This window comes from Rissa tridactyla, chromosome 2 (genome assembly GCF_028500815.1).
Source record: "Rissa tridactyla isolate bRisTri1 chromosome 2, bRisTri1.patW.cur.20221130, whole genome shotgun sequence".
In the NCBI taxonomy this organism is placed as follows: Eukaryota; Metazoa; Chordata; class Aves; order Charadriiformes; family Laridae; genus Rissa; species Rissa tridactyla.
In genome coordinates this window covers 165098466-165228716 of record NC_071467.1, presented here as the reverse complement: position 1 = coordinate 165228716, position 130251 = coordinate 165098466, and the positions used below count along the sequence as shown (strand labels likewise).

The window sequence follows — 130251 nt, the reverse complement described above, 5'->3', positions numbered from 1 at the left end:
TGCTGTCTTGAGGCAGGGCAACAGAGTAAATGAAATCCCCAGGACCATTTTCCAGTCTGACCAGTGACAGCTTTGTGAGAGCCACCTCTCCCTTTTCCAAGGGCCCTAACTCATGAAATTCAATTAAAATTCAAATTCCACCTAATTTTCTGCTGATGACTTCTGCAAGTTACAGAAAAACTATGCAATCGAGCCATGCATCAGTCATTTTTAACAGCATACCTGCCTGCAGATCACTCTGCTACTTCTTGTAGCTGGTCTCCAGTTTCCCATTTTCACTCTTTCTTTCTCCTTTGCACTATCTAAAAGAGTGGTGACTGAAATGCCAGGGAAGAGAGAGGCTGATAGTCCCCACCAAAAATGCCCAATGCAGATCATTGTAATACAATGCAAGCAACCAATAGGTCTCTCCTCACCCAGGTTTCTTTTTCCAGCAGATCCAAGGTATTTTTTAGGTAACACTAATTGTTACCAAAAAAAAAAAAAAAAGCTTCAGATTTTAAATTTCCATTCCTTTACAATGTGATTGGTGTAAAAATAGCCTGGGTAAAGCTATTGACATTGATTCTCGGTGGTTCCCCTTCTGAATGTCCACCACTTTCCTGTAGCAAATGGTTTTATTTTATTGCTTCCTAAGTGCTCCACGTGAGCTCTGGGACTGTCAGGTCTATGGCCAAAGGCAAGACTGGCAGCAGCCCAGGACAGCTCATTCATAGCTAGGTAGGGGTCTGCTAGTGACAGAGCTCATATCCAAGAAAATGAAGCAGAAGGTGAAGACCTACCTCAAGGTTCCAGCAGTTTGGCTGTTTTCTTCTCATTTGCCACTGCTGACCATAGGAAGTTTTTGGATTAACCTCCGCCTTGAAAGAGCCATAGGAGTAGTATGTGGCTGCACATTAAAGCACCTAAATTTTAGTGTCTACATCTGGAGACACAATTCAGTTGCTTAAGCACGGATACCTACTGCCATCTAAAATGCTCTGTGGGATGCCCCACCAACCTCCAGCTGCCACCACATCTGAATGCAGTCCTACAAAAGGTCCTGTGTCCTGCAGGCTAGTCTCATGTGGATGTCTTGGATGCCCCAGCGTGTCTCAAATAGCACTAGACACCTACGTTGAGGCAGCTGATTCGAGCTTTGGGGTCTCCATTTAAGTGGATATCTAAGTTCCTGTTACAATCAGTGGAAATCTGATCAATGGGGACTGTGAAGGGGTTCAGGCAGCCATGTGTTGGTATCTCTGAGTCTCTTACTCACACCAGCATGGGGGAGAGCAGTCTGGATTGGTGTCAGTGAAGGGGGCTTGGCTGCCATGGCACTTACCACCATCACAAAACACATGGGCAATCAATCAACTGATCTTGGCAGACACACAATGACTGCTTATCTCCTACTCATGTGCTTGGACCTCGTTGAGCTGCATGGAGTGACCTGAATGTAAGGAAATGTTACTTGAATTTGGTGGATTCAGCAAAGCCTTTTTCCAGGAGGTTTCTAGGGCCCAGAGGTCCATAAGTAGCAGATTAACTTGCATATCGTTGCCACTGCCCTCAGCTTTGATCTAGAATGAGAAGCAAAACTTGACCTCGGAAGGATCACAGAACAGACTGACTGTGGTTCTGTGTTTACATCCTTTTCTGCCTACCAGGGAGGTTATGAGAGCCCTGATCATTAATTTCCAGTTTACTTTACCTTCACATTACTTTTACTGTCCTTCATCTTCTGGTTTTTTTGAGTCAGTGCCGGGTTTCCAAGGACGAGATAGTAGGAAAATGTTCTGCTGTGTGCACTGCAGATGCTGGATGCTTAGGTCTGTTTCTTTATGTTGCTCCAAAATAGTCGTACCACAACACTGGACCATGTGCATAACTCACAGGCTGGGTGGTTTGCTTGGGAAAATTTGTCCAAGCTTTTTGTTGTTGCATGAAACTTGTACATGTGTATATCTGGAGGAAAGGGTCAGAGTATATATGTATATGTATATGAGTACAGGAAGTGGAGCAATAGGATGAGGGGTAATGGTTTTAAACTGAAAGAGGGGAGATTTAGATTAGATATTAGGAAGAAATTCTTTACTGTGAGGGTGGTGAGGCACTGGGACAGATTGCCCAGAGAAGCTGTGGATTCTCACATCCCTGGAGGTGTTCATGGCCAGGCTGGATGGGGCTTTGAGCAACCTGGTCTAGTGGGAGGTGTCCCTGCCCATGGCAGGGAGGTTGGAACTAGATGATCTTGAAGGTCCCTTCTAACCCAAACCATTCTATGATTCTACGATTCTATGAGTATGTAGGTTTTTGCTGGGCACTTTTATCTTCCAGTGCATTTCTGGGGAAAATGTAATTTCCCCAGGACCGAATTTAGGACAGCCACCCTATTTGGAGGGGGAACACCATGCAGGTACCTGGATGTGTGTTGTGCCATTGCTTGCCCTCAGATGCAGAGAACACACTCCAGCTTGTTTTACTAGTGGCACAGATATTGCCACAGGCTCCTGGCTCAGACCTCAAGTTGTTTGGCCAACACAGGCAGCACTGCAGCCAGCCTGGCATACCCGAGTTCAAAAAAGCAACGTGACATTTTTAAAATTGCTGCCGGCATTCACGTGTGATGTGCAGGGTTCACGCCAGGTTCCTCCTGCAGCCGATTCCCCATCACCCATCTGCCCTCCCCTCCTCTCCCCTTGTTTTGGTTGCTGCTAAACCTCAATGCGGAGCAAAAGGGAAGCAATCTGCTCTTTCCCCCTTCCTTGCACAGCTGATGGCACTGGACCAGAGATGCGGAACCTGTCCCATGCCAGGGCAGCCCAGGGGATGGAGGGGAGTGCATAGCTGCCAGCAGGCAAGGGCATTTCGGCACCTGTGAGAGTGTGTGTGTGTGGGGGCATGCAAACCACTCCTGGCCTGTAAATCATTGTCAGCTTTCACACATATTAGGCCATAGTTCAGGGACTAACCAACGAAGCATCCACTCTCAAACATACCATCATACTGCTGATTTACAACACTCCCAAGACGGTTCCTCATGGAAGTTCAGAGGTTTGGGGAGCACGAGACATTTTCAGGTGCTCCTGTGTCACATTCAGATGCCTCACACGTGGAAAATTCTGGTTTCACCAGTGAAGAAATGTTAGAGTGCACCTACCTCTTTTGACAAGAGTGAGCCCACTTGACCACTGAGACACCGCATTGACCACACTCTCATTCTTGTGATTTGTGTGGGTAAGGCATGGGCAAAGCACGGTACACTGTGGTACACGGACCATCAGCCATATGCCATGAATCTCCTTCAGGTTATCTACTGAGAGATTTTGTGCTTCTTAAGCACAATGTTGATTGTTAATGTGAGCTGGAGCTGGGCAAACAGCAATGTGGATGGAAAACACAAAGATCATCATGGTCAGCTTGCATAAACCTCTCTTAATCCCCTTAACCTTTTTATTAGCCTAGGTCTTCTCTTTCCTCTATTCCCACATTCTTTCTGCATCCCACCTCCAGGCCAAACGAGTGTCTCCCATCCATCTCCCAACATCTGCCCTCACCCCTAACCCAACCAGATACCTCCTGAAATCCCTACCAACCTGAATCATTCTATCTTTCTGCAATTAACCTTAATTGCAGTCCTAACCCCGTTCCAGTTAGGACAGGGTTATGACAGGATTTCAGTGCACCATGACGGTGGTAGGAAGGGGCTGGAGTAGGTGTCCCAGTTAGGTCTGTGTGATCCCACGTTCAGGGAAGGGTGCAGCAGTTTGGGTTCCTGCGGAGAGGAGTCTGTGTGCCCTTCCTTCCCTCTACTGTGGCATGTTAAAAACCTAAAGGCATGTGCAGCTTACAAGTACATGTTTCTGCTGGCCTTTGCTGTTGGGCAGGTAAAAGTAATTCTCGTCTATTTTACCCACTCGCTTTAAATCCTCAAAAGTATGTATGAGTTGGCCAAGGTTTGTTGGCAGTTTTAGTACAGGCTGGACTTAGTCCATCCTTCCTTCAGGTCCTGTCTTGAAGGAGAGCCATTCTGAAATTTGTAAGAGCTCATGCAATTGCAAGTTGCAGCAAAGCCTGGGATTGGCAGGCCCAGCTGGAAAGCGCTGAAATAGGACTACAGCAGCAGATGCTTTTATAATGAATGCTTAGCTGCTGAAGGTGACCTTGATACTGAAAGTAAGTGTCCTTGTAGTCTTGGCCAGAAGCAATAGTAGGAGCCTAGAGCCTGGGAAGAGGTTTTTGGGTGAACCAGTTTGTCTTGAGAGAAGATGAAGGACATGGAGAACGACGGAAGAGAAAAACTAGGATAATACAGCATTCCTTATGGTGCAAAGTTTGGATATTTTCTACCTGGGAAGCCCAGGACTTGAATTAACAGAGAGAGAGTGGGAAAAGTTTTCTTTTTATTTTTGTCAGCCAGGTTGACTCGTATCTCCAAAAGATGGAAGGGTTTCTTTGAAACTTCATCTCTATGAGTTCTGGAGAAGTGAATGCAATTCTCTCTTCTAGGAAGGGAGGGTTTCCTCAGCTGAAGATTTACCTAAGTCTGCAGTGTGCAGATATTCACAGAGACTTATGGCACCGATACGATGCCTGCTCTAATAGGTGCTGATGGTGTATATGTAAGTGGTGTATGTTCTGGGCTATCTTGTCCTGCGGAAATTCCTTTCTGTTGGACACCAGTGCCATGCTTCTCCACCTTGCTGGGATTTCTGAGCAACACGAGTGATGCTGTGAGGGGACACAAGTCTGGAAACAGAAGTACTTCCACAAGCGTGACTGGCAGTAGCCTTGTAAAAAATATCGGACTAGCACCCACCTGTGCTGCTGGATCAGGGTTGGGTGACTCAGACATGCCCTGGATTAAAACTGAAGCTTGCTGGGTTATTCTTTGATGTTGGAGGTTTTTTGCTTGTTTTAGAGGCTTTTTTTTTTTCCACAGGACATGATTAATTATTCAAAGGTCCAGACAATCAAGTCCACACACAGAATGGCAGCTAGCAGGCCAAAGCAAGTCAGAGCACTTACTCTCTTCCACTTGGCCATTGCATCATGTCTAAGGGGAATTAATCAGCAGGAAAATTCTGCTGTGGGTGCCTTTATTTCTGCTTTGTACATGTTGAGGTCCTATTGCACAAGCAATCAAAAATGACTGTTGAAACTGGAATAAAAGAGGAGCTCCTATCTTCCTCTCCAACTAGCCTTTCTCCATTTTTCCTGCTTTTCCAGACGTGTAAGAACTGTTTTTTTCTGCCATTCTGATGGACCCACTGCTGGTCCCAGATCCCAGTCTGGAAATCCTGTGATTCATCAGGGAGCACCTGACCTCTCCAAAGTGCCTTGAGTCACTAAATTATTAACAGCCTAATTTCCTCAAGGCACAGAAGAGTCCCATATCAGTACAGGTGGAAAAGTTGGGGACAGAGTGGGTGCATTGCCTTTGGCTCTGCTGGGTGTGGAAAGAGTTGGGAAAAGCTCAGTGAGGTTCTCTGCTGGGGTGCCCTGCTTTGGCACACCAGGAAAGCCTTGCTTCTTCTCTGAGGAACCAACGCTACAGCTCCTCCAGACTTTATTGGGAGAACCGGTGGGTTTTTATCATGGGAAAGAAATGGAGCAACAGACTTGTTCCTGCCTGTCTCCTGGTCTTTTGCAAAGGGAAGCAGGAAAGCCCAAGCATTGACCTTCCTTCTGACAGCATTCCCTAAGCACATACATAGGAAGCCTTCATCCCATGGACGCAGGCACTGGGAGAACCTGCTCTGGTGGACTTGAAGGGAGTAGGTGTGGAAATGGCCCCATCTATTGGCTACAGAACTGATCCGGAGCACAGTGGCCTTCAAACCTTGCTGAAATCACACAAAATTGCTCATCTACCACTGGATAACAGCCCTCAGTTTCCAGCTTCTCCCGTGATCTCTGTGGGCTTCTCAAAGCATGAGCCCATCATCTCCTGGAATGAGCAGATGTACATCTCCAGTTGCTGCTACTTAGCTGCAAGTGTAGAGATAAATAGCAATGAACCTAAACTAACCCTTGCCCTTGTCAAGCTACATACACTTATTTCAGGCGCTTTTTCTCCTTAAGAAAGCAAGGCTTTGTGATGAGGGAGTGAAATACTGCAGGAAGGAACAAAAAAAAGGTGACTTTTTTGTACATTCATAAATGAGGAAACGACTGTGCATGGTATCTGCACCAGTTAAGTAGGAAGAGATGTGAATCTCCAGGATCTCAGCTCAGGCCAGGTGGGAATAAAGCTCTCCTTGTGTTCCTGATAACCCAGCAATCCGCAGGATCCCTGGGAATGAGCGTCTTGAGGAAGGGCTTTAACCAAAGCTGAGGAGCATAAGTGTCTGGGATGGGTAGGGATGCACCTGTTCCCACATGCTCCTCCATGGAGAACCAGTGCCATCTTCTGGCAAATGAGACCTTTCCCAATCTAGCACCAACAGGCAGCCAGCACACGGCCTGGGGATTGCTGGCCAGCCAATGTATCACACCAGATTTGGGGGGCACTTTGTACAGGGAGGTCTCCAGAAGACGGACCGACATTGTTTATATTACCACCACACTTTGCCTCATATTACAGCTTTGTTTTGCTAGACAGTGTGCAGATGTAGACTAAAAGATTGTCCCTGCCTGGAAGACCCAGAAATCCTTTCCTTGTCCATGCAGTATTATGTGATTATACAATGTTGTGCCAGCTCAGTTTTGGATTTCTCAGAAACACTGCAGTGGAGAGTGATAAAATAGCCTCACTTCAACTTTTCCCATGGATGATCCAGGGGCTAATTGTAATTTCAGTCCCATTTTGCTGATCTACTGAGAGCGAGGCTGAAATTTTAGCTCTGAGACATGGCTTGGGACCATCCTGAAGTAGCTCATCTCATGCAATGCTGAGGCTGTATAGGTGGGAAACAGACCCCTTAAATCACAGCTTCCTAGCAGTGGGTTCCCTCTTACATCAAAGACAACACTATAAATTGATTTAATGACTTTAACACTCTGCTAAGTGAAACTGTCGGATGCACCTTTGTGGCTAAGCTCTAGCTTGAGACAAAAGGACAAATATAGGAGCTGGAAAGGCAATAGGTGCATAAACCCCTCAAATCACCCTCTCCATAGATAGGACAGCTTTTGCTGAGGATACGAGCACCTAATTGCTCTCAATTATGGTAGCTGTTAAGGACACTTCAGTGAAGTGTGTATTCATGCTGAAGGAGAGCGTTGCCATCCAGAAGGACCTGGACAGGCTTGAGACATGAGCTCCTGCAAACCTCATGAAGTTCAACAAGGCCAAGTGCAAGGTCCTGCACATGGGTCGGGGCAATCCTAATCACAAATACAGTCTGAAGGGAGAATGGATTGAGAGCAGCCCAAAGGAGAAGGTCTTGGGGATGTTGGTGGAAGAAAAGCTCAACATTCATTATGTGCTGGCAGCCCAGAAAGCCAACTGCATCCTGGGCTGCAGCAAAAGAAGTGTGGCCAGCATGTTGAGGGAGGGGACTCTGCCCCTCTGGTGAGACCACACCTGAAGTACTGCGTGCAGCTCTGGGGCCCACAACATAAGAAGGACATGGGCCTATGGTCCAGAGAAAGCCACAAAGATGCTCAGAGGGCTGGAGCACCTCTGCTATGAAGACAGGCTGAGGGTGTTGGGGTTGTTCAGCCTGAAGAAGAGAAGGCTCCAGGGAGACCTTATAACATCCTTCCAGACGCTAAAGGGGGACTACAGGAAAGACAGGGAGGGACTCTTTATCAGGGAGAGCAGCAACAGGATGAGGGGTAATGGTTTTAAACTGAAAGAGGGGAGATTTAGATTAGATATTAGGAAGAAAATCTTTACTGTGAGGGTGGTAAGACACTGGCCCAGGTTGCCCAGAGAAGCTGTGGCTGCCCCATACCCAGAGGCATTCAAGGCCAGGCTGTATGGGGCTTTGAATAAAGTGGTCTAGTGGGAGGTACCCCTGCCCATGGCAGGGGGGGTTGGAACTAGATGATTGTTAAGGTCCCTTCCAAACCAAACGATTGTATGATTCTACTGTATTCTGTTCCCTCCTGCTTAAGAAATGGCAAACCAACGGACAGCACAATGCTGTCTCCTGCTTTAACCCTTAATTATCTTCACGTGTACCTGCAGATAGGCGTAGTGTCTTTGTCTGAGGCCAACATGTCATCTCCTCTCCCACATCCCCTTGAAATTGCCCCTCAGGAAGCCAGAAAAAGTTTTCTAGGAGCTGTGAGCCGTATCATGGTCACTAGATGGCGGTGACTGTTTACATTTGGCAGCTCTAGACAGGTCAGGGCTATCTAAGGGTGAGAAGAAATCGCTGGCACTCGGAATAAAGATTCCCAGCAAGGACATTTTCATCAGCTGCGAGGCTGGATGCTGAACTGTAACACACCAGGAGAAGTTACCTAGTGAAACAGCGAAGCTCCTTCAGCAGTTAAGAGCAATTTTGGATCAATGTGTCACTGTAAGTCGGAGCTGGGGTCTCTGCACTCCTTCCCCATCTCTAGTTGTGGGTACCGCCAGTAGCAGCAACAGTTCCAGACTGCTGCCCACTTAGTGCTGTAATGTGGGTGGACTTAGTTTTGCATCAGCACAGGACACAGGGATCCTGCCAGACGTTTAGATCTGTAACTCCAGGGGCTCTGACAGCAGGTGAAATGGAGTGGTCTGGGGTCATTCAGCCTCTCTGTGGCACAGCAGACCCAGGGTTCAACCACGTCCCTGAACAATCTTGTTCCCTTGGGACACGTGGGTTCACATCCCCTTCACACAGGTCTGACCTCTTGGTTGGCCTCTCGCCCGTGCAGGAATTGCATGCAGAACCATGGAGTTCAGCATGGCTGGTGCTGCCCAAAGCCTTGGGAAATCCTCCAATCATTGTCTTACACTAACAACAAGGGAGGTAGCAGAGTATTTTGCTGGTGACCCCTTTTTCCCTCTGTGAATCCCACATTTGTATCACATTCAGGATATGCTTGAGGCTAACAGTTTGGGAACTGTTGACTAAAAGGTTGCAGTGCTGTTCCAGACCCTATGTGTGAGATGCTCCTTTCACTTCTGAAGTAAGGGTAAGTTTTGCCATACATTGTTCACCAGTGGAACTCACTGCTGCAAGATATCGAGGTAAGACAACTGCCAATAATTTATTTCAATAACAAAATGGATTACACATTTATCCTCTTTATAAAAGCATAGGACATATAACAGCAAATGGGAAAAAAAATGTATATTGTGACAAAGTGAGAAGCATTCTCATTCCAAGGCAGAAAGCAACTCATTACTGCTGTATTTGAGCAGTCTCCCACAAGATCATTCCCCAGGACAACCCTTAATTGGGCATAGTTTGTAGATGGCTATTAAGTGAGGTAGAAAACTAGTCTGATCAATTTTGGTTGGCCCAATGGTTGCATTCGCCCCATGGACATTTATCTCCTGAGGTAGACAACCTCAGGTGATGTAAAGAAACCTTTGAGAATCTGGGCCTCAGAACATGGAGGAATCTACCTTTCCTTGGTTAACCACCGCTCTGACATCTTTGGAGACCTGGGTCTGAGACGCTGAAGGCACATCCAAACATAATGCTTTGCCTTTCTGTTTGAACACAGAACATCAGTGGAGCCTAAGCATGTCCTCTCCTGAGCTTGTCCTTGGCTTGGTGTCTGGTACAGGTGTTTCCAAGTCCACAAGGGGTGGGGTTCCTCTGTGACCTCGAGTGGGCATCCCATTGTCTCTGACAGTGCAAGGGGTTGGGAGAATAGAAGCTGTTGTCCACTGTGTTGTCTGAAGTACCGTGGGGAATGGAGAGGAGATGGGGGAAGAAAGGTGTCCATTCCCCATCTGAGAGCATTGCTCTCTGCTCTGCAAGGGCAGCTCATGAGCTCTGCAAGCCCATGGTGGTCGCCAATGCCATACAGACAACCTTGGGAAAGGAAAAAAAAATTATTTAAAATAGGCTTTTTTTGACAGTTTTGGAACATACATCCCATTCTTGCCTGGTCTAGTGAGAGGTGTCCCTGCCCAGGGCAGGGGGGTTAGAACTAGATGATCTTTAAGGTCCCTTCCAACCCAAACCATTCTTTGATTCTGTGATTCTCCATTTTTTCTTGGAAAACCTGAGATGGAGTTTTAAAAAATCATCAGAATCCAAACAGCTATTTTTAAAAACACCCTCATCTGTCCCACAGAAGAAGGCTCTCATGGTGATCAGGATTGCAAGGACCTCCCCTAATAACAATGAGAAAATTTGGGGTTTTTGCAGGATATGTCTCTGGATGATTTTAAGACCAGGGCACATTTTCCTGTCCAAATCTCACCAAGTAATACAATTCTTAAAAACCATACAAAAAGGGGATTGGCTGAATTGGTTCTTGTTAACTTTTTAACAGAATACAGGGTTGAGATAGCTGGAGGAATCGTTTTAGCATAATTTTTTGGAGGCGGTCAGATCCACAAGCTTTTAATATCAGCTGAGACTGGACCTCACTGTCAGTACATGCCAAATGGGCATAGGGTGGTGGGTGCTCATCTGGGATGAGGATTTTTAATTTTGAATGTAATATCCATGAATAATCTACAGTTATCCCTTGTAGTCAACGAATGCTCACGTACCGGTATGGTGAGTGTGGGGGGGAAGAAAGAGAAATTTATTCGCAAGCTCATCTCCATTTAATCTGTGTCTGTGATCAAGTGCCATCACTTTGGGAACCGCAAAGCAGCCTTACAGATCCTAGAAACCAGATCCAATGCAAGCCGACGTTGAACATCCTCAAGGGACCTCTAGAGAGGCCCAAAACAGAGACTCCAAACCATGCTGGAGGTGTTATTGCACTTCCCCAAAACATAATCTGGAATTATTTCATTTATCAGAGCATAAACCTGCTTTTTCGTTTCTTCTGGGATTTCTTTCTTTTTATTTGAATCCCACTAAATGCCTGTGCTGTCTTGTGGCAGTGAGTTCCTCAGTTTAATCATTAACTATGTATATAAAAGTGTCTGCTTTTACCAGTTTTAATTTCGTTGCTTTTAATTCCATTGGGCTGGTATCATGAGTCAGAACAAATTATAGCTTCTTGGCTGATTGCTATCCTGCTCATTATGTTGTACATCTCTTACTCACAGCCTCTCAGCAATGAAACCCTGATATTTTAAATCTGTTCCTCTTCTCTCTCTTTCTCTTCTTTTTTTTCTTTTTTTTTTCTTTTTTTTTCCTGTTTTGACAGAGGGTGACTGGAGCCCAATAGTTTTCATATTTAGGCAATCTCATGAGTTATTCCCAGCATTATTCCCACTTTCTTCCTAGATGTATTCTGGTTCCCTTTCTCTTTGTGTCTTTTAGATCGTTCCTGCACAGGGAGCTGTCCATTGAGGACAACAGATTTTTTCAGGGCAATCTGTGGAGAAGCCTTGAGTGGTGACCACCAATCTACGTTCTTCAAAGGCAACATCACCTACTCCCTGTACTGGATGCTATCAGCCAGTCTCACTTGCCCAATCAAACCTCACCTGCCCTAAAACATCACTGGAGTTTTTACCACTTTGTTGCCACTTTCATAAACTATTTTTTAACCAATATGTTAATTTGGATGGTTCCTTCTTACTCCACCTTCTTTAACGGACACTGGCATTTTCCCTCCCGTTCACATGGTTTTACCTTTCCTTTTCCCATCTCTTCATCTTTCCATCTCCCCCAGCAGTGTTCAGCATTTTCTTTCTGGTTTTGTTATTTTTATGTTCTGGACAGCTGCTGAATTCTTCATGAGACATGCTATCCCTGGACCCTGAAAAATCTATCCCATAGACAGATAGTCCATAATGCTGCAGTAATCTTCAGTCTAAAGGAGGTGACAAGCCACCATTTTACATCCAAGATGATGCAGAAAGCTGGAAAATGCTTGAGATGCCTTTTTTACCCTTTGTTAGGTGTTGTCTGTGGTTCCAGGGAGGACATGTGGTGTCGTATCTGTTTAGGGATGCAGGGACTTGAGAAATGATGGCCCTGCTTCATCCGGCTGTCCATGTTCAAATGATACGCTGTGGTGTTTGATGGTGCAAAGCTCATGAGAGTATGTTTCCTCTAACCATCCAAGACCATCCAATCATCTACATTTCTCAACCCACACAGGTCGAAGAGACCTCTCATTTCCTGCAAACCCCAGGAACAGGAGAAAGGTTTAAACCTGCTCTTGTCACCTACCTCTCCCTTGAAAAGCCTCCAATGCCTTTTCTTCTTCTGTAACTTTACACTGGGAAATACCCTCAGAAGCTTTAAACAAGGTCATTGGGGTCTTTGCTTTAGGGCATTTTCCAACTGCTTAGCTGAGATGAGAACTTCCTTCTGTTGACCTTCCTAAAACTCACTGCCCCGTGTAACCACGGGAGCTCCTGAGTTTGCCATATTCAAAACTGTGCAGGAAGTGTCAGGCAGGCTTTGGATGGGGAGGTGTGACGAAATGAGTTTGGACAACATGGTTTTTTGTCCTCTCCCACCAGCAGCTCCCCACACCTTCCTTTTACTGGCCACACCGAGCTCATGGGGATGTGTTCTAATTGCCCCTCACCCCCAGCTCTTCAAAAGAGCTTCAAGGAGATGTTAGAATTGCAAAGAAATAATGGCACCTGCACAAAAAGTGAATTTTCTTCTAATATAAAAATGCTTCCAAAAATTTGCATTCTTTATGACCAGTCTTGCCTACCCCATCTGAATATGCCTGTCACTTTTTCCATCTCATGCATTACTTCCCCAAATGTCTGTACCTCCAAATAGAGTTACCAAATATCTCAATATTTGAGGGGTATTTTTTATTTTCTTCTCAACACACCAGCTTTCGCAGTCATACTGTTTTGTGCAAGCATACATCAAGTTTGTGCAAATTGTTTCAGAAACCATCTTCCCCACCTATTTTAAAAATTCAGAAACTAGAAAGTAACTCATGATTCCAAATATATATGTTTCCTTAAAACCTTAAGTGTTCTGGGAGAATTAAACAGAGGCAGAAAAAGCTGACTCTCGATGTCGGGAGCACCAGTGGTTTATTGCTCGATGTCATCTGAATTTACAGGTTCAGACTTGTGCAGCTTTAGCTCCAAGGAGTCCACTGAGGGAGAAAGCAGGTGAGGAGAGTCTGAAGAGAGGACTCAGCAGCCTTGAACTATATGCAGGTCTTTCCTAGCAGGTGGCTGAAGATCTCACTGCTTTCCAGTGCAAGCAGTATTGACACCATGGCCCAGGGATGGGAGCAGAGCAGTCCCTTTTCTGGGAAATTCAGAGTTGGGAAATGATGAGCCAAATCATAGAATCATAGAATCATATAATGGTTTGGGTTAGAAGGGACCTTAAAGACCATCAAGTTCCAACCTCCCTGCCCTGGGCAGGGACATCTCCCACTAGACCATGTTCCTCAAAGCCCTGTCCAACCTGGTCTTGAACCCCTCCAGGGATGGGGCAGCCACAGCTTCTCTGGGCAACCTGGGCCAGTGTCTCACCACCCTCACAGTAAAGATTTTCTTCCTAATACCTAATCTCAATCTCCCCTTTCAGTTTAAAACCATTACCCCTCGTCCTGTTGCTGCTCTCCCTGATCAAGAGTACCTCCCCAGCTTTCCTGTAGGCCCCCTTTAGGGTCTGGAAGGCTGCTATAAGGTCTCCCTGGAGCCTTCTCTTCTCCAGGCTGAACAACCCCAACTCTCTCAGCTTGTCCTCATAGCATAGGTGTTCCAGCCCACTGATCATCTTCATGGCCCTTCTCTGGCCCGTTCCAACAGGCCCATATCCTTCTTGTGCTGAGGGCTCCAGAGCTGCACGCAGTACTCCAGGTGGGGTCTCCCCAGAGCAGAGTAGAGGGGTAGAATCACCTCCCTCGACCTGGTGGCCATACATCTTTTGATGCAAATCCTTCCAAGAGAGCCAGAAACTTTGAACTGACCTAAATATCCCCAACACTGTGCTGTCCCTACCTACCACTGGGCTGAGGCCTCAAGGTACCTCTCCTTTCCAGTACACTGGTCCCTGGGAAGTCCTACCTGAAACCAATAAGTCAGAGCCATGAGGAACTGATCAGAGCTCAACAACTGCCTAAAAAGAGAAATAATCTCTATAGTGGGCCCCACTGCAGGCTCCAGGCTTTAACACTTACCTTAGTAGGTAAAGGCATTTTCCAGACACTGGACAAGCTCATCCCTGGTGTGACACCAACAGAACAACGCGCATGGGTGACCCAGTATCCTGTGAAGATCCAAGCGCTTTTTTTTCTACTTGACATGGTTACATAGAAAGAGTATAACCTTTTTTCTTGGGGGAAAAAAAAAAAAAATTGCATAGTTGCCAATGGGGCCAAGCCCTGCAGATTTTACTCCCTTCTTACTCCACAGAGCCAACGGGATTTCTGGGTAGGATCGAAGCCAAGCAGGGCTGTTAGGAGGCAAAGTTCTTCAAACCCTGTGATTTCCTTGCCATTCCCATGAAAAAAATGACTGCAGCAGAGCCCGGCTCTGCTCTCTTGCTGAATCCAGCCAAATACAACCCACATTAAGGGAGTTGCTCTACATTCATATTGAAAAGCGGGTGCTTGCCAATGTTAACGTGCCTTAAACTTCTCGTTTTAAACTCCTGAGCACTGGCCTGGGGAAAGGATTGTGTTGAGGAATATGTTCATACAGTGCCTGGCACTGGGGGGTTCTGGCTCAGGACTGGGTTTGTAAGCAGCTCCTGCAAGACTTGCAAAGCACTGTAATGCATTTGAAGTCTGGTTTCCTTGGGAAACTTGGGTGAGCTTATTATGTTGGGTGTCTCTATCCGCTCGTTTCCTCCCCTCCAACTTCTGAACCCCTCGGCCAATCCCAGCCCAATTTGGCAGAAAGATAAAAGTTTCAGAGAGATTAAGCTGTATGAAAATAAGTGTACAGGTAGGGAAAAAAGACCTTATTACTGCATTTCCCTCCTTTCCCCCTGGGAGAAAAGGGCTGTGATGTGAGCTCAACTTTTATTAGGCACCAGATAGCCCACATAGGAAGGGGGAAGGTCCAGGGGACACTGAGCATCATGAGCATCATTTCCCACTGAACTACTTTCTGCTTAAGCCACTTTGCTTCGTGCCCATGGCTTGGAAACAACCTTTTAAAGCAATGTGAAGAATGGGAGGATCTAAGCTTAATTTTGGTCCTGCAAACATGCGGTTGAGAGCAAACTGGAATGATGCAGTCCCCCGCTTCTGCTCCCTTTCATCACTTTGCTCCAAATCCCCTGGCAGAAATGCTTCCCTAAGGTGTCCATTGGGTCTGTACAGCACCCAACACACATCACCTCAACTGGGAGCACAGCCTTTCCTCAAATCATCCTGTGGGCTTTACAGACCCATGCACCGATCTCCAGTGTCCACCACTGCTTACACCAGAGCAAAACAGGCACAAAGAACCTGACTCGTGGCATTTTGCCCCATTTTGACACGTGCACTTGGATGCTGGGCAAGAAACCATCTGCAGATGTCACTCCTGCACATGAAGTAAATGCACCAGAAGGAAGTCCGGGACAGGTGGCCACCAGGCAACTACATTAAGACATCATAACTTTGACTAATTTGTAAACAGGCTGAAAGAACATCCACCCTCCCTGGAAGGGGGAGAAGTGTCTCTTTAAACCCTGGGGATATGACCTCTTGTCCTCTCTGTTTATAAGAGGGAGGGGAAGGAGAAAAAAAAAAAAAAAGGAGGGAGAAAGGGAGAGAAAGTCAGACTTGTTGCCCTGTTAAAACCTCCCCCCCCACCCCCATCAGCTTTTGTGATGAAAATGGTAAGGGACACTCTCCAGAGCCTGGTTTTCTCTCTTTGTCATTCAGACTTTGCAAGGGAGAGCTCCTTTCTGTTTATTTATCAACTTGGATCCCTTGTCAACACCTCACTTGACTGAGGTTTTAGCACCTTGGTGGGATTTGGCAACTTTCTTGTGCTTTTTTTTTTAACTCTCTCAGCCAAATCTGTCCCTTTTCCTCCGCCTGAGTGCAGGCAGATCTTTTCTTCCCATTATTTTTGCAAGAATTAATCTTCTCTCAGCACGAGAGTCTCCTACAGCAAAACACCATACAATCCCCAATCCAGCCCTGTCCGGATCTTACCAGTGAGAGTGATTTTTGGTATGCGTGAGAGATATTGTTGCTTGTTTTTATTATTTTCCACTGCATGGCAAAGCTCTGGCCCAGCTCATCACCCTCCCCCATGTCCCCTCTCGCACGCTGTGGAGGGCTGGTACCGCGTGCAACACATCATGACAACTTTGCCGTTGTGATATTTCATAATAAGCCATTTTAAAATAAACCCAATGCCAAACAATCAGATAATCTAAAAATCTTGGTGTTCTCCACTTTTAAAATGCATTTCAAAAAGGTTTGGAGACCTCAACCAGGACTCTATTGCAATACCAGACAGTAACAGGCATGCCAGTCTAGCAGATGCTCCTGCGCTTTCAAATTGTACCCTAGGTTCCTAGTTACTGGTTTTAATGCATCTTAATTAGCTTGCTGTGTGGCTGAAGAGAAGACACTCCAGTCTGGGTAGTTTTTTAGTCCAGTGCTCGTCAGCAGCATAGAGTAATCCCTGTTTAAAATGCATATTGATTTGCAAGCACACGACTGAATCCCAACATTCAACTCGAGCAATAGTATCACTTGGGTTTCAAAGCGGGGTGTTATGAGTGAATTCACAAAGGGATAAAACTCTGGTTTCAATTTTAATTTTTGTTTTGTTTGTTTGCACCTGCAGCAGGAGTGTGGACAGCCCTTTGAAAAGGGGTTATTTGAATTGTATGTTAGAATGGGATTAGAAAATTCCAGTATCAGTGCATCGATGATTTAATAAATAACTGTTTCTGTATCATTAATAAATAACTTAGTTTTCCTCTTCTTTTTTTTTTTCCTTAATCCAATGTATATCCCCCCAAAAAATCACTTCTATAAAGAGTGACTGGATGGAGCAGAGTAAAGAAATTACAATTTTTAAAGCCAGTCCTTATTCTGAGTGCCAATTTGAAGGAAATCTTCCCCAAAAGCCTTGTTCTGCTCCTGTGGTTTTCTTCTGAGACCAGAAATATTGCATTTGTAGTGATGCTCATTGCAGTACTGACAATGCTGAGAACCACCTTGCTTGATGTAGGTGAAGGTAGCTGTCTAGGCAGTAGTTAGTGAAAGGGGGGCAGAAAACAAGGACCCCAAAGGATATTTCATTCCACCCATCCATGCACGTCACTTCCAAGGATGCGAACTCCCTTTGGATGCGTGCTATTAACACGTTGTCACCTCTCTTTTAGATGCTGAGACTTGGCGAGATGGATGTCTACAGAAAAGGATGCAGGATTTACCTCCAGGAGCCAAAATACTAAACCCTAAAATGTTTCTCTCAAAGAAGGTGGGTGTTTATTATTACTCTCTTGGAAAGGTTTCATTGTGCTCAGTTATTAGCATCTACGCCTGCATCGTCCTATGAATGGTTATTTGTATACACAGTAGCAGGTTTGGGTCCCTAGAGATTGTCAGCTTCCACTGCTGATTAATAGATTTTTAATCTGAAGCTGTCCTAGAGAAATTCCACGTAAGCAAACACACAGTACACACGCAAGGCTCAGGTTGTGTATACATTTATTAAATTAGAGTCCTTAGGGGAAAACTTACACTGATCATATTCTTCAGGTCCTATTTTGGGTTATTTCCTCCATGAATCTGGAGATCTCAATGTGACAGAAAAGCAGGACTGTTCCTTACGTACTCGAGGAGTTAAGTTTGATTTTGACTTCAAATGGTCTTTTGCCTTCAAAATAAATTGTTTTTCCCCAAATCTCATCCCGCGAGGAAGATCCCAACCTATCCTTCGCAGCACTCATTTGTCACAGGATGGTCTCCACCAAGTGATTTTTCCACAACCAGGCATCTGCTGGTGGAGACTGCCTGCAAAATTCTTCTTCGCCATCAGCAAATGGACCTACAGAGCAGAGCACTGACTCCTCTTGCCCAATCCCGAGGGGCTGTGAGAGGCTCTGGAGAAGATGGTTGAAGGTGACCAGCTCAGGGGGTTTAGGAGGAAGGTGCAATGAAAGGAAATGTTTATCTGAACACAGACATGGCACTGACTTCTTGCTGTCTAATAAAACTGTATACGCATGTTCAATTGCCTTCTGCTGTCATTTGTTAGGGGAGATTTGGGAGAAGCCCGTGCTATTTCTAGTTGCCACCACTACTCTCAGAAGATATTTTGCCTGTCTGTGTACCTACTCTTCACCAGGGCAGAAGGTCAGGGCCAGCGGTGTTGGTGTCCCCACCTACCCTTAGCTGTTGAGTGGGCAGGTGACAAGGAAATACCTGCATGGTTGCACCATCCCAGAGCACTGAGCCCTCCTGAGCATGCATGGAGGAAGCAAGGGAAGAGGTAGCACCCACAATTCATCCTCCCACCTTCCAAGGCAAGACCTTACCATCTTTATACCCACCAGGCCTCCCTGGTATCCCACCAGGGACACAGAAACAAGCCCCATCTTGGGCTCTGCCAACTCTTCAGTGGTGGGGAAAGGAAACCAGAAGTTTGGTTCTGCAGATCCTGTGCACTGGCTGCATTGTTGTGACAGTTTTTTCTCTCCAGGTTTGTTCTCCTGCTATACCACTAGGTGGGCCAAAGCTACACTGGTGAGAGTCCTACATCTCCTGCAGAAGACAGGCAAGGCAGGTGCCTGCCTGATCCTTGCCGGCCAGGGGACAGGCAGCTGAGGGACAGGAGATGGAGGGAAGGAAGCTGTCAGAGAGCCCCAAGTTTCACCTTGAGCCTTGCTGTCATTCAAGCTCTCACAGGAGAGGTGTCTTATCCTAAAGAAGTGACCATCTCAGGGAGAGCAACCCCGATGGGGCATGACATATGCCAGTGAAGTCGCTTGCACAAAGTCTCACCACAGACTGGTGGCAAAGGCAAGAGCAGAGCCCCCCACCACCAGTTCATGGCCTGGCCTTACCACCTGCTGCCTTTCCAAAGCAGCTTACTGATGGCCAGGACATGCTCTGGTACGGAAGAAACAGAGTCAGCACCAGTGCCTGCAGGTAATAACAGGAGGCACATACAATATGAGAGGAAAAACCCTTCTCAAATTAACATTTTTCTTCATCTAGGATGAGGTGACAGAAACTCCTGTATTTAAAAGTCCAAAGGAAAGGATTATCTCCCATAACAGATTTGCTCTACTCTGCAAAAGATCTGGCACGTTGCAGTGCAGCTCTTTGGGTGCTCTGCCCCCAGTAAACTGAAAGCCATGTCATGTATCTAATCCTCCCTGTCCTCCTGGGGACATGCCAGTACTGGATCTTATGCTTTCAGCCATCCTCTGTTTCTCTTATGAGCACTGTGATCAGAGGGTAACACTTTTTATATAGAGTTGTTTTGATGGGAATCCAGGAGCAGCCAAAATCCCAGTCTGACATCGGCACAGAATAACCTGGGCACATGGCAGCCATAGCCAAAGTTGTCCTAGGCAGTGTCAAATGTATACTGTTCCCTTGTAGTTGAGGACATCTCCTTGCAGCCTAAAGAGCTGAGAAACCCACCCCGAATGTGTTCCTGATTTGTTCATTGCTATCAGTGCCTCTTTAGAGCCCAGAGAAGAGGCAATGGCCTGTAGGCATCTCACCTAACTTCAACTATCTGAAGATTAGGCACCAAGTCGAAACTAGTTGCCAAACAAAGAGAAATGCAACTCCAGAAAGAATCCACCCCACCTACCATAGACTAGTATCTACAGTGGGCTGAGCTGCTCAGGTCTCCACTGCATCATTGACCACGGAGGCAGCCAACGTTATGTAGTCAGGCAAGGTGAAACCCATGCTATTAGTATAATTTGCACATTTCTAAAACCCCTCTCCATCTCCAACATTGGACCAACCTCCACTTCTGGATAGCAGTCTACAGTAAAAACAGCTGGTCAGAGAGAGACCTGTCTTGAAAAGGGGACACAAATTTAGCAGCAAAATCCATTTTTTCACCAGTTCTGCCACGAATCACATCATGAGCCAGCCATTACACATCTTCTGTCTTGTTCTTCACATCTGATAAGATAAATATTAACTTACCGTGTTGCCCCTTGTACTGCTGTGACTTCTGGTCGAGATGTATGGGTGACATGGATCTCAGTCTTCAGGGACCTTAAAAGGCACAGAGGCAAAATGAAAGAGGGAAGCTGAATGACATGCCACAAGTCAACAGGCCCACGCCAAAGCCAGTGCCCAGGCATTAAGATCCCAGCATTTATATTTTCCAAGCATCAGTGGAAGGAGGACGTTTAGTGCTCACAGCATGTTTTGATATCTGGGTCTCCAGATAGCTGTAGCAACTCCTACAGGCTATTGGGGCCCCTCACCAAGAGGAGCTATTGAGGCTCCAAGCTATTGGGGCTCCTCACGTTTTAGGGACGATGGGTTACAAAGCTGCCTGGTGGGAATTCACTGGTGCTCCCATTATCCCAATGTGCCACAGTGCGGTCTTCTAGGCGTAGAAGGAAAAATAGGCAGTGACTTTCTCACGCCACCATGGTGGCTGGACCCAACCATGGAGACCACTGTTCAGAGAGTAGGGGAGACAGTGAGTGAGTTGCAAACAGGGAAGAAGAACGACCTTCCAGCAAGAACCAGTTGCAGTTGCAATTTGCAAAAGCAGATAATGCATCAGCTTTTACTGGTGGGAATTAAAATATTAAAGAGGGAAGGGGCAGAATGCACTTCTGTCCTCCACCAAAACCAAACAAAACCTTCTGCCCTGTGAGGAGCCTTCCCTGGCTCTGTGTTTGCTCTCAGTGAGGATGATCTTCCCATCCCACAGCCATAACAAATCATCTCCATGTAGGGCAGAGGGGGAAGGAGAGCGAGAGAAGTGACACAGAGAGAATTTGAGAAGTGTGATGGGCTGCATTACACCCGTCTGCCCGCCTTCCTGTCTGCCTGGATCCCTCCAAACCTCTTCCTCTTGCCCATGATTTCTTTACATAGACGTCTCTGAGGTGGAAGCACCCTGGATGTGTCTTTATTTGAACGTGGGTGAGCACAGCTGTTGCCTCTTGTGACTAACTGCACTGCGAAGCACTCATGTTTCTAAATCCAGCTCTATTTACACACTCAAGTGGGCCCTGAAGATGCCAGCTGGGCCATCCCCATGAGTAAGCAAGACAGGACCAGCTTGCGATGCCTTCATAAGGCATTCCAATGCCATGACCATGAGGCCTGCTCTGTGTCCTCCCATCCCCTTTTCCCCATGCCAGCTTGATAACTGAAGTTACCCACCTCTTTTCACAGCAGGCTTATGGGGCTGAGGCATTGGCCTCATGGCTGTGAGCATGGTCAAGGCTTTATTCTCCCTTTCAAGAGTCAGGGTGGTGGACCTTCACCTCTTGGGGAAGTCATGAACCAAAACTGGTGTTTACTTTGCTGGTGTAAGGATGGGAACTGTGGAAAATCTGTGCAAGGCTCCGCCAGGATTGAGACTTAGTGTCTACCACAGAGGGTCCACAAACCTGCAACCCAGACTTCCATCAAAAGTTCTCCCTGGGCACTGGTGAGCAAAGTCAAGAGCAAAGAAGCCAAAGCCATGGCACTGTCACCCCATGGAGAGCCAGATCCTGCCCACTGCAAAGCATATGTCTGAATATCTGGGAGAGGGATGGAAACCACTGGACCACCATGGAGGAGCTTAGGTAGGTTTTGACATCAGGCCCTAAAAATAACTGTTGGGAGAAAATGCTGCTGATTTGGGCAGCCAAATGCCAGCAGTCTCATATCCATGAAGCCCATAGCAGACTTTTTTCTGACTCTAATGGACTGCAAAATCTGGCCCTTAAAGGGCCCTGGCTCAAAGGTGTCATTGCTAATAGATAACTAATCTACAGTAGTCTTCCTAGCAATGGGAATAGCTATTATACACCCAACTACCTTTTTGTCAGTGTAATTAAAAGCAGTTGGCGTCAGAGTAAGTAGCAACTGCTGCCTGCTGAAGAAATCAATACGATCCCGCTTATATATGTGCGTGTGTGTGTGTGCGCGCGCGCGCGCGCCTATGACAAAGTGGATTATCTCCATCCTCCCCAAATAGCAGCTGCAAAGCAAAGAGGAAAAGGGAGAGTGGCTGAATTTGTACCTTCAGGTGAAGTTGCCTGGTGCTTCCTGGTGGGAGGGGCAGAAGCTTTGGGGGATGTTTAAATCTCTCCCCAGGAACAAAAGGAGGGGAGATCAGCTCGACCCCTGGAAGGGATGTGTGTCCTGCCCCTTCCTCCCCTTCCATTCCCGGTTTGACGGGACCCCGCGACCGGGCAGGCGCTGGTGGCTGAGAGTCTGTGTGTGTGTGTGTGTGTGTGTGTGTGTGTGTGTGTTCCAGTCTGCAGTGTGAGCAATTTCACTTGAAAAGACAGAGAAATCCCCTCCTTTGAAAGTCTCAGCATTTGGTTCTTTCCAGTAATGCTATAATTGGAAGGGATTTTCTCTAATACAGAGGGAAAGTCCTTAAGATGATTTTTCACACACCACCAACCCTCCTCCTTTTCCTCGTCCTACCTTCTGCAATAAAACTCCCTTCTGCCTCTCCAGCTCCAGCTCCTCTGGGGAGGGGGAGCTCCTGAAGGAAAGCCGGGGCCGGGGTGGGGGTGGGAGGGTGTTGAATTAATACACTCCATATAATTGCAGCATTGACACCACGGGGATTTGCTGAGAGAGACGGAGAGAGCATCCATTCCTCCTCGGGAAGGCAGCGAGAAGCCGCTGAGATCGACTGGAGCTTGGCTATGCTGGGCGATTAGATCTCGGAGCACTTGCCAGAGCTCACATTTGCAATCACTTGTCATCCAACCTGAAAGAAAAATAATCAAGGCCCGACCCCTGCCAAATTCCCAATGATTTAAATATCCCCGAATGAACTGCATTTCTAGTATAATTTCACTAGAATGAATATATCTCTCCATCTAGCTAAACACAAACATATCTTTATATATATGCATATAAAGCCCTGTGTGTGTAAATAGAAATATTCCCTACTAAGGGAAAATATATATGCAATTCTTAATGAGAAAGAAAACGCATTTTGATTTGAGCTAATGCAAGGTTGCAAGCCTTCCTCCAACAAAGTCATTAAAAATTGTACCTCTCTTTGTTCCGTGTGAGCCACAGAAATTTTCTGATTCACAGATAAAATAAAATAAAGTCAGAGAAATAAATAAAATCTCATCCAGTTTTCTCTCTCCTAAAAAAAAAAAAAAATAGGGCGACAAAAAACAGCAAAAGAGAAACCCAACAGGCAGCAGCCACGACGACAACAAAAAAATTGTGCAAAAGAGAATCATCGGTGTTATTCCGGGAGAAAATATCTCCTAGCTCATCCAGCACCTCCATTCCCTCGTTTTCCCCTCTCCAGCCCCCTTTCGAATGACCCAGGGAAAGGGGAAAGCCTGTCAGCTGGGTGACACTTGCTCGCAGATACAGCAAGATTTAAACAATATGTTCCAGAGGAGCAGCAAATCTAACCGCGGACCCAGTCTCCAGGAGCTACATCTTTATAATAATACTAATCATGATATTTTTTTTCTTTTCTTTTTTTTTTTTCCCCCCTCATTTCCGCCCCACCGAAAAAACTTTTTTAGGAACCACCCCAACCACCCCAACGCACCCCCCGCCACCGCCACTGAAAGGAGAGAAATTGTGCCAATATGTAGAGAAAGAAATTAAAAAAAAAAGAGAGATCAATTACTACTGCCCCTGTGGGGTGGATCTGGTGGATGAAGTCGTTTGCAGCAGCGTCTTCGCAAAGTCCGGGGCTGGGACTCCTGCAAATGGTGATGATCTGGATTGAGCCTTGTTGAGATTTGCATGGAAGAAGTTGATTTCTTAACAGATGTCTTCAGTGGAGCTCTTGGATATCTGGCTGGTTGGACTGGTGGGGAAGGGGTGTGCATGTCTTGGGTGGGGGGGGGGTGAGTGTCTGGGGGGGTGTGTGCATGTCTGGGTGTAAATCCTCTTTTTTTTTTTTTTTAAATGAAAAAAGGAGAAAAAAAAAAAAAAAAGAACCAGCTGAAAGTTTCTAGAAAGTTAGTCCCAAAGCGTCCTGACCGTCACTGTGAGGAAACGGGGATATGAGAAGAAGACAGAATGGCAGGAAGGAGCATATCGAGAAAATAATAATTTAAAGAAAAAAAAAAATCTTCACACTTTTTTTTTTTTTTTTTTTTTTTTTTTTGCATTTTAGTAGCTTCGACCCAGGGAGTGAAATCCGGGCAGGTTGTTATAGCTACCCAAATCCACAGGGGTCCCCCCTGTCTATTTAAACCCCCTAAATCTTCCTTCCCCTTTTTAAAACTACATTTTATCCCTTGGCTTGTGGGCCAACGTGCCCCCTAATGAGTATTAAAACACTATCTCCTTGCAATTAGCTCATTCCTGACTTCGCGCTCCTGATTGACAGAACAAGCCAAAGCATCAGAATTCTCCCTTTGGCAATAAGTGCTGATTGGGTCCTTTTTAAGAGAGCTACTTCAAACTTTTTTTTTTTTTTTTTTTTTTTTTTTAATATTTGCCTTCAGTGTCTTGGCTGAGAGAAGAGTTTTTTACCTCTCTGAGATTTTTTTTTTCCTTGAGAGTAGTAGAGGAAGCAAAGAGAGGATTTACCTGGTCGGGTTGAGTTCACTTCATTTGACTTTTTTTTTTTAAATTATTGTTATTATTATTATTAAAATAATCATCCTGCCTCAGAAGAAAGGAAGGTTTTTGGCAACTCTGGTTAAAAAAAAAAAAAAAAAAGAAAGACAACTTTTCATCAATGGCCTCTTTTGGATATTTCCTGTTTCTTTGTGGGTTGAGTCAGGCTCTGTCAAGTTACCCAATCTGGTGGTAAGTTTTATTCTTCTTCTTTTTTTTTTTTTTCTCTCATTTTCATTTATTTTTCCCCTCCTCGTTTTCTCTGCAACCCCTGTGCTTAAGATGACTTGAAATTCTCCTTTCGTTGCCACTCAGCTAAAGAGGTGGGATTGTTCCAGCGCCAGCAAGTTCTTAGAACCTGCATTTCACCTCTTTTATTTATGCATTCACTTTGTTTATTTTGACTGGGTTATACCTGATCTCTCCTTCTCCTACTGTAAAAGAGAGAGAGCGAGCGAGAGCGATCGGAAAGTTATTTTTTTTTTTAAGTGCTTTGATCCTCTCCTGTGAAGAACAAAAGGCGCTGCCTGAATTAAAGAGATAATGATACAAGTTGACATGAGCATTTCAAGGTGATTTCGAGCTAGTCAGGTGGAAGGAAGGGGGGGAAAAGGATGAAAACGTATATTATTTTTTCCCTTCGTTTTAAGGAATATTTAGGGGAAAACAGGGAAAAAAAAAGGGGGGGGGGGAAGGGAAAGAAAGAGAAAAGAGGTGAGAGGAGGCTGAACAACCTGGTCTGGTTCTGGAAAGGCAGAACAGGGAGCAGAGACGGGGCTGGGCGATGCTGCCGCGGAGCTGCCCCGCGCAAGATCGGCAGGGACCTGCGCACCTCCTTTTCCCCCGGGATAACGCACTTTTTTTGTCCGCCTTGCAGCTCGTTTTACGGTTTTGGGCTGGTTTTAGTGTTGTTTTTATTTTCCGCGCTTTGCGCCCTACGCCTTTAAGAGCTTTTTTTCTCTCTCTCCCCCACAAAAAGCAAATGGTGCTGGGCAAGGCATGTAACTGCAAGATCTGCTCTAATTACCCCGCGGAGGTAATTGGGCTCAGGGAAGCCCTAGCTCTGCAGGCAGCTGGCGGAGGAGCGCGGAGGAAGCGCGGAGCGGAGAGGCGCGGGGGAAGCGGCGGGGCTCCGCGCTCTGCCGCCGGCTGCGCGGGTGCGGAGCTGCCCGGCGTTAGGGAGCTGCCCCCGGGTTAAGGAGCCGCCAGCTCCGCGCCCGCGGAGGGGAAAGCAGGCTGCGTGGCCCTAACGCGGAGCAGGGACCGCTCCGCACCCGGGGCGGTGCCGCAAATAACTCAGAAGCGTCCAAAAAAAAAGAGAAATACTTCTAAAAATAATAATTAATTATTTTTTTAAGTGCACTTGATCTCTGCCCACCCACCCACCAGCCCCCCTCCCCGCCCCCATCTGCCGTTAGCGGGGTTCAGGTGGGATGGGCGGTGAGCGGGGGCCGCGGGCGCGGTACCCCCCGCGCTGCCCGGCGTTACAGAGGTGAGGGGTGTTGAAGGCAGCCGCTCCAACTATTTCAGGTATGTCTGAAAGCAGGGAATTCGTTGGGATGGGAGAAAAAAAAAAAAAAAAAGCAATAAAATGCAAATGTGTTCTTGGGAAGACAGGCAGAAAGAGCACCTGGACGGGAGTCATTAAAAAGCAATCTTTTATTCCCAGCCACCATCTAACTTATAATTAGAAACTCCGGTTGCATTCCTGATTGGAGAAGGAAACGCATTCCTCTAATACCAACATAAATATTCCCTTGTCACCAACCGAGGAGGGCAGAGCGGAGCGGCCGCGTCCCCGCGTCCCCGTCCCCGTCCCCGCCGCAGCGACCCCGCAGCCCCGAGGTGCGCGACAGGCGGCTCTCGGACCAGGGTGGGGGAAAGGGCAGGGAAGGAGGCGATGGAGAGGGGGACAGGAGGGGACAGGAGGTGCCTTCCCAAGCCGGGGCATCAGGTGTGTGCAGGGGGACCGCAGCGGCGACTTTTTGGGGAGGTTTTAGGTGTTGTGGTTTGGTTTTGGTTTTTTGGTTTTTTTTTCCTTTTTCCATCTTTCCCCGCTGCCAACCAGCGGTTTTCCAAGGTTCTTTCGCAAAGAGAGCAAAGCCCCCTCAGGCCATGGAAATGCAAAAGAGGTTTTGATTGGGGTGGGGGAGTCGGAGGAGTTCCCCCTCTCGCACACAGACACACAGCCCTTTCCCTCTTTATTTATCCTCAAGCGAGTTATAAACCCAGGGCCACCCCGCTGGCTGGAGGTGGGAGACAGCCCTAGGGACGGGCCAGGCGGAGGCTGGAGGGGGACACAGGGGTCCCCCGGACGTACCCGGGAGCATCCCAACATCGGCAGTGCAGGTTCTTTTCTCCTCATCAAGGACAACCTGCTCCCAAACCAGCTAATTTAGCCAATCTATGGCGCTTAATATTTTATTTTAATTTAATTTCGTTCTTTTCTTTCTTTTTGGAGGGGTTTTGTTGTTGGTTTTTTTTTTCTTTTTGGGTTTTTTTTTTTTTAGTCTGGTAGTTCAAGCAGCAAACATCTCATCTCAACCATCTCTGTTTAAAGCCTCCCCTATATTATCTCATAGTGACTTGACCGCTTACAACAGAAAATCCATAATTTACCATCCCCAAATTGTTCCCCCCCTCCAATAGTAGTTTCCAATTAAAGCGTAAACTCATCCTAAAGCACATAGAGCTACAGATATTTGCTCTGCTTTTAGCATCAAGACAATTTATGCAAAAGCGCAGACTGAGAAACAATATTCTCCTGTAGGTTTGGGTTAATTATTCTCCCAAAGAAAAGAAGTTCAGGGAAACATTGAGTGTGTGTTTGTCAGGGGGAGCAAGCAGACGTGTGTCTGCTCCTGTAATTTCTGTCTACCTTTTAATAGGGCTCCATACTTGGCTGAGCTGTTTAAATTGCTGTTCCCACCATGGCATAGGGGCACGGGTTTAAAATCAGGCCACACAGTGCTGGTGGCCTCCGCACAGCCCCGGATGCATGGTACCACCTTCGGAAAAAGTTCAGGGGAGCAAAAGGGAAAAAGATCCCCCCAGAGCAATGATGGTCTCACACGCCATCCATGTCCTTTCAGCGACGATGGGCTAGAAAGCTACGGGAGCTTCTTAAAAATAGAAAATTCCCAAATAACCTATTTAGAGAGGGATGAAATAGGCTTTTAAAACAATGTTTCAAAATCATGAAAGAAGAGGGTGCTGTTTCTTCTTGGGACTGACGTGGCAAGTTTTTAGGGATGTGCTGGTGTGATTTATTGCGGCACAGTAACCCCACAGGACCTTCTCCAACGTTGCCCTGTTCAACCTAAAGGAGCTACTGGTAGAAGCAACAGGCTTTTCCGCACCCAGGGGGCCAGATTAAGAGCAAAAATGTTGTTTGGTTTTTTTTTTTTTCAAACGTTAGTGCTGTTCATTTTTTGGTTTGTCTTTAAAAAAAAAAAAAGAGACCAGAGTGAGTGAAGGAAGATTTACAAAATTCAGAAGCAGAATTCATGGGTGGGAGAGGATTAGATGTAACCTGTCCCCTGGCCTGTGGGGATCTGGGGTCCATGTGGAATCACAGTAGCAGCACAAATGACAACTTTTTCCACCTAACTTGCACTGCCTTGGCTGACTGGCTGCACATGGAATGGAAAAGGCATTGTATTTTACTTTTTAATCCGTGGCATGAGGTCTGACTTGGTCTGAGGACAGCCAGAGTACAGAAATGATTCAGAAGGGAGAAGAGTTTCGTTCAGGAGGAAAAAAAATAGTGATAAAAATTAACACAGAGCTTCAATGCTGGGGCTCTTGACCTCCTGTAGCCCAGGAGGCTGGAACTAGGGGAGGTGATCACAGGAGAGGATGTCTGGGCTGAACTGGAAGTACAGGTAGACCTCTTCACCATGGGAGGAACCTGCCAACTGGCACCTCAAATGTCACCCTTCCTGGGGTGTGAGGCAGCTTGGTGCATGCTGAGGGATGCAGGTGGTTAAAGCTTGTGCCTGGAGAGGGACTGGAAGAGGACATCTTACAGGAGGTCCCATGTGGCTGGGACCTCATGTGGTGGCATCACTTTGGGCGGTGAAGTCTGTCCCTTCCTCTGTTCTGCTGGTTGTGGTGGAGATCCCATCTCCTCTGCTGCTCTCTGTAATGCCTGTATCGTGTTCTAAGTAGGATGGGATGAGATTGGCCCCATAATGAACTGGTCAAGAAAATGAGCCATAACAAGTAGTGGCAGAGGGGATGCAGTGTTACTGGAGATGTCAGGCTGATATTTGGAAAGTGGTCATGAAGGATGTATGTTAGGAATATTTTCCTGGCTGGGACCTGTGTTTGCTCTTGGCTTCTTATTGCTTATTCCCCAAGATGGGTCACAGAAGCTGTGTTGGTTGAATCATCCATGTAGGATGAAGCAGCCAAAGCCCGTGATATCCTGCTGTCATGGTTTGGGCCTGAAACCAGGACACCTGTAGTAGCCACTTTACAGCCTGTGAGGATGGAGAAAGTGGTCTAAAAGATCTTTCCATCTCTATCTTTTGTGATTCAGGAAATGTAAGTGCATGGGAGCAGGGTGGGAGGGAGCCTTGCCAACAGAAAGACAAGTAACCTGGTGGCATTACTCCAGCAATACACAGGTGCAACACCTGAACGTGTCCCTGTCAGAGTTTGATGGCATCATCTCAATAAAAGCAGCTGCATGGATGAAGTCCTGGCTTGTGACCTGGTTCAGGTCTCTCCTGGGATCTGTCCCCCTTGGGATGGGTGGAACAGCCCCCAGTTTGCACTGGGGTGGGTGAAAGTAAGGCCAGGTTTGGGATCCCATGACAAACATGATCCTCCTTTTCTTGCAAATCCTGGAGACTCAAGCTGAGTCTTGTCAGGCTCCGCACTTGAGAAAGCAAAGCTTAGGTTTGGCAGAGAGCAACCGTGTTAAGTGAGAGATGATCATCCCTCGTTAGCCAGGAGGGAGGCAGAGCCTTGGAAGGTCACCCAAGGGACAGCGTGAGCCATGTGCGTTGGCACCAGAGCTCCTAAAGCAATCTCTAGAGCTCGTAAATATGAATTGCATCTACCCACTTCTCTACTCGATTAGCCGGAGTTGAGGATTTTGACATTTCCGAGGTGATGGCATTTGTCTTCATTTCCTCTGCTTCTGCAGCCGTGGGGCGATGTCAAACAGCTGCCGTGCTCCTCTGCAGAGGTGGCTGCATTTCAGCTCTACGTGGTGCAATCCCCGTACATGTGGCCCTCTCCCACCCTTGCCCCAAGGCTTGGGAATTGTCTTTACATACATGCGTCTGTGTTACAACAGTATCTTACATGGCCCCGTTTTGCCAGGCAGCGTATAATCATGGAATGATGTTTTAGCCTATTCTTGGATATCAACTCACCCACCAGCTTGGATTTTCTGGAACACAGCATGGGGGATTGGCCCCCAAGCAGCAATGGGGACGGAGGGCACCTGGGTCAAGGACATCTTGTTGTGTAGATGTAAACAGTAGAAAACAGCCCTTAGCTGGTCCATGCATAGGGTATAGTGTGCAAAGGGTAAGGGACATATTTTCCCATCTCCGTTTTTTCATGGTGGGACCGGAAAAACAGACTCTAATGGTATTTATGTTGTTCCTGGGACAGTCCAGGCATGGAGGAGCTGTGCTGGTAAGATTGAATGACCAGACCAAGATCACACAAGAAGCCTTTTTCATGGCAGAAATTGGAAATTTTGCAAGGTCTTAGCAAGAATCCCCTGTTTCAAACATGGGGAGGGCTGGGACTCTCCCAGCGAGCACAGTGTGTGCTAAAGAAGTGCCCTTGTCTTCTCAGATTTTAGACTGATTTAATTAGATTGTGTTGTCCTGCTACATATTCACTTGATTTTTTTTTTCTTTCAATTTTAAGAGGATTTTATTAGATAAATTAACCTGAAAATTAGCAACTTGATATTCAAAGCATGGAACGAGCTCATTGCTTCAAACAAGCAAGCCTCTCCTAACTAAGATAAGGAAAAGCAAATAATTTTGTTCCCCAGACCTTTTCAGGTAGCCCCAGAGGCAAAATATATCCTTTACAGACATTTGAACACCTCTAAGACTTCTCATCTGAAAACCTTTGAACACCTACTAACACGGCTTAAGCTCTGGTATGGGCCCAGGAAGGGAGAGGAAGTTTTTTATTCCTGCTTTGCAGGTGGGTAAGCAGAGGTGGAAGAATTTAAAGGCCCTGCCCAGGCCCTTGCAATGAGCCTGCAGCAGGGCTGGGTGTAGCACTTGGTTGTCCAGTTCACCAGGGGAAGGCAGGTCTTTTCGTCTTTCTAAAGACTTTCTGCACATACCCTATGTCCTTGGGTGCTATTGCAGCACAGAGCACCAGGGCAGGGTAAAGAAGTGTCTGCTTCAGGGCCAGTAGACGCTAATGAAATAGGTGGGTTCTGTTCTCCTCTCTGAGCACCTGTGCGACCTAGATGAGTCATTTCACTTGTGCATGTGGCATTTCTTTTCCCAGACTCAGCTCTACAGCTAGACCTGCTGTAGGGAGTAGATGAAATAGGGGGATGGCCATAGCCCTTCTTTCTGTTGGCCAAAAAAGACTTTTTGACTCTTCCCTCTAAAGGGTCAGGCTGGAAGAGCCTTGACTTTGGCTGTGAGTTTGTGGTCTTTCCTAGGAAAGAAAAGTCAAGGAATGATGATTGTACCAGTGGAAATGAGGCTGACTCACTGGTGTCTCCATCCCACATCTATGGGATCCCTTTCCTGCTTGCATCTTGCTTCCTGCAACTGGGATGAGCCAACTTGACTCCAGCCCTGCAGCAATGCTGTTGCTTTTCCAGACAGGGAATGCCACTCTCTGCACCTCTTCCCTTGTTGGCGGTGCTTAGCAGGGGTGCAAAGCAGCAGGGGAAGGAGACTGTCCTGTGCTAGACCTCATGAGGAGCAGATGTTTTTTCTTTGCATGTATGGGACAAGCACAAGAAAAGCCCAATGCGACAACCATGGGTTGATATGCTCGCTTCCCCCTTGCTCAGCATCTGTGCTCGAGTTCCTCGAATGCATGATTCAAATAGACCAGCCGCATTTCAAAGGACTTTATTGGGCATAATGATAGCACTTAACAAGTATTGCACAAGTGTGTCACAGGGGGAATCCTCCGGGCTCTGAGTCACGGATGCTCCATTTGGACAGCCGAGTTGTACGCGGTATGACAAAGGCAGTTGGTTGTGCGATGAGCACACAGTCTCATCCCCAGGGCCTCCTGCGAGCAAGGTCGAACTGGCCCTACTCTCACTAACACTCATCTTGAAATTTCCTTCCCAGAGCAGGACCAGACTCATGATCTTGCTCTGGATCCCAAAGGAAACCCTGCAGGGCCAAAGAATGCAGCTGGGAAGAGGGGAGGTGAAGCATGCAAGAAGTCTGGAGACCATTGCTGCAAAGATGGAGAAGTACTATCTAGGCTCAAAATAGCAACCCACTGCCTTCTGGTGATGTGGAGCTTGGTGCTTTCTGCCTAGTCAGGTGGTGGCAGGTGCTGAGGTGATGGCGCCAGTTAAAACCACTGAAATATAGTGGAAAGGAAGGGGAAATAACAGCGGGAGAAGTATCAACCAGAGCACGTATGTCTTGTCCACATGCTCAGCTAAGGCTGGATGGGGCACAGTCCCAGGGCTGCAGCAAGAGCTATTTCCATCCTGTCTTACTAAACCCATCTCTGCTTTGCTGACACCACCAAGAGCCAAATGAAAGTCCAGGGTCCAAAAGAGCCAAGACAGGTCAGTGTGGCTTAATAATGAAATGACAGGAATACTCAGGAAACTCTGTAAGTACAGGAGACCTCCCATGACATATCCACCAGGGCTTTGCTGGATCAGGTGCAGGGTTGGTCTTGCAGAAAAGCCACTCTTGAAACTGTCTATACCAACTGTTTCCATTTAGCTTGGGCCATTCATAATGCTTTTCTCCCCTTCTGTCTCTTTAAAAGTGGCAAGGTTTGCTTTAAGTCCTGTTGCCACTTCAGCACAACATGCAAAAATGCATCAATTCATCAGTTCACTCCAAATTCTACTGGTGCTTGCAAAAAACAAGGGAAGGGAAGAAGAACCAATACATTAACTCTCTTGTTCTGAACTCCTAACATAGGGCACTGCTTTTAAAAGCAGCCTGTAAACGAGGGGAGAGCATTATGCATCACAAAGATCTTGTTTGCCTCTTTTCCTTGTTTGTCACCTGCATATTCACAATCCCCTTCCCACTTGGATGTTGCTGATACCCAGAGAGCGCTTTGCATTTGTAGAGCCTGGGCCATCAAAGGAGTTTAAGGTGCCTTTGGTCTCCTCATCACAGTTTCTGTTCTGGTATAAATAATACTCAGTTATACTTTATATCGGTGTAGTGATAATTCTTAGCAGGGATGCTGTTACTCTTTTCCAACATGGATGTTCCTCCACACTCTATTAGTATGAAATGCTTTTCTGTCACTGCATCTTTGCACTTTCTCAGGCATTGTCAACAAGGTCACGTCATAGCATGCGGGCTGGTTCTGTTCTCACATCACAGGCCTCACAAGACACCACAGATATTTGGGATGGACATCTCTCTTCTTCCATGGGGGATCTGTAGGCTCAAAGTGTGGTGGAGTGTAGGTTTGCGTAGAAGGCTCTGAGAGTGGCTTGAGCTCAGATCATGGTAGACTCTTACTTTTCTGGGCTGGCCTCATGTCTATCACAGATTATGGAAACTCTCCTAGTCACCATGCATCAATCCTAGTGGTCAGTTTAAGCATGACTTCCAGGAAATACATCTAGTAGTCTGAAAAAGATGCCTGGGTTCCCATCAGGGGCCCATGCATAGGTTCTACTTCCAGTTAAGATGCCCAGTGGCATCCTGGCTGTCCTCAGAGGCCTGGCAGGGACTGTATACTATCCACTGGTGGCACACTCCTTTCTCAGCAGCAGATGGAGGCCAGTCGAGGAAACCCCAGAGCATCCCAGTGTCACTTGATACCTATCTGCAGGCAACTGAGCAAAACCTCGGGGTGGAATTCTTTCCAGTTATGACATGCCTGCAATTTCAATGTCTCCATCCAAGGCAGGTGCTCTTGGCTCCTTTCATTGATGGGGAGAAGGGGGCACTTTCTTATGGTGCAATTCATGTCTCAGTCATTCGATTGAGCTTCACTGGTGAAATCCTCTGCGTCTGTGGAGGAGTTGAGGCAACCAGCTCAGAGATATCTCCAACACTGTCATCCAGGTTTAGTCAGATTATACCCAAAACAGGGAATCCTCTTTGAGAGTTTGCTCATTTGCCTATTTCCTAGCTGTTAAAATATGAGCTTTATTTCTAATTTCCATTGTCTGGCCTAATTTCACATGGCTAAAATCGAGTCGTGGACTTTTTCTCCATCATTTTCCTGTATTTTAACAAGCTCTTCAGCGTTTAGTGCTCACTGGTGTATTGGAAAGGGTCCAGCCATGGCATGCTATTGCAGGAATGTGCATGCTATCCAAGCGGGTACTAAAAACCTCTGGGCCACCCCTCTCCTCAGCAAATTCACATCAACTTGTATTTTGTCATGTCTCAGCATAGCTACTGAAAGCCTAAGCAGTTTGAGTGTTTTGCAGCTTTCTCTGTAACATATTTAATCCTGCCTCTAATCAAGCACTCTCTAGAGCACAAATACTTCTTCCTAGTGCTCTTTATCCTCAAAAACATCCAGAGTCTCCTACCATCCTCCAACCACATCCACAAGTCATTGACTCAAGCTTGTAATAGAACTTAATCTCAAAACTTTTTAAATAGAGATATAAAATGTCTTTCTTGCTTCCCTATCATGGCAGTTATCTCAGCAGAGGACATGATTACTCTTATTAATGCAAAAGTTGTATCTGCATTTCAGAGAAGTCTTCTGACTTTGTTTTACTTTCGGTTCTCTGAAATCAGACCGCTTTTTTTCCCAGTCTATATCTCTTAATTTCACTTTCCAGCTTCGTATTTCTTCTACATCTCTTTTGGAAGATGCAGTTTAATGCCAGAGGTTATGCACATTCAGGTTTCCAAGGAAGCTGTTATTCAAAAGATCTCACATTGTGGGACGGAGCAGCGAGAAAAGGCAGAGCCCACCTCTGCTACAGCCAGGCCTGTGAAACAAAGCCAAACAGCACTGCACAGAGCAGGAGTTTCTTCTGCTTCCAAAAGGGTTCACCTTGTCTAATAGAGATATTTAGTAAGGGGTGGGAAGGCAGGACTGAAACTCCTTGAGCAGTTGCCAAGCCTACCATTCAGTTTGTCCCTCTGCCCCCAGAAGAACAACAATAGAGCCTGTTGCTAGACAGTGTTGTATGGCATGACAGAAAGCAACTCTAAATCCTTTGCAGGCTGAGGGACACACTTAAGGGAGCATTTCCACTTTTTTACGAGCCTACAGTAGCCGTGAAGAAATGGGAGAGTCTAAGCTCCTGCTGGACAGGTAGAACTCCATTCGAAGCCCAGTGAAGACTGGGAAAACACCACTGTGAATCTGGTAAGATTCATAGAATTTACTTGGAGACGCACAGTTCCTTTAGGGGCATAAAAATCGGGTTAATGCTGATTTTTTGGAGATGCAGGTTTGATTCCTATTCCTTCTGGAGGGAGAATCATCTTGTTGCTTTAGCAGTCTCTAGCCAAATTTTCTTTAGAGTTATTGGCAAGAAATAGGATGCAACTCATCTGACATATGTTAGACCTTTACTTTCGGATGAGATGAATCACATGCCAGCTGTGCCAGTTTTCTCACCATTGCCTGCAAAAGGATCCTGGATGACTACATCAGACAAAGATATCTCCTTTTAACAGATGAATTCAGCTTCTTTTTTTTTTTTTTTTTTTCGCTTTGAACACACTCCTAAAGGCTAGGAGCATCTAGGCATTTTATGATCTACGTAGACATGTAGAATACTGAAAGAGGATACTTCCATTGGAAGACCCTTTTGAAAATCCTGGTGGGCATTGCTTTACGTCTTTAGGGACCGAATTACCTTTAAAAACCCATCACTTGAAGTCCTGGTGTTGCATTCCACATATTTACAGAAGAGCTGAGCAAAAATACCATTGCTCAGAAGGGTGTTTGAAGGGAATTCTTATGAAGTATCCATTTCTTGCATATTATTCCATGGGAAGAGCAGACCTGATGCGTTTGTCGTGAAATAATTTGCTTTACCAATCCAAACCAGATCTGGGTACCTCATTTGATCCTGTGTACCACAGGAGTGCTGCCTCACCTTGTGGCTTTGTAATGCTGGTGGAGAGCCACCCTGGAGGCCCAGGGAACAGTACTCTTTGAAGAAGTGTAGATGCTGGGAAGAAGGACTAAAGATGTTTTGAAGTGTGTGTTGATATAGTCTATTATTTTCTGGCAGTGAGGGGTCCAGGGTCTGGGAGGCTCAGTCCAGCCTGGCTCATTCATCAGCTGGCTTGAACAGGGTGTGCTGATTTTTTTTCAAGGCCTTGATACACTCTCATTTACAAATAGTGTAAATCTACAGAGAAAAAAGCGGCAGCCTGATCTCCAGGGCCTGAAAGCATTAGCAGAGGTGAAGTTTGGTCACCATCTGGAAAGATTTGCTGGTGGAAGTGCTCACACAGCACAATAAAAGGCTAAGCGGAAAAGGACCAAAGAAGTGAAGTGCAAGGCTATTGAGACACATAATTCTTGCTTTATGCCTTAGACTTATTGACTGCATTGCTGCAACCTGATCAATTAACTGATTTTACTGAGCTGCCCCTTGTCAATGGATTGCAGTGACTGGTCCATGAATACCCTTAGCTCAATCTGAATGTCAGTAAAAGTGGATTAACTCCATTGCTTTTATTGAAGTGCTTATTTCTCCTCACTGTGCCACAGAGAGAACAGAAGTTAAGCAGGAAAATTTAGCTGTCTAACTGTTAGAAACCTTAGGTTAGCTGAGATGCATCTCACTACATGTTTGCCGTAATAGGTATAACAACTTCTGCCATTATTAAATCATCTCATCCATCCTCGTGTGCCCCAGGCTGGATTAAATATACCTAAATCAAAATTGGGAAGAAGTAATGGATATAAGAGGTAGTTAGCACCAAGCCATTACTAACAAGAATATCAGCTCGATAAGGAAGGAGCGGCTGGATCACAGCCTTTTTCTAACAGAACAGGTCATGGATATTAGTGGATTGATTGCAAAACCTAAAAGTCACTTACGACACAAGACTAAGGGCACAGTGGGAACTAGTTTTTGCCTGAAAGAGTATAAGGTCCAGACAGATGGAGCAAACAACTGAGTTGAAAGAGAATAGATAAGACACATTAGCAGAAGATTGGGAATCAGACAGGGAAATGCTAATTCAGTGGCCACTGAGATCCGTGGTGCAACTTGCCCACAGGCATATGGGAAGTTTGTGATAGAAAGGAGCACTGAGTCCATCTGTCCTGCTGACGTAATGTGTAGTCTCAGTCTCCTGGTGAATGAAAGGTTCAAGCTCAGTCATAATACAAGTGAGTTGCCAGTACAGCTTTCTAACAGCTCCACTAAAATTAGAAGCAAACTGTCATGTTTACCATAAGAGTGTCTAAACTGTAGTACAGAAAGTAATTCAAGGGTTATATAGTCTAGCACATATTTACAGCCTCAGATACAGTGGTGATGTCTGCCACCAACTAGTGATGCTGGTGCTCCTGTTGCCTCTGACACTGGTACTCAGACAGAATAAAATGAGAAATTCTGTCCTGCACAGAAGCTTCAGAAGTATGGCAATACTATCTTGGAAGTGCTACATTAGGAAGAAATTATTTACTCTGAGGGCGGTGAGGCACTGGAACAGGCTGCTCAGAGAGGTTAAGGGTGCCCCATCCCTGGAGGTGTTCAAGGCCAGGCTGGATGGGGCTTTGAGTAATCAGGTCTAGTGGGAGGTGTCCCTGACCATGTCAGGGGGGTTGTAACTCCATGATCTTTAAGGTCCCTTCCAACTCTAACCATTCTATGATTCTATAATTCTATGAACACGGGCTCTTGTTTGGATTCTTGCATGCAAGAGTCCAGTTTTGTCCATCCTATTGTACAAGAAGGGTAGGGCAATATGCAAGACCTTGGTTATCTAATGAATTGCAGACTCTGTGATGAACCAAGGGAAAAAAGATAGCTCAGGGGCTAAAGCATATTCTACAATTCTATGTTTCTGTGACATGAGACCTCTCATTATATCCCTTCTCTGCCCTCCACAAGCCTAAACAAATGGCTTGGTGACCTGGACAGATGAGAATCAGAAATCTGGAAAACAAGAGAGTTTCCTACAGTCTCTGTCACAGGCAGGCTGCACACATCCCATTTCAGTGTACGGTATGGGGTCACTGAGCAGAGCTGGAGGTACAGGAGGAAAAACTGTACTGGAGTTACTTTGACTCACTGTTTCAAAAAAAAACACCACACTGAGGTAAGGATAACATCCAGGGTGGCTGGACACACGTGAGTCAGTACAACAGAGACCATGAGCAAAGAGTTTAGGTTTGGTCACTCTATTGTAGAGACCTACATAATGCTTACGCACTGCAGCCATGCTGAGTAGGATTTGTCATACTCCATCTCTGAGCTGGACATCTCATCTGGGATAGTGATCTAAGCTCCCTTCCTAGTCAATGAATGAGGGCTGAGACTTCCTTACTGTGATTCATCAGATCTATCTTTGACGTAAATCTTTGGATGCAATGGCTCTCTGTAGCAGCTGATCTCTCTATGTTGGTGGTCAAAAGAAACAAGATGACTAGTTGGGTGCCTGACTTCTGGATGAACAGGTTTAGGTCAAATGCTCTAATTATCATGTCCAAATCCTTGTGTTCATCCTTCCCACAGCTGTGTGACTCCATGGACAAGGATTATGTATTTCTGCAAAAGTCTTTCCCTTTTGGTTTTCTATGGTGCTAGCTTACAATGCAAAAGCTGATTCAAGAAAAGTGCTCTTGCAGAAGCAAAATTCATCAAAGAAATAGTAATCTGGACTGATTTTTGTAACCAGTTATGAGATGTCAGGTGGAGGTACCGTGACAGAGACCACCCTCAAGGCCAATCACAATTCTGAAATCACTGCAGCAAGAGTCACCAACTCATATTGTCTTCTCCTGAGCTTGAGATTTTTATGGTTCTGCTGACCTTGCTGATAAAATCTGTACAAATTCATTCACACACTTGTGCTGTCTAGTCCTCAAATTCCCAGACTATTTCTGTTACTGTGAATGAGGAAGGGTTTGGCTTATCTTAAATTTCCTTGATCTTAAAGATGTCAGGAAAGATGCCTGGGATTTTCTTTGATGCCAGATGAATACGGTGGCATCAATATAATGGCAAAGTGAGAGAAGTGATGTGAACATACCTCTAAACTGCCTAAATTTTAGGTCTCTATATAGGTTTTGCTATTAAAACTGTCTGAGTGCTAAGTTAGGCATGAACTTAGCCCTAGGCACTACTATGCTAAGTTAGACTTTATTATTAATATTAGGAGACAATAGATGGAGACACCTCAGGTGTAATTTGTGTAACTTTCAAACAGTGTCGACCCCCTTTTCTGTGAAGTTATGGCCCTTCCAAAGTGTTTAAAATGCAGACCTGTAATTGTAAGGGGAGAGCTGGTGCAAAGTGACTGATGTCTTTCAGGGCACGTGCTTCACGGTCCCTGAGGGGCTGACAGGCTGGGGGCAAGGAGGTGCTCACGGAAGAGCTCTCAGATGCGTTGCTCCTCTACTTCATCTCTTGCAACTTGTTTCTGCATGAACCATGGCTTAAGCAATCCTGCTGCCTGTCCGTTTGTCCCCCTAATGACATTTGAACCTATTGCCCTAATGAGCTTCAGCTGGCAGAGGTTCTCAAAGATATTGGATACCCACAAGTCTCAGAAAAAATGGGCAGTTAAGTATCAGAGAGATGTGACCAGTGCCCTCCCAGAGGGAAAGGCTGCAGTGTGTGCACATATGTGTGTGTGCATGTGTGCATGTGTGTAAGCCTGCACATGTGTGTGCAAGCATACGTGTGTGTGTGCAATGTTCCCTGGACATCAGAAATCCAGACAGGAGGACAGAGAAAACAGTACTCACGAGTTTTATTTTCCATTCATCTTCTGTTTCTTCCACCTTCCTTCTCATTTTGACTATGTGATGCGTGGGAGAAAGGAGAACATAGAGGATGTGGGCCATGACATGAATCTCTTGATAGACAGGTTACATTGTATGACTGAGGAAGAGATGAAGACAATGAACCTTCTCATTAAGTTCAAGGAGGGTGGAGGGCTCCAATTCTTGGAAGGTCCATGCTTCCCAGCCACAGTTTGTCTCCCATACCAGGACAACACATACCACATGTCCCTCACCTGGGAGGCACCTGACAGCATGGCTGTGCATTGCAGGCATTTTGGTAGAAAGTCACAAGATAGAGAGAATGGGAGCGATGAAGGGTTTGTGAGAAAGGTCAGCTTGTGTTTGGCGCACGCAGGAGCAGCTCAGCTGCAGAAATGTACCTACTTCCCTGGAGGAGTGGTGTTAGCAGCTCCCAGTGACATCTAGAACAGTCCAGTTAAGGACTGCTTTGAGGATTCTTCGAAGAAAAGAAGCACCTCTTACGAAGGAAGGTAGTTATATACACATATATAATACATATGCCTATGTATACGTGTGATTAGGCATAGACAGGAAATGGATATATCCCTCTCTTTAGCTTTAGCAATACTCCAAAGACAGATTGAACTCAAGGGAAATCTCCCCTTGACTTTAACAGATTTTGGAGCAATCTCTTTGTCTCATGTCTTAGACTCTGAGCTTCGTTAGGTCTTGATCCTGCAAGCTGCTTCACACTTTGAGTCTGGGCCAGGAAAGTTCTGCTTAGCTTTGTGTTTATCCTTAAATATCTGGGCAGTTCTGTTCATTTTCTATGTACAGGCACCAAGCTGGGTCGCACAGGTTGAGATCAAGCCTGAGAGCAGGGAGAGTCTTTCCTGTGTTGGGCTGATACATAGCACATTATTATACATGCTATCAGGGACATACGGTAATAATGTATGTAAATTACAGGCATATCTCTCAGTCCCATCTCCTATCCCATTGCAGGAGAGAGAAAGATCCCAGTTAAGGCTTGTATATATCTGACAACATGCAGCAAAACTTGGCTGGGAGCTGGATGGGGTTTTGGGGCATGCAAAGACAGAATTGCAGAACTTCTGTGTGTATCCTAATGGGCTTCAGCACTTGCAAAATCCATCCATATATTACCTATCCTGATCTGCACCCAGGTCCCAGATACGATGAGCGTTGAGAGCTTCAGTTTTGAGCTCCAGAGGTTTCTGGCTGAATCCCCAGTGTTGGCCAAGACTTAATCAATGTGAATAATTGATTTGGTAGTTCTGTGGAACAGCATAATCTGTTGGCTAGGGTGTGCTACTGAGATTTGAGAAACTTGGGTTCAAAACCCTGCTTCAAATCAAGCAGAGGAAACTTATGAAGCTCATTTTCCCATACCATGGGTAAGTGCTCTAACCACTAAGTTGCTGACTATGAGTATAAAGGGGACATTGCGTCCTCTAACTTCACTTTGGGAATGGCACCTTAGGGGATGGGCACATGAACAAATTACCACGAGGTAAATTAGGGTGTGAACTAATAAGATGCCAGTTTTTCTGTGGTAACTGCCCGTGTGAATGCTCTTACCCTGCAATAAATACAAGATGGTTCATATATACCAGGGGGTAAGAACGTTCACATGGTTGTTCACATGGGTGTTCACATAGCCCACACCCTGGTTTGATTCCCATTAACTTGGGTCTGTGCCTCTAACCTCAGTACCCTTGAGAATCCATCCTGAAAAAAAAAAAAAAGAAAAAAATCAAGCTCTTCTGTTTTACAAAACCACCAAATATGACATTTATGCATTTTCAATTATAATTGTTTTAGTGCATTTTTGGTATGCCATAAATGATTTGCTGAGCTTGATTCCACTGCACTGTTTTGGCAGAGAGCAGTTCCACTTGAGATCCTTGTGGCCAGCTTTGGCCAACATGGGCAGATAGTCTACTGACGCCTCACAAGCTTTGCCTGCCTCATAGTCAGAGACCTTCTGGGCACTGACATAATGTTAATATTCCAATTTCTCACAGCCAGCCCCTGAGCCCTGAAGAGGTTTAAACATGTGGAGATATGAAGTTAGGTACAGAAAACCCTATTTAGCCGTTGGAGAAAAGGTGGTGTGGTTGTGAGATGAACAGAGCTTGCAGGTTGCCTTGAGATTGCTGGATGCTCGGCGCTTTTTCATGCACTTCCCATAGGCCTGGAAAATGGCCACAAAGGCAGCAGCTCTGAAGAGAAGACCTTGATTTCACTTCTTTGTGTACCGGTCTGGGAGGCTTCCAGGGTTGCAGAGATAGACACCTTTACCTAGGAGCAGGCTGAGCGTAACTTTGCATGAGCCCAAGTGACTGAACAAGGGAAAATGCCTTTAAAATGTTCCAGGAACTGGACTAAATGTTCCAGTCAAAAAAAACCCAAAACACTTATGGGGTGGGACCTCGTCTCATGATGATGTTAAAGGCTGGCTGACTTAAGCTATTTTGAGGCATCTCCTTTCAAGTTAGATTGGGAAGATTCAAGTCATCCTTGAGGAAGCGTTCCACCAACTTGGGACAACTCTGTTTTGAAAACAGAGCTTTCTCAGAAAGTTTGAGGGCACCTTCTTTTTCCAAGCATAGAAGGAGTTGTATCTGTACTCTACTGGGTCACAGCACACTCCCGTAACAGACCTCTGGATGGAATTCACTCACTTAATTTTAGCCATGTAATGCTTAACTATCTGAGCTCATCATCTTACCTCCCTCTAGAAAGATGAGCATCTTCTGAAGGAGATTCATCCTTCCTGAGATAGGTATCTCTTTAGTGGATGTGATGAATCACTGTCTGGAGTTGCCTATCTTTCTCCATCCACTCTAGAAACAGCCTAAACACCTACCTTTTAGACAGCTAAATTTGAGAGGTATGACTGAGTGCCTGAACACCCAACCAATGTCATTGATGTGATGCCAATTGGTGTCTGGAAGGTTTTTATCCCTATTTTAAGGGTGGCTGATGGGAAACCTTAAGTGTTTGTCAGCTCCTTGACCTTCCTTGGTGATTTTGCCTGGAGATAAGAGGTAAAAGACCCAAATCCTCTCAGATGCAAACAGCACAACTCTTCCAATTTAAGCGCGTAAACAAGCTGAAGTAGGTACTGCTTTGCAGAGTTACTTCAGGAGAAAGAAAAAGCTTGTCCTTAAAAAATGAAAACTGAATGGGAAGGCATGTGTACTTCAAATACCAAAAAGGCCTCAGAAAGAAATGAAAATGACCTCCCTTCCCAGGGAAAGTGTGTTTTATATTCTGTCCTGAGGTTGTGCCAGAACCTGCCAGTTTTTAGCTTTGGGGTGAGCAACAGAATGTTAATCAGGCCAAAACCATAAGGTTCAAGAGGATTTTTCAGGAGAATTTTTCAAGGTACTATTTACAGAGATATTACAAATATCGTTAGTGACAGCAAGTATTTGGGGGCTTTTATTTCTGGGCTTAAGGTGACATCTGACTATCGAAGACCAAGAATAAGATTCATGCAAGGAAACAGCGTTCTGCAAATGTCCTGTGCAGAGGGCTTACATTTTCTTGTGGAGCATCTGGTTCTGGCAACTCTAGGAAAGGGTTACTGGCCTCAGATCTGCTAATTTACATTTTTCTATAGGACTGGAGCATTGTTACCAGTCTGGTGTGCAAAGTGCTAATCCATTTACAGCTGCAATGGGGACACAAAGATCTTTGTAGAGAAAATAGAAGCAATTTTTCATCACTGCACCCTTCAGAGGGCAGCTGATGGTTTATGACTGGCCAGTGGCTCAGTATAACTTCAACAATATTTTGGAGAAACATTAAGCTGAGTTGCCAGCAGTGCGTGCTAACCATCCTGAAAGGCGATTTAAAAACCTCCCCCTCTGAACTTGCTGCTGAATTTCGTGTTTGTGTACATGTGGCTCTTGAGAAGAGTAGGAATCATCTTAGCAAGCTTCTGCCACCTAAAAATTAAACATCTAGTTTATGGCTTTCATGTAGGCCCCTTTTGTAGGGACTAAATCCCCCAGAAAGCAATTCAGCCCATCTAGACACCTGTCATATGAGACATTCAAGGCCAGGCTCAATGAGGCTCTGAGCAATCTGATCTAGTTAAAGGTGTTCCTACTCACTGCAGGGGGGTTGGAGTAGATGACCTTAAAGGTCCTTTCCAACCCAACATGTTCTATGATTCTATGATCTTAGGACAGAGCAACTTGCTCTTCTGAGGCCCCTATCTCTCTGTTATGAGGATAGAGGGGGCCTAGGTGATATCATTAACTGGATTCCTAACTTTCAGGTGGCTACAGAGAGATAAGATGAACTCTATTCCAGGTGACCAGCTTTGGTGTGAGCATTGATTTCCGCCATAAGCATGCGTGAGATTTCAGTCTTAGTGAATTGAGACTTTTTTGCAAATCTGTTGAAGTCCTGCAGCCTTGAGAACCTGTTTAAAGCTGAAATGGTGTGAACTGGCACAGGTCTATAGCCTAGAGGTTGAGGACCACAGCTGACAAATATCACAGCAACAGTATTACAGTGCAGGGATGAAATATGAGGTCATCGTGGCTGAGGAAGCTACGGAAGCTGCTTGCACAGTGTTATGGCTTGAGAAGTTTACTAGTACCTACATGTCTTTTCAAAGCCTAATTGTGCTAACACTATAGCAACCTTGACTCCAGGGAAGTTTTTAACCAAGCTATGAATCTCTGGAAGCTTCCTTCTTGCTGTGCTTCAAACCTCTACAGTAAGAAAGTCTCCAGACTAATTTCATAAGCATAAACCTTGGCATTTCATTAGGCTTTTGTGGATGTGTGCTCAGATGAGGCAACCTGGAAACAGGAAGATTTCCTCTGAACATCCTAAGCAAATGAGAGATGTTGTTGCAACCAATGTGGCTTTGCCAGTATGGGTCTGGTCTCCACTGACATTCTAAGTCCCATGGCAATTATTTATTTATTTATTTATTTATTTTAATAATGATTATCCCATTCTTACTGTTATGGCAAAAGTGATAACAACTGAATTTCTCAGTAAATATAAAGTTTCAGCTCTGCAAAATTTAAACAAAATTGTCCTCATTTTTCTCTAATTGAAACTTTCATCTACTTTCCTGTAACTCTACAATGTCTGATCACCTTTCCCTTTATTTTCCTGCTCTTTGCATTGTGTTTCACCTAGGTTTTAAGAAACTCTTTCATTTGTTGGTACAGTGCAAACCATGCATATGCATTATTTAAGAGTTTAGAGGAAATGGTGGGAGTAGCAAGCTCAGCTCTTTAGCATAACACTGGTCCATTTTCCCAGGACTTTCTTATAAATACTGAGAGCTTGGTCTCAGAGGTGACTGGGGACCCCTGCAGTCCCGGATAGATACGGTTTAGTTGTAAAGTACTCTGTGTGTGGTGGTTTCAGTAAAGCCAGAATTAGCCCCATTGAATATTTTTGTATGAGATATCTACATGTGTATGTCGCAGTCTGTGAACTGGGTCCCACCCTGAGAAACTTCAGCATTAAGGGTCTGCTATTTTGATCCATTTGAAATGGGTCTAGGATGTAAGGCTCTACAGGATCATTTATTAAGATGACAATGAAGATTTCACCATATTTTCCCCTACTTATCCAAACAACTTTTATTGGACTGAAATACATTTTTGGGAAGAGTTTTCAGTTGTGCTCCTGAAGCTGTCAAGAGGGAGGGATAATCCATCCTTTCTCTTGATGGACTTGGCCAGTTGGGGATTCATCAACTTCACCCTTCTTCAGGTCCAGCTAAGAGCTGAATTTGGCTGTTTTCAGTGAACCGTCACTAGTTGCTATTTCATGGTTAGATTGAAAATAAGCCCTCATATAATACAAGTACCTGGTTGGGAGGTTGTCTCCTGCTGAGTACGTTATTTCAGGAGTGCCCTGTGGACCACTGGAGATCTGGGAAACAAGCATTTCTGTATTCTGTCCTGGACTTGGTGAGGCAAGCAGGTCTCCCCATATGTTGAGATCGCTACTGAACGTGTCTAGCTTCTGCCTTGGCAGCAGACAACATAGATGTGATGAGGGGGAAAAAAATGGTCAATCTCTCTCTTGAAAGATGTTTCTTCTAACAGCAAAGAAGTCGTGTTTCTGACTTAAAGCTAGCTGGACTGTCATGGTACCTATGACTAAGGACCTTTGGTGACCTTTATTTGTTATTTCCCAGCTCAGAAGCAAGAGTACTGTTAAGTTATTTATAACTTAATTTATTTGTGAGAAATAAATGCATTTTATTGTTTTCTGTTAGGCACAGCTCAAGGGATGCTGGCTGCCTCCAGTGAAACAGATTTGTTGCTATTTGATACAAGTGGCCCTTAATGTTTCAAGCTGGAAAAAGTTTCAGGAATGTAGAGGTTTTTTTATTGTTGCCACTGTTAGATACTTCATTTGTGCAAAACGGAAGTTTTTGGAGGAATAGGGACTGAGGCCCACCATGTCGTAGCACCTTCCAGCAGAGAGGGGTATCGGTGTGACCGCTTCCTCCTCCTTAACACAACTTTTAGTCAATTTTGTACTGCCCGGGGCTTTAGCAGAAATTAGAATCCAGGTCTAAGGATTTGCCTGCGTGTGGAAGTTATAGCAAATTAAACTCATGATAGAGTTTCTGCGGTGCAACAAGTTACCACACATCAGCTGACCCTTGGTAACCGTTTGTGCGCTCTCTGCTAGCCTGCAGCAAGCGCGGTAATTAGACTTTGCTTACCCACAATAAAAAAAGGGTTAATTTAAATCACATTCACCAGCATTTGCTGTAGGCTAGGAATCCACATATGTAGGATTGCTGTGGGTCAACTAGCACATAGTAATTTGAGCTCCACTTGCTTGACCATGATATTGAGCCCTAAGTGGAGATCTGAATTTATCTTGCAATGGTGTCTGTGTACTAATTCCTTCAGGATGCACTCCAGGACATCCATGCTCAGACATATGCAACAGAGACACCTCTTTCTGTCTTCTTTACAGACAATAAAGAGGAGAAATGGATGATTATAGTGAGACATTTTTCTTACACTAAAAAATGTTTTAAAAAAAAATAAAAATGAAAACATATTGAACTGTACCCTAAAATGGCATATTTCTCTTAAATGCTGAAAAGGAAATCTGGATGACTTGCTCAGATGTAGACCACTACATTGCAGGTGTCACCAGTTGGACAAATGAATCCCACCTCCCAGCGCACGCTGAGGGATCAATTTTGTTGCAGGCCATAAGGGTCTAGTGTCATCTGAGGGGCCTCCACCTGCCCCTCCAAAAGGGCTCCAGTCTCCTAAAGATCTTGTGTCCTATCTGCCGATCCCACAGGCATAGCTCGGAAGCTATGCCCTAAATGTGAAGTGACTTGCCCCTTTTCAAAGAAGGAGTTATTTTTGAGACATTCCAATGTAGATCATTCAAATGCACGTACTGTTGACTATTTTTATTTCAGGGTTTGTGAGGACTAGGTGGCAATTAATATATTTACAGTCTAGGTTGCTATGAGATGATGTCTCACATAGGTAAATCATTAGTGATTCCTATACATGTCCTATAGATCTTTACGATGACTCAGAGAACCGGAGATTCTCTGCAGCATGCAATTCCTGCCTTCACATGAGCCAAAATTATAGAATTGGTCAAATTCCAAGGTAGCTGAGAACCTGAGCCCACAAGTGATGAACAGAGAGGCTGAGAATTGTAGAAATAATGACCCAACCAAGCTTTATTATTATCATCATCATCGTCGTCATCGTCATCATCATCATCATCAGTATGTTTCAATAGCCTGTACAATGCTGCAAGTTTCCTTTCCCTAGCGCAGATCGCCCTTTCTGTAACCTCACTGTTGAGATTCCTTATTTCTGGTCCAATCTGAACAAAGGAAAAAAGGAGAACTTCAGTCCTGTGCTGCATTTTCAAACTGAACACTAATAATCCTGGCTGGGAGTCTGATACATTTGGATAAAAATAGGCGTTGAAAGCCATTTTAGATTTTCCTGGATTCTGTGTGCTCCTCCAGAAGGGTACAGGTCTCCCATAGGTCCCATGTCATATCTGCAAGCCTTGTGTAGGTATCTCATATATGGTCTTTCATGTGGAAATATTTATGCAATTGAATTGATTCCTGATCTCCTTTAGATGGAGATATTTTCATTTGGCTTTCTACAATATAGACATCAATGCTGAGCTAGTTATCTGTGTCCTGCTACAGTCGGTGGAGTTTTAAGGTTCAATATAGTTATGTATGCAGAAGCGCGTAGTGCCTTTCGGGATGATTTATGTCATCTGAGGTATCCACATGCTTTAGAAAGGCAGGCTGGAGCCAGGTGGACACCGTAAAGCACCTGAAATGGTACTCAACACACCTATGCTTAAGCAATTGAATTCCACCCTGAGAATTCAACATGTGATAAACTAAGGAAAGAAAAAATCCAGATCATTTCAAGCAGGCATATACAATTTCTCCCAAAAAGCAGCTGTTAGCAGGCTTGCTTCAGAATGTGTGTTTCTCAACTAAAAGTGTTGTGTAAAATATTGCTATCTAAATGATGTATAACAATGAACATTTATCCTGGTAATGGGAATGAGACGTCTGCTAGCGTGGCCATGGAGCTCTTGACTATAACAGGACATATTGGCAGTCAGTGATCATGGAGTCAGTGGGACGAAAGATGAAAGAAAAGAATTAACCATCCTCCTGTGTTTTGGTTCAGTTCATTTTGGGCCAGGTTTAGCCTACTTTCAGGGAAGTGGAAGTTCACTTTGGATGTGTGGAGATGAAGGAAAACCACAGTTTCCAGAAACTAGTGGTCTAGCACCAGTCAGCAATTTTAGTTTGACTTTAAATACTTTTCACTTTGAAGAGTAATACAATATTACTGATATAGTTCTGTGTCTGATTACTGGTGAAGAAGAAAATTAAGATGTTAGTCTTACCTAGAAGGATAAATTCCAGTGTTGCACAGGATAATCTTGAATTTACTACCACAGCAGCTACACTGAAGTTAAGGACAAGTGGCTTATCAAAGCATTTGACTTCCTTTGTGATAAAAACATGCATCATCTTCAGATGACTGATTGCAATATGGTTGCTGTGGCTCAATATGTTACCGGCCATCAACAGCACTGCAACACCTATACATGACCTCAACTTAATCTAATGTCAAGGCGAAAGGAAGAGACGTAAGGCTGTTGGTATAGACTAAGAGCACTCGCATGGACAGTTGCAGCAGCTCTTCTGGCAGGCAGCAACTTGTCAATTACCTGATCTCATTCATTGTGTGCCAATACCCTGCTTCTCGTCACCTTGGTGAGTAAACAGAGGAAGGTAAAGCCCCTACCTGCACTTTTATGAAAAGCGTTGCCATGTCAACATGCACAACTTCACATAGATAGACATGAACAGATCAGCTATGCACAGGCATGCATCCTTCAGCCTAAGTGTGAAATGCAAGGTGACAGGAAAGAAGAACCCGCATGATCCAATGCACTGAGCCCTTGAATTGAGTTGATATGATGATATGGCTCCAGAGTGAGTGCACCTGGACTACTGTATTTCATCCCATGCTCATGCCAGGAAGATGTTGACAAACTGGAGGGTATTCAAAGAGCCAGAGGGCTGGAAGGACTGATGCTGATGAGCAAAGATTAGCAGGTACTAATCCGGGCCAAATAATGATATGATAATAGCTCTTAAACATTTGTCAGGTGTATATAGTAAAGGAAAGCAAGGAAGAATCATTCCACAGGATACCAGTGGGCATAACTAGGAGAAGGAAAGAAAGGGGGATACCAATTAGATGTCAGGGAAGTCAACTTGTCTGAAATTCTAGAATGTCACAGTATAGAGGAGTGTTTTTTAAATGGTGGAAATATCATCACTTGACTTACTCAACATGATCCCAGGCAAGACCATGGAGAATTTATGATGGAGTTTTCTATTTTACAAAAAGGCTGGGTGGAACTAAGGTAAATCAGTAATTTTTTTATGGAATTCAGTGAGGGTTTATCTTCACCTGGTATGAATTGCTGTAGTTCCCCTGACTTTAGTAGAGTTGTTGTAGATATCCAAAGACATAGAAGAGGCTACTGAAGAGCCGGGATTCAGTATATGACTGTATGGACTCCTAGGCATTAATCTGTATACTTAAAGTGAGCACTTGGGCATTCATTTATTTAGATATAAAATTATGAAATTGCCAATTTGTGGGTTTGTGTAGCAAGTATAACAAAGTGTGTAAACTCTTTTCCCATTGATTCCAATATTTTGCCTTGATTAGACTTGTGGGCCTTCACAGTGTTAATCATGAAACATATCTTCTAGCCCAATAAGTAATGGTATTCCACAGATTATTTTTTTTTTTCTCACTTAGCTTATGATAACTCAGACATGTTAGGTTGAATTGCCTCCTGAAAGTCCCTTTCCTTCCATCAAATCAAGTAGGAACTGGATGAGTAGGTGAAACTAAACATCTACATTTTAGATGGCTAATGTTAGGTGAGATGGGTCCTAAATGAGCCACAAACGAGCATTTGAGAAGCTCCGGAGTGTATGAGAATGGATAATAATTTGTCAGAGACCCTAAACTAAGGTCAATGCTTTACTTCAGATTTTCATAAGTGAAGACAGTGGAGTGATTTCCTGTCTCCTGCTAAAGTAGGACCCAGATGTTCCCCTCCTTTGGACACACATGCAGTCTGAGATGGCCATTTTCCCAACTTTCCTGTCTTACAGGGCATGTAAGGGCTGTACCTACAGCAGATGTTAAAAGACTCTCAGGGTCAACACTATTTAAGCGCTCTGCTACTTGTGTCTTTAGCACCCTGCTCAAAAGTTGGGCAACCAGCATGCTTGACAGGCTGAGAAAGTTGGGGTTGTTCAGCCTGGAGAACAGAAGGCTCCAGGGAGACCTTATAGCGGCCTTCCAGTACCTGAAGGGGGCCTACAGGAAAGCTGGGGAGGGGCTGTTTGCAAGGGCATGTAGCAATAGGAGAAGGGGCAATGGTTTTAAACTAGAGCAGAGTAGGTTTAGATTAGACATTAGGAAGAAGTTCTTTACAATGAAGGTGGTGAGACACTGGAATGGGTTGCCCAGAGTGGTGGCGGAGGCCCCATCCCTGGAGACATTCAAGGCCAGGCTTGATGAGGCTCTGAGCAATTTGATCTACTTAAAGATGTCCCTGCTTACTGCAGGGGGGTTGGACTAGATGACCTTTAAATCTCCCTTACAATCCAACACATTCTATGACTCTGTGATTCTATGATTATGCAGAGTTGGTGTTAAAGAAAAGGCTCCTCACAGGACATGTAAAATGACCAAACAAATGCATATATATGGGACAAAAAGTCAGAATTTAGCGACTAAATTGACAAGCTACAGACAGAAGAAGGGAATATGTAACTCGCAAACTCATCTATGCTGGAGTTCCTGTACCCTATTAACTGTGGAGTTGCCATCAATGCTTCAGTCACTGTGTAAATGCACAAGTATGCAGCTGGTAGGAAGGAGGAAGGCTTTTGTCATCACAGTCAAAGTAGGGTAAGTATCTTTAGAGACAGACTGGCTGCTAAATACCTTTAAGGACCTGAGTCCTATTTTTCTGGGAGTCCAGGAGTGTTGCTGTTTGACATCACCTGAGGATCTGTCTTCCCTCAGAGGTGATAGAGATCATTGGATTTCAGCAGTGTTGTCATGTTACATTATGTACTGCTCCAAAATGCCTTGGGATGAGATTTATACAGAAAGCTGCAGAGGACAGAGTGTGGATGAATTATGTCTGCAGTGAGTTCCTTCCAGCTGAGACAAGCTCGGGAGCAGAATCTCACACTTCCCATTCAGCTGCTGGCCAAATGCACGAACAGATCCTCCCCACCCCTTCTCCCAGCATTTTGGCTGGACTTCATGCCTCACGTGCACATTGCACGGAGACCCTCATGGTCCTTAGGCAGTAACTCTATTAGGTGAGTCAAAAGTGGAGCCTCCACCCCGTTGGCCGAGCTGTGCTGAACTTGTTTCAGCTGGAAGTCACTGTTTGCATATTTTACCATAGCTACTGAAATACGATTGATTTCAGGCTGAGGCGTGACATGTGGGTTCCTAGCTCATATAAGCAAATTTGCCTAGTGAATTTGGATTGCCTCCCAGTTGCTGAATTATCCAAGATATATTTTTTTTTCCTTTGTCTTTGTGATGTTGTATTCCAGGATCTGGGGTGCCCAGGAGCCAGGATCTCAGACACCCAACATTTGGGTCTAAAGAAATCCTTTTGCACAGTATTGGCCTATCAATCCAATCTAACAGACCTAATGCCTCCTTTCACAGCCCGAGGTAGAGATTGTGTTAGGCACATGGCAGGAATTCTGCCATGCAACAGCATTCCCCAGATTCCTGGGTCATTAAACAGCTCGGAGAAGCTCCAAGGTTATTATCAATTATGTTAGTATCTAGATTAGTCCCCGCTCTGTCACCTTATCAGTAACAGAGTCATAAAGTTGGCCTTTGTGATTCTTATCTCCTCACTTTGATCAAATCCCCGGATCTTGATTGTGCGCTAAGTTGATCTTGTCTGCACTGTATGGGTACCCAAAAGCAGTTAGCTGGCAGAAGCTATGTGTGGGACTCAGGGCGCAAAAAGGTTACCAAGATCCTGCTTTATTTTATCCAAAACCCTGGTAAAGCTCTGAAGTCAACTCTTGCCAGGAAATACTGTTGTCACTCAAAACAGATTGAAGTGATGAGCATACAATTAGGGAACATTCAAAATGCCTTCCATTTACCGTTCTTCAGCAGCTGAGCACCTGGGTCCTCATTCTTCATCACCTGAGCACCAGTCTTGTTTCTCCTGGGACAGTGTGTGTGACAGTTGTGGCCACCTGAATCCAGGCTTTTTTCCAGTGGCAGCTTGACCACATGATTCCTTACCTGTCTCTGTGAAAAAGAGATGAAATAGCAATCTTCAGCAACCTGAAGACTGACATTCTAAAAAATTACAGTGCTTGACCTGACTGCCGCAATGCTTTCTTCTTATGTAACCTTTAAAATAAATAGAAATAGAAGCTCCCGACTTGTTTTGAGGGGGAGCTGATACAAGAAGACAGCAAATGTATGCAGGCCTCATGCAACAGTGGTTGAGCAGAGTTAAAGTGAATATGAGAGCTCAGGACTCTTATCTGTGTTGTATTTGTGTGATTGTCTTGAAGGTCAATGTCTGGTCAGGACTTTTGCCTTCATCTCTGTGAGTACCAGACTTCAGACAACTATGGGCTGCTGCTTCTCTGGTTCATGTGAGCTTCCTATCTACTTATGCTTTGCAGGCTGAATTTGGCCTGTTGGGCATTATTCAAGAAGATGCTGTAATAGAAAGAATAGGCAAAATCATGTCAGTTAAAATATCCGTTGTGCAAAGACACAAACATTCCACCTTGGTATTTTCATTTCCTAGCTCAGGCTACTCTATCATGCTTCTGTTTCGGTTTCCCTTTAAGCCAGCTTCAACCAGCTGGAGAGGCAGAGGATTCTTAGAGATCTCATCCTGGACATCTCTACTTAGCAGTAGTCTTTGGACTACATGGATCAGGCTATGGATGAAGCCTTCATCTAATGTAAGTGCATGATGTGCCCACTTTCGTCTATGACTTCTGAAGTATCCCCATAGGTCTTTGCTGACTTAGCAGCTGATATGAAGAAATAGTACCCTCGGTATTCAAATTCTGAATTAAATCCATAAATGGATTATTATCCAAACTTGCCTGGACATGATCCTGTCCAACCTGCTCTAGGTGAACCTGGTCTGGCAAGGGGTTGGACTAGATGATCTCCAGAGGTCCCTTCCAACCCCTGTCATTCTGTGATTCTGTTATGGTTGGTAACGTAAAGCTGAAGATAGATTTATCGGAAGTTTTACCTGAAGGGGTTTTTTGTGGTTTATTGTTTTTGGTTTGTTGGTTTGTTGTTTTTTGTTGGTTTGGTTGTGTTGGGTTTTGGTTTTTTTGTTTTTTTGGGTTTTTTTTAACATTTGGAGATTTTCATGCTTTTAAATTCTGAAAGTCTCAATTTAAAACATAACACCAATTTCTTCAAGGTAGAGTCCAATGTTACAGAATCTAAGAGGAGGAAAACCTGGGTCATGCATGGGATTACTCACTGTTACTGCATTAAATCTAATCCTTATGAAAACTTTGGTTCAGCCAAAAACTTAACCACATATTTAAGAACCTGGGACATCCTGTCCTTACATACTTGTTTATATATTGATCCATAGCTCAGTTGGGGCATTGGGTAAATCAGGAACAAATGTAATTGACCTAGAAGTGAGAGAAGGAAATTTCCAGCTTCCCACCATCTGCCCTATCTAGTTAAGTGGATTGAAAGGTTGAAAACAAAAATTGACCAGTGATCAGTCAAGGTTTTACTGGAACCACAGAAAACAACTGTATTTGGTGTTGCTCTGAAGACTGCAAGGAGAAAACTTTATGGATGAGTTGGGCAGATTCCAACATAGAAATAACCTCCCCCACCCAAAATAGTGTTGATAGGTGCTACAGTGACTGGGAAGGCAGGTTTGCATACTCTATCATACTTACTGTTAAACAGCTGGTTAGAGGCAGAGACATGGTGTGCATCTTTGCATCCCTTCTAGAAGAAAATACATTCAGCTACCTTCTGTTCCTGTGTTCCTGTGGTTGGCATGAGATCCAGTTTACTACTGCAATATGGCTCATTTATTAATAATCTATCATCTAAGTGTTAGTAGCATTTGTCTTTAATTCCGTAAATACATGGCTATTTTCATGAATGTGTATGGTAATATTGTTCCCACTTCACAGATGGGAAATTGAGGCAAACCAAAATGCCTGATTTGCCTCAAGTCCACAGGGGATCTTTTGTGCAACGAGATATTGAACCCGCAGCCCTCTACCCATGCCTTAATAACTTCTAATAACATCTTCTCTCCTAATTAAAGTTAGTCACTGATATAATTGATCCATGTGCACACTGGAAGGATTATTATCTCAAATCTAATGTCAGCTCCATTAAGGACAGGTTCATAAATGTAATCTTTTGTTGTTGAAGGTTCTCCATCTCAAACAAGAAGTCCGTGAGGTTTCGTTAATGCTTGTGTAGTTTATACCTGTGCTCAATCCAGAGTTGCAAGTCTGAAATTATCATTTGTAAAGTAAAACAAAAAAAACTGGGGAAAATCTGCTGTAGTTCTGATTGGCAGTGTTTGATGATTAAAAACATGATTCATTCAAAAACAACCCACGCCTTTCAGTCTGTTCCCAGAGCTCTGGCGCCAACCAGATTCTGGGTACCGAAGAGACATTTCTGTCCTGTCACAGCAAGCAGCATAGAAATTGCAGCAAGGCAATTCCTTTTCTTCTGCTAGCACAGGGTGTCTTTCACAATGACGACCCAAACTGAGTTGAGTATCACTTACAGGGAGAGTCTGGGGAGCAAACGCCTTTCTTGAGCAGGATGCTGCAGCACAATGGAATGAAAGGGCCACAACTGAGATGTTTCCAAACAGTGGGTTTTAGTTTAGGACCTTTGCTGATAAGTGATTAGATGCTCTAAACAAAAAGGTGGTGCTAAAAGGATCAACAAGGAAAGTCAGTGCTGAGTGGGAGCAATTTGCCAGTGAGAATCAACATCCTTATTCCTGTAAGGCTGAAGAAGGCTGGTAATTTCAAGGCATAAATCCCTTTGAGGCTTGCCACATCCTGGTTTCAGCTAACGCTGGGATGGGTTAAAAGCAGGAGGGGCAGCATTGTAAAGCCATGATCTTATCCAACTCTCCTCCAACTAGCTATTTATATGGTTGTAGATATATTACATCCCATTGTCTAAGGCAGATCTTGCTACTCAGCCCTTTGAGGGCTTGTGGTGAATGCTCCTCTGATCAGAGAATTTTATAGCACTTGGTGATAGGGGACTTTATGGCCTGAAGCCATGGACCATCTTGGGCCTGATCGTGTCAGATTCCTTACCTAAAACAATAAGGTTGAGTCACTACTTGGGTGGGAAGCCTTCAAGGAAATCTGAGTATGATTCTGTCTCTTCAGGACCATTATGACCATGAGGTCTGAGAGCTACACCTGGTCACTCCTTTATCAGGTCTCATAACTTGTGTTTGAGCTTGAACATTTAAAGAGTTGTTCAAGGTGGCATTTCCTAAAATTCCTGTAGTTCTCATTTAGACCATTATTCTTAGACCTTAGAGGAACTTATCAGTGGCATCGGCGATCAAGAAAGTAATGAATAACTTGGGTCAAAACTCTAGCTCTCTCTGAGTCACCAGAAAGAAGCTTTGGTAATATTCAAAGCATCTCCTGTATGTGACTGACTTCAATCCTGTGTCCGCTTTCCTTGTTGTCTGTAAAGGGAGGAATGACGTAGTAGCTATGGACTGCAGATGGTATGAATCACTTGTTCTTCTCAAACTGAGATGTCTTTCTGCTTCTCCAGGCCTTCTCCAGTTCCTCAGTATATCTGGATGTGGTATTTTGGTAGTGTCCTCACCAGCACTGTGTGCAGAGGTTATGGTCTCCTCCTTTGTCCTCACTTTCCTAGCCAGACCTGTTCTGTTCAACGTTCACACCATGGGGGTCAGTCCCCAGACCCCTGCATCCTCTTGGAGCCTCCTCATGGCTTATGTCACTCCTGCAAGCCTGACTTGGCATCTGGGGCTTGAAGGTGGCTTTAGGTGGACACATCCTGATCCCTCATTTTGTGCTGCTGCCTTGTCCATATCCTTCACTCTCACTCCCCTGGTGCTTCAGTATCCTACAGACTTTTTCAATAATGATGTGATGGAGGTTATTTTTGGACCATTAGTAAGAAAGTTAAATAGCACTGAGATGATCTCAGAGAGTTGCAGTTAAAAACAGCCCCATCTGATGAAGAATTCCAAGCAGGATGATACTGGAGAGCTGTCAGTTGTGCATCTATTTATTGTATACTATATTATTCCTATATATTACCACTTTGAAATCTTTAGTCATTCTTTTTCTTTATATTCTGATGAGAATGTTATATCAACAGAATTACTTTTATCACCTATGTTTAACAATCTCATTTTTAAATTGCATGAAATTAATTTTCTGTATAACTGTGGTTACTACCACTAATTATATTACAACTCTTTCATTCTCTATGGGCTCAGTCTTGTATCATCCATTTCCCTTTTGGGCCAGATAACAGATTTACAGTTATCCATTTGCTCTTTAACAGCGCAGTAGATTCCTAACCTATTTGGCATTCTCTTGTTTTCCATCATCACTTTGAGATTTATTACAAATGTTAACAGCAGTTATCCAGAAATATCCTAGATTCCCTTCATTCTTTATCTCCTTGTTTATCTGCACATGGTTAATATATTATTAAGGATTATAAATATATGTTTGTGTATGAGTGTGTGTGAATGTCTTTGTATATTCTCTAACAATACATTAAACAATTATTTATCGGTCATTCTCATATTCTTAGCACCACTAGTCATGGATTATTCACTGATGGCTTGAGCTTCCCTTATCACTTATCTGCCTCACTAAATCCTAATTTGTATTCACTATGTTCACAATTTCCCACTTGTCTCACATTGTTCTTGAGTGAGTCTGAGATTCATGGTCAGTGCTACGAGCTGAAAGATGATTTTTAAACTATCCCATGGGATTTCACCTACATTGTAATTTTTTGGTAAAAGCAAAGATGTTAATTTAGGGAATTACATCCACTTTACATAAATTTCTCATGCGACTTCACCTGGACGGACTTTTCTTTTACCCTCCCTGACCTGGACTATAGTTCAGTGCTCCTGTGTCACGGTCCAGGTAAAGCACTAATTCCTTTTTTCTGTATACAGCCAGGAAATGCGTGCATTTTTTTACCATTGACTAAAAAGAAAAAAAAAAAATACAAAAAAACCCAAACAAACAAAAAAAACCACAAAACTTTCAAAATATTTTAGACCCCTGCCAGCCCCTCTCAGTCACTTTGTTGTCATTTCACACCTCACCTTTCAAGATCCCTCCAATTATTTATTAATTGCAATACATTAGCAGTTGCCAGTTCCAAGGAAGTCGAAAGGCTCCTTCTCCTAAGCACTGTATGCGCATATAGCAAGAGACAGTCACTGCCCTGAAGCACTTCAAATCTAATCTAAAGAGACAGGAAAAAAGGTGGGTGAAATGAAGAATTATTAGTATGGCACGATGTTAGCAACTCCTTACCCTAGATCCCTGGCAGCTTTCCAGCCCCGACAAGGGACATGACTGCAGATATCTCCTCTCAAGGTAAGAGAAATGTAGGATTTTTGTGGTGGAAAGCTGTCCACCCTGGTTTTGCCGCAGAGGAAAGGGTTTTTTCTGGGCATTTGACATACTTGGATCAGTGAAGAGGCAATGGCAGCAATCAGACCTGTGCGTGGCTGCTAAAGGCTCTCCCACTGCTATGTCAAAAAAAAATCCACGTTTCTGCAGCTGGAAAATTCAAGGGAGCATTCCCCTTCTCCCTGCCGAAATTTGACATGTGTGGACACAGACAAGGAGCGGGGTTTGCTTAGGCAAGGCACCAGTGCTGACTCCTGCTATTCTGCTAACTGCTCTTCATTTTCTACTTACTGCTGCCTCTCATCCTACCTCATTCCTGGCCCCTTTTCTCTGTTTCCTTTACCCCTTCATGTCCTGCCTGAATGCAGACAATGAGCTTTCTACAGCAGGAATTGGCTCCTTGATGTTTCTCCATCAAGCTCTAAACACAATGGGAGCCCTAATCTTAGACTCAGGTTCAAGGCATAATAGTAATAATTATTGTTATTATCATTATAATAACAATGATGGAGAGATTTAGAGAAAGCAGGAAAAAAAATGTTGCTAACAGCAAGGCAAGATTATCCTGATCCTGGAAAGAGGTGTGTATCAGCAACTTTTATTCACCAGATAGCCGTCTTCTTCCAGTGTGGGATGGTACTACTGTCTGTGAGCTCCAGTCGCAGGCTGTGATGGAGCATATACCAGGAACTTTGTGAATGGGTGGGTGACATTACAAAGAGGTGCAAAAAAGCCATTTTCCTAAATGCAGGTGCAGAGAAAGATGGGGAATGGACTGCAGGCATCGGTCCAGGTTCATCAGCAGGCGGTGGCCCAGACCTCATGCAGAGAGAGGTCAACATTTGGCCACTTCTGGGGTATTGTAGTACGGGGTTAACAGGCAACATGGGCATGTAGGGCTTTCTCCCTCTCTCTTATTTCTTCTGAGCACACCAGATAAATAGCTCGAGGTGAAGGCCTGCACATTCTTTATGAAGCAAAACGTGCTGTCGGTGTAAGGAGGCGAATCTGTGGCCCGGGGCACCATGTGCAATGTAATGTGTCTCGAGTCCCTTGCACAGGCTTGTTTGAAATATGTGTCAATAACACCAGCAGCAGCAGCTTGCTGCTCAGAAAGTAAAAGGAGGTTAGCGTGGTGGGGAGCTGAGGGGAGAGCATCATGAGGTGGAGGGGAGGTAGGTCCCCCGTCCTCCCCCACGAGCCTCCTTAAGCAGTGCAAACCTTCCCCTCCTCCCAACCTCAGTTGGTGAGATCACCCTCATTAAAGTGAATACCCAGCAGAAGCACTTCCAGGAGAGATCCAGCATATTTGCTTACAAACTCTTTTTTCAGCAGAAGGAATAAATGATCTCTTGTAGGGACTGGGTGAAGCCTCTAATAATTATTTTTAAGGAAGTAAACCAAAACCAGATTAAACAATATGGTGTACTGACTGTCTTCCCTTTCTTGCTTCCTATTCTAGACAGGATTCAGGTCTCACTGATTTCAGTGGAGTCAAAATTAGCACCTGCCAGGCCCACATCTGGAAAGCCACATTCCTTTTGCACAAGTCTCTGCACTGTGGTCTATGATTGCCACCGCTGCCACAAGCGTTTGGCTTCAGCATCTCTAGCAGCTCTTACCCACAAAGGTGGTTAGCCATCAGGGAGAACTGGTAGATTCCCCATCTCTGGATATCTTTGGATCAAGACCGGGTACCTTACTGATGGAGGTGATTCAGCTGAACAAAAGCTGATGGGTTTGCTCCAGGTGAATCTAGTGTCTGAAATGCAATGCCCAGTGGCCTGGAGGAGACAAGTTATCAGGTGGCCTAGCTTGGAAAGTGGATCCATTGATGAATCAGTAAGATTACAATGTTGTTGAGGAGAAACTCATAAGAAAGCAGTTACTTTTTTCTTGAAGAATTTCAGCAGAATTCCTAGACTTTGGGGATTGTCTCTCACCAGTCCCCCTGCCCCAGCTGAGGAAACCTATCTCACAAGGAGGCAAGTGAAGGGTCCTGAATCTTCAGTTCAGAATGTCTTATCTCAGTGAGGGTCTCCCTGTCCTGGTTTAGGCTTCTTTGGGAATTGCTGGGCTTGGGCCTCTGTTCCTGTACTTGTTACACTTCCCATGGAGGGAGTTTCTACCCCACTGCAACCCCTCTTTTCGTCTCAGCAAGTCTCTCCGGAGCTCCTCCAGAACCAGGTCTTTGTTTGGCCAAAGGGTCTGGTAGAGGTGAATACAAACCTCCTGTTTATCACCTGACCACATGATCCTGAGTTCAAGGTGGGATTCGTGGCACTAAAGACCTACAGTGTCAGTAATTCCCACCTAAGGTATAACTCTGTTATAGCCAGTGGAGTCCAACACATGACTTCACCTTGAAACAGATATCTAAACTAAGCCAAATTACTTATGTGCTAATTGTGCCCTTTTCTTTCCAATGGACACATGGGAAACATAAAATGGCTAGCTCAGGTCTATGCTGTAGCCTTCTATAGGGTATTGAGCTGAATTCCGCCCAGATGAGTGGGCCACATCAAGACACCCAGTTCTGCCATAGATTCCTGGTGGTACTCAAGACGCTCTACTACAGAAGAAGACCTGTGCCCTTTTGGAGTGGCAGCTGGGAGCCAAGTAGGATCCCCAAGCATAGCTGGAAGGCTGTGAGATGCCCTTGTGCAGTCAACGAAACTGACCATCCGATGTGTTGAAATACCTCCTCAGGTTTTGGAAGTTTGACCCACCTAGTTCTGATCTTCTGATTTCCAAATATTATTAGACAGTACTAGTAGGAAAATAAGATGTAGGAAAGAGTTCCTTGAGGGCACTTAATGTTTCTGGTCAATGCTTGGGTGCACTAGAGCAGAGAAATTGTAAATCGTGTCTCCTCAGACAAGGATGTGTCAATAGGTGTGTCTCTGCATGGGTAGGAAGGGACAGGAACAGAAGACAGAAAACATCTGATGGTGGCATCAAGGATAAACATGTTCTTGTGTTCAGGGGTTTGTTTCCATTGCCATTTTCAGCCTTGCAGCTAAGGAATAGATTGTTCTTTCCAAAGAAAGCTTCCTCATTGACCTCCTAGTTGGTTATAAATGGGCTAATGTCCTGTAGATTAAGTGCTTAGAAATTTTTAAACCCTTGGCATCTTTGTGCTGTCAAATCTCCAGGTGTTCCTGCTTTGTGTAAAATAGGTGATCCCTTCTTATTCCTGCTAATCTCTGAACCTCGATGATAATTTCATAGAATCATAGAATCACAAAATAGTTTCGAATGGGAGGGACCTTTAAAGGTCATCTAGTCCAAACCCCTGCAATGAGCAGGGACATCTTCAACTGGATCACATTGCTCAGAGCCCCATCCAACCTGACCTTGAATATTTCCAGGGATGGGGCAAAAACCGTGAAATTAGCGCAACTGAGTTCCATTAATTAATAAGTTGAGCATTGTAGTAAAATCCAGAGTTCTGCAGGGCCTTCTAAGATAGTAGTTGTAACATCTGTATAGCACTTAATATGTTGTTCCTGTAAAAATCCTTGAGAACTTCCTCTTTTCCAGACAATATGGACAGTTGGAAATTTCTTTATTTATTAATCAAAAAAGTTGCTAAAATTCTGAGTTATTTTTTCAGCTTAATATTTCTGACCGGTCAAAATATCTCCTTTAGGTTTCTACTTTTCAATGCTCTAATGCATACAGGACTATAGTGAAAAATTATAATGCTAAAAGTTGTTTCAATAAGCTACTTGTACTGAGACAAAACATTTCATTTTTTTAAAGTAAAAAACAAAACCGTAGCAGGTTAAACCCAACAATGGCACAGGTTTAGTGTTCTGTATGCTACCTGTGCATCATGGAAGAAAATTGCGAAAACACACAAAAAGCTTTGTGAGGATTTTAGCACAATCTCATCCAGAGCTTAAGGTTTTGATTCAGTACTACTAGAAAAGAAATGGAAGGGAACATTCCTGCAGACTTTCTGTCTCTTTCCCTGCTATGGTAGGCACAGCTAGATGTTTAGGATCTATGAACATAGGAAAGCCAAACACTTGAGAGTTAACAGTCTGGTTGATTGTTCCTGCAGTTCTTTGGTGAGACAGAGCAGCTTCTGTTGCATGAATGAGACCAGCTTGGTGGCAAGCAGCAAGCTCCTGCTGCAGAGAACTACATCGTCCCTGTGGCTAAACAGGCTCCTTAGAGCCAAGTAAAGTTCACAGGTCCACATGAGATCAATGTGGATTGATTTTCTCCAGTGGAGCTTCCTTCCCACAGCCTCCCATTGTCACTGATCAGATCTCCTGTGAAACCCAATTATTAACATTGCATAATCCCCCAGATACATCAGTGCATCGGTTCTGCAGGTAAACGAGGAGAAATCCAAGCTGGAAGGAATCCATCTGCTAAGCTGAGTGACCCTGCAGCTTTATTATTATTATTATGAAGAGGAGGGCTCGTCTCTAGTTTCTAAAGTAAACACAGGAGGTATCTTGGCAGAGGAATGTGCAGCAGAAAGCTGGGATTGCTTTCCCAAATTCTTGGCCGCTTCCCTCGCTGCATGTCAAAGCTGGTATCTTTGCCTAATAGTGATCACCCCTCCGCAAGCTGATCACTATCTGGCAGCCTGTCTGCATTTCCCCAGCCACTTTCAGAAAGAAATCATTAAGTCTCCGATGCTGCACAGAGAGGTCTACAGGTGCGGCTCCTGGCTGCCACCCTCTGAGAGTCCTGCTGCAGGAGTCTCCTTGCCCAAAGGGTCATTTATCCTCACCAGCCAGGGAAAAAGAGCCCACTGTGACGGTTATTTGTTCTTCACCCAGCATCTTATTTCATCCTCCAAGTCCGAGATTTGGGTTAGCTTCTCCTCTTCCAAGGACAACTCCCTACCCACTTTCTTTCTTCCAAATCCTACCCCTCCTACACACTTCCTCTCTCTCACTCCAGTTTCTTCCCAGTTTGACATCCTGACCACCACCAGCCTTTTTCCAGCCAGGCACTGAGTCACCAATCACACTAAGATACTAGGCTGCAGAACAGTTATGTTTTTCTGAGGAACATCAAGGCACCGCATCTGCTGAGTCACTTGGAGAAGAAGCTCTTCAACCCACAGCTCTGGGTGTGCAAACACCAAACTCCAGCAAGTTTAGGGAGAGAAGCCTGGAGAAGAAAGCTTGGTCCTTCTCTGCGAGGTCTGGTGTTGCACACATGGCGCTGTAATTCTCCAGCTGTGTTGCAGGAAATCAGACTGGGTCTGTTACTTGGTTACTCAAAACATTGGAAGAGCTTTCCACCCACATCCCCTTTTTCTAAGAGATCTGGAGACCCTTGGAGTGGGTGGCCTGTTGCTTAAGAGTCCACAGAAGATGGCTAAGAAAAGCAAGCTGGTTGTGAATAGGTTCACATTACATATATATAGGGCTTCCCATCTCGAAAGCAGTTTGTAAAAGATTGACTTAATGTTAGATCATTGTCACAGATGTAACAAGTTGAGGGGTTTTGTTTAGCAGCCCAAGAAAATTAAGCTGCCTTATGGCTGAAACATCTCTGCCTTTTCCATTCACACCAGAGCAAATTTTGGGCTGAAGGAGACCCACTACATCCATTTCTGTAAACAGGAGATACCCGCAAACAATGGTAAAAATGAGTGCTGTAAAGCAAATTGAATCTTTCTCTTCTTTTCTTTCACTGCATCAGGTTTTATTGCTGTTGTTAATTCTTCCTGTTCTGAGAGATGATCTTTGAGGGAGAATTTTTCTCTCTCTCAAAGCGTATACAAATGCCAGGACATACACTGGCATTTTTCCTGTACCTTTGAGCGACTCATCAGTCTGTGCCTCCTTAATTTTACTGAGATCTAGCTCAAACATGTCAAGGAGCCATGAGGATTTTTTCCCATGCAAAGTAGTTTCTTTGCAAAAAAAAAAAAAAAAAAAGTAATCCAGTTGTTCTGTTGCAGCAGAAATTGCCGTTTCATTTAAAAAAATAGTTTTATAAGCTGCAAAAAAAGAAGTCTAAAGAAGTCTGAACTTTTGTCTCATGGCAGCCCCGTAAGAATTGAGCTCTAAATGAGAGTTGACTTCCCTTCGGGTTGGGGTGTTCCTCGTGGCCTTCCTCCACATGGATTCTCTGTTGTCTAACAGCTGGTCACCTTTTGCTGGAGCCCTTCCAAAACAAAGGGAAGGAGAAGTTAAGTAGGTCTCTTCCCTTCTGCTCCTTTCCATTTTTTTTCTAAAGAGAAAAACATAAACCTGAAAATCTTCAATGTTTTTTGAAGGAAAGTTTTTCTTCCCTGACTGACTTCCATGTCCCTTTCCCATACATGTTTGTACCAAGATCCGGATAAATATTCTCCTTAGTCCTAAATCCATCCTGTGTACAGAAATGGTCCTCAAAGAGTGTGTAAGATGGATTTGTATCTATGTATGACTTTGGAAGAGTTGATTCAGTATTGATAAGTCCTTGAGCTTTTCAGAGGGATTGAATGGGATGAGTCTTGTGACATTTCAGACCAAAGGAGGAGCAGATTCTGTGAGGAATGGATGATATGAAAGGAAGAACAACCATAATTTATTGCAAAGTAATTAAATGGGATTTTGATGGATAGTGCAACTAGATGAAAAGCTCTTTCAGGTTTGGGATCTTTTTATTATTTTTTTTTTCAGTTCAGTGGTCCAAAATGGAAGCATCGTTTTCATGGCTGGGAAATCAAGTATTTGATCAGAAATTCTTTTTTCCACAGAAATAAAAATATTTCACTTCAGTTTTGAAGTTCTGAGTATTATAAGATATGCATAAAAGGTTTTTACACAAAGTAAAATTGCATGCAAAACAACCCTCCATAAAACTGTATTTTTACAATGGCCAGAAGAATCAAATTTATTCTGAGTGTTTGGCAAATGTGGCAAACTACATAGATATGTGAAAAATACTCAGAAGATTCAGGGGGTGGAGGATATATATGTATATGTATTTTTACAGGAAATAGATTAATATGCAAAAAATAATGTGCCCAGTCCTAACTGGCAGTTTCAGATAAACTAGTGTAGGAGTTTGCTTTTCCTCAGATGATCAGGGTTGGGACGCAGTGGCCATAAGAAATGGCAAAATTCCTGATGCAACTGGAACTGTGCTCTGGGTCCAAAAAGGAAACGGTCCCTGAGATTGCTCAATCAAAACCTCTAATTTGGTATTGATAATTAAAAAAAAGCACACACAAGAGCACACAGGTGTAACAGAAATTTCCTTACTGACTGTCTTGGTGCAATAAAAGTCCTTAAATGCATGCTTAGTCTTAAATATGTGCCTAAGTCTCATTGATTACAGTGTTAACTTCAGGCGCAGACCGAAGTGCTTTTCTAAATCAAGGCTTTCTGCATTCTCCTTAACAGTATTTTACGACCAGAACGAAAAGTAGCTGTAGGATTCATTAGAGGGAGAAGGGAAAAGAAAAAAGAGAGAGAGAGAGAGTGCAAAAGGAAGGAAAAACAAAGAGGAGGAAACTTTATGGCTCCGTAAACAGCTGTAAGCAATGTCTCTGGTCGGGTCAGACCGGTCTGAGTTGACAAGGCAGTGTCTCCAATTATATAGCATGCTGTAGCCTGTAAAAATGAAATCAATTTGTTATTTTTCTGGGAGAACATTATAGCGTGAGTTCACACATTTGGTGAGCCTGATGACTCAGTGAAAGCCAGAGAAGGAACTCGCAGACGTGTGTGTGTGTGTGCACAACTGAGTGAGGGTATATGTGTGTGTGTTTAGCGTGACCAAATGCATATGCAAAATACTTTCTTGGGAGGAAAGGGTGAGAAATTTAACTAACTTGCTGTATTAGAACAGCGGACAGTGAAAATCGTGTTGTTCTTATAGGAAACACCACAATGATGGCACTTTCCATCCATGGTTCTGATTTCAAAATTGGCTTCATCACTAAGGAGTTTCAGGATAAAATTCCCCCAAGCACTTAAGCACTTAAGCAATTTAGAAGTCCAAATCCAATCTTCGCAAGGATCTGAGGTCTTTGAGCCCAGTCCTCCAAGGTATTTAGGACTGACATAGCCCAGAACAGACCTCAATTCAGGGGCATGAACATTAATGAGAGGTTTGAAACCACAATATACAATTTATATTGCTGATCATTTGAAAAAGGTTCAAGTTGGGATGCTTTGGGGGTGGGGGGAGCTAGGAGGGTTAAGGCAAGCCACACTCCTAATTATTATTGAAATTCATAGTAGGAGTCTAAATATCTTTAAATACTGTAGGCATTTAAAGATGCCTTCTCTCTTCCCTCCATTCCCCTAATTTAGCACACGTGACCCAGAAAACTTGATCTATTTTCATCTAAAACTTGATTCCAATGCCCAAGGTATCTAAGCATTTTACTGGGTAGAAAGAGGCAGGTTCTCTCGCAGGCCAGCCAGTCGTTGCATCGCAAACACATGTCTATGCATACTTTCCATTTGTCATGAAACCCTGATAGGGGTTAGGCTGGGAGAAGTCAGAAGTAAGGCAGCAAAGGTGTTTACATGAAACTTTAAATTACTCTTCTTTCATTTGCAAGTAACTGTTGTTCCTCGTCCCAGGTAAATTTATCCATCAGCAATATCATTAGATGAGTTCATTATAACCACGAGATTTACAGCTCTCATAAACTGCCGTGTAGGTGGCAGATTAAAATGTTAAGGCTTATACATCTCTAATACCCTGTACTGCGATCCTGGCAAATCTTAGAAGATAAATGGAGCTGGATGGAGGAAGATCTCAGCAGGGAGACCTCCAGGGAGAAGCCCCAGATGTAGGATGTGGTTATGGAAACAATATCAGGGTCGCTGTGTCCTGCAGCCAGGCTTGAAAACATGGTTTGAGGGGCTATTATTCTGCTGGATGGGTTGTTTTTCAGATGACATGTATAACAGAGGCGTTAATTGCCTAGGGTAATTAAAGAGTTCCTGAGACTTTTTGCAAGGAACCAGGTTGTTAATACTCATATTCTCTCCTCTTCTATTCTGTTCCATAGATCCTAGGGGAAGACAAAGTCAAAGAAACATCTCTTGCACTTAGAGTGGAAGGTGCTGAGTGTTGCGGTGTGCCTTAGTTCCTGTGGGAATTCACTGTCCTGGCCAAACCTCAATGCAGATAATTATACTCTGCTTTCTTAGCATCCACTCAAAGTTGCAATTGAGTGTGTTATTTTCCAAATCCAGACCCAAACTACTATTGGGTGTTATAAATAAGCTGTCATGTCCATATTAGAGATAACTGCCATCTGTCTCCCAGCAAAGACATTCCTTGGTGTCCTTTTTGCAGCCCTCCAGGGATCTCTGAGATTCAGCAAAAAAGGGTGAGATTCCTGGTCCCTACCTTTAGCTTGCTAAAAACAAGGTGTCTAGTTTATGCTCATCACTTTTCCACAGCCAGTGCCGCCTCTTAAGCATCTCCAGTGTGATTCAGCCCACCTATCTAAGGCACCTATCTTAGGATGGGCTGAATTGCCCTCTGGAGATGCTGATCTTGCTCCATGGACTTTAGTAGACAGCTAAGTTGGCCAAGATGCCTAACTTTTAAATGGTCAAAGTCGGGTGAGATGAGTCCCACACTTAGAGATCCTCTGATGAAAGGTGCTAGAGAAATACAATGCTGCATCATCATCACCATCTTTATTATTAATGCAGGGCAAGGGTAAGGGAATTATTCATGGGAGAAAAGTTACCTCCATGCCTGTGTGTTTGCAGGATCGGACCCAGCCGCAAAATTATGTACATACTTTCTGGGCTGGAAGAGAGAAAGAATTTAAATATAGCTCTTGTGCTCTACTTTAGGATGAAAGAAGAAGTACCTAACAGGAGAAGTAGAAAGAACAGTTAATCCAGTAGGTTTCAGGGTTTTTTTTTTCTAGACTGCAAGAAAAAATCTGGAAGGACAGACACCTGCACAGTGCATTTGATCTGTCTAACAAACGGCTTAGATTTCTTAGTTCTTTTTGTGAACTTCTTAGGAATAGTTCTGACGATAGCTAGATGCTCAGAGACCAAAAGTTGAAGACCCCACTGCAATCAATGTTGCAGACACTCATAATTTCTGAATTAAAATAGATCACTTCTGTAATCAGCGTTAGACTCCTTAGGCCTAGGTTTGATTATTACTGAGCAATACACAACAAAAAGAAACCCTCAAACTGAAAAAAAAATAATCAGTTATGTCATTCATGTCTTCTAGAGCTAAACCTACTGCTGATCTCTGGTAAGGTAGTTTTCAAATTTTCAAATAAAACATTAATTAAAAATTTCTTTAATGTCCATATTTTGTAATTGCTTGGGTTTGGGATACTTTTATGTCATAGAAGAAAATCACTTCCATCCAGGAGGGATGTTAGTTAGCAGAGTGATTTCCTTTTCCATTTAAAGTGATGGTGTTTGACAAGTTCTGTTTCCTTTCTTTCCATTCTAAAATTTCTCCAGGTTTTATTTTCATTTTCTTAGGAAAACAGAAAAATAATCACAACATATGCTAGAATATTGGCTGTTTTCTGTGAAAAAGAATGCCATTAAATTAATGTAGATTAATTAGGTTTTTTTCTGCCTGTCCACCCACCTGGCCTCTGGGCAGGTAGTTCAACTCTACAGAAGACTGGGAATTGAGGTATGTTATAGGAGTGTAAAAGAAGACACAGTAGGCTCAATTACTGTGAGGTGTTTTGGAGTATCCTTCCCACCTTCCAGTTGTCCACGTTAGGTGGGCACCATAGCTCTTCAGTCATGTGTGCCAGCCCTGCGTGGTGTGGGTTTGTGGGAACAGAATCAAGGGTGACTTAGTGATCCTATCCCATAAGTCTCTTGAACATTCAGGTGCCATTGGCCACTAACAGCTGTATCCATTTTCTTGAAACTTCACAGCGTCTTAGTAGCTCAGTTCTCTCCAAATGTGTCTTCAGGCATCCTCAGATGCATGAAGTTCTTGCTCAACCTTAGCAGCCCATGGAGGATTATGGGTAGGGCATCAGAGAGGGCCTAATTCTGATGCTGTAGAATGGAGTAAGGGCTGCCCACTCATCACTTGAAAGCAGCTTGCCTGTGAGCCCTTGTGGCCTAGTATGAGGAGATGTGAGACAACCCTTGCTGGGTTTTACTTATAGCCTGACAGGACCTATGAAGACTTCTCCAACCACCTTCTTAATTTCCATACTTTAGTGTCATAATACCAAGCCCGTGTTCTGAACGTGCATCTTTTTTAGAGAGGCAGCTCTACACAACTTGTGTCCTTCTCCATAGTGTGGCTGAGATTCATCTTCAAAGAGTTAGACGTGGCGCCATCAAGAGGCAGAAAAAATGAGTGAGAAAGGAAAAGAGAGTGAGGTGAACCTCTGGAGATCTGAACAGGTTATGAGAAAGGATTTGGAAGAGGTGTGACATCCCCCTGTTAGGGGATCCCATGCAAAGGGAGCAGTGTGAAAGAAAACCTAGGGTATATGCAAGCGAACATAAATACCCTCTATTATAAGGAGATGGACTTCCTTTGACTTTACTTCTGCAGCAGGACTGGCTGCCACCTTGCATTTGGGTAAGGCAAAGGGAGCAAAGTCACTGCTATTGCTCAGTTCTCAATATTCAGTAGGGATTTAAGTGCTCTCTGGGTCTTATCCTGGGTCGATAGACAAGTTACACTCTTGCTGTACAACATTAACAAATGCAGTTACTCTACCTGTGTCGGGCACCCCAGAAGGACATCGGCTGAGGAAGTTCTCAGCCGCACTTGGAGACAGCAAAAGGCCTCTCCAAGATGAATAGCAAAATAGAGCTCCTACAGGGTTCAAGAATAACAGAATTCAGGAAGAAGCAAGTAGATGTATGCGCTTCTACATGCTGCTATTGATGTGTCAAGGACTTTTGACAGCCATATTGAGAAGGTAGGGACCTTGAAAAGTCAGTAGAGTGGTGCTGTACAGCAAGGTCATCCAGAACTGAAGCCTTCTCTTTTTCTGAAAAAGCTATGAGCATATGTTTCCTGCATATTTTCTTCCTCATAAAATGGCTGGGGTGTCCATTCAAAGAGGGAGGGTACATGTAATTTATTAAGAAGGTGGCCAGGTACCTATTTACAACAGCTCTGCTGAAGGAGCAGATAGATTGAGATAAGGGAAATGAAGAGCTCTCTAGGTGTGTTGGCACAGAAAAATTCTCACTGAAAATTGAGTTAAACACTTCAGGGCATGCAAGGCTTAAAGATAAGCCAAGAACTTTGGCTGTGGACATACAGAACAGTGTTTTCATGCCTCCTCCTGAATTAATGGGAAGAAAAAGCTAATTGGTTTGAAAAGAACAGCTCTTTGACCCTTTGCCTTGGTTCAAACTTGAGCTGTACCTGCTCTGGGGATGAGTGTTTTTGTAAACCTGAGTGCTTCACAAATTCTCCAGTGAAAAAGGAGAGGTTCATGTCAATGCATCCAGGAAGTGTTGGTGCTCCAGTAATTCGAAGATGATGCCTGGTTAGACCACAATAGAGGACACTTGGCCCATTCCTCGACACCACATTTTCAAAATCACCCACATGCCAAAGATGGTTTAGAAGCAGATTGCAGGAGAGCAGAAAATGCAAAAGACGGGTTTAATGATTGGAAACAGTGAGAAAAATGAATGATGGAAGCTACTAAAGAATTGAGTAACACTGAAATGAGATTCCGATCTATATGGACTTTCCCAATGTTTTGTAAAGGTTTTGGTTGTTGGGTTGTTGTTGGTTTTTGAGGGGAGGGGAGGGTTGGAAGGTTCATAAGATTCATATCTCATGATCAATAAAAATGACAGGAAACTGAAAGAACTTCGTTCTCCTAAAGATAAATTTACTGTAGAGAGAGAGAGAAAGTGTTTATATCTGGAAGCTAGAAGCAAAGTAGAGACCAAAAGAGGGTGCCCTGATAGGTGTTATCACACTCCAGAGTCTGCAAGTGAGCTAGGAAGAGGACTCTGCTTAGCTGTTTAACAGCAGAGGCACTCTTCATGGAGAGATGTTTTGAGATTCCACCTTGTATCTTCAGCTGAAAGTCAAGTGAATACACACTCCTCCATGAAACGCCAAATTTGCATTACACTGTCTCAGTGCCTGATGACGCCTTGAGAACAAGGCTCTTGCTGGAGATTGTCTTTTGCAGATTAAACTTTCCAGACTGTAACACAGATCAAAGCAAGGTGTGACTGTTTCCCTGCTGTATTGAGAAGGGAGCAGTGTGAAAAGCAATTAAAAGTATTTCTCCATGTTTTTATTTTTTTGTTATCTGAGATGATCTTCCCAGCAACGGAAACGAATAGTTGAGGGCACTAACCTATAAACTCCTCTTCCTATGACTGATGTTTTCACTCTACCACTGTAGTAACCACCAAAAAAAAAAAAGAGACAGGCATGAGTTTGCCTGTTCGCATAAATTAAAGCTTATGAGACTAGAATCCTAAAGCTTCATCCAGGTCCTATTGAAATAGCTCAAGAAAGTCCTCCTGGCTTCACAACATGATGGATGGAGCTTACAGCAGGTTGTTTCTCTCTCAGTGGATACATTGGTGTTGGTGGGAACTGGATGGGGCACTTTTGAAAGCTTTGGGAAGGATGCTGGTGACTCTAGTTAATGTGGGAACAAGCTCTACCGATGTTTCCACCAAAGTTAACTTTAGACACTGGAAAGTGTCCGCATCCTGTACTCCCTGTATAGTCAGTGGCTGAACTATTTTCTGAGGGATGAGTCAGAGAAACTAAGTTAGCGCTCTTTTCTGGAGGCTTCCATGAAGGCATCTATCTCTCCCCATTGTTTACAGGGATAGAACCATGTAGCTCCCGAGCCTAAAGTTGGCATCTATGAATATCTCCTAGCTCCCAGTCCTCAGGAGGCTGAATGAGCTGAGATTTGGGGATGTGGTACCCTAAGACTCCGCATTCCCAACAAGGCCGTGGAGGCAACACACTCAGGTCCTCTGAAGCCTGAAACAGTGTTTTAGAAGGTGCCTTTAGTCCAGAAACTGTGATATAGTGTTTTGTCTATAACTTATAATGAAACAGAAATGTACACAGTGCAGTCAAAGTGAAAACACTCTTTGGCTTGGCATGGGCTCCATTTCACTGGTGCTTTTCTGCCACTAGTTGCTCCCCAAATTAATCTAAAGCTCAAGAAAACCCACATCAAGCCACTTAGATAGGGAAAACAAGTTAACTGGGTCTTTTCCTTCGTCTTCTCCTGTGGGTTCCTGTGGGTTTCTGAAGGCTCCTGCAGGAACTTGCCTCCTTCCTACAGCTGAGCTCTTTTCATGGACTTCAACACAGCACCTAGCTTTCCTGGGTGGGATTTTTCCAAGGAATTTAGCCATCCCAATTTGTCGGTATCATGGCATGATTCATCTGGACACTTACAGATGCAGACATATCACACTCAACCAGTCACCCAGGCTCTCTTGATAGTCTAGCCAATGCAGTCAATGGAGGCAACGCCATGATTCACCTCATCCCAAAGCAGACGTCTAAAATGGGGCAGATGAATTGTGCCCTAGAAGTGCCTGTTTCTCTCCACTGGCTGATTACAAAAGCAAGCTGGGGTGAATAGATCAGCTGGAGATGTCCATGTTGCAGACATCAAAAGGTAGGTGAGATGAACATGATTCCTAGTCAACGGGAGCTGCCTGCCACCCTCTTTGAATTCAATGGAAGGAGAGAGGAACTTGTGGAGGGCAATTCATGCTACTTGTCTCATTCTCCGTCCCTAGGGTAGCATGACTTGTCCTCTAATATCAGGTGAGATCAGTCTTCTTCCAAAGGTGCAGCTGAGGTGGAAAGACGCACCTAAGTTTAGGAAATCAGCTGAAGCCCTTTTGCTTTCCCAGGTACCTTCTGCCTTGCCCATCTAAAGTTCATTGTCTTGGCACTGTCTTGGCTGAACTCATTATCTTCGTGCTAGACTTGTCTAGCACCTAGAACCATTTGGGATCCAGAAATTGATGTTCTATGTCTCACCTACATGGAAAGGACTGATTTGTAAAGCCACTGAATTCAGACTAAAATCTTCATGTACCTGACCATCTGAATGTCCATCTCCTTTTCACTTCTGTCCCACCTTGATCAGGTACCCACCAGGAAGGGATCTAACTGATTGCAAGTACCTTTCTCCCATAAAAAGGACAGACATTTTAAAATATTTTTTATCCTAGCCTAGAGAAGTGCTAAAGTCAAGCTAATTTTCCTGTGATCTCCAGCAATGATAGAATTCTTGTACTTCTTTTTTTGTCAGAGCAATAGAGAGTGAAGTCAGATTCCCTGACTGCCCTGTTGATAACTCAAACACACCAGGCTGTTCCCAAATGAAAACCACATAGCAAAAACGAATGTAAACAGAAATACACACTGCCCAGGCAGGTTTCTGTTTGTCATTAATTCTGAGAAGAAAAGCCAATCAAGAGATTTAATTAGAAGAAAAGGAAATTATACTCTAAAAATCCCTTCAGTTTTAGTAATCAAGGTTATTATTAGAAGCACCAGTAAAATCACTTTAACAATCTATCTAATTAGCTACATATCTGCTGATCTCTCTACATAGCTGACTTTTTGTCTCTAAGGCTTCAACCAACATAATGGTTCATGGACACTCCTTTCAACAGACTTCCATTTGGCTGAGCATAGAATTTGCACTCAAGTTTTCTTGGTGGTTTGGTTTTTGTTTGTTTGTTTTTTTGTTTGTTTGTTTATTTAATTTCACTCTCCTCTCTTTAACCAAAGAAATTTATAGATTGATGGTCAAAGCAGGCTCTCCAGGTCCGTGTGACAGTACAGAAAACCTGGCATTGTTTTGTGAAAATAAACCCCACTTTTGAAAATTCTCAAATTTAAACCGGTGTGAAAGTAAAGTGAAAATGTGCTAAAGTAATATTCAGAAGGACGCTGGCAGCCATTTTAATAATTTATTTTTAGAACATTTCAACCAGATTAGAAAGCCCCAGTATTAAGCTTTGCAAAGCACATGCTTGGATTAAGCAGGTGTGGAAATGGTTTGCTAAACAGTAAAAGTCTTTTCTGGATCATACTTGCAAGGAGGTTCCAAATATGCCAGCCATGGCTCCAAATTTTTATGCACCTATGCATGAATGTTTCTAGGAACATGAGTACCACTGTTCGTACAAGAATAGCATTGATATTGGTCCTATATTAAGCCGTATGAGAGTTTTTCCCCTGGTTTTTTTCTAATCCAGCAGGGTTATAACTCCATCCCCTTTCCTCTACAGCACAGGAAATGTAACTGCTTATGAAAGCACCACAGAGTAGTGAGTTTATGTTGTACTCCGTCAACGTTTAGCTCAGACTTGGGTTTTTTAGGTTCTCAAGGTCCAAAATGCTTGAGTCTTGAGGGTCAGTTTCAGTGCACAGAAGTTACCTGGTAAGGTTCAAATATATAAGGCACAATGCTGAATTGTATGATGGTTGTCAACCTTTGTTGTTCCCCTTCTAAAGACTTGGAGCATGGTTTCTTCTAATGTTAGGGTTATTACTTTGTGTAACTCTGAAAGTGCTTTTGACTTCCTAATACCTGGACTTCCTCAGCTGCAAAAATTTCCTATAAAACCTACTTGCTCTTGTACAGGTGTGCTTGGCTTTCAAATAAAAAAAACCCATGGCTTTGACTCTCTGTTTGCAAAGTAAACTAGTTGTATGAGCTGAGCATTTTTGGGAAGAAGCAGCACAATGGTGGGTTAAGGCTTGAGAGGATGAAGAAAAGGGAAGGAAGACATTAAAGGTAGAGTTGCTTGCCTTGTTGGGCCTGTAAGGAACTTCAGGAGAGAGATTATATTGTTTTGAGGAGGGATGAGAGTGGAAAGAATGTTTTCTGGAGAGAAGAATGCAGAGGAACTGAAGATGTTGATTTTCCATCCCTATTCTTGTAAACCAAGTACAAAGGTGAAAGCCAGCTTGACAGCATCTCTTTTTACTTGTGTGTTTTTTTCCAGGTCCTTGGCAATTGGTCACCAGTATTCCTCCCTGGGGACTCAGCCCATCCTCTGTGGGAGCATCCCAGGACTGGTACCCAAGCAGCTACGTTTCTGTCGGAACTATGTGGAGATCATGCCCAGTGTGGCAGAAGGAGTAAAGATTGGGATCCAGGAATGCCAACACCAATTTCGAGGGAGAAGGTGGAACTGCACGACCGTCAATGACAGCTTAGCAATCTTTGGGCCCGTGCTAGATAAAGGTGAGTGCAGTGCTACAGGTTTGGCAACAACAACATCCATGGTGGAGTAGTGGCAGAGATCTTGAGAAACCTACTGTGAACTCATTTGCTTGTGATAAAGTGCCATGTGAAATGGACTGCCAGAGACAGGACTTGGGCTTGACAAAGGCAGGGAAAATTTTGTTGGCCCAGGACCTCATCCAAGCAGTTCCAACCTGACCCAGAAGGTCTTTTGTAGAGACAAGAAGATAATTAAGCCTTGTCATAGGGATAGCAAGGAAATCTGTGCCTCCTCAATGTAAGGAGGGTGGTTACCCACCATCTCCATTGTACAGCCAACATCCAGTCACAGGTAACAACTATTTCTACCTCTAACCTCTATTGGTATTGTATAGGTGACCCAGAGAACTGGGAAGTGCCCCATTTGGCAGTGGGCAGGGAGTGGGGTCATCTCTGACCCTGCTTGGAGCAGGCAGTTGGACTAGAGACCTCCCAGGGTCCCTTTCAACATGAATTATCCTATCATCCTATATCCCTTGGAAGAATTGTTGTGTTTTCAGTGGTCAAGCTGGATGTCTGGCTCCTTTTCTGATGCCATGGCATTTCATGCCACATTTACAGTTCTCTCAATAATTGCAAAGGGGAAATGAGGGGCTGCTGGGGATGGTTCCTAGGGATTGGACTTATCAGATAACATCAGTTTTGGTACCATAATGGCATACAATCAAGTTCAAAGGCCTGAGGAAATCACCATCAATTAATGGTTCTGCTTTCATTGGTTATGAACGTGGCAAATTAAGACAGGGTGCTAATGCAGGCAACCAATTCTGACACAGCACCCGTTGATATAAGTGGGAGCTCTTAGAAATGTTTTGCCTTAAGTTGTTGAATGCAGTGGGATTTAAGCACTTGGCTAACTCTGAGTATCTGGTCTTTTTCCCTATAAGTTGGCAGGAGCCTATTTTAGCCTATAAGAACTGTTTTATCCTTCTTTGCCCGTGTTGCCTTTTAAAGTCCAGCCTGCTCCTGCTGGTCTCAGTAAGTCTGGATCAAGCTCTGCCTTTCCCTTTAACACAAGGGGGTTCATCCAAGAGGCAAACTCATGTTGCATTTGATTCCTGCCCAGATGGTAAGTCCATATGCCCTCTGCAGAGCTGTGCAGGAATATAGAATCATAGAATGATAGAATCATAGAATCTTCATGGTTGGAAAGGACCTTTGAGATCATTGAGTCCAACCAAACAACCTACAATCTCTGCCACTACAGCATGCCCTGAAGTGCCACATCTAGACGTTTCTTAAATACCTCTAGGGATGGTGACTCAACCACCTCCCTGGGCAGGCTGTTCCAGTGCCTGACCACTCTTTCAGTAAAGTCATTCTTCCTAATGGCTAATCTAAACCTCCCCTGCTGCAACGTCAGACCATTTCCTCTGGTCCTGTCATTGTTAACCTGGGAGAAGAGGCCAACACCCACCTCTTTACAACCTCCTTTCAGGTAGTTGTAGAGGACAATGAGGTCTCCCCTCAGCCTCCTCTTCTCCAAGCTAAACATGCCCAGCTCCCTCAGCCTCTCCTCATATGACCTGGTCTCCAGAACCCTCACCAGCCTGGTAGCTGCTTCGAATATGGCTGCTTTCTCTGAGGAGAATATTCTCTGGAGAATATGTCTGCGTTCTCTGAGGAGATCACCAACAGAAGAGGCTTGGAAATCCTTCCTTCCTTCCTTCCTTCCTTCCTTCCTTCCTTCCTTCCCTCCTTCCTTCCTTCCTTCCTTCCTTCCTTCCTTCCTTCCTTCCTTCCTTCCTCCCTCCCTCCCTCCCTCCCTTCCTCCCTTCCTTCCTTCCCTTCCTCCCTTCCTTCCCTTCCTTCCTTTCTTTCCTTTCTTTCTTTCTTTTTCAGTTTTGCAAAAGAGTAACAGTTACAGGTTCCTGACAGTCTGAGGGTTGGAATAACTTTGTCTGGAATGGCTGAGTAGCACGATTTGACATCGTATGATAGAGGAGGGAGCACCTGGGATAGTTTCAGGGAATCTCCTGAGTTGGTGTATGTAGCTGAACTACACCCATTCTGGGCCACATTCTTGCATTCTCCCAGTGCTTGCCATCTGGAGATAGGGGTTTTGTTTGGTTTTCCCTGGCTGCATTACTCAGAAGAGACTTGGGTATTTAGTTTTGAGGGAATTTTGAAAAATAGGGGAGCCAAGAGAGAGCAAAGCCTTGATTTGTATCATGGCAGGGCCTCCACCAGCAGAAGAGGCATTTTACATGCACCCAGCAGGAGAATGAGTGGTTTCAGCTGGTGGGGTTATCCCATTAGAGCTGGAGAGCTGGGGCACCATATTAATGCTGGTGTCTCACTATTTGGGTTTACTGGTGAGAGATCATCCCAAAATAATTATGCCTGTAAGATCTGCAGTGTGGTGCACTTAACCCCATATCGAAGTGTCATACCACAATATTTTGCATGTGATTAAAACACCCGTTTTGGGTACATCTCCCTTGGATTGAATTAGGCCAGCACAGCCAAAGTGAATATTTTTCCCATACACATAAACCCGGCGTGACTTCCCCAAGGTCATTCACTGGGTGCAGGCAGTAAGTGAACCAGATAACCCAATGTCTTAATAACCAAGGCTGGATGTCCTCAAGGACACATGGAGCACCTTCTGCTCCCAGATGGTCTCGGGTTAGACGTTCTACACCTCCTGTAGCAATTGTACCCTGTGCCTGAGGAAAGCGATCCTCACCTCCTTGCTGACCGAAGGAACCCCAATCCTACAAGCTCGCAAACACTCTTATCTCACAACATTGTCGACATGAAGGGTCTGTCCCTGCTTGAGACTGCAGGCTTTCGGTAGCCAGGCTCAGGCAGGGGAAGAAGGCTGGGACGATTTCATAACTGAAGAATGTTGTTCCTTGAGGGAGAATCAAACCACCCTTCAGTTTTGCTTCACCTACAGCAGGAGGGGGGAGAAAAAAAACAGCTCAGTCACATTCTTGTGCGGCAGATCCCCCAGGGTAGGAACATATTTGAGCTCCTACCCAGAAAGAGAGAAGGAGAAAAGGAGAGAAAGAAAGAAAGAAAGAAAAAGAAAGAAAGAAAGAAAGAAAGAAAGAAAGAAAGAAAGAAAGAAAGAAAGAAAGAAAGAAAGAAAGAAAGAAAGAAAGAAAGAAAGAAAGAAAGAAAGAAAGAAAGAAAGAAAGAAAGAAAGAAAGAAAGTAAAACTCCACTTTGCAGCTTGATTTTAAGTCACCCGAGATCTAACTTTAGCTTCTCATTTGAGTCAATAGGGACACCATCCTCCCTCAGCACAAACCAGCGTAGTTGCTAAAGCAGCTCCCTTTTGCCTTACACAACTATCTGCAATTCTTTCATTGAAAAAGACCAATTTTAATGCCTTCAGGAAATACTTTCTAGGCCCAAATCTCACTGAGGCTGCCTCACTGTCTGGGCTGCCCTTGCTGCTTTGGCCTCTCATTGCTAATTCAGAGCTAGGCTTGAGCTGCGATTCAGCAGTGCCAAACTGTCACCAGACTCTGGTCCTGTTAAGAGACATATTCCAATATCTCATCTGAAACTAGACTCTTTTTCCCCATCAACCTGTTTGTGGAAGGAAATCCCACCTGTTTTAGCTATACAACTGTATTTATGTATATTTCTTTTTTAATGTTTTCATAGCCAGGCAAAATGAATCACATATTAAACAGCAATGGTGTTCATGGTATTCATGAGCCCAGCTACAAAGGAACGGTGATGTTCAGGGGATCCAAACTTGCTACTATTTGGAGACGATACTTGGAGGCTTGGCCATAACTTGCTGTAGCTCTTCATATGTCACTCAGGACATACAAAGAGCAGAAGTCCCCAATCCCATCCAGCTATTCAGTTACTCAGTTTTGCCTGTCCTTGGCTGTGGAATGAAAGTTCCCTGTTCAAAGACAACAGAGTCACCTTCCTCACTGGCTGTACTACCTGCATGGGGAATGACTCAGGCATTAGCAGGAGTTGAAATTCCTATGGGGCTATTGGAAGAGGGTTTTTCTCCTCCTTTGTGGTCTTGGGAGCCTATGAGCAGCTGTGCAGCTCCATGGACAAACATTCAGATAGGTGCCACTATTGGGTCTTTCTTGCAAAACACTAGGAAATAGTTGACTTGGGTATCCTAAACTATTTGAAATGCAAAGAACAGGATGCCTACATAGGAAAAGAAGTGAACCTGGACTCTTTACCTGAATGTACCTATCTGTTAGTCTATCAGATATATAAGGGACTACAGTTCATATGATTTCTAGTCTCCCAGAAGTTCAAATCTCAACTACTGGACAGCAGGAAGAACCGCTCACTTGAACTTTTCTAATGGAGTAATTTCTAAGGAAAAAAAATTTGCTCTCATTTGTTTCTTCACCTATATTTTGTGAAGCTGTGGAGCAGAACATGTCTGTAGCCACATGACCTTAAGTGATCGTCTTAGCCACAGCTCATGTCCAGCCGCTTACCTGAGAGGTTTGGCAGTCTGTAAGGCGGTTGCTATATCTTTCAATTTCCCAAAGACGGCAGAAGGTTTTTGAGTTGCCTTTAAAAATATATAGGATAAAACTTTGGAGGATGTAGTAGAGGGACATGCCATCACTGGCAACAAAAAGTGAACTGTGCAACCTAAGAGGCGTTTTCCTCTCAAAATTAAATGACGTTTACTGGGAATTATGTTTTTCACCCTACTTTAATATTTACGGACTGAAGACACTGTTCATTTTTAAGTTGGGGTGCATTTTCTAGTCTCTCAATGCCGTGCAAACTCTCTTTGAAACTCCTCTGGGCAGAAATATGAACTGATCTCAAGAGAAGTAATACAATAAAAGCTTATCATGGCCCTGTCTCTTTAACAGACCTCAGCACATAATTAAGTCAAAATAAAAGTTTCCTCCCTCTCCTCCCCCCATTCAATAAAAGTAAATTACCTCAAACTATTTAAGCCCCCAGTTCGTTTAAATTTAAAAAGGGAGCCCTTGTCTATCTATTTCTTTCACTCACTCCCACCTCCTTCTGCTAAAGACTGGCTGGGGCTTTAAACCTGCCAGCTGGACTGAGAAATGGTTAATAGTTATTGTGGAGGAGCAGCTTTTAATGAACTATTGAAGAATGATACATTGATGGAGTAATGGGAGTTTAAGTCGCTCTGTAATGAAACAGGTTCTCAGCGCGGACCCATTGTGGTGTAAATACGGCACGTCTCTCCCACTGTTTGGTCAGGACTAAATAGCAGAGGCCAGAGGGGGGTCAGCTTATGGGGTCTCCGCTTTAGTTAATCAATCTGATTGGATTAGGGTCACTGCGATCCCTAATAATGTCAAAGGTTACGCCAAACTGGATTAAATGCTTTGTTGGGGAGGGCTCAGATTCTTTCAGCTTTTGCCGACGGGGCTTGTTTATTAGAGTTTAACACTCGTGCAACCTTGGGAAGCCACACCGTCCCTTTTTGTACATCGGGGCGTTTGCTGGCGTGTGAGGGGGTTTGAACGAGCCGGGGCGGGTGCGCGTGCGTCCCGTTGCTTTGTCAAGTGTCTGCACCCGTCGGATGTGCCCTCTGAGGACATATATCAAATTCCCCACTGGACAAATGAGAGCCTAATGGGTGATGCAGAGGCTCCAAGGCATAAATTCATTCCGGAAATAATTGTTGGCCGTCACCCCTGCTAGAAGGCAAATGATGAGAGCCACGAAAGTGGTGGAGTGACCCACTGTTCAAGTCCCTCTGGTTTAAGGCCATTCCTGTCCAGCAAAGAAATATTCTTTTTGATACAGCTCCTGTCTGTGCAGTTACCAGGATGAGCATAGAATGAAATACAGAGTATTCAAGACCACCTTATTGCTTCATTCTTAAACTGGGTAGATGTCATGTCTTCCAGCACTTCCAACTCAAGTCAAGGTGGGATGGGATGAGATCCCCTTGTCATCTCACCCAGGGAGACCATGAAGAATTACTATTATCTTCACTCATGATATTCCTGAAGATGACACTGTCCCATAGACATGGCAAAGTGTCCTTCAGAAAATTATACTAAGTAATCTTTTGAAGACCACCTGGCAATGAAAAGGGGCAGCAATAATAGTGCTATATTGGAAGAGACAGGAGATCTCTGGATCTCAAATGCCTCTTTCCTTCCTGCAGTAAAGCACACACTTTTTATAGGTTGCCAGGACTGTCGGATTATCCCTGTGTGATGCAGAATGGAGAATCTCACCTCAAGACTTCTGGAATGAAACAAAAATCTGCATTTGTCTATGACATCCTTCCCAAAGGACATCTTGCCAAGAGCTGCCAAGGGATAGACAGTCTATCTACCTCCCCTTTTACAAATCTCCTTATTTCTAATGCAACATTCCTCTGGTGTTGACAGCCAGTCACTGTATTTTCCTTTGCTAGATTCAGAATAACTCTTCTAGAACAGAGCACTTTCTTTGCCACTTACACTTTACAAAAAGTTAAAAATTAGGTCTGCAGAAAAACAGTGGGTCAGCAGAAGTTTGGGTCCATTATATCAGACAGCAAGACAGGTCAAGGGAGTTCCATCTGATTCTGGGGTCCTCTGGGCCATGATTCATCTGATGTATTGTAGACAGTTAGGATTAAGTTACTCACACCCTGAAGTTTCTACATCTCTCCATCAATCACTGAGGGAATCCAGGGAGACTGACTCTTGATGAGAAGACACTTGCTCCCAGGGACCACATGAATGGCAGAGCAGGCATTTGTCTAGCTCATGAGAGGTGGGATTCAAGTCACATCCCATTTCATATGGCATGCTGGGCACTGTTACCTTTGCAGCTAGGCTTATTTTAGACTCTACATCTTTGGGGATAAGTCTCATGTCTCACCTCTCTCAAGAAAGCCAAAACATAGCTGTGTTCATGGATTGACTCTTTTTGTCCCTGCTACTAGTGTGGATGAGAAAGCTCATCTTGTGTCTAGCAAAATCCATGGAAGTTTTTCCCCAGGTTTAGCAAGAACGGAATAAGGCTTTTAAATTCAGTTATAATACCTGGGAGACACAAGTCTTCTCAGTGTTTTTTTCTTGCTGTGTCGTAACAAGATCGCTCCACAGGCTCTCTGATAGTGCTGATCTCATCTCCCAGAGTTAGATGTCAAAGTCTGAGCTAGTCACCCCAGGCTCCCTTTGTAGTCACTGGAGAGCAATCGGCATCTCCAGAGAGCAATTCATCTGACCTATCTTAGACACCTATCTCAGGATAACATGAATCATACCAAGATGTTTATTTCTCTCCATTGACTATAGAGGGAGCCTAGGGCTACAGGCTCAGACTTCCATGTGTATTTCTTAGAGGCCCAGTTTGGGGGCAAATAGTTCCCACCTCCTGTCTTTCTCCTGTTAGAAAGCAGTTCTGACATCCAGCCTCTGTTGGAGAGGCCATTTTACTAATGCAAGAACATGGCACTGGAAAGGATCTCCTGGACCACGGAATACAGTCAGTCCTTTGCTATTTCAGGCATAATCCCATTTCATAATATCTTGCATGATTTAAAAGTAATACTTTTAGCAGACCTCATAATATTTTCCTGATGGCTTTCTGGCATCTCAGTTGTCTCAGTGCCAAATGCTTCCCCCCCTTTCCCTGCTCTAGATCAGACTTCTTCGCTTCTGCAATAAAGTAAGGCATGAGCAGAAAGCCACAAGATACTGATCCATCCAGGAGGTTAGTTACATGTAGGAGGTACTCTGCTCTCTCATGAAACTCTTCCCAAGAGGATCTGATTTCCAACCACACCCTGTCTACCTCTCTGCTAATGGCAATTTGGGCAGCTGCCCTGGTATCAACAACGGAGATCTACAAACTCTACCCTGTAACTATGGGGAAGGAAACTGGAAGGATCAGGATTGAAAATGTGACTATGCAAGCTCCACTCAGCCGTCAAGATGCATAAATACTGCAGGCCAGAGATTTGCCAAGGCTGCTGAGAAAAAGACTGGCAGATCCTGGCTTGAGACAGAAGCATCAGTTGTGTTTAGTGTCAGTGTAAATGGAGCTTGGAGCTGGGGATTACTGTAGGGGATGAGACAGGCATAAGTGCCAGCATATCACTGCATTGCCTGAGTCCATGTTCCAGCCCACAGGTACAGAACGGTCCACATTAATGGTTACAGCATTTCTGAACTGGCTGTTACCTAGCTAGCTCAGTACAGGCAGCAGCAGCAGGGAGGAAATGCAGTTTGGGGAGGTCTAGATGAGCTGTAGCCACATCTCTGATTTGTAACCCACATCAGTACTGGAAGATTAGCAGCTTCTACTGAGCCATGGCAAGAGCTGCAAGTTGCAAGGGCAGCAAACAGAGATGCTGAGGAAGCTTGCCAACGTGTTAGTCCTTCAGCCTTCAGGAGCAGGATACCAATGAAGTAGTAGAGGAGCTCCTTCTCTTACTGCTGGAGCTGCTGTACGGCCAGGGCACCATCAGAAGGGGTGACTTAAGCCTCTTGTGACTTCAGGGGTGTTCAAGGGCAAGCACTGGACAGCCCTCTGGTACAGTAGCACCCAGAAGAATATGGTTAGCATCACATCTGGCTGCATTTGTCTCTCCATTCCCAGTGCAATCAGGTGAATCAACTGGAGGCTGCGCACAGCCTGGGTTTGGTGGGCTCAAGCGTCGCCCGGGCTTCTTAGCAAGAGGCCCCGACCTCATCACCTCTCCATCTGCAAAGTGATCTCCGGCGCATCTGTACAGTTCTCTGGAGATGAGACAGCCCATGTAAACAGCTGTAAACAGCCAACACCCAGACGCAGGCTGCAAACCCAGGAGAGCGGTTGTGGTGAAAAGGAAATGGCAGCAATGCCAGGAGCCGATCCTCTTTTCTTTCTGTGCTCCCTCTACCTCCCACTGCACCAACCCTCATCTGTCAACCCTGACATGGAGATTTTTCTGGTGACTAAAACATTAGATGGGGGATCAGGGAGGGGAGAAGGAACAAGACAGCCCGTGGCTACAAAACCGGTGGTGGCGTCTCTCCCGGCGGCGGGAGGCACTGGAAACTTCTGCCTCAGGCAACGTGCACAATGCGACGGGCTGGCAGGGAGCGGGGCTGCACGGAGTTATAGATTCATTTCCTTCCCCCTCCCCTCCCCTTCCTCCCCTTTCCCTGCTGGGTACATTGCATTCCCCAACTGGGCTCAGGCTGGTTGCAACAAGGAGCTCCCTCTGCCGCATCCCAGAGTGCCAAGTCCAAGCGTGGGAGCTAGTCCTAGACAAAAGGGAACAGTAGAGGGAGCTGATTAGCATCCCTTTGTCCCGGGAGAATCCCGGCCCCAAATGGGCCCTCGGCGCTGGACAGGAGCCAGGGAGGAAAACGGGGATGATGGAGGCTTGTTCGCCTTCACGCAGGCGCCCGGGGGGAAGGGGAACGCAATGGTTTTCACCCCTAAGCACCGCTATGGGATGGGTGCTGAAATGGGGTGCACTGTCCTTAGGTCCGCGAGGGTGGTTTTCGTCAATTGAGGAGCTAGACATGCGTCTGCCAGCGCTTCTATCTACCAAACAGCCAAAACAAGCAAAGTCTTCTGACAAAAAGGGATCCAAGTCCATGAATGTGGCTTTTCTTCCCTGTGAGATGTGTTACGGGCTGGCAGAGCTGAATAGACGCAGGGATTTTAAGGCCAGAAGGGGCTGTGGGATCATCTGATTGGATTCCGGTATAGCAAACAGAGAATTTCTTCCTATTCCTCCCTGACCAGACATGACAGGGCAGCAAGAGGAAAAACAGGGCATATAAAGATGCCCTGTATGCTTCTTTCTGTGCTATGGGCTTGCACAGCAGGGGAACGGGGCTGTCTCCTGCAGGGCAGACACGACAGAAAGCCAAGGCACTTAATGGCAGGAGATAGGTTAGCATGCTCCCTGCCAAGGTCTGCTGCAGGAGGAAGCATGCACTTGATGGATCAGCTTCTCTTGTTCCTTGCTCCCCCAGCCCCATTTTTCAGGGAGCACCTCCTTCAAAGGAAGGACTCATCATCGAAAAAATCCATAAGATTAACACAAAGAAGGGGTCAGCCACCAGGAGAGAGAATGATTCCAAGGGATTGTTATGACTGTTTGGATTTCTGTTGCGTAAGTGAATGATGTGCTCATAGGAATGATTAGGGAACAGTTGATTTGAGACTGAGCAGTGAGGACAAATCAAGAGTAAGAGGAAAGCAGACTTTTGGGGCCTCCAAAGTCTTGGGAGAAGCAAAGACACAGAATCAGAGAACTTCATGTGAGGCAACACCCGGAGGAAGTAGGCAGGGACTTCCACCACTCCAGGGTAGGCAGGGGTGCTGTACAGAATTGGCATTTTTTGGAAAAACCGCATGAGATGGGTGAAGCCAAGGTAGATGAGAATTGTGTGGTGAAGACCCCAAGACATTCAGCAGGGAAGTATATGTTGTACGGTCTCCTGCTCACCATTCAATGTGCTCCCATGGGTTACTGAAATGCTTCTGGAGAGTATTTCCTACAGCAGATCACTGTAAGATGGGCCCATAAAAGAGGGCTATAGATATATCACAATATGGATATGCTTTAGGGAAGGACTTGAAGGAAACTCTCGTGGGTTTGTTTTAGTTTGGGCAGGCTTTTTTAGGAAGTAGAAAGTGACATCATGAACCTCAGGGAGGTTCTGGAGCTTTGGATGTAGGTGAACCTAAAACTTCATGGCAAAGCACAGACAGAAAGACAGAGAGCCCACCGCATCCTGGGAAACACAAAGCCATCCACATGTTTGAGGTGGAACTCAAGAGTGGGTGGAGGAACGGAGAGTGTCTTTCACTTTTTATTTCATCTGTACTCATCTCACCCTTCCTAGAGAAGAAAAATGGTTTACAAAGCGTACGTGTTATTTGGCTGACTTCTCCAGATGCAGCCTGGACCAGTGACAGGAAGCAAGGCAGAAAAGACAGGTTCTGGTTCTGGCTCTGCTTCTGGCTGTGATGGGGACAGTGGAGCCGGTCCTCCTTCCACTGCATCTCCGCTTCCCACAGAATGCACCACAGAAACAACTGGATACATCAAAGAGAATTATACCAAAGTAGGACACATGTAGGACCCTGCAGCTCTTGCAACATAATTTAGATAGTTTTATTGGCCTGCTTATGACTGTTGCTCTCAAGTTTGATCGACAGGACAGTAATGCTTCATGGAAAGCTTCCTGGTAGGCTGCAGTTTGTTGACTAAGCATCTGGCACAATTTCCTCTCCATTATTTCCAGGTGCTAAATCACATTAAATGATAGCTAATAATTATGGTTTATCCTTTCCTAATAATGCTACTTTCCCAGGGAAGCTGTTGCCACAGGGAGGTTGTGGGAGTGCGAATGGGTGGGGAGGGCACAAGGAGATATTTCTGTTCACCCAGAGCCATAAAAAAGTTGGAGACCCCTTAGGCTAGGCATGCAGGATCCAGCCTGGGAGATATCTCGTCAAAATGTATTTATTTATTTTCTGGGCCAGTTTTCCATCAGAAAAGGCAGTTGCATCAAAATGGAGAGGTTTTGCGGGACCCTCTCAATTTCAAGGCAAAAATGCACAGTTAGGGGTTTCTTGTTTTGTTTTGCACATTTCAGATAGTTTCATTTGAATTCTTGGGAAAAAAAAACAAACAAAAAAGCACATTTTATTTCTTTTTATTTTGAATGTGATCTTATGTCAAAATAGAAAGTCATTAAACTGTCAAAGAAACACACTGCAGTACCTTTAACATTCTATAGAATATTGGAGTGTTTTGATATTATTGAGGTTGAATGACTTTATCTTGTCAAACAAAAAATTGTGATGTCTTTCCACTTGATTTTCAACTCTGAAAATTGAAACAAAACAGAAATTCCCATAATATGGTAATTTGACTTTTTGGCCCTCCTTACTTGCTTTAGGCATGACATACTCTCCAAACTCCTTCATTCTGACAGGCTGCCTAAATCCAGATTAACCGAGAGCTAAGCAATAGCAGTGCTCTCCTAAGGACCCCTCTAAATTCATAAAGCAGCCTTACAGCTCTGTAAAACGAGAGCTGCAACAGATAAGCCCCAAATCCATGACTCATTCTCCCCCGTTATAAACACTGGATCCTGTCATGAAATGCTTCAACAGGAAATTGCCTGGATTCTTCTTAGAGAAGAAACAAAAGGCCGAAAAGTGGTTTAGTGCTGTTGGGTTTGGTGGAGAAAGGTGTTTGTGCTCATACAACATCTTCAGTCTGCTTTCCTAACTGCATTTTGGATATAGATTCCTTGATAGATGAATTTTGAAGACATAGGTGTATCTTAAGAGATGTAAACAGGAACTCTGTGGAGCGTGCCCAGTCTGTTAGATGTTCAGTCTGGGTCCAGCACAGCGGCACTCTGGTGAGATTTGCAATTGAAGTATCATCTGTGCCCAGCATCTGAAATGAAGAATATTCTCCGTATTTAGCTCACCCGAGCACAGTGTCTTCCCAATCAAAAGTTAATGTACGTGTCACTTGCACCTGGACACATCAGAGATGACTTAGGGAGCTTCTGAAGGCAAGACTTATGATAATAATTATATTATTAATATAATAATATAATAATGAGTTTTGTAAAGTCCTGTTTATGGCTTTATTAAATATAACCCTGGTCCAAACACATCCCCATATATCGATCCCTGCGGATCAGCAAAGAGTTGAAGTGGATACAAATGTCTTATCATAAGATATACTTCCATTCAGTAAGACGATGGAGTCTTGCCTTCTTGTTTTCATTCTCAAAAAGGCCAGATGGGCACTGAAGTTTTTGAACTTCTCATCCAGTAGAAAAGCACCATCTTGGTTTTCAGTTCCATATTTCCAATGTTTGTCCAAAGGCTTCAAATCATCAATAATCAATATATAGGAATAATCAAATATAAGAATTAAAAACTCCCTCAAACCTCCTCACTTCAACCAAAGTGAACCGCTAACCTTCAGAATATTCCTGCCCTATCAGTCATTAATACTTTTGTTCATTATTCAAGTTAAGGTTATTGTGACTTCCCTGAAATCTTTAAATCAACCTGACATAAAGCTAGTGTTTTTTCAAAGAGACCAGACAAGGAAAGTGAAAAAGGTGTTTGTTTTGTGTGTGTGTGGTTTTTTTTAAGGTATCCAAATATATCTCCATGTTTAACCTGACTTTTCATGTAAATACTTTATAAATGGATGATACTCTGCTCAAAAGGCCATGCTCACCATTACAACTCTGTCACAAGCCTCATACACTAGTACTGGCTACAAAATAATAGTTATTCCAAGTCTGCAGAATAGGGTAGATGTAATTTAAAAACACATGTATCAGCATTACAGCTCCACTAGAAAAGAAGCTGTAGTCACCGATGTTGCAACTCAATGAGGTCACTGCGTCAAGCACTCTGAACTATTAACTGCAAGTATTTGCCTATTTTATGGGGTTTACCACTAATGTGGTTGACCAGAAGCTGAAAGTATATTGGGCTTTTCTTTCTAGGGCTGGGTCTTCTGATATTTGAGAGGCTGTGGGGCTGACTGCTAGTTTGTTAATCCCATTTTATGCCTGCTGATGTTTTAGACCTTTCTTTGGTTCCATCATCCCTGCCAGAAGAAAGGCATTCTTTATTCAAACTGGGCAACTGAAACAGGTAGTCTGGTTTAAAATAATAGAAGAGCTAATCTTGGCACTGATTGGGGTCAGACAGTTTGGGATGAACCCCAGTGCAGGATGGTGGATTTTCTTCACTCTACAAGCCACATGTGGTAAGTCCAGGGTAGTGGTGTACCAGGATTACCTCAGAAGATGACGGTGGCTCCTCTGGTGCTGGCCTGGGCAAGCAAGCCACATGCCAGAGTAATACAGCCCAGCAATATTGGGCTTCTAACCCCCACACAACATATCCCTACTTCTCACCAACCACATGCCATAGCTGGGGCAAAGAACCATATGCAAAACTTTGGAGAGCCACATGGGATTCAGGAGCGGCTGGGGAACTGCTCCTGCCCTAACCATTTGAACTTAAGCTACATACCTGAACTCATACACAAACTGCCTTGCCTTAAAAAACTGTTTTAACCTGACTTAGCCAACTGAGGTTAACCAATCTGTGTGAAGTATGCGTGTTCTTTGTGGGCTTACCAGCTGGGAGCTCTTCATTTCTGTGCTTGATCTCTAAGCAGCCCTGTGAGACTGTGGGAATCTGCAGATTGTGGACATTTTGCTTCTTAAGTTAGATGTATTTATTCAACAGGACTTTGAGCTTCAGAGACTGGAATGTTGCACTTGGTATTAAAATAAGGGCAAACACAGGCCCTGAAATTTGAAGAATCTCTGCAGTTCCTCACCAAAATCTCTCCTCTCTAAATGAGACCACACCTCCGGGGTGAAGTGGAAACCCATTCTCAGCTCTGCTTTACTCAGCTCTGCTCTGCTCTGCTCAGCTCTGCTTTCAGTTCCTGAGCTCTCTGCAGGCTTCCACCAATCCCCCACATTAGCACCAAAAGTTAATGGTGATTCCCACAGCACCTATATTTATTAAGAGTAGAACACCAACCATGCATGTTAGAAGAAAAGCATACCAAAATCTCCACCATAGCCAAGAAACATAGCAGAAAACCTGCACATATTCAAGGAAGCCAAGTGGATGGCAAGGCCCAGGTATGATTTATGGGCAGGACACAACATTTCTTACCAGCATTGGCATTGCTACACTGTAGGATAGGATTGGGCAGTGTATGGGTGACCAAACTTCAGCAGCTCCAACTGGCTGACTGCCTTCCGCACCAGGAGGTCCAGCAGTGTCCACACCACCTGAGCCCTGTGTCCGATCGCAGGTGACATACCCAACGTGGGAGCCATGGCTGAATTTCTGAAGAGTAATTCTCAGCTCAAGAGCAACAGTGTGGTCTCCAGGAATAAGCCAGGAACCAAACCTGATTTCCTATAGCCCACTGACAGCTTTCCACCCTCCCCAGCTTACATCCATTGTCACCACATGCAAAGGCTCCGTATCCTATTGCCAGTTGCTTAATCCATTCCTTCCCGCCCCACCATCAATACAATAATACCCCACAGAGGAGACCCGCCCACCAGGAAATCCCCCTTTAACACCCTGCAAAGGAGCAGCCAGATTTATCTTTGCCACTGTTCTGGAAAACTAAATGAGGACTCATCTGCTCTAATCCCCTTTTAAGATTTCAAAATGAGGCCTGTGTTCACGTATTAGCATATCTAACAGCTCCTACGTGTGGACTGCAAGGCTATTGCTCCATGGAGGTAAATCACGTACCAACACATACTTCAGGTACCCTACTATCTCCCCGCTGAAGACATAAATGACTGAGCATTTGCAACAACCTTATAAAAATGCCTGACATGAAGACTTGGGTTAAATGGGCCTGGAGATCTCCAAGAAGAACAAATCCCATGACTCACCCACAGCCTCCTGCTAGAGAGTTTGGGGACCACTCCTTACATGTGATGCACAACATTTCTCTTGGCCTCGTTTTTGGCATGGCAGCTGTGACTTCCATGGTGTGGATAGGAAACAGGCACTCCAGTTTGAGGAAAATTCTGATATTTCTACAGCTTCCTTGGGCTTGCACTGGAATGATAAGGAGGCCTTTCAAGACTTTCACACGTCTTGAAAAGCCTTGAAAATGTCTCAAAAACCTGTAGGTAGATGTCAGCCATGGAGCAGCTGAAGGTTTGGGGTGAAGGTGTCTGTTTGGGATGTTGGTGACCAAAACTGGTCATCGCTTTTCTGGAGGTTTTGTTGTTTCATACTGAAAGTGTTGAGTTTATTAACACTGACAATGTTAGGAAGCACAAGTTTTCATGGCTTGTGGCGGATGGCAGGAGGCTGGGAAGGGGTAGGGAGGACAACGGTCACCATCAGCACCAACTGGTGTGGCACATGGTTGTAAGTCACGCAAGACACTTGTGTCCTCACGGTTATACCACCCGCTGTACACTGTGCACAGCACACCCAGCTGTGTTGTGGGGAGTTGTCCTGGGCAGACTTTTGAACTGAACCACTATTACACAGTTACCTGAAATTGCTGGAGACCAGACTTTCTGACCAAGGTTGTGAATTAGGTCTGGATGATCGTAAACTGAAGACTGGGTGACTTGACGTCAGCCTTTTCCCAAGACCCAAACCAAGTTGTTCCTCTTAGCATATACAAATTCAGATATTTGCTGGGGGGTTTTGGGCCATGGTTTCTAACTCCTTCACCTTAGTAGTCCCTGCCTATCTGGAAGCAGGAAATACTAATATATCCACTAAGCTCCCGTATGATGTTGTCCATTAAGAGACTTGTTGGGCCATGTATTATGCAAGCCAAAGAGTTTTCACTCCTCCCAGCTAACTTGGGAGAAGCATCTGTTTGGAGAGATGCTTTTTCAGGCCCATAACCGTCAGAAACTTTATTGTGCCGGCACAAATGCCAATTCCCCTTTCCTACTCAGTCCTGCAAGCCTTGTGCTGGCAAGTCTGGAACTGCACTGAAGACCTGAGCCATTTGCATGATTAAAGGTTGCAGGACCAAGCTGATTAGAAAGATTCAGCAAATTCTCCAATCAGAGCATTAGCATGGATCCACTAGGTGAGGAGCTGGCTCTGAGTACATAGTTGGCTTCTCCTCAGAGTAACTTCCACTGGTTTCCACTGAGAGCTGGAAGTTCTCAGCTTCTCTCAGGATTGATCTCTGCACCTGCAGAGCGAGTGCCTGTAAATATTGTTGTGGGTTTGGTGGCTTTTTCTTTATAATATCAAAACCTGCTGCTTTGATTAGAGATGGGTGGAAAAAATCTGACAGTGTTTTCTGGCATTTAGTCCCTAATTGGAATATTCCCTTTGGGTATTTAAAAAAAAAATAAATTGGCCCAGATATTTTTTTATGAATAACACTTTAATTAAATTTTTACGTATTAAATGTTCATCAATCGAAATAGTTAGACAAATAGCATGAGTGTTAGTCATGTATAAGCTAAGGGATGAATCAGTCGAAGATTGCGTGTGTTGCAACAGCCTCTCCCTCTGAGGGCACATGTGAGATGCTGAAAGGCAAGAGTAATTAACACGAGAGATGGAAGGAAGTGAGAAGAGGGAGCATAGAAAAAAAGTCCAGGAGAAAGGCGAGGTACCCGGTGGGATTAATAAGGTAAAGGGCTCCCTTGCTTACGCAGGCATAAGTTATGGAGTCAAGGGACCTGAGCTCTATTCCCAGCTCTTCCACAGATCCACTACACAACTCCACAGCATTACTTCATTTTCTCCTCTTCCTTGCACTTCCATGTCCTCCTTCGGTTTGCCCAGGTTAATTTGACAAGTTCTCCTCTACGTCAACTTCAATCGCAGCCGGGGGACTGGGGTTAGACTTTAGGAAGAGCGGTCTAACGGTAAGGGTAGTGAAGCATGAGGATAGATTGCCTGGGGAAGGGGTGGGAGCTCCGACCTGGGAGGTTTTCGAGAACAGGTTAGACAAACATCTGTCAGGGATAGTTAAGGCAGAGTGGATCCTGCCTTTGGGCAGAAGGGTGCGAGGTCCAAGTCTGATCTCTATGATTTTAAGGTTTTCTGAAGCAGGGGCTGAGCCTGCCAGTGCACCGAGATACCAGTTTCATGCAAAATAACAAATGTCTCATTAGAAAAAGTAAGGTTTTGTAGGAAAAAAAAATACTTCTATACCAAGATGCACCCCTAATCATGCTGGCCTAACTTTTCTGCCACATCCACTGAATTAGATAAAGGTTATTCTGATTTACACCACGCCAAGAGGAGAATCAGGCCCCATGTTCTGCTGTTGGCCAAAATACATTTTTTACTTTACTCGATTTATTCAGTAACTGATTTTCAAAGATATTTCCTAAGGGTTCCTGGTTGGTCTTCCCCCCTCTCCCCCCGCACTTCACATATGATCTACCCCCACTCATTACATAGGGCAGCAGCAGTGTTGCCACCGAGGGAGCTTACATTTAACAGCAAGAGAGGAATCTTTAGCAGCTCCCGTCCCAAGAGACTGCAGGATGTGTAGCTTTGATTTTGTTGCTGTGAGATAGGCAGGGATGAAAGCGATGTGCACGGTCAGTAAACCGTTGAGGTACTGGGTTCCTCCAGCAGCTTGGTGAATGGCTTCCACTCCCACTAAAGTCACTGAAGACCGTGTAGGCAGAACAGGTCATCACCCTTCCTTGTCGTCCCCCCCCCCCCCAAGTTAATATGCTGGATAAGGAGCCATGTGTCTTTCCCACCATCTTGAGTGCACACACCCATAGCCGTGGGGTATGGATGCTCTTTAACAACCTGTAGCAGAACTACAGGAGCATTTAAATTGCAAAATCCTAAGGAATAACATCATGTCCAGTCACCAAATACAAAGGCAGGGGTGACATAAGAGCAAACAGGCATTGGGTGAATCAAAAGCAGCAAGAATGAGAAGTATTAGCTGGAATTGCAAGTTTTCTTGCAATCAGGTTGGCAAAGCTCTGGAAAACCCTCACAACATGAAAGAGAAGAAGCAAAAATACTGTAATGATGTATAGCCTGAGGAAGGGAGTGCTTCGTCAAAGGGTTATCATTTGGCTTAAAACGGGTTAACATAGACAAACCCAGAGACAGAGATGGAAGCTGGATGAAAACCCACAGCACCTGCCTCTTCCTCCCACTTGCTCACAGCCCCTGTCTCTCTTCAGAGAGACTCCAATCCCCACCTGGAGGTTATTCACAGTCTGGGTGCCCATTGTTTTCCTCGCCTGGGAGGGCAAAACCCATGTGCAGTTTAGACTGGAAGAGATCACCTCCGTAGGAGAGAGGATATCTGCACACTTCCAGCTCTGCTCGCCACGAGGGCTGACGAGTGCATGGCACGGGGCTGGGTGAGAAAACTGCGTCTCTGTAATTAGGTAGGTGGGTGTTATTCAAGCTTAAGAAACCTGCGCAGAATAAGGTAAGCATAAGATTAAAGAAATTGGCTTGTCTTATGAATACAAATAATCACTCGTTGAGAAAGTTGTCTGGAGGTGTTTGGTATCCTCCTCTTCTACAGCAGGTTGGGGTTTTTTTGAGGTTAAGTAGCTATCTCATGCTGCAGCAACTGTGTTGCAGTTTTGATTATGGGAAGGATCGTGTAGCAGCAGGAGAACTGAATCTTGACAACATCTATCCACAATTTTGAAATTGTTTTGGGGTGACCGGTTCAAAAATCTGCATGGCTCAGTGAGAGAAATCATCATGTCTGAGAGCTTCTTGGTGGGCATCAGAAAACCCAGACCATTTTCCTAACCCAGATTGGATGTTCCAGTTGAAGACAGCTCAATCCTTGAGCTGGCTCCTCATCTCTGTAGTAAGAGCATGTGGCACTTGCCCACACGTCAGGATGAGAACTGCATGTCACCAGCTCCACCAGTGTGGGCACGGGCACGTGGGTGGACAGTTGTCCATCACAAGTAGCCCATTGACATTGGTGGGGGCAAGGTAGACACTGTGTGTGCAAAAGCTTCATTGTTTTAAATCACAAGTAGATACAAGTTATGTCTATTTTATTGTTGATATTATTATTTAACTCCTGTCTGTCATTTGACAGTGAAGCTGACAGAAAACCGTTTATCTCATTTCTGTGGTCTTATATTCACCAAGAGCTCAAGTTCTTTGTCTTATTCTGGGTGTGACACATTGCCAGGTGATCTCCTAGCCAAAGATTCACCTTGCATGTTTTTGCTTGGCTTCGCAAATCAAACTGATGACACCCTCCAGCAGAACGACAGGCTAACTCTTTGTGGTAGCTAAAATGAACCTTTATTAGGACATATGCACAGTAGAGGGTGAGCTCTAGTTTGAAAGCATTGTGACACTGATCCTTTTCTTCAATTTTTAAGTACTAGGACTCATTTCCTTGTGTCTGGAACCAACATCAGGCTGATCACCAGTTTGCAGAGTTGTTTTAGCCATACTGTCAATGCACAATGGTGTATGGGTAGATATAGATACATTTATTTTTTTTTTTTTCACTTTTGCTGTTGTGATTTTTCTGAGTGTGTCTTCCTAGGATGGAAATGCCTCTTAGAACATGTGTTGGTTATAAGGGTTCCTGCAAAGGCTTGGCCATAAAAGATCTATCCCTGAAAAAGTTCAAGGTCTTCACCTGCTTGTCTAGCAGAGGTTTTTATGGAGGGTATAGCTATTTCCTTCAGAAAAACTTGGTGCAGTTCAGTTCTTGAGGTTACGGTTTTCGATGGGTGAGATGGTAGATTTCTTAGTTTGCTCACCCTTGGAAGATGCCTTCCTTGCTGTAGCGTCCTCATGTGCACTCCCTCCATGATGGACAAGTACAGAACGAAATATAGCTTCAGACAAGTGTTCAATATATTTAGCTCCCTTTTCCACTTGCAAATTGTACAAGAGCTTCAACTATAATCAGAATATCTGTCATCCAAAGCTTATCTGCTGACTTATAATTGCTTGTAAATCACCCAGTCTGTGTCCGGGGCTTTGCCATTTTCTTATTCCTCTCTGTCTAAATAGATCTGCAATCCCCATTGCTTCAGCAGCTAGTTGCTTTCTCAAATGCTTGGGATTAGAAAGAAGGAAGGTAATGATCACTTTCCATTTCACAGGTGGGCAATTGGGGTGGTGGCAGGGCAGATGAGCTGCTTGAAAGTCTGATATTTCAGACTGAGCCCCTTCTTCCCCAGGAACCACAGATCCAGCCTCCAAACCATGCTTTCTCTCACCAGCCCTTTGTGCTTTGGGAGCTGCATAAAATTTTTCCGCCTCCCCAGTGGGGTGAAACTGAAACCCACAAAAAAATAAATAAAAAAAAAGATTGCCAAAGCCTGCTGCAGGGGGGTGAGCCGTTCCCTGCAGTTCCTTCAGCACACAAAGCCCCCTCCCTTCTCCAAATTGAGCCTGCGAAGCAAAAACTTCTGCAAGCCGAAAAATTGCTTAATTGCCTCAAATTGATTCCATGGTTTTATTAAGATATTTGCCCAGCTCTATTATGGTTAATTATTTGTATTACAGTAGACTCTGAGGCCCCAAGCAGAGATCAGGGGCCCATTGTGCTAAATACTGTACAAGCACATAATAACAAAATCACTCCTTGCCCCAGATAGCTTACAATTACATGGAGAGCTGCAGTGGAAGCATACCACAGGTCGTGTGAACACCTTCTAGGACAGGCTAACGTGGATTTCAAAAGTCAAAAGGGTCGCTCATGAAAGCCCGGGCTGCTTTCACTGTGCACGTTCCCTGAAGCCGTGCTCTTCTTGATGGTGGGAAAAATTCAAGGGAGAACATTAGACACGCAACCAATGGAGGAACCCCCTACTTGGCCAAGGCTTCGTGATGGGAAAGGGGGGGAAACAGAGAAGAGGAAAGAAAAATGGGGAAAACAAAACAGGTTTCCATGCTGCTTTCCACTTCTCCTTTCGTTTGTGCTTGGAAGCTTGGCTGCGGGAGGTTCATGAGGGAGCTTGTTTCCCTGGGGATTTCCAGCCTCATTTTGCAGATGCAAAGAGTTCCTCGTTGAGGTAAATGTTAAGGTGAGCACCCAGCTTTCAGCTAGCCTTACGGAGACCCCGCACCTGCTGCCGTTGCCCTCCTCCGCTTCCCAGGCAAGGAAGAGGAGTGTCCAAAATGCAAAAGGGGGAACCTTACGCTTCTCCTTCCCCTTTTTCCCACCCTGCTCCACAGCCAAATCTCTCTGGTTGCATCTCATCCAGGTGCAGGAGATCTTGCTTGTTGAGGGGTCAGCACTGGGGGAGCTTTCCCACACCTGTGAGTGAGTGGGAAGCCTTGCTGGAGGTGATGCTCGGGGCTGGGAGAGCGGTGGGTTTGGGGTGAATGGCCAGCTGCTGATTCAACTGAGGGTTTTGCTTGTGCCCTGGGTGGTGCTGAGCTCTGGGTGACCCTCCAGGGATGCTCAGGAGGTACCTCGTAGAGAAACCATGCATCTCTGCATTGCCCACCTCTTTCTTGTGCTTTTCCCTGTATCGCAACCCAGGGTGGAGAGGATGTGAAAGGCAGAAAACCGTAGCCCAAAACCAGGGGAAAATCCAATTGTTTCCAAGCACTAAACTCAGGCCTCAAGCAGAGCGGGAACCTACGGAGATAACGCAGTGTCTCTGTGTGTGTGTGTGTGTCTCTGTGTGTAAAATGGCCTTGCAGAATCCCTCAGCTTTAGCAGGGCTTTGAAAAAGATCTGGGTGGTGATTCAAAATCCAGGTTATGACCTGTGACCTTTGGATGAGAAATTGTTGCCATTTAGGATGTGTTAGGAGGTCCATCCTTTTCATCAAATGCGTGTTTCTTCTTGCTGCGGGAGGCAATCACACCGGTATATCATTAACTCGCAGAAAAGGAGGCTGTAAAAGAAGTTGATGGGGGACCTTAGCCCACACCCTGCTGGGGTCTGCTCAGAGCACAATATCCCAGCGACCATGAGATTAAGCTAAAGAGAAAAGTGAAAATGCTTTTCACGATTCACACGCCCTTTAGATTGTTTTATTAAACCATTTGAATAGGGATTTCCCTTTCGGCCGACAACGGGGCCCGGCCAATGCATAGTTCTAGGTTGCTATGACTTAGTTGGTGCTGGCTAATCACAAGTGAGGGCAAATTTCATATAAAATATCTTGGGCCATTGTCAACCTAATGCAGCGTGACAGTGCCAGCACAAAGGGGGATTCATTCACCCCAGCAGGTAATAAGGACGATTTGCCATACCAACCAGGCAGTCTCGAGGGGGGCTGTCAAATACGATCAGAGCAGCGAAATGGAGCCTCACATTCCATTCTCAGGTGGGCGAAGGCGATCCTTTTGTTCGACCATGTTGCTTCTGATAACAGAATACAATTTTTTTTTTTCTTCCCCGTATCCTATTGACCAGCAGGGCTGTTTTGCATAGCGGTCTTTGGGGCTTGTTTTTTTTTTTCTTGCCTTTTTTTTGTCAAGGCCAGAAGGGACCCCGGTGATCCTTTAACCTGGAATGCACCCCGGAGAATTTCACCCCAGTCCTTCCCCACTCCTTTTCCGCCTTCCCCTTTCATTAAGGACTCGGTCCTGCCACAATGAGCGTGCTGTATCTCTGCTAATAACCCCCAATTGGCACACAGCTTCCTTTTGTCTAGATCCTCCCAGGGACATCGGGTGGTTGGGAAGACGAGGGGTCGGGGTAATTTTGGGCGGTTCGATGGGCCGAGAGGACCGTGCTGTTTCAGGACTCGAGACGGCGATGAAATATTCAGAAGAAGGCATTTACGGGATGGCGGGGAGGCGGTGAAGGGGGATCAGACACCAAGTGTTTCACACATGACCAAGCCAACAGAAAGATAGATAAAACGTGCTTGCATTAAGCAGGGTAGGTAGGGAGACATACATGGTAATGATTAGATCGACAGAGAGATAGGGTGATAGAGAGAGAGATAGGGGGATGTTTGCTTTGCAGGTATCAGACTTGGGTTACTGATACCAGACCATCCTGCTGATTTGCCTATCTTGGGGGTCTGGTTACCTGTGATCACCTGGGGTTATTTTGACAGTAGCTAATTAGCGAGAGCATTCCAGCCCTTGACCCACCCTCAGCTCAGATGAGGGCTCAGAGGGCGGCAGGGAGCACCGGCCCTGCTCCCAGCACCGTGCACAAGGCTCCCAGGCTGCTCCAGTGTCTGACAATCTGGCTCTACCTGTTTCTGGTAAAGCCCGAAAGGTTTGGAAGCACCAGCACCGCGCTGGAGATTGCAGTTCCCTTGTGCTGGGTGCAATGATAACCATAAGCAACCAGCAGAAAAAAAAGCATGAAAAAAAAAAAAAGGAAATGAAAAAAAAAAGCATAATTCAGATGTTTTAGGGGAGCTTGGCCTTCAGGATTTTACAAACTGCGTTAATCCAACCTCCTTCAATACGACATTCCCTCTTATCTGTATCGCCTTCATGTTCCCTGGCAGGAATTGCCCATTTAATAATTTCCCTCCAATGATCTGAATCACGGCTAATCTGATCAAATGTCTTTTTAGGGCCTTTCATCTTCCCAGGGATGTGTTGACACTAGCACGCTGGTTCAGAGGAAACAAGAACTCAATCAGAACTTCGTTCAAAACACAGATGGGACCCAAACCTAACCTTTCCTTTAAGATATGCAAAAGTGTGGTTAGCTTCTTGTTATTATGCTTCACATTTGCATAAGTCTTTGCATTTAGGGGCCTGATTTTTAAAAGGATAAAAAAGTCAAACAAACCCTGGAGCTGGATTTTGATGAGAAACAGTGCAGAATCAGCTGGGCATGGGGTTGGCTTGGCTCTCTGTGAAGAAGGGCATAGGCTGTGGCATCACGCAGAGCCTGGCATGGATCCGCGGGGCAGCTCCTGGCTGGCATCACTTGCTGCAGTGTGGGTGCTCCGAAGCTGCATTTCTCCCACCGCTGCATCTGCTTTTGGAGCTGCCCCCATCCAATTTCAGAGTTAGACCTGAAAGCCTCGATTATCTGCATCTCCCAAGGACTGGTGATTTTTGCGGAGCAAGTTTTCGCAGACCTGCAGATAAAATAATTTGGGAAATGCTGCTAAAGAGTAGGGGACCTGAGACAAACCTACCAAGACACCAGACAGCGGCAGCAGGTGGTTGTGTTTCACTGGTGTATGGCTCCAAATCTTTCAGGTCAATCTGTAAGTCTACAGTGAGAGCGTAGTCTTCAAAATGGATCTTTGGGGAATGGATTTAGTGATCCTTCTGCATCCAAGGGATCCCAGGCAATCATTTAGGTTCTGCTCTTGTCCAAAGGATCCCATGCAATCATGCTCTTCTGGACAAGAAGTGTGAGGGTTTATATAGCTCTGGACATGTCTTCTCTGTGCGATGCAGAGCTGCTCTGGAAAGTCCTGGAGCTACTGCCAAGACTTACAATGGCTATAAGCCCAGACAAGGTGCTGATAAGAAAGTAGCCAGCTCAAGGTACTGACGTTCTCATGGGAGGCCCTATGGAAAAAGAGTGATCCAAGCATAAGCATCCTTCCTAGGGTAATAGGGCATCATGCAGTACTGGGTGAGGAGAAAAGTCCTCCCTTTTGCACCTCTCCCCTGTAATGTTTTAGGCTGAAAGGATGCTCAAAGCTCAGGCTATAGAGTGCAAGTTGAGCTTTCTGTCCCTGTCCTGTAGGGACAGCATGCCAGATGCAGTCTGTGATCTCAGTCAATGGTGATCATCATTTGAATGAATTTATGAGTGCTTTTTATGTGCCATGATATATTAATTTTCCCCTCAGCTAAGGGGGAAGCTGAGGCAGAGTTTCAGAGTTGCTTATGTCCAGAGAGGGCCTTTGTGCAGCATTTGTAGCCCACTGGGTGAGGCAGTCACCAGGCTCTGATCTTTCTGAAGCTTCCAGAGTCTTCTCAGAGCAACAACAAGGACTTCCTGACAGATGCTACTGTGATTGAGCAGAAAAACAGGGTCAGGGTACTTGGCTGCTTGGTGTTCAGGCTTGTGAATGACACCAAGAAATGAAAGCTTTAAAGAAGCTCAGGATCTCTTCCTAAAGCTTTGACTTTGGAAATCATTTTCCAATATACCCAGTATGAATACAGCACATGCTGTAGGATTTGGGAACGTGCTCTGTGGAATGATTCACCGTCCCACCAGGGAACCTGACTTGTCCCCTCCTACTATAGTTGTTCTGTTGGGCACATCCAAAGCCACAACTCGCTCCTCTCCACCTTCCCTAATGGGCAGAAAATGAATCTTTGAGCACAAACAGCAAGCATGGTACAAAGATCCCCTTTAGGGGTAAGGAGGTCACTGGGGAGCCTTCGGTGCCAGGCCAGGAGATGCTGTTGCAGGAGACCAACGTGTTGAGGTTGGTGAGGATGGGTCAGGGGAAATATGAACATTGGAAACAGGGGCCTCTCCAGAGAGGAGCTGAAGGAAGCTTGAGGAAGAGCCAGGCAGTTTATATAAAACCCTTTCAGTTGGTTTATCTGAGATGGGATCCTCTATTGCTACAATCAAGAGGAATGCAGTGAAACTGAAGCTCGCTGCCTCCAAGGCCCTGAGAGCCAATATTTTGTTTCCAACGTTCCCAGTATTTTCCCCACAAGCAATGTCAGGCTCGCAGCAGCCATGACACCTCTGTGATCATCCTCCTCCTCCTCCTCTATGATGGGAACAACACTTGTTCCCCTCCAGCACTTGGGCACCATCTCTGCAGCGTGGATGGATCTGTCAGCCGGCGTGTGCCAAAGGTTTCCCTGTTCTCCATTTTCACCTGGTGCTGGGCCAATATTTAATAGTTCTGATTGGCAAACGATTTGTTGCCTTGTGATCGTAAAAAAAAAAAAAGAAAAAAACAAAACACTTTTTAACATTTTTCCCACCTTCCCTCCTCCTTTCCCTGGGGAGAAATACATCCTGTGCTCTGAGATGTGACCATTCATTTCTTACAGTCACAGAATCATAAAATCATAAAGTCATAGAATAGTTTGGGTTGGAAGGGACCTTTAAAGGTCACCTAGACCAACTCCCCTGAAATAAGAAGGGACATCTTCAACTAGATCAGGTTGCTCAGACCCCCGTCCAACCTGACCTTGAGCGTTTCCAGGGATGGGGCATCTGTCACCTCTCTGGGCAATGTAGACCTGTGTTTCACCACCCACATCATAAAAAATTTCTTCCTTATACCTAGTCTAAATCTTCCCTCTTTTAATTTAAACCCATTAACCCTTGTCCTATTGCAGCAGGCCCTACTAAAAAGTCTGTCCCCATCTTTCTTAAAAAAAAGCTTTAATGTGAAGAGCATCATAACATGGGGGACATCATCCCCACATCCCGAACACTTGGTTCTTGGCTCTGAGGGATCTGCTGGTTGGCAAGTTAAGCAGAGAGGCCAGCAGTGAGGGGACTGGAGTGTCTTCTCCTAGTATCTGGGACAAGCAGGGCTGCATTGATGCAGGTAGTCCTTGCTTATTGTGTAAACAGATTTTAGGGCCAGCAGGTGATGCCATTCATGTTAATATAAGCCAATAATGATCTCCAAGTACACTTTGGCAGCTCCTGTGAGCTCTGACTCACGAGTCCTGTTGGATTTCACTTCTGCTATTCAGAAGGTAGCTGCACCTACAAAGCTGTCAGTGTGAGCCTAAAGAAACCCACTTGCCCTGGGAGTCGCCATCTACTTAACATCTGATGAGGCTCTGGCTGAAGATAGTTCTGACCCTTCAGAGCCGAGGCCTTCCTCCAGCCTTGGCTTCAGTGTAGTTGTAAGCAAGAATCAGGCACTGACTTTTACACCATCAGTACTTCAGCCCCTGCATCCATGGTGAGGAGCATTTGGTAGTAATCTTTTCTGGCGTCCTTCTTTTCCATCCAAAGTGGTGCAACGTGAGCTTTCATTCAAGCCCTTCTTTCTGGTTTAGCTTTCACCATGGAGGTGTTTATGGGTGACCTTCCCCACAAGGGAATGCCGCAGCTTTCCTCCCGTATCTAGGTAAAGCAGCTCTCTGGATGGATCCTAGGAGGAGACCACAGTGTGCTGATAGCAGCTGGACCCTCTTTATACTCCGGTCAAAAAAAAATTAACTTCACCTTGAGTCAAAGACTGGGCTTCCAAAACTCTCAAAGCTCACTTCACTAATTCCTCATCACCTTCCTCTATTTGACAATGCCTTCCTTCTCTGCAATCCCCACAATTCAAGAAGGACCCTGACCACAGTAATCAGGGGGAAAATGAGCTGTCAGGGCAGGTCCTAGCGTAAGAAGCAGGGCTGTGCTGGCTCCAAATACCAGACGCACTAGTCTGCCCCCAGTTTTATTTCTAGTTTCTTGTTTCTTGGGGTTTATTTAGATTTTTTTCTTTTTTTTAATCCAGAGTCAATGTAGTGTCAACTGTTTTGCAAATCCTAGCATGAGAGCTCTGAGTTTGTATCCCCTCGGGCCAAGGAGGGAATTGAAACCCTTTCTCACACTTCCTGGGTACATGCCCTTCCAGACAAATGTTGGAGAGACTTTACACCTTTTGCCCCTCAAAGATGGGTGTTGGGGTGTCTGGAATAGCTGACACAACAGGTAGCTTTCTCTTGTCTTTCAGCTTTGAAAAATGAAGCTGAGAGAAAACAGCATGTCTCCTCCCTGCAGTCCTGCTAAGCAGAGATGATATTCTCTCCATTTTATCCCATATAATAAGTGACTTTCCCAAGAGCACTCAAGACATCTGCAGTGTCAGAAATTCAAGGCTTGCAGCCACACCATTGCAATGTCTGTCCTAGTGTGGGATGGGGAGTAGGATCCTCTGTTCAAGAGTAGACATGCTAATGAAGGTTAGGAGGAGTGGCTAAGATGTGGGAACTCTTTGCTTCACTATCATATATGTCCCAGAGCAATCTGAGACAATTCTATTCTTTTCTACGTTGTTTATACATTATCCATCCCAGAAAGGCATTTAGTCAGTGTTTTACTACATTAGTTTCAAAAATGATGGTGACAAAGTCCTGGGCAGTAAAGGGTGGTTGGCATGGGAAGTTTGTCTCCACAGAGCAGACTCAGTATCTGTCCTGGAGACATCAAGGTTCCTTTTTCAAGGGATCTTCCACACCTTCAGGAAAACCATCTAGAAAAGTGGGATTCTGAGTGGAAAACCCTTAGAGCAGGGTTCGTCTCTACTCTTTGGCTGTCTTTTATCCAGCTGCTGAGGTTTGCTTCCTTTCTCATAATGTGTATAGCCCAGAACCACCTCAAGCAAAACATCTTTCTCCCTCCCTTCCCTCCCTTTCTTTCTTTCTTTCTTGACTGCACAGATCTCACTGCTTTCTTTTAAAGAGCAGTCAGTGGAAAGAGTGTTGTCCCCTTTCTAAAATACCACCTAGTTCTTTGGACTGTGGTCCAGGACAGAAGACTTTCAACTTCAGCTCCCAACACATCTGAAGGAAGGTTGTGCTGCCCTGTCCCAGGAACCCACTGTTACCACCAGGCCACTGTGTAAGGAGGAACGAAAGATTTAGGGTGTCAAGAGCAGGGATAACAGGGGTTCAATACTCTGGTACAAAGGTGGTAAAAAAGGACTATAGCTTTATAAAACCAAAATAAACCATTATGTTCAGCTTTCTACCTCACTGTAGTCATTCCTCCCTCGTATCTGGAATATCTACCTGACCTGGGGTTAATCATTTAGTCATTCAGAGAAAGATTCAGGGAAAATAAGTCACTGTCTGGGCAGCAGAATCCATGAGACCAGGTTTCATATATTAGACAGTGAAGATACTTACACAGTTATTCATTTGCCTTCCTCCTCCCACATCTTGATGACCTTTTGTTCGGCTCCAACCCCTTCTGCTCACGATTCTGAAAACGTCACTGAATTTATCATTGCAGGCTCCTGAGGAGATAAGCGGGATTGTCCCCAGGTGTATGGATAAGGAAGCAGAAGCATAGACTGACTAAAGGATTTGCCAAAAGTAACATTAAAAAGCTCTGTGAAAGCAAGAAATCAAATCTTAGGTCACTTCATCCTCAGGCCTCTGAATTCTCATATTGTTACTGCCCAGCCATGTGTTTTTGCATCCCAAGATGTTTCTGCTGCTGAGGCAGGGCGGTCAGAGGTGTTCTGCATGGGATGTTCAGGCTCCCAGCTTCACAGACTGGGCTCCTTAGGAAATTATTTCTAGAAGGGACCAGGGACTTAGAGAGCTCTGCATAAGTGGGCAGCTGCAAAGCATCCCTAAAGGCCCTCTGTAGGTCTCAGCACGTTTTTCACTGATAGCGAGCCCCAACAAAGGGTCCAAAATGGGGTAGGTACCTTGAAGCTCCAGCCATCCAAGTCTCTAAGCCCTGCAGGGAAACTCAGGAGCAGGCAGGAATTAAACAAGCTGAAGCCAGAGCTTTGGTGACCTTGTGCTGCACTGAAAACAAAGTGGTTAAAATGCTCATAAGTCAACATCCCCATGAGGTATTAGTCCCTATTAACCTTCTCTTGCCAGATGACTTTCCAGAAGGTCTCTTCAAGTCATAACGAGCTACTTGTCTCCTGCTACCAGAACCACCCAGAGAGGAATGAGGCGACCTGACAAATATACTGCACTTTCCTGTTATCTTTGCTAAGTCTCTTGCATTTTTATATGGCACCTTAATAACCCCTCATTTCCATTACAAGTGCATGCTTTCCTTCTGCTTATCTGTATCTCTATACACTCCTTCTCCATTCCTGCAGCCACACCGCCTCCGGCTACAACCTGGGGAGCTCTTCAGAGCTCAGCAGGGTCAGGTCTGCTTAGTAATCGGAGGACAGTCCTATAACTTAGGAGGTGGCAGGACGTGATTCACGCGATGGCACTCTTCCATCTGCGTCAATATTGAACCTGGTGCCTTAAGTTAGGGCTAGGGGATGTAAACCCAGTGCCCTAATTTCATGGAGTCATTAAGAGATCGGCTGCAACTTTCTCAAGAGACAAACTCCTAACCTCAGTGCCTGGGGCCAGATTTCAGCTTCTTAGCTCTGCCTGCCTACATTCCCCAGGTAGTTACCATCAGATACAATGCTATTTGCTTCCTGTTGTGTGCTGTTAAGTGGTGGCTGCACTCCACCCCAGGGGTGGTTGCATTTCAAAAGCAGGGGAGTGATTACTTCGTATTCTGGCTGTAAAAGGCATCGTGTTCTTTCTGGGAAGAGGAGAGCAGAGTATAATCGGTGCTTCTTAAGGCAAATCCTATCAATACCCTCCTGGAGCTGTAGACTTTCTGTAAGGGCTAGCACCAGTGGAGAGTTTAGGTAACGGACCTGGGTTTTAGGCAGAATTGGGTATCTACAACCAAATCAGTGCTCCTGTAACCCCTTGGAAAGCTGCAACCAAGTCCTGGAAAATAGAGAAAACCTGCAGACCTTCTGTCTGTGTTGCCTGAAGCTCCCTGGGTTTTTGGTGAGCTCTGCACCTGAATGCACAAACACCTCTGTGCTGAGCTAATGGCTCCTGTTGAAGCCTGGGTGGGATCCACGACCTGTGGACTCCTGAGCCAAGGCCATCCCTGTCTTCCCCATGCAGGAGAAGGTTTCCCGCACAAACACCTTGGCTGCAGGTGCTTGCTTGTCAGTCCCAGTACGGCAAGGCACAGGGGCTCTCCATGGCATTTGCAAACATCACTTCAGCACCTATAGCACCTTCCCAAGTAGTTAAAGGTCTGGATCAGGTCTCTCCTCCTGAGCAGAGGAAGGGGCGATTCCTGAAAGATGAGAGCTAACCTATCCGAGCAATGTGCTTTAGCCATTTCAGCTGTTAGATAGAAGAGGGGAACAGAAGAAGTGTGATCTTCCTTTCCCGTCCATGGCATAGCAGCACATCAAAAGGTTTCAAGATTAGTTAGGCCACAGTAGGAGGAGGTAGAAGGTGTGTCAGCTATTCTCTGGTCAGGCACTATACCCTCTACTTCCCTACTAAAGGGTAACGGCATTCATCCCATCAGTTTATCTATCTGCTGCATTCTGTGAGACCTTTGCCTTTTACAGACCCCAGGGATGGTCATTAATGCCCTTGGACACACCATACCAAGCCTCCTACCCACAAGATTTGGTTTCTGGATTCTATCTAGGCTTAGGCAAGTGCAAGTTGCTAAGTCCACAGTCCTGTTAGAACTGGACTCATCTGTTTATGCTCAAAAGCTGAGCTTTCACACAGCTCAGGAACTGTATGGTCATCAGTTGCAGGAAGCTGGGATCCTCCAGGCTGGACAGATGCTGAACAAGGGATTTTCAAAATCACATTGTGGAACTGAGGGTTCTTGCATTTTCCTTTTTTGGTTCCAGCCTTTGGTGACTTACTAACCTCACGATGCGCATTGACATCATGTTCCAGGCCATTGCTCATACCTTTGGCTTGTAAGTTCATGCACATTATGTGATTTGCATATTGTTGTATTTGGTAGTCTTCCCAAAGCAAAGCAGTGCTGCACAAGTTCTTGCTTAAGCCCTCAATCCAGCCGGGACTGCTCTGCAAGCATGCAGTTTTGATTTCTCCCCGAGAACATGTTGGCTTTTTGGCTTGGCATATTAAAGTCTCCTCACTTTAGTAAAGCCTGGAAGCATCTAGAAGGTAAAGATTAAGCCAAAATGCCCAGGGAAAGCTCAGATCAGCAAAATATCATACAGAGAAGGTCTGAGTGGTTTTGAGGAGGCACCTCGTCAGCTGGTGCAAAGCTCAGTAGAAGCTGGTGAAGCTGCATCAGCTGAAAACCCAACATTCTGCCTTTATGGATCCATTGATATTTCAACACTCTCCTAGCCTAACCATCTAAAAGGTGTCGGAGACAACATGCTTTCTTGGCTAACTGGTCTGTAGACATACAGTGAGCTCATTGGGGAATGGTATGAGAAGTTAAGGGAGGCCAGTTATCAGAATCGTCGTTTCTTCTCAGAATTGCCTCAGGGGGTTGAGAATAGCCCTGCTCATGATTAAAATGCCATTTTGCTGAAGGCTAAAAGCATTGCAGTGGTGTTTTCTGAGGTGTGGTGTTGAACTCCAGGGTCAATTCTAGTGAGTGAAGAAACATAATGAGACCAAAACTGGGGCTCAATAAAAACAGATATTTTGGTATATTCCCTATTTGCAAAGCAGTTTGAAATGTTTGGTTTTCATTTTGGCACAGTGTAGGAAAAGCATGGGCATCCAGGCAAGCTAGGCTAATGCTGAGCTGCCCTTCCCCATCCAGCTCCAGCTAGGATGAAAGGTCATGAAGGAAGGTCTCCACAGAGACTAAGGCTAACCCTAACCATGAAATCTTTTGGCTGATCCCACCCACGATCCTGAGGCAATGGACAGAAAAGGAAAGCTCATTTGCAGCCCCCTTCAAGGGGCCTTAATCAGGCAGGTGAGTAAAACTTTGGATAGATGCAAGATGCCACATATGGAACAATGTCTTTAAGTGAGGTAGAGAGGGTAGGAAAAAGAAGGTGGCCTCAGGATGGAAGGTGGGAACAATGTTTAAATAGTGAGGATGGGGGAGTATCTGGCCATCCTGGTGTTTTCCTATCTTCCAGCCATCCGCAGCTCTCCCAGTCAAGGAGGAGGAGGTGCTTTACCTGCTGCTGGTCCCACCACTAAGGGTGGAGGCTGTCCTTAAGTGTAGACCTGCATTTTCCATGTTATGGAAACATAGCCCAAATTCTGTGCATCTCAGGCCAAGACTGCAGCTCAGGGTATGGCTATGTGGTGCGTTGCCTGCAAAGTACTATATGGTTTATTCTATATGGCCCCCTGAAACTCAGGTTCTCACTGCTTTTTGTTTTGCCCCAGCCCTATCCTAAGACCTTAGGATGACCTTAGTCAAAACTTCTTGGCTGACCTCAGTGGCCTTGAATCAAGCCTGGTCCTGTCTACACAGGAGCTTACTTCCTAGTATAAGAAAATGTCTTTGGAGTAGGTCCAAGCTGGACCACAGGGAAGAGGAGAGTTTCCTGGCCTTCTGCCATGCCCTTAAGAGAAGGCATTCACAGGGCTGATCATAGCCATGCATGGTCCCTTCGCTGGACACTATTCATTGATTTCTCTCTTTCACAGCTACCAGGGAATCAGCCTTTGTCCATGCCATTGCCTCTGCTGGAGTGGCTTTCGCAGTGACCAGATCCTGTGCCGAGGGCTCGGCCACCATCTGCGGCTGTGACACCCGCCACAAGGGTTCTCCTGGGGAAGGCTGGAAATGGGGGGGCTGCAGCGAGGACGTGGAGTTTGGGAGCATGGTGTCTCGGGAGTTTGCGGATGCCCGAGAGAACAGACCAGATGCTCGGTCAGCCATGAACAGGCACAACAACGAAGCTGGAAGGACCGTAAGGACATTTAATTTCACCTTTCTCAATCTTCCTTTAATCTTTTCTTACCTGCCACAATGTACAGTGGGAGGGAGTAACCCAAACTAAGTCTGGGCTGGCTTATATCATGAAACAATGCTACCTGCCCTACCATAGCTCTTGTCAGGGAGTTGATTGATGTACTTGACCTATGAAAGCTATAAATAAATTGACCCACCCAGATGTAAATGTCTACCTTGGAGTCAGTGTTCCAGATGTCTTTATAGAGAATGGATCAAGACAGACAGGTCTAGGATGGGGTTTCATCCCAGCTTGAAGGAACAATTTGAAATAGCTCGGTTAATGATGCCCTAACTGGGCCTGTCCGTCTCGGCTGGCTGTAGGAAGGTGAGCTGTGCAGCCAGAGATATCTGTGCTGTAGGCATCTGAAGTTAAGAGAGATGAAACAGGGTTTATGGGGAGGATTCAGCTGCTTAAGCAGAGGCATTTTAATATAAACTGAGATATCATGAAGTATCTAGCCTATCCTTGATCTGCTACTGGGAAAGACTGGAACTCCTGCAGGTCCTCTGCCAAATTTAATTGGTGCCTTGGACACTCCTGGAGTTCACACATGGCTTTAGATGCATGTGTTTAGGCAATTGAATCCTAGTTTGAGTAAAACCATTCATTCCCCTGGGACCACCATCCTGCTCAGTAAGCTTGAAGGTGGGAAAGAGCAGGAGAGCATTTTCCACCACCCCTCTTCTCAACACTGTTCCATATTTATTTATTTAAATATGGAACACTTTAAAAAAAATCTTTAAATATGGAATATTTAAAGCAAATAAAAGGGAATGTGACTCTGGTGACTCTTGATTAAACCTAGACCATGCCTCAAAGCCAGCTAAAGTGTTTTCACTTCAAACAGTTGCAGAGCAAAATGTATAAGGGAACTAAAAGTACAAAGTCTTACCCTGATCACAGAGACCCCCTCGTACACAGTGAACCTTTTCCGTAAGGTGTAACAACCCCAGTAAGAGGACATTCTCTTTTTCATCTCAAGAAAAGCTCGTAAATGCCAGAAGAATGCAATTTATGGGAAACAATTTGTGAAATTCAATCATAAAGCTCTTGCTAATAGAAACAATGCCACAGCTCCTGTGAGATAACAGCATTTTTTCTCACATAGTAAACCTGAGATAGTTTATCCTTCAGTGGAAAATACCTCACTGTAATCAAAAGAGATTAATAAGGTCTTGTTCTCTCAGCAGAAGGCCTTACACATGCCTAGGAGGACATGCAGTGAGCTATAATAAAGCCACCACAATTGCACTGTGCTAGGAAACATCTGTCCTCAGGCAGGCTACGACTTTGATCTGAGCTCCTCAGGTGGACACCATCAAACCCTGGTGGAGTTATCCCACCTTACACCACAGGAAAGCTGGTCTGATATAGGGACTAGAACGCTTCAAAATCAAAGACCACCAGAAACAAAAATTACCTGCAGTGAAGACAAATACAAGCAATAATGTGGTTTCCTCCAGCGCTGGCCCAAATTATCCCACGTACCACAAGGTATTGTGCATTGCTGGTGGTAGTTGCTGGGATAGATAGTTGGATATATAGGACTGTGGAGAAACTGGGTAGAGTGGAAAGGAGGGATTTCCCTTAAAGTGAGAATCCTTGGAAAAATTGAGCTTTGAGCAAACATCCCTGTGATCACAGGCCTTTTTACTGCGTGTCTTGTTACTTGACACTGAGTTGTTTTTGAACATTTTACAGGTGTCAGAGAGCAGATGTCACACCATTATCTGAAATCCTACTGTTTTATGAAACACTATTTTTTTTTTCCATTCTCACCATACCAGCACTCATGGGGTAGTTCTTCCAGGCCTCCATGCTCAAATGTTTCCAGCTAAACCTGAGCCATGGGCAATGTTCCATATTAGTTCCCATATGAACTCAAACCCTACTACCAGACCAGAAGCTTTGATTAAGTTCAGCGTGATTATATGAACCAAACATTTTGTGGTTCTCTCTCATCGCTAATTACAACCTCCTTTGCGGCGGGTGATACTCCGTAAATAACACAGGAAAGCACCTGGTGAACACCAAGGTGCTGATTCATGGCAAATCTTTTGGACTCAGGCTGGCACTAGTCTGTTCTTGTACCCGGAAATTTGCTGATCAGTCTGAAAATGCAGATTATCAAGTAAGTTGCATAAGGCTGTCTCCCACCTCAGAATACTGGAGGGCAACACCTCTAGAAACCCTTAAACTAATTTCATAAGAGGTGGAGGCAAATAGCAGACTTCTGGGATCAATAATCACCTTTCCATTTATTCCAGGACAGTGTTTTATGTTGAAGTCTAAGCCTTTCAAAGTCAAAAGTTGGGTTCCTATTTTTTTTCTTTGAAATGGTTTTAGAAAAATCATGAGCCTGTCTTAAAAATAAAAATACATTACTTTTCAGGTTTCAGAACACAACTGCAGTGAGGCTAGAACCTTGTTTGCTTAAGTAAACATGAAACACATGTAAAAGATGGAGCTCTGTGCTAGATGGTTAGCATGTTTCATATTTCTTTAATTTCCAATGGAATAGCTGTATATTTCATTTACAAAGGCATTGTTTTAGAAGATTTCTGTGTTCTTCGCTTCTCTGCCTACATGTGTCTGAATTGTGTTCCTGGGTGAAAGTACTGCAATATTCACACATGAACATTGGTAAGATAGAAGTTGGTATGTGCAGAAATCATTTCAGCCATTAGTGAGAGCCCTCGGTAAATGCTTAAAGTTGGAGTGGGAATCATAGATAGTCACTGAAAAGTATAAAGTTGCAGAGGTTTTATCTGCCACAGATCCAGCACCTGTACAGGGCACAGACTGGAGGATAAGGTGGCTTTTGTCCATAAGTGTGTAAATATATCTATGAAAACACTGCAATTCTTTAGCAAATTGTGACTAAATAGCAGAATGCAATATGTGTTTTGATTACAGGCTAATGCCTCCCTTCTTCTCTGCCTTTCCTCTCCTCTTTTTCAGTCTATTATTGAACTCATGCATCTTAAGTGCAAATGTCACGGCCTCTCAGGCAGCTGTGAAGTGAAGACCTGCTGGTGGTCTCAGCCAGACTTCAGGGTCATCGGTGACTACCTCAAGGACAAGTACGACAGCGCTTCTGAAATGGTGGTGGAAAAACATCGAGAATCCCGTGGCTGGGTCGAGACCCTCAGGCCCAAATACAACTTCTTCAAGGCTCCAACTGAGAAGGACCTGGTTTACTACGAGAACTCACCAAACTTTTGTGAACCCAACCCTGAGACAGGTTCCTTTGGGACCCGTGACAGGATCTGTAATGTCACTTCCCACGGGATTGATGGTTGCGATCTTTTGTGCTGCGGCCGTGGACACAACACAAGGACTGAGAAACGGAAAGAGAAGTGTCACTGTATCTTCCACTGGTGCTGCTACGTCCGCTGCCAGGAGTGCATACGAGTCTACGATGTCCACACGTGCAAATAAACCAGGCGAAACCCTTCGCTGGGCTCCAAGTGGAGACATGGATTTGAGCCTACTTCCTCTGAGGTTGCAGACATGGGAGAAGTCTACTTTTTTGATATTAAAAGAATAAAAACTTTAAAAAAGGCTAAAACTGGTTGGATAGAATAGGTCTAATGACTTCTGGGCTATCCTGAGGTACATCTGGCAGTCACACAAGTTACAGCCCAATGATGCCTCCTGTAGGAGACAGTAGTTTTTCAACCAGCTGACAACACAGAGCTGGAAAGAAGAGCAACAGCAAAACCATGGATTTGCTCTGCTCTCACCACCTGAGTGACTCGTGTGATTAAGTGTCTTTTGAAAGACTTGCATCTTCCTAAATATCTCCTTTTCCCTCAGCCAGGCAGAGGCTGTGTTGGACAGCAGCACTAAGCTTTCTGAGGTCTATCTACATACCCAAATGGCCAGATTCTGTGTATAATATGAGCAGCAACAACAGCAGAAAAAGAAATAAAAGTGGATAAATTAATGATTTTAAAAAAAAAAAAAAATAATGCAAATACTCCTTTGCTTTTGCCCTGAAACCAGAGAAGTCTACAAATATATAATAGAGCTGTAGAGTGGGCAGGCTCTTCACATGAACTTTTTAGCATAGTAGTAGCTTCTGCCAGATTTGACATAGGATTCAGTGACATCTGTAGAGAGGGAGGGAGGAGGGAGAAGGAGAGGGAGAGAAAGAGAGAGAACTTCTGGTGGTTTCCTGCAAATGTCCTGTTGGTACACAGGTGATGTGCATGGTACGGAAAAGTTCAGTGCCTGATATGTGAAGTGAAGAGGACTCAATGTGTACATTGAGAAGGAGACAGTTCCACAAACGGAGATGTTGCTCCAGCTGTGGCCTGATACATGGCTCAGCCAACAAGTCTTCCTTGGAAATGTGCAGTGTAGAGTGAGTCTCCTGGGGATGGACACTTGCTGCTGGGTGTAGGACATCCAGCTCCTCAGCACCACAGTTTGTTCCCATAGAGGAGGAGAGGGAAATTGTTTACTCCTCCCACCTCATTAGAGAATGCCGTCACCAACAGCGGAAAGTGCACTTAGTCCATCTACTCTCTGCACCTCATGCAGGCTTCCCCCTGGGCACTTTGGAAAAGCCTTAGACCACAAGTCTGTCGGGAACATGAGTCTGAAGGACTGCTTTCATCCATTAATTTACATGATGGTGAACCAACCCATCACCACCACCCCCCGCAAGCTGGAACAGTTTTGGACTCAAGCCGAATTTTGTTCCACACATAATTTCTACTGCCATTCCCATCTCTAAAAGTAGCACAGATTAAAATGTACAAACTCCAGACTCTGAACCAGCCCAGAGTTTGGGCAAGCTTGGATGCAGAGCCAAATCCCAACTCTGCAGTGCTGGCCCATCTCTGCTGTTCACCTCTGACTCCCCGCCTTTGCACGCTGCTCTACTTCTGATTTCAGATCAGGATTGATGGTTTACAGAAACAGCTCTCACCTCGTCTGTGGACATCAGGGCTTCCTTCAGCCATGTGGGTAGCAGGCGTGGATCTCAGCCCATCACCTTGGTCTTACAGAACTGTAACTCTGCTTGAGTTATTCCTGGTTGATACTCACATATATGAGTGATAATCAAGCATGGAGTCATAGCCTGTTCAGTCTCAGATGCACTTGTCCTGTGTCCTCTTTTTTTTTACCCATACCTTTGGGTTTCTATCCTGGGAAAAGGACAATGGATTGCTATTTTTTCTTCCTCTTTGGTACAGGAAGGGAAATGGGGCTTGATCTAACTCCCAGTGACCCATAAGAGTCTTTTCATGCCAATGCAATCATGGCTGTTGGCTAGTTCACACCTGAGTGTCTGTGTAGAGTAATCAGAGTGCTCTTCTCTCCCTGCATGTCAGCTTATTCCCGGGAACCAAAGGAATATGCAGAAGAAGCAGGGAACAAACAGAGCTTAATCCCATCAGAGAGAAAACAGGAGGAAATGATGCCTCCAAGGACTGACTCTGAGTCATGGCGTCTCCTGGGACTACTCCTAGGCTGGTGCAGTTTATGCATCACCCATTTGCCTCAGGGCTGCACCCAAGGGCACAATCTAGCTTTGCTTATTTATGGAGGCACTTCTATCGACGTTCTGCAAAAAAAAGCTGCAATGAAATGAGAGCAAAGACACAGAAGGGAGTGAAGGAGAGAGGAAGAGATCAAGAGAGACAAAGGAAAAATGGGGAGAAAACCAATCAATCATATCTGTAGAGATAAACACTCTACCCAATGGATGGCCACACACCAGGTGGTAGAAAGAAATAGATCACTAAAAACTGAGAGAAAGATGGATCAACTAAAAGATGCATGACTAATTTTTTTATAATACAGTCTGGGAGAAAAAGTAATCTGATCATTATTGCAAATGCAGAAGGAAGCTACTACAGGGGTAAATTGCCACAATAACCAATATTCAAACACAATCTGTCAAGAAAGCTGAAGAAAGCCACACATGCAGTGAAGACATTGATGAATTGGAAAAGATGGGACAAGGGAAGATACGTCTGATTTAATTAATATGATATAGTGCTAACAGTGACAGCAAGAGATGTTAGACACATCCCACCAGGTACTTCCATCAGCGAATGGTGCCCGGACAGCGAGGATGCAAACCATTGCAATTGTCAATCCATTGACTTCAGCAGGGTCACTCCCTCAACTAATTTTGCCCTAATATTTTTAAGCAAGGTGGTTTCAGACTCCTTCTTTTATACCATACTACAGAAGAAATGGGTTGAAGGATTTGGCTTCCATGCATGGGAACTGGACTCTGACCCCAGCCCATCCACAGCATGCTAACATCCACCATTCCTGCTTTTGCACCAGAAACAAGCCCAACATCACTAGCAGACGAAGCTCTTTGGGAAGCTTGGGGGGGGAAAAACTCAAATTAGGCATTTGCTGAGCAATTGCCTCTTAATGTGAACAAACAGATTTTGACTGCAGCAGTGGAATTTTTTTCATCTGTCCGTCTAGGCTATTTATCTTGTTTTCTGCTACAATCAATGGCAAGAAACAAACAAGTCCAGAAGTTGATTCATCATAGCCTAGGATGATATCTAAGCTATGTTTGGTAAATTGCCCTCTGGATGTACCTCTGTCTGTCCTCCAACTTTAGCTGATGAGCTCATACTAGATGATGAGCTCATAGATGGGTACAGTCTGATGGTGTGAAGTCCACCATGAGTCAAGGAGGTGAAGCTACAATCTGATCATCAGCTGAGATGGGCTGGAAGTTGTACTCCTTCATTCAAAGCTGGGCTCAGGCCTGAAACAGCTCAGTGGCTGGGGACTCCTACCCCATTCAAGGGATTTTTAACAAAGCCTATGCATACTTGTTTGGTTTTGTTATGTAATTAGTCATCCACCATGATGATATAATGTAAGAGGTTGAGCAGCTGCTACTAAAGTAAATGAAAAATGCCTGCGTGAATTCTGTTAATCATCCCAAGTGCATCTGAGGGTGCTAGTCCTGGGTCTGACTCTGCCCACCTATGAGGAGGGAAGAGGGAGAGACTGCCAGGGGTCTGGGAGCATGCTGAGCGCATGTGCTAGGCCTGCGTCTGACCCCATGGCTTTGGCAAAGGGACTTGGGCGATCACTCCCTAATACACATGAATTCAGGAAGCGTCTTTGGAAAACTAAGATCCCACTGCACTGCCTACGCTGAATATCTCAAGTCAGGGTTGCTCCTGTACTGATATGAAAGACTGAGCCAATGACGAGGGAGGTGCCATCCCTCCTTATACACCATCATATCTACATTGGGCCTTGTTTAGGAGATGGTCTAAATACAAACCAGAGCCTCCTTCTGCCTCAGGTTCTCCCATTCTGTGAAAACAGTAAGGCTTTCCTTACGGAAGGGACTTAGGGTTTCACTCAATAATACAAGCATCTGGGGACATTTTAGGTGCCCTACAATATCCTATTGGAATCCAGCTGTTGCTTCAATGACATTGGACTCTCACAAGTCTTAAATCTGGACAGATATGTCAGAGACTGTAGGGTGTCCAAAATGACACGAGATGCCTATGTGTACACGGTTGAATTTTGCACTTGTCTGGAGATGGTTTTTTTGTCAAAACTTTCCCTCCACCTCAGTTGACCAGTGTAATACACCAGCCTATAGTCAAAAAAAAAAAGAAGATCATTCATTTCCCACCAATGGGAGCTGGGAACTCAACCTACACGATCCATGGTGCCCTTCCCTTCAGTCTTCACTTCTGACAAGGTTTGTCTTCAGGCAGATGGTTTGTATCAGGGATGTGTCAGGCAGTGCCAGGGAAAAGGGAGAAGATATCATCCAACCAAGCAACAAGGATGTCAAAAATGAAAATAAAAAAGGAACATAATTCCACCCTCTTACATGCTGCTATCCAACCTTTCCTTTAGCTGAACACATGGGTTTGACGGGCCCCATCAGTTCCACATCCAACCTCATTAAAGACAGTGGAGTTACCTGCAAGGCGTGAATTTGGCCTCATCTCTTTTCTTTCTATGAAAGAAACGGAAAGTTTAGGAGGGTTGTTTTGTTTTGTTTTGTTTTGTTTTGTTTTTCTTGTTCTAGTTTAGTTTTAGAGTTTGGGAGTTTCTCTTTCTCAGAGAAAAAAAAAAACATGGGAAGGGAAATGCATGACATTTTCTACTGCGTGACCCCTGATGTGTCTCTTTTGGCTAAGTGTCATGCTCAGCACTGACAGTCTTCTCCAAAGCATTCTGAAGTCTCCAGAATTGTTTCTGCTCCTTACGAGGGGCTTCATGGGCAGAACTAAAGCAGTCAAGATTTAATCCTGGGGGGGGAAATGCAGAGAAAACCACACCACAAAATGCAATACAGTACAGAAATGTCTCAGTCAGCACCAACCACATCAGCCCTGCAGACAGAAGTGCTGTAGTCTAAGCTGAGCATTGCAGGATTTCTATATTAGCAAAACTCAGAGAGCAATTTCTTCTGCCACTCAATCTAAAATATTTTTGGTGTTTTCAGTGCATTCAGATACATTGCCCCAGAGATGTCCGTGGATTATAATACATTTGTCACGTGTCTCCATATGCTTGTCATGCCCCCATCCTTAAATTCAAATACAGGAGAAACACTATGAGCTTTGGGTTGCTTTTTTAGCTTCAAAGAGTGGTGTCAGTACTGAAAATCTGGGCATTGATGTTACTGGGGATATTCAGGGTTACAGCATGAGCACTCTGCAGGAGCTAGTTGTGGATCCAGTCCTAGGTTTTGCACTATGGAAATTACTCCAGGCTTCCCTTGGTGCCTTAATGATATTGCTTTGGGAAGATAAAACAGGGCCATGAAAAGGCACCAAATCAAACTGCCCTGCAGACACCAGCCATTGCACCTGGTGAAATAGGCTGCCCATAGGAAAATGTCTCCTGGCTCTTTCAGAGACCTGCTCCAGAGCTGAGGCTGCCGAGAAGGCAACGCTCTGCCATCAGTGGCATAGCGAGAGTGAGATGTTCACTCAGACCTGTCAGTCGTATGACCAAGCAGCTGCTTGTATGAGAAGTTGTATAGATAGCATTAGACAATGGGAGAGAAGGTGGGCTGGGTGGGAGGAGATCTCATCTCTTCTTCATAGCTGCATGCCTCCTATTTTCTACCTCCCTCCAAACTAAATCTTAGTTATTATAGAAGGGACTTCTTAATATGGGAGAATCTCTTTTCTAGATTTCTACTCTCTCACTGGGCAGCAGCAGTGGGATCTGGTTTGCTTTTTGCTGAATTGTTTTCTTCATGGCTCCTCCCTCCCCATGCTCATGTTTCCTGCCTTCCCTCGTGTGCTCCAACAAAAGCTGCTGATCTGCAGTTCATCACTACTCAGCAAGGGGACAGGACCCTCCTGCCTCAGGCCTCCACTAACTGCTGCGGGGTGCAGATACTTCCATTTGGTGGGAAATGGGGGCTCCTGTGGCCTCCATTTTGAGAAAGGGGTGTTTAGTCCTCTTTCCCAGCACTTACAGTGTCTTCATGGGCTGTGACAAGTCATTCTGCTCCCACTTTGCTGCAGTTTCCAGAGATGTCTTTTGTGCATCTCCACCTTGGAGGGGGAGATTTTCTCAAGCACAAACAAGAGGCCAGTAGTTAACTCCCAGACAGTGGTACCTAGGGTGGGATTCAGAATGCAAAGTGAGATGCTTAAATGCATGTATCTTCATGGGAGCTAGGTGCTTAAACTCCCATACAAGCCCAATGATGGGCTCCATTTGCTTAAACATAGCATCTGGGGATGACTGAATTCTTGAAGATAGGTGTCTAGAGACATTTGGGATGCTCCAGGGTACCCCACTGGCTTTCAGAAGCCACTCTGGGAGAGTGTGGGCTTCCCTTAAGTCCCATGGCATATCTGCTAGCTCCATGCAGATGCTTCAGAAACCCCAGGGCATCTCAGGTGGCAACAGATGCCTGTGTGTGAGCAACTCAGTCGAGCTGCTAGTCAATAAACAGTGGAGGCTAGAGAACAATTCAGCTGACCACATGTAAGTGTCCACTGTGGGACAAACCGAATCGATTTCTGGACTCCACTGACTGTGCTGAGTAGATATGCATCAGATATGGGTGTTTAGATGTCTAACTCACATGGAGACACATGCTTGTGGACATCTAGAAGCTGGATCCCACTCCAGGTCCCTCACTGTCACGTCTTTAGGGACTTTAAGATGGAAAACTGTGTATGGGCTCAATACTGCTCTCACCTAAACTGATAAAAATCAGGAGGCACCATTTCCATAATGCCAGACTCACGACTGTATCAAAGGGAACAGAGGGTGGACCTATTCTGTAAGAATAATTATTTGAATCCCCATTACAGACGAGTATGTAAACAGTTTTACCCGAAGCGAGCATCTCTGCTCTTCCTGTTGGTGAGCACATAATGAAAATGGAAAAGTCCCACCAAGTCATCTACAGGAAAAATGGTGCTGTTATGTGAATACCATCCAGATGGAGAAAGCTCCTGAAGCACAACAGTCACAAGGGTCTTTTCCACATGACTTGGTCTCCTCCTCTGTCTCTGTAGACCTTGCTTTTCTTATACTTGTTCTGTGGACCAAGGGAGATCTTGGACAACCCTGCGTGGAAGTGGAGAGTGGGAAAGGTGTGAGGAGATGTTTTCCTCATTTTCCTTTCTTTTCCAAGTCTCTTCTTATTATTTATTAGTATTTATTTATTTCTTACCATTCATTCCACTCCACCAAAAATCCTGAAGGCATGTCTGCTACAGACATAGGCTAGCAAACAGCTGAGTGTCACCCATGTTTTTGAGGGAAGGCACCATCTTGTCAGAGCTCCTGCCCAACATGCACTTGCCACCCTCTGCTACCACTTGGAAAGCACAAGAGGCCTGAGTCTTTCCAAGGCTGGCTCCCCAAACCTCCAAAATCCTTCTGTGTGTGATGAAATCCTCCCCACTGAAACCCTGGTTCCCAATGGTGTGCGTTCCTCCAGACCCAGTTGCCCCACTGCCCGCCTAGCCCTGACTGACTGCAGCTCAGCCTTACACCTCCTAATCTCAGTGAAGACACACTCGATCTATCTCTTATGGCATCGCTTTCTGTCACTCCCAGGACAAAACCTGCCCAAACAAGACCTGTTGTAGCTTTGGACTCTCTGACAAGCCCACCAGCAGTGTGGAAGACATAAAACACAGACCTGTAGCACCCCAGGGGATTCCCCCATGGTACAAAACATGCTTGTCCGGCAGTCAAGGACAAGTATCTTCTTGTGGGTGGGTTTTTTCACTATTGCTTTCCCTTCCCACAGACTGTCTGCCTGATTACATCGCCTTCTTCAAAGCTACATCACTGTCTGTAACCCTTCCCCAGCCTGCCCCTGCCCTCACCCCACCTGAGCACCCCTTTGTACAGATTGCATGTATGATACAACCCAAAATTCCAAAGCTATTGTACAAAGTAGGATTGTCACCTTTTTTTCCTCAGTATTTTGTTAAGTCTGATGATTTTTTTATGATTATTTATTTTATGAATAAATGTATATATTAGTAAGAGTATATATTTGCGGAAATAACTCCTCGGGACAGTGTTGTTGCTCTGCTGTTGTGCTTGTGACCTCATTGGCTTTTACCCTATTTTCTACTGACAGCACACTAGCGATGTCTTGTAACTGTTTTTTGTTACCAGTTAAGTTTGATAGATGTGTTAACTTTATAATGAAAATTAAAAAAAAAAAAAAGGCATTAATTTTAACCTGTGTTCGGGTATTTTTCCTACCGTTCCACAGTTTTGACGGAATGGTATTTCATATAATGGGCTGAAATACAGCTGGGGAGAGGTAGGGAACAAATATGTCTTCCTCTCGTAGGACAGAAATTGTGTGCTTTGGAAGAAAAGATGCCACCTGAGTTGGCACCATTTAACCCATGCCTAGCTGCTGTGGTAGGTGACAACCCAATTATGAGAAAAACACGTACACTTAAACTATCACAAGGTCATTTCTCAGCTGAGCATCACTAGGACAGGAACCCAGTTTCCTTCCAAGAGTTCAGCTGCAATGTGAAGAAAGGTGGCCGAAAGATGGGCATCTTGCTTCAAATGTGGGGAGAACAACGACCAACCATGTGGCTACTCATGGCTGAGAGCTGGCACATGGTAAGTCACTACCACCTCTGACTGCTGTAAACGTTCTTTCCCCAGAGCAAGAAAAGCCCGACATGGGCAAGACACCACTTTGCACAATGCCCCTGGAAGGCTCTCAGAAATTTTGTGTTGGTTCTGCCATTTCCTGCCATTTTCTTCTTCTATTAGTACATTAGGTTGGGAGCCTGCTGGGCACAGTCATGCAACCATCAAGGCTGTAATCGCGATGGAAAAGTAAATAGATTACAGGGACCAATAATCATCATAAAATTAGGGGGAGACACTGCTGACAGGCAAGATGGGTGAACCCATGTTGTTCCTTTCATTGGAACCTACCATGGCTGGCCTTCCATTGCACCTACCATGGCTAGCACGGACTGTGTACAGAGAAATCTGCTTTCAAAAGAAACCCTGTAACGGCCTATCCCATTCCTCTGTCCTTAGCAAGCAAAGACAAACTCATGAAGTGGGTTCATTTGATTCAGAAAACAGCACAGCTTCTCTTCGACACTTCCAGTTTGACTGGATTGGTTGCAGAGGTGATGGGTTGGCTGAAGAGGCTATGGGTTGATTGCAGAGGTGATGAGCTGGTTGCAGAGGTGACGGGTTGATTGCAGAGGCAATGGGTTGGTTGCAGAGGTGATGGGTTGGCTGCAGAGATGATGGGTCGGTTGCAGAGGGGCAATGGGTTGGTTGCAGAGGTGATGGGTTGGCTGCAGAGGAGACAGCTGCAGGCAGACAGGACAGCATTTCCAGGACCTCTGTGCCTGTTCACCTCCCACCCCACTCACACAAACAGATCAGATCTCACAGGTCTTGTTGTGGCCTTCACCATTCACTTAGGAGAGATTTAAGCCACCCAGCTTTATCCATCATAGACCTCTACCTCCTCTAAGCTCATCCTTGATGACTCCTTTATAGCCAATGGAATGATTTCAGCACATCCAGAGATTTATCCCACTTATTTAAAACATAGACCTGAGTTGGTATAGATCACCTTCCAGAGACGTCTGTTTTTCTACAGAGACTCTAAATGAGCCCATCTATAAACAAAAAAAGCACCTTTCCTATGAGAAGGGACTGGGAGGCAAATAGCATACTGTGATGCCTTAGACAAAATATCGGCCTTGCAAACACACGCCCACACCTTACTTTGAATGACACAGGTCAAACAGCACGGAGAGCTTTCAGCATACCGGACTCAGCATATTTTTCAGAAATAAATGATAAACATTCTTATTAAAGAGCACTTGAGATAAGCTTATTTGTTAAGCTGTGTCGCCTGCTTTACCAGGTTTGAGCAAAAGGTTTTTGGGTTGTTTGTTTTTTTTTTTTTTGGCTCAAATAGGAAAAACTAAGAAATGAGTGGACATCTCAGTCACTCTTACCTTATACATGCTATTAACCCCTACTGACCCTTTTATGAACTAAAGAAGAAAATCCAGTGTTGGTAACTTATTGCTGCCCCGTGACCTGGACTTTTCATCATTAGGGAAACTGTAGAAGTCCTCTTTTCTGCAGAACGGTCTTTTTCCTCTTTATGGGTAGGCAGTACTGCCTAACTATGGTAACTCAGCCATGGCAATGGGCTTTGCTCATGACAACTTGGGTCACAGAAGTCACCTAAAACTGTTTCACTACCAAGAGCAGCTATTTGGCACTCAGAACCAAGGGTCTAACCTCATTCCCAAGCATAATTTAAGGATTGCTGTGCACACAGGTCTTGATGCAGAGAAGTAATTAGGTACCTAACTTCCTTGCAATCCGCAGGGTTGAGAGCTCCACGTTTCTTTGAGAAATGGCGCACTAAACTTGGCCCAAGGTTTGCTTCCCAGCAAAAAAATAAATCAGTCCTGACTGCACTACACCTAAGCAAAACCATAGCCAAGTTCACATGCCACATTGTGGGTAGTACTACATCATGTCTCCTGACTGCTCTTCATGGACAGGCTTCCCAGTCACATACGAATGGTAACTCAAACCAGTCTGGAATGTGCCAGACCTACGCCACATGTGCAAATTGGTCTGTACATGCAGAGTGAGCCCAAGGCTTCTGAGAGCCCCCAGAGTCCTTGTGCGCCAGTCTGGCGGAAACGAACCACCCATAGTCAGACAAATCTGCATGTGAACAAGGCATCCAAAGCTTCCACAGACTTGTAGACTTGCCACACGGGCTTCACAAGGAGTGGGATTCGACTCACAGATTCAAACACACAAATGTAGGTGCCCACAGAACCACAAATAGACATATCGATGCCCTCTAGGCATTTTCATCTGGAGTATTCTGCCTGTCCTCCAGGTGCTGTTCCAGAACTGCCATGGGTCTCCTGCAGTTCATGTCTGGCAGCTCCAGGAAGATGTCTCAGATACCCCAAGACATGTCAAAAGGCACTGAACGCTTTAGTCAAGTGAATTGAGCCCCAATTGCCCCGAATTTGAGGTCTGACTTCCAAGTTCCCATTCTTGTTTGTAAAGTCTAATGAGGGATTCATTTCACCATAAGGTCTGAGTGCTGCTTTATATCATTTAGGGCATCTGCAGTATCACATGGGCTTGGCACATACAGTGCTACAGACCCTTTAGGAGACCCACTTCCTTCTGGATTGGCATGGGGATACCCAGAGGAATTACACTAAGATACCACAGATGGTACCGGACACCTGTGTTTAGGCAAGCATGTTGAAAATTCCATCTCCACTGGTTGTAATGGGAGCGTAGACTACGAGCACATGTAGGCAGCACGCTACATATTGCTGCCTAGATTTAGATGTCTTAATCTGCAAGTTGAATCCTGCTTGAGCAATCAGTCCAATATACCATCCTTCGAAGCTGCGAAAACCAGCTGAAAGCAATTCCTGACCAGCAGCTAACCAGGCCATAAAGAAATGAGGTGTGACCCAATATAATTTGAAAGCTTTACCATCTCATTGCTACCCAGCCTGGCTTTGGAATTTGCTTACTGATCTCTTTTATTTGCAGGTGTGGATTTTTTTTTTTTTCCCCCATCGTACAGTCATTTAGAGGCACATAGCCAGATTTGCATTCCACAGGGCTACAATCCGGTCTGGGATTTGCCTGCGAGTGTCAACAGGTGAAGTGTTAACTAATGAACTTGGTGGTAGTGTTAAGGTGAGGTCAGCTCAGCTTCTCTGCAAGTTGGTTTCGTGCAAGGACAGTGAAGTTAAATAGACTTTAATAGTGATCTAAAACAGAGCTGTGCTCTGGACCTGACCCTTTGAAACCTTGTTCCATTCTCCTTGGTTCATGCACATCCCAACACCCTGAATTTCATCTGTTCTTGCTGTATTGAGTATGTCCCACAAGCACCTGAGCTCTAAGAAATAAAGTGGCTCTATGATATTTTTTTCTGGGATATGTGAGGCCATGGTCATTCTCAATTCTGCAGCATCGATGTGTGTGGGAAACAACGATTGTGGTGGTGTGCCAACTTGTTATAGTGAGAATTTCTTTCATGCAGTCATCCAAGGAGAGTCTTGAACCTGTTTTTTCTGTCCTAATCAATGCTGTTGGGTTATGCAGGCAGTGTCTTTCATCCTGGGAATATCAAGGTCTTTATGCAAAATGGGATAGCTTCAGTGAGAAAAGTATCTCAGAATAGTCACACAGCAAGGACAACTGGCAGCATATGTAAATCCAAGTGCAAGCCTCTCCTCCCTATCAGACAGAGACTTGAACCTACAGTCAATATCCTGGCTGAGTCACCAGCCGTTTCTGAGTGACTGACAGCTCCAGTCGAGTCTTGAGCAACCTGACTGGAATTCTGGTCTCAACAAACTGCCGCTTTCCAGAGAAAAAATGTTTCTTCTGAAATTCCTGCTCCCTCTCTGTTCCTCATGCTTTTCCCTCACAAGCAGTGCACCTGAATTTCAAGTGCTCTCAAGAATAAAGAAGTAACTTGTCTCCCACACAGTCTTTAGACCCAAGTTCACAGTAGAGACTACACAGTAGCCTTTGTCTAGTCAATGTGAAGGAAGTTGGGTAAGTTTTTTGACAAAGACTTATCCCTTTGCGCCTAGAATGTGATGAGACACAGCCCCTTTGAACACCTAATGGATGGTTACCCATCTGTTAGGATGGTTACATCTGACACATTGCTAACCCAGGCCAGAATAGCAGACTGGACTTTGCAGGAGATTTCACTCAGGCATGCTTTTCCCAGTGTCAGTTGGGACAGTAGGGTGTCTCAATGGAGAGGGCAGGACAAGTAAATAGCCCTGAAGTGGCTAAGGGAAGGACTTTGCTGATATTAACAGCTAAATCAACAAGCACGCTGTTACTGGTTCAACCATGGAGTGGGAACACCATCCCCCAAGCATCTCAGCCAGGGAGAAGGAGTTTGGCACAAGGAAGGCTGGCAAGGAGCTAACCTTTAGACTTGTTAATGAGTGATAACTGAGTGGTCCTCAAGAGCTCTGAATAAGTTCCCCCATCTTCCCAGCTGCTCTTACAGGCTGGCAGGGACTGCTTGACACACCTCAGTCTTAGCAGCAGATGTTGTTCCTGCAGGGAAGAGGAAGGTTACACATTAAAAGGCAGCAGACACTCCAAATTCATATGGAATAAAATACAATCGAAAGGCTGGCTGCGCAACTTTGTTGAATTTTTTTTTTCCCCCCCTTTTAGTTAAGATGTTTCAATACCTGAGGAACACAACGAGATCCAGGTGTCATTGTTATTATGATAGTCTCAATCATAATCATAATCCTTGTCTTGTGACGGTGTCTCTGGTGCTCATCACAGCCGAAGACCACCCCTACTGCTCAAATAGAAAACAAGGTGATAGACCCTGTTCTAAAGAACTTCCAGACCAGGTGATCTGTTTCTACGTAACCCTGTTTGCATCCCTCAGCGATGCTGGTAAATAAAAATAGCTCCTAGCCATTACTGTAGGCTGCCTGAGCCAGTTTGCCTGTGGACACAACCATATCCAAGGAGGCCACAAAGCTGTAGATATCACACAGATGTCTTGCAAGTCATCTGAATGCAAAAATAACATCAAGTTAGTAACACTAACAATGTCTGGCTAAACTAGAGAAAAGCGAGGTCCACCTTTTAGCATCATTTATCAAACATGTCATGTCAAGGAAATTACTTTTTTCACTTGTGGCTTGGAATTAGTACAAGCCAATAAAAAAAGTTACAGTTCTGCTAGCTCACCAAGCATGCGGTTATACCTTGCTGGCATAAAGAAGGTGGGAACTGCTCTGTAAGCAGAGGCCATAGGGTGTAAGCTGGCATGATCTGCAAAAGAATCCTTGGAGCATCCAGGCCTGGGGAGACAATAGGTCTGAGAGGTGAATGTAGAACAAATATCCATCATTGCTCATAATATTAAAACTAGGAGACATTCACTGTAATTAGCAGGTGGAAAACAACAGAAAAGAGTGTTTCTTCTCATGGGACATAGTTTGACAGTAGAAATCTCTGCCACGCGGAGGTGTGGAAATTTAAATTTACCTGAGTTTAAAAAGACAAAATTAATTGAAGAAAAAATCATGAAGAGTTTTTACAGTCAAAGATACAACTCCTTAATCGGAAATCCCAGCCAGGGGTTTCTGGGAGTTGGGCATACGCCAGTTGAAGTATTACCCTGTGTTTGTCCTGTTCTTCTGCTCTTCCCCAGGCACCTACTTTTGGCCTCTGTCAGAGACAGGAGACGGGGCCAACACAACCTGCTGTCTGCTGCAGCACAGCTAATCGTATATTCATTGACATGTAAATGTCCATGAAACAAACTTGGGAGAGACTAATATTCTTTCTGCACTTCAGAGGAAGTATAGACTTTCAGGAAAAAGGTGATTTATTCTTTCAGTCTGGCTAAAAATCCTGAAGACAGTGGTCACTTCACTTAACTTTAAGAAGATTAAAAGTCTGACAATGACTACAGCCAAGGGAGAGAACAGGACATGTCCAGCAAGTGATTTGCATGATCAGCCTTGGGTGTCTGTTTTAAGAGATTAATCTCCCCCTAGGGGTGACTCTCCTCTCCCTTGACTACAAAGCAAGCCTGGGCTGACTAACTTGGACCTGGGCATCTAACTTTTACAGCAGTAAATTAGGGCTGATGAAACCCTACGAAAACTGCAAGCCTCACCTCAAATTTGCAGGAATCTCAACTGTGAGGTAGAACATGGAAAAAGTAACAAAAAACGGTATTAAACACTAAAGAAAATGCACATATATTTCAAAATTGTTTTGTGGGGGCTAACTGAATTTTGGTACCAAAATTTCCTTTGAACCCCTTAGGTTTACTTGCCAGCTCCTGGCCCAACAATAATTCTCCCTGGGAATTTTAGAAGTCTACAGTGTTTTCCATAATGAAAAGCTCTTGATAATCACAGGACCTGAAGAGTAAAGGCCACTGCTAACTAGGGACAAACTTGTAGCTGAAGTCATCAAAGCAAATTTCAGGTATGGCCAAAAACTGGCCTTAATGTCTGTCCAGACCATGAAAGAATATATCCTTAATGGGAGTAATCTGAACAGACTCTACTCAGCTGCTGAAGAAGCACAAAAGGATTGAGTTGAGTCAGCTGGATTTTGACTTTGTGGTTGGAAGGAATCTAGGTAGTTCAAACCTAGCACTCATCTTCCTAAGCCGTCCTTAACAAGAGTCTTTCAGAGTATGCCAGCGGTGGTGAGTGGATCCTCTTTCAGATCCAAAGTCATAGGATCTGTTCTCTTTTCACTTCCACAAGTGAAGGGCTTCCTGTCAGATTCAGGAACTGGTTGTAAATCTGAACTGGGAGTGACTTTGAAGAGTAAATCTAAGGGGCTGTAACTCTGAAAGTGCCACAAACTCAACTCATACTGCAGTTTTTAAAGACAAACCTGGATGTACTGTGGAAAAATAGAGAAAATGCTGTGGGACTTTTTATTCCTAACCTACTGTAGACTGACTACTATGCAGAATAAAATGATCCATCCCACTGGGAACCAAAGTCAGTCACAATTTGCGAGGACAGAGGAAGTTGCATTTATTTATTCCAGATCCATGATCTCTAGTGTCAGAAATGTGCAGTTTTCCATTTTTGTTTGGAATACTCTAAAACGTCAGACTGACACAATAATCTCTAACTGTAAACTTCTCAAAACAAATAGGAATGAAAGTTCCTTCTGACTCCAGATCGTTTGAGTATAACATATCTGAATGATGAAAAGCTTGAGAATCAGCAGTTTGGAGAAACAATGCACGTGGGAATCAAGTCCTCTATGGGCCTGTTCCCCGTGCTTTAAATTCGTGGTTGGATGTCCTTCTTTGACTACTCCACTCCGTCTTAGACACTCTCCATTTTGAAACCTCTTCATTAAAGGCTATCTCTTCCATAGAGCTCCTCTGACCTCCCAAGTGACCTTCTTAGTACTAATCTTTCAACAGCGCTGTCATGTATAGCCATGGGCAGACAAATACCTTTGATTTACAACGCTCCAGAGAATATTTATTCCAGTCTCCTCAACCCAAAAGGATGCATTAAAATCCACCCCTGAAGCAGAGTATCTCTTGAGATGGTGTAAAGCCAACTCCACACAGAAGATGTTTAAGAAAGACAAGAGTTACAAACTGTAAATGAGCATTTTTCCGTACGACTTGAGTTCGTCTTCCTTGTTCACCAGGGGAGCGTGGAGAGACATCTGGTGGCCGAATAATTTTCTGCAAGCGAACACATCCTCTTGGGACATGTCTTTGCTAGTGGAGTGTCTCAAGAAAAATGTGTATCTTCAGAGACACCACGCTGTTCAGTTCACTTGAAGCACTGTCATGCACCGTCACATCTCCCATTTCAATAACAAATCTGCCATCTGTTCACTAGGGCAAAAAACGTGCCAAAAATGTGTCTGACAAAACAACAGATCTCTTCTTGGTGCCTCAAACACTGGATTTCGCTGGAAGTTGCTAACATAACTGAAATGAACTGGACATAGCATAGTTCTCACCTCTTATTCCACCGAGGCAATGGTAGAATGACTGTAGATTTGAACAGGGGCAAGTTTAGGTCTGTAATGTTTGTATAAGAAGCCTCTTGTAACCATCATATGCAATTCCTTTTGCTTTAAAAATTCTATTGCCTACCACTTGAGCTGAACACTCAATACCCTGGGGAATGCACATGAGCAGTTGCATAAGCATTACCCTGGTAGAGGGCAATGCCCAGCAGGTGCATATTGTCCCTTGCGCTGCAATGCCACAGCCACAGCATTCAGCTATTATGTTCAAATAGATCCTGAATGCCACAATTACATTGTCTCCATTGTGCTAGGCGCTATACAAATACAAAAGGACTCAAATCTCAGAGGTATGTTGCACAGGCTTAGTGCAGCAAAGGTGTTCAGTTTCGTTGGTGCTAAGGAGTCTTTCTGCCAGAAAGGTCTCAAAATTTTTTTTTATTTCTATTATGACACAACCAAGAGTTGGCTACTGTGCATGTAATTAATGATAGGCATTCTGGGGTCCATAAATGGTAAAAATAGATAGGAAGGATAAATCATGTGAAACCAATTTACAGAACAATAAAATTATCTGAGACGGGTGTTGCAGATAATCAGGGAACAGAAAGAAAATCTTATGAATTCCAGCCCTGGTTTCAAGACCATAAATCTCATTCCAGCCCTTCCTCTACCTTCTCTCATTTCACCTTGGACATCCAATGGGTGGTGATCAGTCAGGTCTTAATTTCTCCTTTTCTCAACAAAACATTGGCCAAAAGAACTTTTTCTCCCACAAGGCTTCGTAAGAAGCTCTTCTTCTGCACTTGGTAGCAGAGGTTCAAGTAAGGCAGAGCGTTAGTTAATGCCTGCTGTCCTCCAAACCAAAAGTTCACTAAAGAGAAGAACTACAGTATTCAAACCTGCAAGGGAAAAGTAATCTGAGAGAGGCACTGTCAGTAATTCCTCCTAATACATGACTAGCATGGAAACCTTCTCAAGATCTTCAGATGTTAGGTCTGAGGCATTGCTGGAGAGGACAGACCTTCACTGGTTGTTAAACCCTCCAGACTCTAAGCCTGAAGAGTCACCAG

The 130251-nt window shown here is 44.7% G+C and overlaps 1 protein-coding gene across 1 annotated transcript; it reads left to right on the top strand.

Moving 5' to 3' along the window:
* Positions 1 to 24777: 24777 nt before the first annotated feature.
* On the top strand, positions 24778 to 112900 carry WNT3A (Wnt family member 3A). Its single transcript, XM_054191713.1, has 4 exons — positions 24778 to 24867; positions 75058 to 75299; positions 108810 to 109075; positions 112082 to 112900. Exons 1-4 carry the CDS (start codon positions 24797 to 24799, stop codon positions 112559 to 112561), a joined length of 1059 nt encoding a protein of 352 aa, XP_054047688.1. The 5' UTR covers positions 24778 to 24796; the 3' UTR covers positions 112562 to 112900.
* Positions 112901 to 130251: the final 17351 nt, after the last annotated feature.

What these genes read in the sequence shown, in the direction of transcription:
- WNT3A (XM_054191713.1), top strand. Translation starts at nt 24,797, where the DNA reads ATGGCCTCTTTTGGATATTTCCTGTTTCTTTGTGGGTTGAGTCAGGCT. An exon ending in TCAAGTTACCCAATCTGGTG is followed by an intron (nt 24,868 to 75,057) that starts GTAAGTTTTATT and finishes GTTTTTTTCCAG; the next exon opens with GTCCTTGGCAATTGGTCACC. An exon ending in ACAACGAAGCTGGAAGGACC is followed by an intron (nt 109,076 to 112,081) that starts GTAAGGACATTT and finishes CCTCTTTTTCAG; the next exon opens with TCTATTATTGAACTCATGCA.